The following is a 142,377-nucleotide window of genomic DNA, read 5'->3' as shown; positions in this document are numbered from 1 at the left end:
AATCAAGACAATTTGGTACTGGCACAAGAACAGAGCCACAGACCAGTGGAACAGATTAGAGACCCCAGAAATTAACCCAAACATATATGGTCAATTAATATGTGATAAAGGAGCCATGGACATACAATGGCAAAATGACAGTCTCTTCAACAGATGGTGCTGGCAAAACTGGACAGCTACATGTAGGAGAATGAAACTGGACCATTGTCTAACCCCATATACAAAGGTAAACTCAAAATGGATCAAAGACCTGAATGTAAGTCATGAAACCATTAAACTCTTGGAAAAAAACATAGGCAAAAACCTCTTAGACATAAACATGAGTGATCTCTTCTCAAACATATCTCCCCGGGCAAGGAAAACAACAGCAAAAATGAGCAAGTGGGACTACATTAAGCTGAAAAGCTTCTGTACAGCGAAAGACACCATCAATAGAACAAAAAGGAACCCTACAGTATGGGAGAATATATTTGAAAATGACAGATCCGATAAAGGCTTGACGTCCAGAATATATAAAGAGCTCACACGCCTCAACAAACAAAAAACAAATAACCCAATTAAAAAATGGGCAGAGGAACTGAACAGACAGTTCTCCAAAAAAGAAATACAGATGGCCAAGAGACACATGAAAAGATGCTCCACATCGCTAATTATCAGAGAAATGCAAATTAAAACTACAATGAGGTATCACCTCACACCAGTAAGGATAGCTGCCATCCAAAAGACAAACAACAACAAATGTTGGCGAGGCTGTGGAGAAAAGGGAACCCTCCTACACTGCTGGTGGGAATGTAAATTAGTTCAACCATTGTGGAAAGCAGTATGGAGGTGCATCAAAATGCTCAAAACAGACCTACCATTTGACCCAGGAATTCCACTCCTAGGAATTTACCCTAAGAACGCAGCAATCAAGTTTGAGAAAGACAGATGCACTCCTATGTTTATCGCAGCACTATTTACAATAGCCAAGAATTGGAAGCAACCTAAATGTCCATCGGTAGATGAATGGATAAAGAAGATGTGGTACATATACACAATGGAATACTACTCAGCCATAAGAAGTGGAAAAATCCAACCATTTGCAGCAACATGGATGGAGCTGGAGGGTATTATGCTCAGTGAAATAAGCCAAGCGGAGAAAGAGAAATACCAAATGATGTCACTCATCTGAGGAGTATAGGAACAAAGGAAAAACTGAAGGAACAAAACAGCAGTGGAATTACAGAACCCAAAAATGGACTAACAGGTACCAAAGGGAAAGGAACTGGGAGGATGGGTGGGCAGGGAGGGATAAGGGGGGGGAAGAAGAAGGGGGGTATTAAGATTAGCATGCATGGGGGGGAGGGAACAAGGGGAGGGTGGGCTGCACAACACAGAGAGGACAAGTAGTGACTCTACAACATTTTGCTAAGCTGATGGACAGTAACCGTAATGTGGTTGTTAGGGGGGACCTGATATAGGGGAGAGCATAGTTAACATAGTATTCTTCATGTAAGTGTAGATTAAAAATTTAAAAAAAAAAAAAAAGAAAGAAAGAAAAGGGGGATTACTCCTTAACAGGATAAAACTATTGGTAAATCAAAGATCAACGCATGCTTTAAATATCCTTAATGTTGATCACTTAAAGGGTGTCAGATGATCAGCTATGGAGGTACTCTTTTCTGATAATATTCCTTTCTCTTAATTAAAAAAAAAAAAAAAAAAAAAAGCAGTTACTGTGTGCTGACCTCCAATGAGTTCTGCACAGTGGTATAGAGGGCATGTCAAAGTGTGGGCAAAAGGTCTCTTTGTTTCTATGCAGAAGATCAAGGCCTAGCTTGGATACCCAGAAAATGAACTAAGATACGATATGAGGAGGAGCTTCCGGCATCAGCACTCTCTGGAGGACTTGTGCCGGGGGATGATCATCAAAAAGCCTCCACAGGGATCCGGACGATGCTGCGGTTGTGGCTGCATCCAGCCCACCGTCTCCTGGACTTGCCATAAGAATGAGGAGGGAGATGTCTAGGCTGGCATGTGAATACAGTGAGACAACGAATTTGACCGAATCTGTACTGTTGGAACTCAACCAGGAGTTGGGAGGGGTGCAAGTTGTAGCACCCCAAAATCTCATGACTATAGACTATCTATGGTTAAAAGAACATATGGGATGTGAACAGATCCCAGAAATGGGCTGCTTTAATTTGTCTGATGGTTCAAGTACAGTTGGACAATATCCATCATATCATAGATAAATTTTCACAAATGCCTAGGGTGCCTAACTGGTTTTCTTGGCTTCACTGGAGATGGATGGTAATTATAGATTTGCTTTGTTTATGTCACCGTATTCCTATTATGTTAATATGTGTGTGCAAATTAGTTAGTAGTTTAAAACCTATACATACTTAAGGTACTATACAAGAAGATATGTCAAAGAAATAATCAATCCTCCCAAGTTTCCTTCATAGGCTACATCTATAGCTTTTCTTCTTCCTTCCTAATTACAACCCTTAAATAGAATTCGTGCCTCAGATCGAATTTACCGAGTATCATAATTCCTCCAGGTGGTAAAGATACCTCGAGACCAATGCTGGGCATAGAAGCCACAGGGCATAAATCTGCAAAGAAGTAAAAAGCTAACCTTTGCAAACAATATGGCTTCTCTCTCACTTACCAACTTTACATTTCCCTGTATGGCCCCGGAAGATGACTGGTTAGCCAGAGACGGGTAAGATTCCTCAAGGGAGGAACAACCTAAGACAGGCACAGTCGCAGGGGGGCCATCAGGTGAGAATTTGGGGATCAACAGAGGTGAGGCTCAGAACCTCACCCCCCCTGCTTTGAGAGAAATCTTCTGCATCCGTGGATGTCTTGCTGCCCTTGTCTAGCCTGGATTAATACTTAGTCCATAGGCACACACCTGATCATCTGATCATCTACATTTGCCTTCTTACAGCACTAAACTATGTTTTCTACCTTTATCTTGCATCTACCTACCACTTCAGCATTTTATTAAAAATAAAAATAATAATAATAATAGGAGAAATGTGGGATCAACATATAAATCAAGTACAAAAATCAAACGAATATTCATATTTGACCTGATTGTTTATAGGTCATATTGCATGATCAAAACCGAAAGTTTCTGTGATGACTGCCCTTGTACTGTTCACCATGTAAGAATTTATTCACTATGTAAGAATTCGTTCACCATGTAAGAACTTGTTCGTTATGCTTCAGAAGATTGGAGACTGACGAGAATTAGGCTTGAGATGGATTAATGATTGTACATTGAGCGTTGACCCCCCTATACTGAATTTTATTGTTGTTAACAACCATTTGATCAATAAATATGAGAGATGCCCTCTCAAAAAAAAAAAATGAAATTGTAATACTATTAGAAGATACCATATGAGAATTTTAAAAAATTATCTAAGTGGGGGATAGCCTTCCTTTCTAAGCCCACTTGCCAAAAGGATGGCATGAAACTTGGAGTGCATGGGGTCCATGTTTGGAAGCCACATCTAGGTGGTGGTCAGATAGAGGCAGAGACCACAGCATTCAGCATAAGTCAAAAAAGCAAAAAATAAAAATGACAGTGTGCAGAGAGGAAGAAAAGATGGCGGCATGAGAAATGAGGCAGAAACCTCCTCCCAAAACCACATATTAACACAAAAACACAGCAAATACAACTAATCCTGAAAGAGCAACCTGAGAGTAGATTGTTATGGACTGCCTGCATTTGGGGAAAAGAGAAAACCTCATGGAAAATGAAAAAGTAGCAAAGCCATGTTCCAGCAGGATCCAAACACTCCCTCCACCCCATCTCACAGGCCGAGAGGAAGAGAAACGGAGCGGGGAGGAAACAGAAACCCAGGACTGCTAAACACCCATCCCTGGAGATCTGCTCTGGGAGCATAAACCCATATTACACGGTGCTCTGGAGATTAGTGAGGTCAGAAAGCAAAGACAGGCAGAATACTCAGAAAGACAGATTCCAGCCACTTGTGGAGAACAGGTACTTAACAACTGGCTGCTCTGGGACAAAAGAAAGGTGGGCACTTTGAATGACTTCCCAATAACCAGAGGCACTAAATGGGAAAGGATTACACAGAGCTTGCTGCTCAGGAGAAAGGACGGTGGACAAAATCATCCCAGAACACTCACCCAGCAGGTTGGGAACTTTCAGGAGCTTCAGGCAATCCACTCCCCTGGCTGGCAACACAGTGCCAAAGTCCCCACCCACACTCCCCTGTAATATTCAGCCTGCCACTCTGTCCTCCTGACTGGCACTGGCTCACAAACCTGCTGCCCCCACCATTGCGCCAGGCCAGCCAGAGGGTGGCCCGGCCTACAGCAGCTGCAAGGGCACAGCATAGAGGCTCCACCCTGCATGTTCAGCTCACTGGCCCTGGCAGAGAAGGCAGGCACTGCAGCCAGGAAGCAGGAAAGAGCTCTTTCCTCCCAGTAGGAAACAGCAGCACACACCTGCAACCCCCGCCATCACTCCAGGGGCTGGGCAGCTCCAGAGAGTAGAGCTTCTGGGAAGTAGAGGGTACCGCCTACACAAAGTTATTATTCCATAATAATCATTAGAAACATGAAATGGCAAAAGAATCTGGTACAAACCAAAATCCCTCAAACACCAGAAAGAGAGCTAAGTGAAACTGAAATCACCAATCATCTTGATAAAGATTTCAAAATAAAAATCATACATGCTCATGCAGCTACAGAAAAATATTCAAGATATCAAGAAGGACTTCAAGAAAGAGACAGAAACTTTGAAAAATACAGTTCTGAAATGAAACTTAAAATGGGGGGATTTAAAAGCAGATTAGATGAGGTAGAGGAGACTAAATTAAATAGAAATTAGAGAACAGGAATACAAAGAAGCTGAGGCACAGAGAGAAACAAGGACCTCTAGGAATGAAAGAATAATAAGAGAACTATGTGACCAATCCAAACAGAAGAATATTCACATTAAAGAGGTACCAGAAGAAGAAGAAAGAGAAAAGGGGATAGAAAGTCTCTTTGAGGAAATAATTGCAGAAAACTTCCCCAGTCTGGAGAAGGGAATAGTCCCTCAGGCCATGGAAGTACACAGATCTCACAATACAAGAGACCCAAGGAAAACAACACCCAGACATATAATAATTAAAATGGCAAATATGAAGAATAAGGACAGAGACTTAAAAGCAGCCAGAGAGAGAAAAAAAGATCACACACAAAGGAAAACCCATCAGGTTATCATCAGACTTCTCAGAAGAAACAGTACAGGCCAGAAGGGAGTGGAATGATATATTTAATGCAATGAAAAATAGAAGGACCTCAACCAAGAATACTCTACCCAGCAAGATTATCCTCAAAATCTGAAGAGGGAATTAAACAATTTCCAGATAAGCAAACGTTGAGGGAATTTACCTCCCACACACCAACTCTACAGTGTATTTTGGATGGACTCCTATAGATAGAAGTGCTCCTAAAGCTAAGTAGCTGTCACCAAAGAAAATAAAGCCACAGTAAAAAAAGTAGATCAAATAAGTACTAAGCAAATGCAAAATTAAATCAACTACTCACAGTCAGTCAAGGGATACACAAAGAGTTTGGAATATGAGACCTAATATATAAAGAATGGAGGAGGAAGAAAAAGAAGGGAGAGAAAAAAAGAACCTTTAGATTGTGGTTGAAATAGCACAATCAGCAAGTTAAGTTAGACTGTTAGAAGACTGTTGAACCTTTGGTAACCATTAATCTAAAGCCTGCAATGGCAATAAGTACATATCTATCGATAATCACCCTGAATGTAAATGGACTGAATGCACCAATCAAAAGACATAGAGTTATTGAATGGATATAAAAACAAGACCCATCTATATGCTGCCTACAAGAGACTCACTTCAAACCCAAAGACATACACAGACTAAAAGTGAAGGGATGGAAAAAGATATTTCATGCAAATAATAGGGAGAAAAAGCAGGAGTTGCAGTACTTTATCAGACAAAATAAACTTCATAACAAAGAAAGTAATGAGACAAACAAGGACATTATATAAAGGGGCCAGTCCAACAAGAGGATATAACCATTCTAAATGTCTATGCACCCAATATAGGAGCACCTAATTATGTGAAACAACTACTAACAGAATTAAAGGGTGAAATAGAATGCAATGCATTCATTTCAGGAGACTTCAAAACACCACTCACTCCAAAGGACAGATAAACCAGACAGAAAATAAGTAAGGAGATGGAGGCACTGAAAAGCACATTACAGCAGATGGACCTAACAGACATCTACAGAACACTTCACCCAAAATCATCAGAATACACAAGTGGTTATGGAACATTCTCCAGAATAGATCACATACTAGGCCACAAAAAGAGCCTCAGTAAATTTAGAAGGATTGAAATTGTGCCAACCAGCTTCTCAGACCACAAAGGTATGAAACTAGAAATAAATTATGCAGAGAAAACAATAAAAACCACAAATGCATGGAGGCTTAACAACATGCTCCTAAATAATCAACGTATCAATGACCAAATTAAAATAGAGGTCAAGCAATACATGAAGACAAATGAAAATAATAACTCAACATCGCAAAAAATCTGTGGGATGCTGCAAAGGCTGTGCTAAAAGGGAAGTATATTGCAATAAAGACTTACCTCAAGAAAGAACAATCCCAAATGAACAATCTAAACTCATAATTAATGAAACTAAAAAAAGAAGAACAAATGAGGCCCAAAGTCAGTAGAAGGAAGGACATAATAAAGATCAGAGAAGAAATAAATGAAATGGAGAAGAACAAAACAATAGAAAGAATCAATGAAACCAGGAGCTGGTTCTCTGAGAAAATAAACAAAATAGATAAACCCTAGCCAGACTTATCAAGAAAAAAAGAGAGTTTACAGACATAAACAGAATCAGAAATGAAAAAGGAAAAAGGAGAAATGAAAAAGGAGTTATTATTTTCATTTGTCTTCACTATGGATACTACAGAAATACAAATAATTATTAGAGAATACTATGAAAAACTATATGCTAATAAAACAATGAAATTGAATTGGTAATCAAAAAACTACCTAAGAACAAAATGCCTTGAACAGATGGCTTCACTGATGAATTTTATCAAATATTTAGAGAAGACCTAATACCACCCTCCTTGAAATTTTCCAAAAAGTAGAAGAGGAGAAAATACTTCCAAACTAATAACCAAAACCAGTAAAAGACACCACAAAAAAAATATTACAGACCATTGTCCCTGATGAACATAGATGCAAAAATACTCAACAAAATATTAGCAAACAGAATTCAAAAAATACATCAAAAAGATCATCCATCATGATGATCAAGTAGGATTTATTCCAGGGATGCAAGGATGGTACAATATTTGGAAATCCATCAATATCATACACCACATCAAAAAAAAGGACAAAAATCACATAATCATCTCCATAGATGCTAAGAAAGCACTCGACAAAATTCAACATCCATTCATGATAAAAACTCTCAACAAAATGGGTATAAAGGGCAAGCACCTCAACATAAGAAAGGCCATATATGACAAACCCACAGCCAACATCATATTAAACAGCAGGAAGCCGAAAGCTTTTCCTCTAAGATCAGGAACAAGACAGGGATGCCCACTTTCCCCACTTTTATTCAACATAGTACTGGAGGTCCTAGCCACGGCAATCAGAGAACACAAAGATGTAAAAGACATCCAGATTAGCAAGGAACAAGTTAAACTGTCACTGTTGGCAGATAACATGATATTGTACATAAAAAACCCTAAAGAATCCACTCCAAAACTACTACAACTAATAACTGAATTCAGCAAAGTTGCAGGATACAAAATTAGTACACAGAAATCTGTTGATTTTCTATATACTAACAATGAACTAGCAGAAAGAGAAATCAGGAAAACAATTCCATTCACAATTGCATCAAAAAGAATAAAATACCAAGGAATAAACCTAACCAAGGAAGTGAAAGATCTATACCATGAAAATTACAAGACACTCATGAGAGAAATTAAAGAAGACACCAATAAATGGAAATACATCCCCTGCTCATGGATAGGAAGAATTAATATTGTCAAAATGGCCATCCTGCCTAAAGCAATCTATAGATTCAATGAAATCCCTATCAAAATTCCAAAGCAGTCTTCAATGAATTAGAACAAATAATTCTAAAATTCATATGGAACCAGAAAAGACCCTGAATAGCCAAAACAATCCTGAGAAGGAAGAATAAAGCTGGGGGATTACACTCCCTAACTTCAAGCTCTACTACAAAGCCACAGTAATCAAGACAATTTGGTACTGGCACAAGAACAGACCCATAGATCAGTGGAACAGAATAGAGAGCCCAGATATAAACCCAAACATATATGGTCAATTAATATATGATAAAGGAGCCATGGATATACAATGGGGAAACAACAGCCTCTTCAACAGCTGGTGTTGGCAAAACTGGACAACAACATGTAAGAGAATGAAACTGGATTACTGTCTAACTCCATACACAAAAGTAAACTCGAAATGGATCAATGATCTGAATGTAAGTCATGAAACCATAAAACGCTTAGAAGAAACCATAAGCAAAACTCTCTTGAATATAAACATGAGCAACTTTTTCTTGAACACATCTCCTCAGGCAAGGGAAAGAAATAAAAAATGAACAAATGGGACTACATCAAACTAAAAACTTTCTGTATAGCAAAGAATACCATCAGTAGAACAAAAAGGCATCCTATAGTATGGGAGAATATATTCATAAATGACACATCTGATAAGGGGTTAACATCCAAAATATATAAAGAGCTCACATGCCTCAACCCCCAAAAAGCAAATAACCTGATTAAAAAATGTGCAGAGGATCTGAACAGACAGTCCTCCAAACAAGAAATTCAGATGGCCAACAGGCACATGATAAGATGTTCCACATCCCTAATTATCAGGGAAATGCAAATTAAAACTACAATGAGATATCACCTCTCACCAGTTAGGATGGTCAACATCGAAAAGACAAGGAACAACAAATGCTGGCTCAGATGCCGAGAAATGGGAACCCTCCTACACTGCTGGTGGGAATGTAAATTAGTTCAACCATTGTGGAAAGTATGGAGGTTCCTCAACCAACTAAAAATATAAATACCATTTGACCCATGAATTCCACTCCTAGGAATTTACCCAAAGAAAACAAATACAAGATTCAAAAAGACATATGCACCCCTATGTTTATTGCAGCACTATTTACAATAGCCAAGAAATGGAAGCAATCTGAGTGTCCATCAGTAGATGAATGAATAAAGAAGAGGTGGTGCATATACACAATGGAATATTATTCAATCACAAGAAAAAAAAACAAATCCTACCATTTGCAACAACATGGATGGAACTAGAGGGTATTATGCTCAGTGAAATAAGCCAGGCAGAGAAAGACAAGTACCAAATGATTTCACCCATTGGTGGACTATAACAATGAAGCAAAACTAAAGGAACAAAGCAGCAGCAGACTCACAGACTCCAAGAAGTGACTAGCGGTTACCAAAGGGGAGGGGATGGGGAGCGTGGGTGGGAGGGAGGGAGAAGTGAATTAACGGGCATTATGATTAGCACACATATTGTAGGGATTTCACGGGGAAGACAGTATAGCACAGAGAAGACAAGTAGTGACTCTATAGCATCTTACTATGCTGATGGACAGTGACTGCAATGGGGTGGGAGGTGGGGGGATTCAATAATATGTGTGAATCTAGTAACCACAATGTTCCTCACGTGAAACCTTCATAAGATTGTATATCAATGATACCTTAATTTTTAAAAATGACAGCATGCCAGAACTTGGAAAAGAAGCTTTTCCCTCCTAGAATTTCCCTCCAGCATCCTCTGCTAACAAAGCTTAATATCATGCTCGTTTCAGAGAAGAAATTCTTAAAGCTTCATTATGGCTTTGCAGGAGAACCATGGATCAGGAGCTGAGAGGCAATAAGTCAATAGTGGCACAAGTCACACCTTAGTGGCAGTGGGATAAAACCAGCCCTAGAATAAAGTGTACTTTAGAGCTGTCACAAATAAACATAAATAAGACTCAAAAAAATATCAGACTGAGCTTCACATACCTTAGCTGTGAGATAGAAAAAAGTAAAACTAAAGGAATACAATAAAACTCAGCACTCAATGTCAAATGACAATGTCAGATGTACAATGAAAAATCACCAGACAGGAATTTCAGCTTCTGGGCAAGATGGAGTTATAAGGACTGGCTTTCTCTTCCTGACAGAAATGGATAAAATATATAACATAATGATTTTCAAGAAACTTTATACCAGGCAACAGAGGCAGTGAACCATGGGAGAGAGAAACACGCAAAGAAGGCCCTACAATTATCCATCTTACTGCCTGAAGAGAGGGTTTCCAGGCCACAGTGCAGAAAGGGGCACTGGGGGAAACCCAGCAGACTGAGCGAGTGAGGAGATGGAGCTGAGAGTCTGTAGAGACAAGGCAGAATAAGTCACCTGTGCCAGGGAGGAGAGCACACAGACACAACTCCAGGGACACAGACATGGTAAACTAAAATTTTTTCTGTAAACTAAAATTTGACTTACTGAAGTCAAATTTCTTGAGGTAAAAACTATAATATCTGAGATTTTATACAATCTTATACAAATTTATAGTAAGTCATTGCAGAAGAAAAGATTATTGAGTGTGAACACATAGCAATAAAAATTAACTGAATTGAAACACAGAGGAAAGGATGGGTAATAAAATAAACAAGACAACAGTGAGTTGTAGGAAGATACCAAACAGCTTAGTTCATGAATAATTGGAGTCTGTAAGGGAATGAAGAGGAAAAACAATTGAAAAATAATGGCCAAAGTTTTTCCAAATATGATGAAAACTATAAACCCACAACCCAGAATCTCAGGCAAACCCCAAGTGTAAGAAATGTAATGAAAGTAACCTGAGAAAAAAATATAATCAAACTGTTCAAAAGCAGGAATACAAAGAAATCTTAAAAGATCTTATATACAGAGGAACAAATTTAAGAATAACTGAAGACTCTATTAGGAAAAAAAATGCAAGCAAGAAGAATGTGGAGCAACATTTGAAAGAAAAACTGTCAACATAAAGTTCTATACCAAGCACAAATATACATCAAAAATGAAAGTGAAATAAAACCTTTTTCAAGTATAATAAGATAAAAAGAATTCATCACCAGCAAACCCACATTACAAGAAATATTAAGAAAATTCTTTAGGCAGACAGAAAATGATACCAAATAGAAATCTGAATGTGCACAAAAGAATGAAGAATATCAACAATGGTAACTACATGGAAACATATATTTATCCTTATTGTTATTTTTAAGAGATTATAAGAAGTATAAACAAAAATAGCAACAATGTAGAATGGGGTCTGGAATCTCTATACAATAAAAATGTATGACAATAGGCTGGGAACAGGGAAATGAAGGCTTATATTGTAGGGCTCTTACGCTACACAAGAAGTGGCATAATGTTGCATAAAGGTAGACTTGAGAAGGTAATGATGTGTACTACAGACCACAAAACAACTATTAAAAGCAAGACAAAGATTTCTACCTACAAGCCAATAAGAGATAAAGGGAATCATAAAATAATTGAAAAGAAGATAGAAAAGGAGGGAAAAGGGAACAAAATAACAGTTGGAATTTAAATCTAACTATATCAATAATAGCATTAAATAGCAATTGTCTAAAGATATCAACTAAAAAGCAGAGATTGACAGATAAAAAATGAAGACCTAACTATGTGCTAACTTCAGGAAATCCCCTTTGTATATATATTTTGAAAGCATTAGGAGCAAAACAATGGAGAAAGATATATACCCTGCTAACACTAATCAGAAGAAACCTGAATAAGTATATTAATGTTAGTCATTTCAAAACAAAGAATATTACCAGGGATAAAGAAGTCATTTCATAATAATAATTAATGGGTCAGTTCATCAAAAGAACAGAGCAATCCTAAGCATTTATACACCCAATATCAGAACTTCAAAAACATGAAGCAGAAGTTAGTAGACCTGTAACTGCAGGAAAAGTCCACAATTCAGTCATGGATTTCAATACCTCTTTCTCTAAGTAGTTGGTAAAAACAAATAGAAAGAAAACAAGTACATAGAAGTCTTGACAACACTATTAATTAACTTGACTTAATATTTGTAGAACACTTCACCAAACAATAGCAGAACTCACATTTTTTAGAGTGCACATGGGCCATTCACTAAGATGGACCATACTCTAGGTTATAAAACAAGTCTTGGTAAATTTAAAAATACTCAAGTCATCAAATGTATATTTTCTGACCAAAAAGGAATTAAATTAGTAATCAATAACAGAAAAATATCAAGAAAATCTTCAAGTATTTGAAAACTAAGTAACACGCATCTAAATGACCCCTGAGGTAACTGTGAAATCAAGAGAGTCATTGGAACATTCTGAACTGAGAATACAAGATATTAGAAATTGTTTGGAGAGAATTTTACAGCAATTAAATGCCATTATTAGAAGAGAAGTAGAGTCTAAAATCTATGACCTTAGCATCCACCCTAAAAACTAGAAATACACAAGCAAATTAAATTCAACATGAGCAAAAGAAAGGAAATGATAAAGATTAGAGCAGAAAGCAATGAAATAGAAAACAATAAAATAATACACAGAATCAATGAAGCCAAAGCTGCCTCATTGAAAACATCAAGGAAATGTATAAATGTCTAGCCAGACTGATCAGAGAGAAAACACAAACGACCAATATCAGGAATGAGAGGTGACATCCATCACTACTGAGCTGACAGATATTAAAAGAATAATAAGGCAATATTATGAATAGCTTTGTGCCAATAATTTTAAAAACCTAAGTAGAAAATTCCTTAAAGACACAAACTACCAAAGCTCAATCTAGAAAAAATCATCTGAACAGCTTTATATCTATTAAGAGAATTGAATTTGTAGTTAAAAACCTTTCTACAAAGAAAATTATAGGTCCAGATGGCTTCACTGGTAAATTCTGCCAAACAATGAGGGAAGAAATATACCAATTCTAAACAAACCCTTTCAAGAAATTGAAGAGAAAGGAACATTCCCCATTGATTCTATGAACTCAGTATTACCCTGATAAGCAAACTAGAAAAAGACATTTAAAAAACAGAAAATTCCAGATAAATATCCCTCATAAACACAGATGCAAAACTTCTCAACAAAATTTTATCAAATCAAATATAACAATACATAAAAAGGAAGCTACATCCTGGTTTGTCCCAGAAACACAAACATTCAAAAATAAATACCTGTAATTCACCACAATAACAATGAAAAAAAGAACTGTATGGGTATCTAAATAGAAAAAGAAAAAAATTTTTTGACAAAACCCAACATTCTTGTAGGATAAACACTCAACAAACAAAAAAGAAAGGGGAACGTCTTCAACTTGATCAAGGGCATCTACAAAGAAACCCACAGCTATCACATTGCTTGTGCGGTGAAAGTCTATACGCCCTCTGCGTAAGATCAGGAACAACATCCGACATTGTGCTGGAGGGTCTAGCCAGTTCAATATGGCAAGAAAAAGAAATAAAGGCTTTCAGACTAGAAAGGAAGTAGTAAGATTATCTCTATTTACAGACAAAATAATTATCTTTGTAGAAAGATGGAATCTACAAAAAAAGCTCTTAGAATTATGAGCTTAGCATGATTAGAGATCAATAATCAAAAATAAGTTATATTTCTATATATTAGCAATGAACAATCACTAGTATCACTTAGCATTTAAAAAAACATGAAATACTTAGAGATAAATATGACCAGAATTGCTCAGAAGAATTTTAAAAGATCTAACTAAGTGGATAAATATTCCATATCCAGGCGTTGTAAGACTCAATATTGGTAAAATAGCAATTCTTCACAAACTGTTCAGTGGGTTCAATGCAATCCCAGTTAAGTTTCCAGCAGGGGTCTTGTGTATATGTGCATAGAAATTGACAAGCCAATCCTAAGATCATGGAAATGCAAGGGACCTAGAATATCCAAAACAACCTGAGATAGAACAAAATTGGAGGAGTTACACCTGACAAGATGCATTAAAAGCTATGGCACTCACAACAGTTTGCTGGCACCCAAGTAGATAAGCAGATCAATGGAAAAAAACAGCTAGTCCAGAAACTACCCACACATAGATCAAAAGCTGATTTTTTTACAGATATAAGGCAGTCCACTAAGAAAAAGACAGTCTTTTCAACAAGTAGTGCAGGGAAAACTGAATATCCATATGGGAAAAGACAAACTTTGATCTTTACTTTATTCAAGATTGCCAAAAGAATGGAAACAACCCTCCTGCAGGTAAACAGATAAGCAGAAAGCTGTTTGTCCATCTGCAGGTAAACAGATAAGCAGAAAGTTGTTTGTCCACAGAGTGGAACAATACTTATTCAGTAACAGGAAGAAAGCTTACCCCACAGTGATGCCAAGGAAAGCACCAGGCTGGGCTGAGGAAGCCAGAAGCAGCAGGACCTGCAGGATTCTACTGACATAAGACTTCAGGAAGGGTGACTCCAGTCTGTGGCGAGAGAATAGTGTCTCGTCCTGGGTCTGCAGGTGGGGAAGTTGACTGCAGCAGGACAAGAAGCCTTGTTAAGGGAACAGAGGTACTCTGGACCCACTGTGATTAGGTACACGATGGCACACATTTCTCAAAGCTCACTGAACTGTTCACTTTGTTGTGCCCAAAGTCGCGAATCCCAGAAGACCACCAAGGAGCCAACACCGATGCAAAAGCAAAGAGCCTTTATTCTAGCTAGCTAGAGTTCAATCTCTCATCTGCACCAATGCAGTGGCAAGATGCCAGAGAAAGAGAGCGAGTTTCAATACCACAAAGGTTTTATGGGGTTCTAGGGCAGTTGGTGGGGTGATGCTCATGGCTCTGGCTGATTAGCTGGATGTAGGGGTAGTTGGTGGGGTAATAGGTTGTGGCTCTGGTCAATTGGCAGGGTCTAAGGGTTGTGGGTGAGCTCTTTGCTGACTGGAGAGGAGAGAGACCAAGCTCCGATTGGGTGAAATAGGATCCAGGTCCTGAGTGGCTGAGGTAGGATCTGGGTCCCAGTTGGCTGAAATAGAATCTGGAGCTTGCCCTTTCAACTTAAAATGAGTGTATTTTATTTTCCACAAACTATACTTCAAGGAAGTTGTTATGAAATAATTCTCACACTTTAGAAATGAAATTGGAATGTACTTCAGGGTAGCAAAGGCTGGCCTGGGCCAAGCAGGGGCAGCTCTTGACACACACACACACACACACACACCTTTTTTAGGATGTTTCCAGATAATTTTTTTAAATAAATATTTCAAATATCTTTAAAAATCTCATCAAAAATGTGTCACCTTAACAGTACTGCATGAAATGCACATGGGGAATTTCATACCTAAATTTGATGATACTATTTTGGCTTATTGATGGTTACTTACAAGATGCAGTAATAACATCCATTCATTGGAGTCTTTATTTTTGGTTTATTGGGAGTCTATTGGGACCAGGCTGATGAACTATTTTATGTAAATAAGATTTTACGTAAAGCAGATTCATGGCATATGAACTATAAGGATTTTCATTTAATGGAAATGAACCTTAAAAGGATTCCCATATAAGTCTGATACAGAAAAAGGATGCTAAAGTGATTGGCAAAGCACAGAGAGGTCAGTGTTCCCTGAGGCCCCTGCCGACGGCCTTGGCCGAGCACCGCGCATGTGGCTCTGGGAGCCAAAGGACTTGTTCTGTTTCTGGTTGTCTATTTGGTCCAGCAGTGGGAGCAACACTATTTCCAGGTTCCCACAGAGCAGGAACCAGATTTTAAAGGGGCTCCAGGAGGCTGAGGCATTGCCACCAGGGGTGCAGGCTGGTTCTTCCACTCTCAGCCCACCCTCGACGGCCACTTTGCCCACCCAAGCCTTGCTGTCTGCTTCCGCACACCTCCCTGAACTCTGCTGCTTTGGGGCCAGCCACGCACACAGACACGTGGCTGTACCCTGGTGTGATGAGCCACCAGCTGGCTGCTCCGGCTGCTGCACTGGCTCCCACGCCTGCCCAGGCCCACCTTCAAGCAGTGTTCTGATCACAGTCCTTGTTCCATAAATTGTGATTGTACATGAAGCAATTGAAATAGTCTCCTGAGTTAATGGCTTATTGAAATACAATAGTTGTTTTTATTGTGGAAAAATCTAATATAGCCCAGTTATAATACACTTTATGATATTAACATTTCTGTGATTTGTCAAAGCATGTAACATTGTGCCATTTGTTACATGTCATTTGTTACATGTAATACGTCATTTGCAAAAGGCAATCAAATCCAGTAATTTAGTTAAATCTGTTTTACATACTTTCAAAAATCCAAATTTTAGAAAACTGTTTTCAAATAAATCAATTTCATTCCACAGATGTGTTCTGCATCACTGGTGTATAAGATGGATTTTTTTGGACTTAATCATACAGCAGCAGTAACTGCCACGTAAAGGTTTACTCCTTGAAGAGTTGCGGTAACTACATTCCTGCATCATTTCATGTAATCCTCAGGGGAACTCTGAGATCTGCAATGAAAAAAGTACACACATGCAGAGATCAGGAAGCTCACTGGCTGTGAAGCTGGTGCCTGAACCCCAGGCCCTGCGCTCACCAGCCTGTGGTCCTGAGCACAGTGCCACGTTATCAGTGCTCCAAGCTAGTGGTTCTCAAAGTGTGATCCCTGGCCAGTGGCATCTGCATCCCCTGGGAACTTGGTACAGATGTTCCCCAGACTCGCTGAGTCAGCATCTCTGCAGGGGTGTGGGGGTGGCCAAGCCATCTGTGTTTACCGAGCCCACCGGGTGATTCTCATGCACACTTCAGCGTGAGGGCCCTGCTGTAAGGGGCCTTGGCTTCCTAAAGGAATCCCGCTGCGGATCCATTACAGAGAACGGCCCTTGGAAGGGGGTGACAGGTGTTCATGTCAGGTTTGCTCAAAAGCAAGAAGCTAGATGGGCAAGAACCCATGACATACACATACATACATGTATGCATTCTTGCAGTATGCATGTATATATACGTGTGTATTTTTTCCTACAATTTTGATGAAGTAGCTTATTCTCACCACACAGAAATTCAGAAATGCACACACCACACTTACGGCCTGAGGCTCTGCAGAACAGTGGCCCTCTCCCCATAGCCACTGGGACCCCATCCTTGATGAGGGTCCCTGAGTGTGTGGGGCTTTGCCCACGGGCTCAGTAAGAGCTCTGAGCAATAAGTTCTTGCTGCCAAAATTCAGCGGCAGGACAATACCACGTAATTTCCCAACAGGCAATACTGGAGTTGCAAAGCAGTTTGGTGGGCCCCTCTGCCTGCAGGTGGCCAATTCTGCTTGCATCTGACTATGACCCAAATGGGGTTAAGGTCTTGGCAGCAGGCCCCCAGGGACCACTCCCATGTGGAGAGGAAGGGCACAGAACCTCCTGCTCCCGTGTGACTCCCAGGGATTCAGTGGGAAGTGGGTGGCGTGGTGGGGCTCCTGAGCAAGCCACTTTATTCCTTTTCATTGGATTCTTAGCAAAATCAGACCCTGAACTCCAGAGAAGCTACAGGCATAGTCAGTATTTCAACTGATGGTCATCTTATCTTCCACCAGATGGTCAGGCAGATGGGACAGACGCCCACCAGGGGTGGGGCTCAAGTAGCAAAGAGGTGCCCTAGGAGCACGTACACAGGGCAGCTCTGGGCCTAGGCCCAAGCGGTGTCACCTGCACGTGGTGAGGCTCTTACAAATGACAACCCCTCCCCAAACTTCGCCTTCCAGAAGTGCCTCAGCGTGAAGTGCTCACATTGTACCAGACTGTGTGCTGAGGGCTGGGTGTGCAGTGTTGACCTGGACGTCTTCTAATGGCCCCTGTCCCTAGGCTGACCCCCACAGCCCACGTCCCCCAGGCCCCCTCACCCTCCTGTCAGTGGGAAGTGGAGGGGAGGCTGTGGGAGGGGAGGCTGGGGGAGTCATTCCCGCAGCTCCCTCCCTTCCTGGGCTTCAGTCACCTTTGTGAACAGCTCTTTCAAATGGCCATTGTTTGTACACACTTTCCTGCTGTGACCTTGGTGGCAAGTAACCAGAGCGTGAGTGGCTCCAGAACCAGTCCTGCCCATTACGTGTGAGTCAGGATCACACATGCAACGAGCATGCAGGTGACCTCCTTGCTGCTCCCAGTAGGGCACAGGCCACCCAGGGCACATGGCGACATCACTATTACATCATCATCATCGTCGTCAGCGACGCAAGGGATGAGGAGATGCCAGCTGTGGCCCTCAGTTACTGTAGCAGCTAGTGACACAGGTTGCTCAGCCACCTGGCTGCCTCTCGGGGCCCAAGGACACGCAAACGGGGAAGAGAAACGAAGAGCCACCAGCATACAAATAAGCCCCCGTGTGAGAGTCGGTGGGCTCCCGGGGCAGCTCTGGGTGAGTCCCATGCCCCACTGGTCGCCAGCAAGTGTGCTGAGGACCACAGACGGGGGCTGACTGTAAGGGGGGCAGAGCTGAGGTGCCAGTTAGATACTCCAGTCTGTGGGCTCTCCCAGGAGAGGGCATGGGGAAAGAGGAGGTGTCTGGGCAGAGACAGACTGGAGGCTGACGGTTCGGGGCTGCGATTACCCTGGACCCCCACTGCTCAGAGGCGGCCCCCTCTTCCTGCCAGTCTCCCTCCTCTCACCCACCCTGCCTCCTCCCTTTGCCCTCCCTTCCTTTCCCCCCTGCTCCTGCCCTCTGCCCTCCCCCAAGGAAACCAAACTCTGTTAGAAACGTCTTTTGACACCCACTCCTGGGGAAATCGCCTCAAGATCAGACTCCAGTCGTCCTCAGGACCCAAGCCACCACCTCTCATTGCTCCAGTCCCCAGAAGGAGGTGAGGCCAGCATTGCTCATCAACGAGGCACCAGCGTCTCTGGGCAGAGACCGCCCACAGGGGGAGGACCAGGAGGAGCCGGGGAGCATGGGAGCAGGCGCTCAGCATCTGACCAGATGGGATGGGCTGACTCTAGACCAGGCTGAAAATTCCGACATATCCCTTGCCTGGGATTTTCATGATGGCTCAAGCCCTGGGAGTGTGGGTAATAATCCCCCAGGTGGACTAGTTGAAGCCTGAACAGGATGGTTTAGAATTAATGAGGTGAAAACTGCTTGAAATTCCTGATCTGCTGTGCGGGGCCCAGGTTAGAGGCTCAGGGAACCGAGAGCGGGAGGGCACTCACTGTGTGCGGCCGGCTTAGCACCCCCTGATCCGGGTGCTCTCCCTAGCCGGGCCCAGAGGACAAGCAGAACTGCACTGGGGTGTCCGTAAAGGGCTCTGGGGGCTGTCCTCTGCAGGCTGCAGATGAAGGGGGGGCCTGACACCGGCACTGCCTTCTGGCCTCAGCAGGGATACCAGGACCCCGAGCAGGAGCTGCTCCCCACCACTAGGGCCACGGGGGCCTGAAGGCCTCAGGAGCAGGAGGGCACGAGGAAGTGCCTCGCTGGTGGGTTCAGCCCCAGGCAAGTTCTCTGTGGATTCAGTGGGACCGAAGAGATGACAGTAGAATGTTCTTGGGGTGAAAGGGTTATACCCAACTTTACTTCCACGGTGGCAGGTCAGTCACTAGAATCCCGTCCACTCAGAACGAGTCTGCACACAGCAAGCTGGTCTCTACCTCTGGGCCTCTCTGCCCCCCCAGCCGTCTCAGTCTCTGCCCTCGGCACTGCCACCACTCCAGCTTCTGCTCTCCTGCAGCCTTGCAGCCCTGCCACCGTGTTGCCCAACGCACAGGGCAGAGCTCTTTATATAGAGTCAATAAATATCTATTGCCCACACGTGTGCGGTGAGCTAGCCGACCAGGGCTGGGTGAGAATCCTGGCCACAGAAACCTTCATGTTATCCACAGGAAGCAAGGCCATAGTCTTGGCCCACTAGTGTCTGTGCTGCTGGCTTCTGGCCCGTGGGGTCCCTGGGCATGAAAGACACACCCGCTAAGTGCCATCTCACATATCTATGTGTGCAAATCCCAGGCCTGTAAGAAGAGAGCCGACGGGTGGCTGCTGCCTAGTTCCCAGACCTAAGCCAGTGCCCTACACCCAGTACACACATTTCTTGATAGTTCCTTTAACAAGCATACCTTGAATCAATCCCGTTTCCTGCTGAGATCAGCTCCCGGGGGGCATGCCTTCCTGGGCTTTTCACTTCAGCAGGGGTGACTGTGGTCGTCACAGAGGCACTTATAAAAACAGGTATGTTGGCAAGTCCCCCTTGCCAGAAGATAAGCAGGACAAAGAAGAGTCACCCATAGAGAATCCAGTGGAAACAGAAACCAAAATTCAAGGTACACAGGGGAAAAGAGGGTGTGCCTTAGACTCTGTCTTGAGAAATCAAACCAAAAATTATGAACATAGGTTAGTTTTACCTGGTACTCACCAAAAGGTAAATTATACAACATTGCAGCTCTGCTGAAATTCTTGAGATAAATAAACAATAAATCAATTTAACGGTGATAATGGGGCTCTTGTCACTTTTTGGACAAGGTTTTATTAGACTGTGAAATAAAGGACGCCGACCTGCATACCAGGGACCACCCAAAAGATTTCTAAGGCTTAAGTTTCATTAATTCTGAGAGTCTCATATGGCCACCCTTGAAAATTAAGCTTTCTAACTCTATAATACCACCTGCTAATTAAAACCAAGTTAAGGCTAAACAGCATATCCCATCTGTCTCCGGGTTCTGGTCAAGGACACAAGATGAGCAGGAAAGTGTGTGCCCCCCCCCCACCTTAATGCCCTTTTGTGCCAAGATGTGTCCACCCAACCCTTTCTTTAGCACCGTGTATTTTGTGCAAATGGACGAACCCCTTTGAAATTATTTTTGCTTTTCTCCCTGAGGATATAAAAACTTTGTAAGACCTGGGCTGCTTGAAACATTCTCCTGCCTGTGGGATTTAATGTTTCAGCCTTTAGTCCTCAGCCAAGCTCGAATAAAACTCTGTCTTTATCTCAAGGTAACTTAAATGAATCTTTCATTGACTTAAATGAATCTTTCATTGACAAGCACATAACATCTCTGACTTCATGTGTGACTTATGAAGTTTAAGTGCATCAGGAGGGTCATTTGTACAAAAATGTTCATGGCCCTTAATTTTCCCAAGGGCTCTTCATAATGCTCTGATTGAAATAAGCTATAGCATTTTGAAGGCCTTGCTACAGCTCTGTGTTGACTTTCTCACACCCTAGCTTTTCCAGAACTTCCATGTCAGTAGCTTTGTGTATGATTTGAGCAATCCTCCAACCTAAGTTTAATTGATGCCCTTAAATCCTACATCTTTTGCAAGATTCAAATTTTCGCTTCGCCATCTGTTGGCATTTCACTTGTATCGCATTGTGGAAAATGTGACGATCAGAAAAATTGATTGCCACAATCGTAGAGATGATGAACAGGGACAGAAAGATGTGGGCACCCAATAGAAACAGGGAGAATGCATTCCCTAAGTGGTCAGGGCTTCGGCCAGTATGTTCAGGGGAGTCTGGCTGCTTTTTGCTGCATCACCGACTTTGTAGTGGGGGTTCGAGTAATAAATACTTGAAGACTGTCTCTGCTCTGACCCCAGCTCCAAGCACACTGGCACACAGCCGGCTTTCAGGAATATCCAGTGAATGAATGGACTGTGAATTATGACAAATGCCATAAAGAAAAAAGAGGTTCAGGTCATAGTGAGACAGGGACCGTGGGTGTAGTCAGAGTAGGGTGAGGGCCTCTAGAAAAAGACCCCTACCAAAACTCAGTATTAAACAATTAAGTAAAGACAGAGTCACATTAAATCTCTAAAGTAAAATATCAAAGTAGGAATATAAGCATTCTTCAGTGAAGATTAGTTAAAACTAAAAAGCCAGGAATAACCTGGCCTGGAATGTTTGAACATCCCCCAGATAAGAAAATACCTCAGCACAGCCCATGTCTTGTTTGTGTAAATTAAATGAGGCTATTATAAAATTTACTTTAGTGGCTAAAAGGCCCAGTTTATCTTTAACTTTGCCCAGAGGCTGCTTTTCCTCCTCCAGCCGGAATCAAGTCAGTAACTCAGCTGATCTTGAAAGCAAGACAAGCAGCCTTGATTGATATGCTCTGAAACCAAGAACCTGCTATTCTGGAAAGGATCAAAGCAGTAAATTTCTTATGTTAACTCTGCAAAATAGTCCGGAAAACCGAAACTTAGTGTCTCTTTAAAGATAAACATTCAGAGCCCATCTGGTGGGTCTGCATCCCTAGCTCTTTGTCTCTCAACTGCCTATAAACCCCTTAGACAACACACCACCCCGGGCTCTCCTGTCCCCTCCTGGCCTGAGCTGGAGCAGTATTCTCTCACTGTCTCTCTCAATACAAGTCTCCCTGGCTCTCCTACCTTGACTGCTAAGTTCATTCTGTCAAGCCCACGGTCCCCATCTCAGGACCGCCCCCCACCGAGTCTCTGCAGGCATGCAGCCCTGGTTTCGACTGCAGCCTCAAGAACTGTGAGAGAATAAATGTGCGTCTCCTGAAGCTACCCTGTTGTGGTGATGTGTCACAGCAGCCCTAAGACACTAAGGCAATAATGAAATTGATTTATTCAAAGAGCATCAAATGGTATTGAAAATGTGAAGTGAGTGACTGAAGGGCCCGGATGGGAAGCTAGGACATAGCACGATGGGCAGTGCTCTCAGCAGCATGGGGACGGGAGTGGGACCGGACTGCCACTGAGCTGGTCCAGGGTCAACCAGACACACTGCTCCTCTGATCTGAAACAGGAGGTACACAGATGGTGGGTCTAGCTGACCATTCAGACAGTGACTCCATTGCTGGGAGGAAGAAATTTCCTTTACTCCTCAAGGTTCTTCTAGCTCGTTTAGGAATCAAATGACATGAGGACACAAGACAGATTAACAGGAGAAAGAAACACAGCTTCATAGCATACTGACAGGGAAGCCATAGACATGGGTGCTGAGGCGGGAGGTAACTGGTGGGGCAGCCAGGACAGGACGTGTTGCTCTAGGAGAGTCTGGCCAAGCAGGATGCTGACACCAGGCACTGGCGGTCAGCCGGCCAAGCAGGACACATAAGAAACCACCCCCTGAAATGGTCAGCCTGAGAAATAAGGGGGCTTCTGATTCCAGCCCAGCCCTAGCAACAGGTTCTAGGCAGCCAGATGGACTTCCTCCCTTCCGGTGCTGACAATCCCCTAGACACTGCGGCCCAAGCAGCTTCCTCCCTTGGAGCCCCTCCTGATTGGTGGGATCCTTCTCCTTTCCACCCCTCTTGGAAAGCCTTGCTGGTTGCTTTGTACTCTTGTCTGTTGGCTTCATTCTTCTTTACCTACAAGACATGATCCTGGGAGAAGCAGCATCTCAGCCGGTAATGATGCAGGGGTTCTTGTTTGCAGAGTCGAAGAATGAACTTAGCAAACACCCAAGGTAGGAGAGCCAAGGAGACTTTCATTGAGAGATACAGTGAGAAGACAGCTCCTGGCTCAGGCCAGGAGGGGACAAGAGAGCCGGGGGTGGTTAGTTGGCTAGGGGATTTATAGGCAGTTGAGGATTTTAAGGAACTGATAAAGGGCTTAGGGTGTGGACTTGTTCAAAGTGGCCTTAGGATGTTTGTCCTTGATGAGATATTAAATCCCTTTTAGCATGCTAAAGTGAATCTTGCACGTGATTACAAACAAATAGCATAATAAAAACATGGGCTGCTTTCCTTTAACTGGGGAGTATCAACTGATCTTGCTGAAGAATGACTGCAGAGCTTAACATTTAACACAGAGTTTTGGCAGGGGGTTTCCTTGCCTGTAGTTACATTGCTCTGACTGTAATTATCCTGCCTTGCTTTTTCCGGAGGCCCTCACCCTGCTCTGACTACACCCCACGGTCCCTGTCTCAGTAACAGTTCCAAATACAGCCAGGGAATGAGGTCTGGATGTCATCCTGAGCCCAGGAGAAGGGGTGCGGGGCTGAGACTTCAAAGAAAAAGGGAAGTGATTCACAGGAATATGAAAAGAGTACATGTTGATAAAAAAAAAAAAATGCTTGATGGGCCCCCCAGAACAATGGGGCCCAGAGAGGAGCTCTAACAGATGGGCTCTGTCACCTTCCTTCCTGTCTGCCCCAGCTCACATGAGAACGCAGCACTCTATGGTGAAAACCCTCCTCAGAGTGATGCCTCCATCTAAATTCTTTTTATGCAGTTCTGTGTGTGTGTGTGTGTGTGTGTGTGTGTGTGTGTGTGTGTGTGTGTGTGTGTCAGTGGGGGAGTCAAAGTATCTTCCTGCACCTTTTTTGTTCTTGATGGCTTTCAGCTCAAAATAATCTGCATGTCAAAGTAGCACATCTTGGGGCAGCCTGCCCTTGGTCCCTACACCCTACACCTCCGCTATAACTTCTTGAATAAGAGAAATAAAGGGGATAGAAGAACCAGCCAAGAGAACCCAGACACATCCAGAAGGTGAAATATTCTGGCGGGCAGTGGCGTGGTCTCTTCCAAATCAGTAATGTGAACAGCAAAACGCCTGTGAAGGGCCGGGTGGTGCAGGAAGCTCCCCAGCCTGAGGCTCTTCCAATATAAAGGCGGCCCTCACTCAACTGTCAGTGATTGGTAAATAGTGCTAAAGGAACAACTAACTACTTGCTAATCTCCCTATAGAAAATTCTAGAAAATTACTGTAAGAAAAGGCAAAGAGTATGTGGCAAAAAGTGTAGGCAAAGAAGTGTTAGGTGTATTATGTGTCAACTAATGACAATATCCTATAGTTTTCTGGATGTTATACTATTTATGGATTTGTCAACTTTTTAGTTGGTAACTTTTTTTGAAATTTCTTATGCTAAAAAAATATTTGTTTTAATGTAACTTTATATTCATAATGCTGTGTGCTTTTTCTTAAAGAGACCCCAGAGGCTCTTTAAAAGTGTGACTGGGGTTGAGCAAACCAACCATGCAGGTATTTGGGGTGAGCTGAAGACTCCTGCCATCTGGACACTCTGGACAGAAGAGGACGGATGTGGCAGAGCTGGGCATGACGGGAGGCAGGGGCTCCTCGGGGAGCGCATGGCTTCACATCCAGGCCTGAGGGGAGTGGGGTCAGGAGGGGCCAGTGCTTCAGACATCTGATGGGGCCACAAGAAGACCTAAGAGTGCATGCTGCAGACCAGAGCCACCCTGTGGCAGCCCTCCCCTAGGCCATCCGCAGAGAGCCCTGAATCCACATTGGGATGCTGAATCTGTGGGGCTGGGGCGGCTCACCCCCTTATGGCAAGGCCGGCTTCCAGGCTGAGCCTGCAGTACATTCACTGTGTTGTGTTGACAACAGTTGTACACAGGAATGCTGATCTTCTGGATGTTTCCCCAGCCCTCTGGAGGGAATCTGAGAGAGAACCTTGAGTACAGTTACAGGCTCAGCCAGAGGCCCGCTTCCATTAACCACCTGTGGAGTTACAGCTGGATGACGTTTTCCCCCAACCAGAGATCACCAGTAAACACTAGAGCAGAGGAACCTGGTATCGTGAAAGAACTCAAACCAGAGGCTCCTTCAGACACAAAGGACAATGGAGAAATTTATTTGCAATTGTAAACAATTTCAACAAAGAACTAAGAGAGATTAATAATTGATCAGGATTTAACTACCCAAGTAACAGAAGCATGTTTATGATCGCATCTATTCTGTTGACTTGCTGCATCTTACTCTGGTGTTTCTGACTGTCGAGTTTCTTCTTCTTCCAAACTAATGTTACCTGGGAAGAAAAGAGAAACATGAATATATTTCATACACTTTTTTTAATTTTAAAATTCTTCATTTGCTAACAGATATTTTGCAATAAATATTATAAATATTAAGCATTTATCAGGCAAAAGATAGAATGTTAAAGTTTTCTTATACAGACTTTTGTAGTTTTCTTTTGGTACCAGTAATAAACTAGGCAAAAGATATATTCAAAGTAATTGCTAAGGCAATTCAGCTAAGTGAGCACGAGCACAGCAATTCATCTTTTGCCTCCATACTCTGTCCAAACACAACAGCTTTATGAATAAGGCATGTCAGTGTTTGATCCTTATATTAATAAAAAGAAAAGCAGGAACTTGGAACATTCTTAAAAGTGATTTTAAGTGCTTCATGAAATCTAGAATGATTTGTTTTTAAGTTTTAGTAACTCTCACTGCTGGCTGTAGCAACAAATTTGAAGGGTGTACCTCAGATTTAATGTAGGAATCATAATTACATAGATCGTGAACATTATTTTGATGAAATATTTTGCTTACAAGGCCCATTTTTTATTTTAGCACATTTTTCATTTAAGCCACCGTTGGCATTTTGGAATCTATTCTAGAAGACGCAGTGGCACTGTGCACCCCAGCCCCAGCCCCCAGGTCTCTGGGTATTGCCAACTGTCCTCTGGAGGCTGAACCCACTGAGCTAAGGAAACATTCCTTTTGTCCAAGGCCGTGATCCCGGTCCTGGTGGATCACCGACTCAGCCCAACCTCTCCCGGCCACATCTGGGATCCCTTGTCCTCACTGTTCATGCCTGCCCCTCTTTTCACTCCCTGCACCCTGATTTCTGGGAAGGTAAGGCCTCACTCCTGAGCAGAGCCCCTGACCCTGCCTGGCCCAGACCCAGTGGACCCATCCCCTGCTGGGTCCTCAACACCCCCAACTTCACCCACAATCAAGTCCAGGTTTCACCACAAGCTCTCAAGGAAAGGCCATCAGAAAGGGCCCAGCCTCTCAGCCCAGCAGACCTGGCCCTGCTCCCCACACACCCCTGCGCACAGACACTGCTTCTGCCTGGGAGGCCTTTCCTTCCAGATTTCCCCCACGGGTGCCGCCTCTAGCCCTCTCAACTCTCCCGCAGGTACGCCTCCCGGAAATGCTCCCTGAAGTTGCCCAGGTGCGTCATGCACCTGTCCTGACCCAGCAGGCACATGCGGGCACTCACAGGCATGCTGCTGTTAAGCCCCTGCTCCCCATGCTGGCCTCTCCAATCCACACAGGCCGGGCACACACAGCGTCTCCATGCCAGTGGTGCTCGGTGTCTGCAGAGGCCCTCCAAGCGGAGCATCTCCGTGGCCGAGACCTCTGTGGACATCAGCTCCTCCATCCTCACAGGTCCCAAGGGCACTGAGCCCCTGAGGGGCATTATTACCCATCCACTCACTGGTGAGGCCGGGGTTCTGGCCACAAGGCCACACAGCCAGCAGATCCTGCTTCCATGGTGCGTGACGACAGCATTTAGGATCATTACTGCCAACGAAAGCCTAATTCTGTTATGTGTTTATGGCATTTGGATAGAAAACTGTTCTATGTGATTTGATTATTTCAGCTATTTTCAAAAGAGTGGGAAGGCTATTTGCTCTTAATTTACATCAGAGACGAGCTGAACTGCATGTGGCCCCAGGCCGAGTGGGCACTGTCTGGAGCCAGGCGACAGTAGGGCCTCGCATTCCCAGGCCATCCCAGACCACAGCTCCCTCACCACCAAGGTATTCCACTTAAAACAGAAGAAATTGGGCTGAAAGAAGAGAACCCTCTCTTAGTTTTCTGGCTGCGCCCACAGCACTTGAGGAAAGACTAAAGATTCCAGGAACCTGGAGCCCTGAGCAGACTCTGGGCAAATCCCTGTCCCAGGACCTGCTGGGGCAGAAGCTTCTACTTAATGGAACCTCAAACCCACGGGAAAAGGGCTGGTGCCCAGCACTGCTAGGCACTGCTAGCCCCTAACCACACTCCCACGGCTCTGCCATGGTAAAAACCGTGGAGTAAAATAAAGCCATGTTATAAACGTCTCAGGGGACTCTGCAGCCAAGGCCTGCCCTCTCCGTGAAATGGACATCAGCTAATGGCAGAGCCTGAGATCTGTCGCCCATGCTGTCTGGCTGGTTGGGGTCTGCACGCACACCCCAACGGGGCAGCACGCCCGTGGGCACCCCTGAGCTCACGGGCATGAGTCACAGCAGAACCCCTGGGCCCCCAGACCCGTCTAAGGGCAGCCTGCTGCAGGGTGCGGCCTCCTAGCCCCGCAGAGCCTGCTCACCCTGGTCAGCGTTGTCGGTGTCGCGGACCTCCTCCCGGCCGTACTCAGGGCCCCCCTCCTGGGCCGCGTCAATGTCCTCCTCTCCAGGCCTCATGGAATCCATCTCCCCCTCAGAAACGTCCTTTGGAACCTGGGTCTCCTCCACAGGCTCAGGCCTGCCTGCTGGGGAGCAAGGGCAGGTGGAGTGTGGCTCAGGCCCCGCAGCCCCGGGGGGCCGCCTGATGCCCACAGAAGCCCCTGCAGCCCAGCCTGGACGTCCACGGCACCACCGCCCATGTGCGGGCTGAAGAACCTGCTCCCCAAGGCTCCTCACAACATTCAGAAAGACAAGCTCTCTGCTCCCCCGGGCTCTTGAGCCCATCAGGAGACATCTGGTAAGTCGGCAGGCACCGGTCTCCCGGGGAGAGACCCCCCTCCAGCAGGCAGAGCCGCTCCCAAGGCCAGTGACCAGCCTGTGCCCTCCCATCCCCTGCAACCACCCATGTGAACCCAGGACTAGTGCCAGTATCCGTCACTTGGCCAGTTCGAGCTGGCTTTCAGTCCCCCGCCACAGTGAGACCCCCACCCCAGCCCTCCGCAACCCCGGCACTTCTGCCCGCAGCAGCACTGTGCAGACCCGCACACAAAGGGCTGTGGCCCCAGCCTGTCGGCCTGGTGGCCTGAGGCCAGGCCCACAGCCACTCAGTGGCCTGGCTGCAGGGGAAGGTCCCCGGGGCACAATGGACATTTCAGCCACGGGACCCGCCGCAGTGGAGGGGGGCCTGATCTCCCCCTCCATCCATCAGCCCCGCCGCTTTCTCCTCCTTAGCCTCCCTGGGAGGATGCAATCCCAAAGCGCCCCGTGGCAGCCAGCACCCGGAGCACCCCTAGCAGCTTCCCAGGGAGCCAGCCCACGGCCCCCTACCCTCGGCTCCCTGGGCCTCTCCCTGGACAGCTCTGTCCCCTGGTGGCAGCTCCTTGGGGAGGGTTGGGGTCCACAGCGCCAGCTCTGTGATTTTGGTCGCTTTCCACTTTGGAATGACGGGTACCAACGTCTCCTCCTCCTCTTCCTCTTCTCCTCTTTCCTATTTTAAGTTTAAAAATGAAAATTTACCAACAGGGTCATAAAATCGCTGCAGGGTATTTAAGGTGAGCAGAGGAGGGACAGGCTTTGAATTGCATTTGAGCATTTTCACAACATGAGTTGGTGATGGGACCAGTTGCCAACTGTCCATAGTGTGACCGTGGGTCACAGTGGGTCTTGGAGGAAGCGGGATGAGAAACGGGAGCGCGGTGCACACTGTGCCTGCTCCCCACGGGGGTGCCAGGCTCCCAGCCTAGAGGCTCCCAGCCCAGAGGCCCCAGACCCACCACTTCCCCACTGTTGGCAACAGGCCACAAGTGACAGAGACTCCATGCAGCCGAGATCACTCAGCCACATTTCCCAGCTCTCGGATTCTTCCCATGCAATACAAGAGTCACCGTGGGAGGGCCTAAAATACCCCAAGATGGCTCTTTGGTGCTGCTGAGAGGCCTGAGCACCGCAGCCCTCATCTCAAGGGTCAAGGAAGAAAAATTAAATTCAGCGGAAGTGGAATGAGAGTCTGTCACTTCTAAATGTGGAAAATTTTATAATAATGTGAATTCCAACAGTGGTTAACAGCCAACATGTGGATTCTGCCAAGAATACTGGTCAGTTTTATACCTGCCACAAAATTTCAAAGATCTAAACATCAACCCTATAAATACAGAAAGCATTATAGTCACGTAGGAGGTGACACCCATGACAGAGTGACTGACTCCTGCCTAGCACTTTCCTAGACTCACTCAGAAATAAATGACCCTATCCGACTTCAAATGTTCTGAGTTTTGTCACCCATTGAGAGAACGGCCCACTCATGCTCTGGGACAGCAGTGCGTGGGCTGCAGGCCAGGACCCACACTTTGAGGACCGCCTCCAGGAGTCCGTGTCTCTCCCTTGTGCTGGGGCTGCCCGTGGATCTGCCCCAACGCCGGGCTCTCCCCCTCCAGCTGCTGGGGGTGTTGGCAGCTGACTGCTCTTGACCATCTGCCCGGAAGACCACTCCACCAGAGGAGGCCTTATAGCTCAGGTTTCACGCCCTCATCCGTGGGCAGCCTGTACCCAGTAACTCATCCGTATGGAGGTTGAAGGTCCTTGCCTCCCTTCAGGAAACTCTGAAGGGCCATCCAGCTCAGAGCTCTGGTGGCTTCCTGTCACCCCTCAACTTCCCCTTCTCCCCAAACCATTTCCTTTGCTCCCCTGCAGCAGTGGACCCCAGTGTAACCCTGGTAATGTCTGCCTGGACACCCCAGAGCCTGGGGGCCTGTTTCTCCAGTGCTATGGATTGAATTGTGTCCTCTAACCACTAATACACCTCAGAATGTGGCTTTATTTGGAAATAGACTTTGTATAGAGCTCATCAAGTTACAGTGAGGTCGTTAGGCTGGGCCCAGGTCCACCAGGACTGGTGTCCTTATACAAAGGGGAACTTGGACACACAGGTGGAGACGACAGGCAGAGACATGGGGAGAAGGTGGTGTCTACAGGCCGAGGACAGAGGAGAGAGCAGAGCCTCCCTCCCTGCCCTGGGGAGGAGCCAAGCCCCCTAACACTGGATTTCACACTTCTGGCCTCCAGACTGTGAAATAACAACTTCCTGTTTGAGCCACCCAGCCTGAGGAACTCTGACAGCAGCCCTAACACATCTAGCACCCCAGGCCTGAGGCACCTTGTTCCAAGTAAAGGAAAAGGAGTGAATATTATTTAGAAAGGACCAGTCAAACACAGGAATCTGCTAGAGGTTTTGTTCAAATTAACAATAAAGTGGATTAAAACTTAAAAAGCATTAACATCTTTCTCCCTAAGGGCCATAAAGGAAATGTTCACAAATCCACATTTCACAAGTGCCCAGGAAGCTTCAGACACAGACATCTAGAGCAGCTTCCAAACACAGCGACACATGGCAGGAAATACATGTCACATCACAACCCAGGGCCTCGGAATTCAAGCCTGAAACAAAATTCACTTGAGAGCTTCTCCTCTCTTCCATTTCATTTTCTAAAGCATCGCTCACAGTTCCATGAATTGGCTCTGTGACTCAAGAACGGGTTGCAGCATATGTGCTTGGAAAAACGCTGTTTAGAATTAGGGTCAGTAAACTTTTGCCAACTGCCGGGTGCTTTGCCAGCCATCCAGAGTCTGTGGCAACTCCTTACCTTGCTGCTCAAGCATGAAAAGAGCCGCAGATGATGCTCTCATAAGCGAATCCGTGCGACTGGGCTGCAGTAAAACCTTACTTACAAAAAAACTGGGGGCAGGACCCCCTTGCACTGCTGGCAGGAGTGTAAATCAGGGCAAATTGGAAAACTTTCGGCAGTTCCTCAAAAAACTAAACATAGAATTATCATATGACCCGGCAATGTCACACTTGGGAATGCGCCCAAAGGAACTAAGGACAGATACTTGCACACCAGCATCCAGGGCAGCATGACTCACACTTGCCAAAAGCTGGAAACAACCCGAGTGCCCATCAATGGAATATTATTCAGCCATAAAAGGGAAGAAAATTCTGACCCCTGCTACACCATGGACGAACCATGGAAATGTTTCACTGTGTGAAAGAAACCAGACGCCAATGGGCAAATACTGCACAATCCCCTTACCTAAAATATCAAGAACAGGCAAATCCATAGAGACAGAAAACGCAGTGAGGTCTCCAGGGGCTGGGGCAGGGGGTGGAGATCCCTCAGTGGGGACAGACTTTCAGTTGAGAAGATGAGAAGTGTTTAGAGATGGACGTGGAGACGGTCACAACATTGCCAATGTTTACTGCCACTGGTTTGCATACTTAAAAAAATACTAAGATGGAAAATGCTACATGTACTTTACCCAAACTGAAAAAAACAAAACCAAATCGAGCAGGCTTTGGGTGGGCTTTGGCCTGTGGGTTGCAGAGTGCCAGCCCTCTGGGCCAAAAGAGAATCTCAGGCTTCCCTACTTCATCGCCCTCTGACCGTCCCCCAGAACACGGTGGCGGCCTTAGGCGAGGGTTTACTCCTGAGCAGGAACTTAAAAGTTCTGGGGCTTACATCCATATTTCCCCCTTAGATGGTATTGGAGTTCTTTCTACTTTCTTCCCATCATCCTGCAATACTTCTAATAACTTTTTCCCAGAGAGACTAAAACTGAAAAATACTTAATAAGATGTGTATTTTTTAACACTTCACAAACTGAAATAACTGTACAATCACCAATATGACTATAAGGCTGCATTTGTTTAGCGGTGCAGTATAATAAATTCAGCTGACACGATCCTTCTGGGGACAGGAAAGGGGCTCCCAACCCCAGGGAGAGGCCAGCACAAACACTAACCCTCTCACTGTCACAGCTAACAAGGCAATCAACTGAGTTTGAGGTTTTTGACCCGGCATGCAGGTGGCTGTGCACATGCATACACACACGCACACACATGCACACATGCAGTGAGCTGCAGAACCACCCTTGGGGATGACACACCACCCCCACTTGTTGTCGTGAGAACCCTTCTGGGAACCCCTCACACTCAGACCAGACCTCCTGGGATCCAGGAGGAAACAACATTCAAGGCTGGTAGGGCCTCATTTTTAGCAACAAAAGCAAACATTTTGGCCATTTCATGATTTATAGTTAGCTAGGAAATGACTTCACCCCCCATCATGTCAGCTGGCACCGAGGGGCTGTGAAGCCAAACAGGGTTGGAAAGATGGGGGGTGTTCTGGTTCCACCAAGGAGGGTAGACATTCACTCTGCAGACCTTGGGGAAAAGAGTGACTTGTAGAGTGAGAAGAGGGGACTGAGGTGGGGGCACCCTGGCATGGGAGGTGCCCAAAGTATTTTAGTGTTTATTGTCCATTGTCGACAGGCCTTGGACAGGCAATGACAGCAATACAACCACAGACGTCCCACCCCCCAACACGCATATCTGTATTTGGGTGCCTAATAATGGCCACATTAGCTGGCTAATCTCGATATTAACCAGGGAATACCAATGTAATATTAATCTTAATGTTAAATATTAGAAACTAGCGAAAAGAGAAAATTATAAGCAGGGCGAGTCACACACTTGAAGTGCTGAGTTATTGGACAAATTTGGTGACACACAGTGACAGATTTCGATTGTTTCTGGAACCTAACACTGTCCAGAGCTCAAACTCAGGATTAACTGGGTCCTCTTGACAAAAACTGGGTCTAGACTCTAGCAGTAACTATGAAATGATATTCTTTCGTTCTGGCAATTTAGTTCTAGGCTCATGCACGCAAATAAAGAAGGAAACTGAGAAAGCGGAAGTCGCCAAGAGGTGGCGCAGCTTCTGACCTTGTGGGATCTCTGGGATCAACATCACTGAGCGGCTTTCCTGCCTACGAACTGAGGAAACAATAAATACTTTGCAACTTACCACATCTGTTAAACGATATTCCCCGTGCTGTTCACATCCGATATCAAACACGTACTTCCCGGGGCCCACAGGCTAGGAGCAAAGAGAAACCAAGAGGTACATCAAGTGTCCACACCTAGTGAAGGTAGGGGGCGCTACGGAGCTGCTACCTCCATAAAACCTGCCCCAGATCATGAAACTGGACAGAGTCCAGTGTGGACCATAGATGACACTGATGAACCAATGGCTAATGGAATTGCAAAGCAATTTTAAGTTATTGGTAAGGTTTGTTCATTTTTAAAATTTTAAACTACATTTTATCTCTTTATAAAGGTAATGTATTTATTATAAAAAGTTCAGTAAGTCAACACCCATAAGCAAACTCGGTAGAGATCGACCTACTCACCATAGTTTGATGTATTCTCTGTAACCTTATTTCTAATGCACAGATATTTTTAATAAAAATCCAATCATAATTATACATGCTGGCTTGTATTCTACTGTGAGTTAGAAAAATGGCATGAACAACTTCCCATATTTACAAATATCCTTCCACAATACCAGTTGTCAACCTGGTGTGTATTTCATCTAAGAACTAAAATCTGTTTTTACTCATTCACCATTGTTGGTATTTGGTATGCTGATACTTTTCTCCAACAAGACTGTCAGTAAACATACTCAGAGTTAAATCTTTATGTACACTTTTGATATTTTCCTCAGGGTAAGTTTTCAGAAATAAAATTTCTGGACAAAAAAAATACTATATATATATATATATATATAGTACAGTTTGTATATACATACATATACACATATATATACATATATCTATATCTATATACACACATACAAATATAGTATGTATGCATGCTCAGTATATATGCATACTACATATATTTTTTTGGACCAGAATGAGGTCTTAATAATTTTCCTCCTACAACAGCACTTAAGAGCCCCCTTGCCCTTAAACACTTATTTTTTTCTGAGCAGTGACAGTTTTTTCTATCTTTATAGTTTTCTCTATATATAAAAAAGCAGAACGTCAACACTGTCACATCTTTTAAGTTATTATTAAGGTTGAATTTTTTTCTTTAATATTTTTTACCATTTAAATCACACTGATCAGTATAAGTGCTTTATATATTACATGTTGCAAATACCCGATTTCCATTTCATATCTCTTACAGCTCCATTAAGCATTTTCTAATCTATAAGGAAGTATTTTTATCAAGATAAATCATTTGGGTTTTCCTTTATATTTCTGTTTAGAAAGTCCTTCATCCCTCCAAAGTTACTAAATAGTCACCTATTTTTCTATCTGTGAATTTCTTGGTCACATTTAAACCTTCATTTCTTGCAGAAATCTATATGCTGGAGGACAAACTCTGATTTCATTTTTCTCCCAAGTGGTTATCCAGTTGTCCCAGCTTCATTTCTTGATTTCTCCCCATCTTTCCCATTAATTTGAAGTGACATCCTTTTCAAGTGCTAAGTTACTTTATATGCTTGGATCTGTCCTTGGACTTTCTAACTCCCTTCACTGATCTGTGCGCCTCTGTCTGAATATTACACTGTTTAATTATCGAAGGTTTTAGTATGCTGGAACAACTGGCCGGTGAGGATGTTAACATGTCATTCTCTGAGGAAGAAAGTCAGACCAGTAGAAGTGGGTAAGCACTGGAATTCACTAGGAATCAGGAAATGCACATTAGAACAATGACGTGACTTCCATTGACCCATTAGATTTGCTGAAAGTGTTAAAGAGTGATCATATCCAACACTGGTGATGGCATGTGACAGAGACTCTCATATCCTATTAGTGAGCTTTTTAGGACAATTGGCAGTATCACTCATATTTTAAAATTTCAATAGCTGTAGATTCAGCAATTCCAATATCTAACCATAAAGAACACCCTAAAATGTGTCAGAGACAGACAATATCTCTCTGTGTGTATTTTTGGATCCTGATGACGACCCCCTGGTGTAAAGTGATGTAAAGAGAACTTCTATATAAGCTGTGTGTATGAGCATGCACGCCCAGGGGGCCAGGAAGGAGTACACGGGACAGCACCCCGGGGTGGTGGGGGACGGTGCTCCAGGGAGCAGGGAGGATGCACGTGGTGAGGTGCTTCACACTTACAATGTGCTTGTGTGTTACTTTCACAACTTCGTAGACATTTGCTAACTAGCAGAACCAAGCCTCCACTTCTGCTCTTATTTTTCGGATCAGTCTAGACTTCCTGCATACCGTGGGTCCTCCTTATTCACTTCCGTCAAATTCCTTCTCCCTCCACCCACCTCCCCATGCTGAAAACTGACCTGGGAGAGTTTTCCCGGGAATTGCATATATGCTGTGCAGATTAGAGGAGAGCATGCTGATTTACAAAGGCTAAAGGGCATGAATTACGTATAAATGGAAACAGTTTTAGGGGAGTCTGAAGCTACTTTATTAAATCAGTTAAATGCAAACTTTTCTTCAGGGAAAGTTTCTGCTCAACCCCTGACCAAAGCTGTGAGGAATGCCCACATGGTAGGATCTGAATTACTCGGGGTTTCTCTGCATCCCACTAGGGCTCAGCAAAGCCAGAGGCCCCTAAACAGAAATGGCCAGTCGTGGGCCCAGGGCAGCCTGTGGTCCTGGCCGGCCCAGAAGTGGGCAGGCTGCCCTGCCATGGAGAAAAAGCCCTTCCCTCCCAGGGGACCCACTCGCTCAACTGCAGGGAATGTTCACTTGCCCCAGACAAACGAGTATTTGGGACGTGGCTCGGTCATGAGAAGGAGCACACACACGAGGTCAAGATGCCCTGTATTACACTGACGGGATGGACAGCTGCCAGAGGACGGGGCATTACTGAGGTGCAGAGATACAGGCATGCTCCCTTCTGCTCTGCCCTCTGTGGGTGTCAGAGGCTGAAGGGTGGCCCAGCTGCCCATTTCCCCTATTTAGGGGGCAGGAGGGCTCCCTGAGTTTTTAGCATCTTCCATTCACATATTTAGACAGAGGGCAGGAGCAGGGTGTTGTGTATTTCATTGGCAAATGTTGTTTCCCATGACTTACGTTTTTGTTCAAGAACTTGCCCTGATACCTGTGGTTCAGGTGAATGAGCTCAGCTGCACCTTCCTGCTGTCCGTGTACCCAGGTGCCAACGTACTTACTGCCCGTCTCTGCGTAGAAATAGGTGCCCTGTCCATGCCTGGGTAAGAAGGAGGACAATGCATTTTGTTCCACTGTTGAGAGAAACCTCCCAGGTGTGGAAGACAGACATTTAAACTGAAGGTGGCCTAGAATTGTCTTCTACATCTGCACCCAATCAGAGCATGCCTCCTGCTCTGTGTGCCCATGCATGGGATGGGCATGGCCTGCTGGACAGGGACCACCTCCCACATATCTGCTGGTTCATGCGGGGAAGTGGCAGTGCTCCAGGAAGCTGTGGCCCCTGCGCCCTCCACGCCCCGGGTTCTCACATGAAGCACCTACATGTTCCCCCGAGTCTGCACCTGTGCCGCGGTGAGGCACCCTCCCGCACTGCTCACCTTAACGCCATGAAGGGTTTGAACCATGTGGCGGAGTTGGCTAATGGGCTTTGGTCATGATTCTGTTTCTTAATAAGACATCATCACATTCTCACCACACGAATGAGTCTATTCGAACCTTTGGTGAGTGAACCAGTCTCCCGTGTAAGTGTCGTTGTTGACGTAGTAGTACACACCGTGGCCGTGCCTTTGGTCATCTGCCCACTCCCCTGGAAGGGGGATCACAAAGCAAGCTCAGGTGAGAAGGCAGTCATGTCTCCCCACTCTGACTCCCCTCTGCCCCCGGCCCTCTCCCTGGCTGGCGTGGAGCAGGGAGCTGGGCTCTGGCCCGTGTAGGCACATGGAGTGGGCCCCAGGCAACTGCACCAGCTGCCAGCAGGTGTCACAGCCAGTCAGCAGCGAGCATTCACACCAGGTTACTGTCCTGTTAACCTAATGCCCTACTGCCAATGGTCCCAATACAATGTGCCTTTGGCCTGTGTGTGTGGTGATCCAGGAACAACTTGAGGACGGATGGTCTCTCCTCAGCTGCTTGCCAGCGTTTCACTCCATTTCCTACCTGGTCACCTGGCTTCAATTCAACTTTGCAGCCCACCTGGACAACAGCTCCTTGCAAACGGGCGCTGCACCTATGCCAAGCTGTGCCTTTGCTTGGCCTCACCCCTCACCTGAGTGTCCCTGCCTACTCACGTCCATGCAGGGTCCTGCTAATCTCTTGCTGACTTGGTAGGAAATACTGAAATTGGCAAACAGACCATAAAATTCCTAACACACCTCTACCATAAGGACAGCAGCGAATGGGTTAACAGTGTCCTCAATTACTGAAGATTAAGCTCTGCACTAGGAACAAAATGTGCTCAAATCTAACAGCTCACATATGAAAGAAACTTAGTAGAGGTTTGCAAAGTTGAACTGTCCTAAAAATTTACAGGGCATTGTCTGTAACAAGTCATTAACCTGAATGACACTTTTGTAGGCTGTGAATAATCAAAAACTAATTTTGGTCAATTTGTTGATCGAAGAGAAAAGATGAAATTATCTACTTTTCTCTATAGCAAATCACATTACAAATAGAAGCACATTCCATTATTAGCTAACTAAGATGGGAAAGGTCTGCTAGAGGCATGTCTGACATGAATTTTTAAACAGTCATGTTACTTCTTCAGATTTTGTGATGTTCATGGTATTTTAATTTTTTTATTTACTTTGACTTCTCATTACAAATAAAAATTCACTCTTATACCAATTCTATACTCTTTTTCTTAAAGAAGGCCCCCAAAACTTGTATAATCTTCTGGCTTAGACAAAATCTGGGCCCACTTCTGCATGAAGGTAAAGAATGCAGGGCATGCTAAGAATATGCTAATCATCCAAGAGATGTGTTTACATGAATCAACCCCAAAGTTTATTACAAATGGGAATTTCTACATACTTTCTCCATCAATCCTACAAGGTCCTGAGCTCTTTGTGAGATAGAGAAACAGCTGTAAAAATAACAGAGCCATCCTGGGGGTGCTTGCCCTGGGCTCTGGGCAGGAGGCAGACATGTGCATCAGCAGAGCTCAGCATAAGCAGCAGAAAGAGCTGCGCTGTGTGGTTTCAGGAAGTGGATCTCAGTCCAGAAAAGGGCAGATTTACCAAAAATGCAAAAAGAGAAGGTGGCAATTGTTAGCAATTAAGGAAGAGGACTGAGTTCCACAGTGTGCTGTGTGACAGGGACGACATGAGCAAGAGGGATGGAGAGTCCCCACGTTGGGATAATCCACTAAACGCAGGGGCTTGAGCCTAAGGAGCCAGGATGCTACACACAGTGTGCAGGAATGGTGGAGGACTTGTCTGGATTTTTCTTTTTTTTTTGCTATCGTTAATGTACAATTACATGAACATTATGGTTACTAGACTTCCCCACTATCAAGTCCCCACCACATATCCCATTATAGTTACTGTCTGTCAGCATAGTAAGATGCCATAGAATCACTACTTGTCTTCTCTGTGCTGTACTGCCGTCCCCGTGCCCCCCCACCCCCCACCACATTATGTGTGTTAATCATAGTGCCCCTTTTCCCCCTTATCCCTCCCTTCCCACCCATCCTCCCCAGTCCCCTTCCCTTTGGCAACTTTTAGTCCCTTCTTGGGTTCTGTGAGTCTGCTGCTGTTTTGTTCCTTCAGTTTTTGCTTTGTTCTTATACTCCACAGATGAGTGAAATCATTTGATACTTGTCTTTCTCCACCTGGCTTATTTCACTAAGCATAATACCCTCTAGCTCCAACCATGTTGTTGCAAATGGTAGGATTTGTTTTCATCTTGTGGCTGAATAATATTCCACTGTGTATATGTACCACCTCTTCTTTATCCATTCATCTACTGATGGACACTTAGGTTGCTTCCATATCTTGGCTATTGTAAATAGTGCCGCGATAAACATAGGGGTGCATCTGTCTTTTTCAAACTGGGCTCCTGCATTCTTAGGGTAAATTCCTAGGAGTGGAATTCCTGGGTCAAATGGTTTCTCTATTTTGAGTTTTTTGAGGAAACTTGTCTGGATTTTATGGGGCAGTGGTGTCCTGGTAAATTATCAGTTAAGAGGAAGAAGGATCCGTGGAGGAGAAACCCCCCAGATCTGCAGCATGCACCAGTTTCTGTGATGTGAACATTCCCACAGTGGTCAATCTCACCCTACAGTGAGGAGCTGGGGCAAGCAGCCCAGACCTGTGAGCCCAGTCCTGGGGGCCAAAACACACACATGGCTTGGTTTCTTCCCAAGAAAAGGCCAATACAAAACTATCACATTCTTTTCTCTTGACCATGTGAGCTGGTCTGCAGGGTAGTGTGGCAAGAAAAATATATTGAGTATTTTGCAGGAATTTTTTCAAAAATTGGAAGAAAACAATTAAATTGAAAAAGGCACTAAATTCCAAGCCATTGAGAACTGGGGAACAAACTTCTTTAAAGTGCCAAACTTAACAACTTGTTAGAGATTCTGCCCAGCAGATGATAATCTGACCACAAACTTGTGCAGAAGGGAGGAAGGTAACCGAGGAAAGGCCGCCTCTCACAGTCACAAGTCAGATTTCCTTTTTTGAAGTGAATGCAATTCAGAAATTTTACTACTACTGCTTTTAATCTGCATAAACTTTGTTTTTTTAGTTCTTTCTTCCCCTAACCCTATACTTTCTCATCATTCTTGGTCTTGTCAACTGAGGTTTTTTTCAATTTCATTCTTTTCAGGAGAAGCCCCTACAGCTGGCTGGTGGGGTGAGGTTGGGGTTTTGTTGGTGGTGAACCTCTCCGCGTGCGTCATCCCCATGGCTCCCCAGGCCTGGTGCTCCGGGGGTGAAAGACCTTGTAAAATGGAAAGTCTTCCCCGGGAGCATCCCCCCACCTAAAATGCAGGTTGGTCTCCAGTTTGCCAAGTGGGCTTCCTCTGCTGCTGGGTCAGCAAAACATGGATGAGAAGGGAGTCAGCATTTGTGGGGAACCCTCTGTAGTTCCCCACCAGCAAGGTCTTTGCATGTCATTCGGGGTGTGTGATGACTGAAGCACGAAAAGCCAGAGAGCTCATGCACGTCGCCCAAGGTCACACAGCATCGCTGAATCAGAAGTTTCCAGGTTGGTCTCCTTCCAACCTCATGCTCCTGTCCAAACAGTCTAAAAGCAGTGTGCTCACCTCTTCCAGCTCCTGCCGCCTGAGAGCCTCCGGAAGCCAGTTTCCCCTTGTCACATCATCTTGCTTCTCCCAATTTCATGATTAAACATCTTCATTTTTATGAGTTCCATTTGGCAGCCAACAGGCCCTGCATCGGCTAGTGATACCCCCTTCTCCTTTCCCAAGCCCCCACTGGCCCCCTTCCCCATGTTTCAGAGTCTGCAGAGGTGTCCAAGTGCCGCTCGATGTCAGCACCCACCCACCCTCCAGTTTCACCTCCCTTCCCCAAGAACCCCTGCTCCCCAGCCTCTGGTCCACACCCACCAGCCCAGGAGAGCCTCTGCCACTGTGCTGCTGGCCCCTGGGCACCCTAAATGGACCTGGCTCAGCATCTGGGTCGCCACTGATGCGGCCATGCCTCTGGCCAAGGCTGAGCACCCAGCTAACCTGCAGGAAACTCTTCTGTGCCCTTGATGCTGGCAGTTGGCCACGACAGAATTAGTGAAAATGTGGGCATAGGTTAACTTAGACTTTATGATTGTAAGGTTGTTCACTTACTGAACTAACATTAATATCCTAGCTTTGACCGCAGAGAGGTCCGAGTAGTGACTGCACCCCTTATGACAGGAAATCAAATGGAGAAACAAAAATTTACAACTTTTCCAAAGAAATTCCATGTTAGCTACCTTCATATTAAAACCTCCTTCAATCCCTTATTGTGAATATCTTTTTTTATATATTTATATATATTTTTATATATTTATTCAAAAATCAAAATGGCAATGAGAATAGGTTCAAAAGGATTTGGAAAGAAATTAAGCCCTAAATTAAATGGTTAACTCAAAAGGCAGGTGGTACTTCTTTGAGAGCAAGACTTCTAGGATACATGAAACAAAACAGAAACCCTATCTCTAAGGGGAACAGGCTTTAACGCTCTCCGCTGGGTCTCACACTCTAGCAGAAGCTGTTTTAGAATTCCACAGTTCTGGCCTTATCTGGCAACACGACAGGCTGCTCTGGTTTGCACTGAAAGGGAATTTCATCCTTGCTAGGAGGCAATGTCCTCACACGGTCCATCATTGCCCTGATGACATTTGCTGGGTGCCCTCATCCATCAGGCGTGGTTCTGTGTTCCACGTGTATGAATGCATTTAATCCTGACCCTGTGCATGAGAAAGCTGAGCCCAGGAGGGGTTAGGTCCCCTGTACAAGGTCAGATTTATAGTCACCACAGTTCTGGAGGTGGGGGCACAGACCTTTCTAGAAATCAAACGAAAGCAAGATAAATTCTTCCCAGACAAAAAGCCTAGAACAAAGAAGTTTGCACACGGTTTCCAAAGGCTCAGACCTGTTCCCCATCTGTCTCTCTTCCCAGGTTCAGAATTGCCTTCATCCTCATTGAGAGTAGACTAAGAGTATAGTCGCAGAGGTGGCAGTGATGCGTGGGGACAGCAGGGAGGTTCATGGAAATTAGGACACAGGAATCTTCCTGAGACATACCACTGCAGGTAAGGAATTGTGGTGGAGGCTGGAATGCCACTTAAGAAGGCAGAGTGTCTCCCAGACCACAAGCCCTTAAGGAAGGGCCTGTCAGGTCTAAAGAAATGGTATGTTCATCAGAAGAGGGGGTGGGGGCGGAGGCAGATCAGTATAGACTTACTACCGGGCAAGGTCAGATACAATAAATTGAGGAAATGGAAATAGCAAGAACAACTTCAAGGGCTCAAAAGCCACAGAACACCTAGCATCATGGATGCACCCCATTCCCCAAGGTCTACGCTCCACCAGTTGTCCCGTTTGCATCTGTTTTCAAACACTCACAGGGAGAGTGCGCAGGTCACAGGGACACTTATTTTTCCCACTGTAAATCTATTCATTAATCATAAGGCTTGTGTTTCCTGCATCAACCTTGTGAATATAGGAACATAGTTTGTGTTTGTTAAATAACTTATTAATCTGGAGAACTTTTAAGTTTTCTCATGTATCTCAGCATCCACAGACAAGCTCATTCCCAAAAGAACACCTCTGCCACACAAAAATCTGCTTTGTGAGAGAACACATTACCTTCATATCGTGATCCATCAGGATATATAAAGGTGCCTTGACCATGCTTTTTATTTTTAACATATTCTCCAACGTATCGAGCACCACTTTTAAATCTGTAGATGCCCTGAAACACATTGATCATATCATTTGTATCATTCCTGAATTTAATACTCACTAATTAGAGTATTAAGTGGAAAAAACCACCCACTCACAGACTCTGACCTGGCCATGTCTTTTGCCATATTCGTAGTTCCCTTCATACGTGTCCCCATTGGGCAGTCTTGCCTTCCCATGGCCGTGCCGTTCACCTGCCTCATTCCGTTCCCCCTCATATTCCTGAGCAAAAGAAATCAGGACAATTGCAGTTACCCCATATTAAGGATTTACTGTGTGTCATGCACTGTACTAGATGTATTCCGCTGAATCCTCCTATCCTTTGCCCCAACTTACAGGTGGTGTAGGTAACATGCCTGGGCGACATGAAGCATTGGTCCAGTGTCACACAGCTAATACCTGGCTGTGGTGGCAGCCTCACTCTCTTCCTTGCAATTTATTATGATAATCCTTTGCACTATAAACAAAATCAACTAATGTATGAATAATGCCTGTATTCCAAGTCTTGTTCTTCATATGAACATCCTGAAATAGCATACACAGGTGGAACAGGTCCCCGATCACACAAATACCTCCTCATTGCTTTCCCCAATATTCCAGACTTAAGATGTAAATGCCCTGAGAAAAGTAACCCTTCCTTCCAATGTCCCTGGGGTGTCTGGGATCTGCAAACAGCTCTGACCTTTGAGGAAGCTCCAGGGGGCCGGAGAGAAGCAGGGGGGAGCAGAGGAGTAAGCAGGCCTCAACTGTCATGTCTCCTAACTCAACTTAGTTGATCCTATTTTGAAACTCCTTATCAAGAGACTTAGGGTTCAAATACTCATAGCTCAATATGTAATTACATATCTAGAATAAATTAATAAAAAACATAACGGCTTGTAATTTGTCTATTTTTCTCTATCCTTCATAAAATGAATGTTGCTCTAGCACCTAATACATGAGCACAGGGTGCATGTAATAGATGATAAAACAGTCAAGCATAGGAATTAAACGTGGAGGTGAATCAGTATAGACTTACTACCAGGCAAGATCAGATACAAAAATGAGGATTTCAGAAATAAGCATTTTTGTAGTTCTTGCCCTTTTCTGGCATTGTTTGGCTCAGAAATTCTTGCTCAGAATGTAAGGTAAAAATTTGTGACCTTACAGATTTGTTTCAGTGTTAGTTTAAATAATAAAAATGTACACAAAGACCCTCCTCCTGCTGCAAAGACCTCCCAGTTCACCCAGTACAGAGCCCCCGGGCTGGCTACACAGGAAGCAAACCCTTTAAAATGACCCCACCTGTGATTTGAACCTAAGAAATGTGGGCACTAAAAAGTTACAGATCAGTAGGGCTGTCTGAGGAGACAAACTAGAAAGCTTGCCAGGCGGGTACTGTAGGTTGGTTTCCCTGAGAAGCAGACTCTGAGCAAGTGATTTTAAAGTGCCCCCCAGGGAAAGCAACAAGGCAGGCAGGGAACATGAAGGAGCAGGTCGGTGAACAGGCTTGCTGGGAGGCACGTCAGGTGTGCTGTCCCAGACCCAGCCTATCCCCATCGCACAGGGGATTCTGGAGCGCGAGTCACTGCAGCTTGTCCTGCTTCTTACTAGCACTAGGTGCTGACTGTCCGGGGCCACCTAGGTCCCAAGCACTTCTGGCTCCTCCTAAAGGCCAAGTGCTGGTCTGGACAGCAAATCAGGCAGAAGCTGGGAGATGGGTATGCAAAGCTGGCAAAAAGGTCTGAGCAGGCACCAATTGCGTCTGTTGAGGTGCTTGATTTTTCAGTTAATTCTGAACCTATCTCAACTCTATGCCCTGGTGCACCCTCTCCCAGGAATGCCTGAGTTCCCAACCTGAGCCCCCCTCTTCCCTCCACTGTAAAGCTTTCCCATTCTTCTGCCTGTGAGTCGCTGTCAAACACAAGTGATGGCAGCTGGCCCCCTTGCTCTAGCTTTGAACAACTAGTCTGTGCTTGTTCTCATTTGGGTAGCCTTTGTTAATTTCCCAACCTGTCAGTCAGGAAACGGCCACCCCTCAGGGTTAGGGAGGTTAATCCCTGGGCAGTACACAGGGGCCCCTCAGAGCCCAGCTCACGCACCAGATGTTCATGCTACCCCCTCTCTGCTGCCGAACTAGGGAATAATTCCGACGACCTGGGCCGGTTTCCACAAGTTAAGCAGGCACATGTGACACAGGCCTGCACAGTAACGCTTCACTGAGCCTGAGAACTAGCAGTGCTTGAAGGCTGCCAGGAAGTGGCCTTCCCTCCCGCCTTAGTGCTGCAGAGACGAGCCCCGTTACAGAAAGGACCTGTTCAGGAACAGTATGGCAGCTTGGGGTGACCCAGCCGTCCCAGAAACCCGCCGATGGAGGGTGACAGCAGGAAGGAGGACGCCCCACAGCATCTGACCAGGAATCTGTGCCTTTAACTGGAGGGGCAGAGCGAGAGGCGTGCGGCAGGCAGACGTCACAGCGTTTCACCTTTCACCACCGACTTCCAGAACGCAGCGGCCGCTCGTCCGCGTCCCGGGCTGGGCCTCCGGGGGTGCTGGGGCTGGCCTCCGGCCTCCCCACTCTCGGAACCGGCCTCCGCTGGGCCGCCCGCCGCGCGCCCCCGGGAAGCCCCTCCCTGCCCGGAGCTCTCACCCCCAGATCATCCTCTCTCTCCTCCTCCAACTCCTCGGACTCCAGGTCCGACATGGCCTCCCCCCAGCCTGGATCCCCGGCGCCGTCCGCGAGTCGCTAGTCGGTAAGTACCCGCCGCCCGCCCCGCCGCGTCCGCCGTCGCCATAGAGATGCGGCCAGCCCCGCCTCCCTCCCGGTGGGGGAGGAGCCACTGGCAGACTTCGGGCGCTGTCATAGCAACGGGGGAGCTCCTCGGCCAATCGCGGCCCTGGAAGAGGGGGGCGGGGCCTGGGGCGGACCGGGTACCCACCGGCTCCAGTCTGGATGCCACGTGGCGGGCCCCCGGACCCCCTAGTCGGCTGCGGGGTGATGCTCCACCTTTGAATCAGGGCCCTAAAGAGGAGGGGTGCAGGAGGCGCGTCAGGCCAGCTCTCAAGAGGGCTTCACCCCTGCCCGGTGCTGGATCCTGCCCCGTAGCACTCGGCCCCTCGGCTTCTCGGGTCCTTCTGGGGGCTCTGCACCTCCTCCTCACCTTTTTGGGCTCTTCTGACCTTTTGTGGTTGGCAGTTCACAGAGGTGTCCGCCGAGATCTTTTCTCCTGTTTGTCAACATCTCCTGGCTCAAGTTGTCCGCTCTGACCTATTAGCAATTTTCGCATCCACACTGATGACCCCACCCTGCATGTGAGCCAGCCTCCTCGGGTGCCCCGTACGGAGCTGCACTACCACAGGCATGCCCAGAGCGTCACACACACGCACACACAGACACATGCACATGCATACTCACGACACGCCCACTCGCCAATGGGCCCCTCCTGGCTTCCCTCTGACATTTCCGTCTGAGATGACCTGCCCAGGGCCTCTCATGATCTCCTTTCCAATTGCTCTGTCATCACCCTTGACCCAGACCCTCCTACTCGCCCTCTAAACTATGGCCTCTGATTTAGCCTCTGGAGGTCTTAGCCACTTCACACTCTTCTGCTCAGAAACCCAGTACAGACCATTCTCATTCTCTGGCTTTCAAGTCACTCCATGTTCAAGGCCCAAGCCTTCTTTGCAGCCTCATGGCCCACACCTGTTACACGCTCACACAAAACCAAGCCACAAGCACTTCCCCCAAACTCATCCTTCACTTCCCTACTTTGCCTGTGGCGCTCCCTCTCCCAGGAATGCCTGCCTTCTCCCCACTCTGCCTTTCAAAACTCATAGCCATTCTTCAGAGATTGACTCCAAATTCCTGAAAAAGCTCCAAATCCATGATAAGGATGCTATCAGGAGTAAGAGGGGAGTGGGACTAGAAGAAGTAAGAAAGGACTTCAACTCTGTGTATCATCTCTATCGTTCATCCAAAGATTTTAAAGGTCTGAATGGGACAAAATGCAAAATTTAATTTTAAGTAGTGAGTTTATTTTATTAGTATGTACTGACCATATTTCCTGCCTTTAATTTTTTACTCTAAATATTTGACACTTCCTTCTTGCTGCTTCTATTGATCCTTCGAATAGATGTGCCCACTCTCTCTTACCTCCCATTATACCTTGAACCATCTTTATCAAACACACAAGTTCTGTCTCATGTATAATCATCTGGATGGTTGTTGATTTCTCTGTACTCAGAAGCCATGCCGCCCTCATCTGTCTTCCCCACGGCATCTAGAAAATTGTTTTGTGGACAACGGATGCTCAGCCAAGCCAGTGAAATCCAGTACATACGGGCTGTTAGATCCCTGGTGAAATGGAAATGTTTGAGGTCTTTCTTCCTTTATCAGTTTTACTTAAAAGAATCTCTACTTTGTGTGTGGAAATTAACAAAGGCTGCCCAAATGAGAACACGCACAGACTAGTTATTCAAAGCTAGAGCAAGGGGGCCAGCTGCTGTCACTTGTGTTTGACAGCGACTCACAGGCAGAAGAGTGGGAGAGCTTTACAGTGGAGGGGAGAGGGGGCTCAGGTGCGCCCTGATTGGAGGCTGGTGGCCTGGGGAAGCTGCAAAGGCTAACCAGAAGCAAGGCAACCTCTGTGATTGGTCAGGGTGCACACCCAACTTTCTCTGGTTGGTCCTAAGTTGGAAGTGGGGAAAAATAGAGAAACATTCAGGTGTTAATCAAGTGCCTGCTTTGGGCCAGTTGTTACACATGTTATTGTTTGTTCCTGGATCTGTTGGTGGAGGCAGCACACTGACTTCCTAGCAGGCTCCTAGCAGGCTGGCTTCCTGGGCTGGTTACTATGGATAAGGTGTAGGTTTCCTGGGCTGGTTACTGTGGATAACATGTAGGTTTCCTGGGCTGGTTGCTACAGTTTGTGGGTCAGAGTTCTATTTTTATATACAGTTTGGCCATTATTAAATCCTCACTGTCATATTCCACATTGTACAGCTAAGGAAAGGGAGCCACAGAGAGGTAGTCATTGCTCCAGGTCATCCAGTCAATGGGACTCAAACCAAGCGATCTGACTGGAGAGCCATCACTATTAGTCACCATACTTCACTGCCTCCCAGATCTCTGATGTTAAAGGAATAAGTATGGTTCTCTGAAGTGACCTTCAACCATCTGCCAAGCAGAGAACCACGGGCTCAGTAAGCGTTAGATTGAAAACACCAGAATGTGGTGTGAGCGGACCTTGTTCTGGGTGACATCAGTAGCAGCTGAGTGCCTGGCCAGAGCGCTAGTTAATACTAACATTTACAATTTGATTTACATCTCATGCGAATTAGTCAGTCCCCCCTCCGCCAATCTTCATCTACGGTAGCTTCACCACACGGCAGGTTTAGCAATGGTCCAAATGAGGCAAGATGGGGTTAAAAAACAGGACCACCTCCAGCCCCCTGCTGCAGCAACTGGACCAGAGCCAAACTCCTGCCTCCAAAAGGAGGCTGTCCCCTGGCTCAGGTCAGGCCGGGAGCCTCACCTGCTCACTCTGAGAGCCCTGTGGAGTCCAGAGAGCCTTCATCAGGCCAAGCTGATTCGTGACGGCCCCTGACTCCCTGACCCCCAGCTCCCGGGTGATCTGGAAGTGCTTGGTGACCACAGAAACAGCGCATTCAAACTCTGAGACCCTCAGAACACTTGCTTAACGCATCCTCCTCCTTTCTTCTGGGGAATGAGAGGCACAAAGGCAATGACATCACCAGAAGGGGTTCTTCACTGGGAAAGAAGGAGGAAATCCTCTTCCATCTCTTAAGAACCTCGTCAAGGAGGCCCTTCCCATCATCCACTACCAGGGGCCTCCCATCAACCCCGGCCAGTCCCGTCACCCACTGGGAGGGATTCTCGTCGTCTGCCCCCCCAGGAGTTTGCGCAGATTAGTCCTTGGAGGGCAGCGGCGGCAGGCCTCCAGGTGAACAGAGAGGGAGTGCCCACAGCTCCTCTGAGCTCCATTCCCAGGAAGAAATTGTCTTCCTGCCCTTCTTAAATAAGAATAAGAGACTCCCCTCCTCTCCCCCCAAAAAATGGAGTGAAAAAAAACACGGTGTGGACTGGCCACGGTTCATCCACGCAGAGGGGCTGCCAGGGTGACTCTGCCCTTGCGGGGGGATTGCCACTGAGAAACGTGGCTTGGGTCCCTCCTGGGGGTCTGCTTCCTAATTCCACACCTTTCTGACCCACCTCCAGGCAGTTGCCATGGTGACTGGCTGAGTCCTGAGCCTGCCCCTTCTGGGAAAAGACCTTCAGAACTGAGGGAGAAAAAAAAACCCTACAAACAGGTCTTTTGTTTTCTTTTTAAAGTTTGTGGCAACTGCTCAGATAAAAAGCAGGGACTTTGAACAAAATGAATTTTAACTCTGGAAATGGGAGGTTGTTTATTAAAACACTTAAATTCTTGTAATTTTAATTGTATATGTGCACAAAAACATATAGATACAGGTGTATATACAGATAGATATAAACAATACTGGAATTACAACTTTAAAAAAAATTTTTGAATTTTTATGGCATTTAGTGGGTAGGGGTCAGGCCCAGGGTTGGAATCCTAGCTTTGTTCATTTCTTCCTGAAGTCAATTTACCCATCTACAAAATGGAGATAATAGTTAGCTGCCCTCTTAGGGCCACTGTGATATCTAAACAAGATGTTTTTAATGAATTCACCACAGTGCTTAGTACACTAAAACAGTTAGCAAGTGTTATCGATTAATATCAATTATACTGTTGTTTTATTCTAAGCTAAGCACCTTCTCCCTGTCAACAGGTCTTTGGGAAACTTCTGATTCCAGTTTATCCTAATCATTTCAATTGTGGTTTCTTCCTGAAGAGGATCAGACTAAGGTGGTTCAGCCAGGTAATTGTTTATGACAATCACAAGTTAATCTGTGATGAACAGACTAACGCTTAATGCTTATATTCATTAGCACTAATAGGCATGAGAGTGGGAAGAGACTGAAGTTTCTAGAAATACACAGATATGTAGATTAAATGTAAGTGGGTATTTTATTATGAGAAGCTATATCTCATAATAAAACAGCAACCAACAAGGAGGAAATAATGAGGTATACGTGCACACACCTACCTGAGTTACGTGGTTTAGTGGAAGGGTACTGAGAATGCTATTGTCAAGAGTGGAAAACAAATTATTTTTCCACCCAGGAGGTGAGATTATTCAGTAATGCATCACAACCAGTGGAGCAGACAGATTGGTGGAGATTGCCAAGGTGGAGACGAGACGTCAGGAAACTGGCAGGTTTGCAGTTCCCGGTGGGCAGCAACTCAAGGGCAGAGAGTGTGACTCATATGCGCTCCCCTCGCCCACCACACAGCATTCAGTCAGCACATACTTACCAACTTGAATGTTAGGCCTCATTTTGCAACAGAACTGTACTTTATTCAACACTTGGGAAAGAAAAAAAGTAAAGTGTATTCATTTTTTTGTTCCTTTTTTCTTCTGGTTTTGGTTTTTGACCTTGTTTTTTCATCCTTAGATCAGATTCCATTTCCCAGGGGCTCTCTCAGTACATCAGTTAAATAAGTACAGCTGAGTGTGTGGTGAATCCCTAAGTCATATACTAGAGGGCTACAAAGAAATGAGAAAAAAGTTACAGACCCATTTGGGGCAAATCCAATGTTAACCCATGGTGGTAAAAAATTTACCAAAATGATAATTCCTCATGGCTGTATATTAGTCCCTTACTTCTAAATGGATGTCACTCTTCCCTACTAGTGGCAGTGAAAGGTGGCTTCTACTTCTGATATTACAGATGACCTTGCTATGGCCAGTGGTGATACAAGGGCCTAAGGATGGATAGGTTCTCTGAGGAAGGGTTCAGTTGGGAGGCTGCAAGCTGGGTGCCATGTCTATTCTTCCCCCAGAATAAGACTTGCCCTGCCTAACTTGCAAGAAGGTCATGAGGATCAAATAAGATAATGAGGATGAAATGCTCTGGAAATGCCAGATGCTGTAGAAATATAATGTGTATACTTAACTCAGGTTTTAAAGTAATTATTATGTAATACTTAATGCATACAAATACCTGTTCAAATATATCAGCAATGTAGCAAAGTAATGTGATGAACACCTGTGAACCCACTCCCCAAAATAAAAAATGGATACATGAATAGAATCACTCTGAACACCTGGGTGTGTAGATTTCTGTCCACATCTCAAATTCAACTCTGTCAAATTCAGTCACGTAGTTTTCAAAGTTACTGGGATGGTGGGGAGGAACATTAAAACTAAATAAATACCACCAAACTGCCTCCTAGGATGGCCGGCCCAGCACTCCTCTCTGACAGAATGAGTGATTCCAATGGCCCCCTCACCTGCTGTAAGTCATTTTTCTTCTTTGCTAATTTGATGGGCAAAACAGCCTTTCACAGTGTCTCTACTTTGTGTTTCCTTAATTATTTTGTGAGGATAAATAAGCACCTTTCCCCAAGGGCTTATTTTCTTCATCTACACTATTGTTAATTAATCAGATCAGTTTTCTGCAAGACATCCTCATCTATCTGCACGTTTCCTTTTTCTGAGATGCAATTCCCGTATTTCTCTACCTGGTGAATAGTTCCATGTGAGTACCTGGCCCTGCTGTCACCTCCTCTGGAGGCTTTCTTACTGCTTCCAGCCCTTTCTTGCCATCCCTGTGGTGGTGCTCCTGTTGCCTCCCCAGTACAACTGTGACGTGTTTCCAGGTCAGTCCTCCAGGGCTCAACCCCCATGGTCCAGCACAAAGCCTGACGCATTACCGAGGCTCAGATTATTACCAATTACTAAACACCCTTGGCAGACTGGGAGAATACAGGAAAGTATAAGGAAGGAAGTCAGCCAGTAACCGCACCTCCCGGAGACAGCATTCTGGCATGAATTCCTCCAGACTTTTTAAATGCATGTATACTTGTTCTTAATTGGAATTGTTTCATTCATCATTTGCCATTCTTTTGTGCCATAATTTGGCAACTATGTCAAAACTTCAGAAGAGTTTTAAATGACTAAATAGTTTTTCACCTTAAGAATATACCAAATTATCTCGACTCAAGCAAGTTTTGATAAATGAATGGAGATGTTTAATACAAGTTTGAAGGAGGTGGGTTTTACTTCAGGAAATTATACTCCATTACATTAGTAAGAAAACACCGATTCAGGGGCCTTTTCTGGGTACTTCACTCACCCCTACTCTGAGATGGCCACCAAAAGCCCTTCCTCAGCCGGGGCACTCGCCACTCCTTTGCTAATGGCACTGACATATGCCCTTGTTTATATGTCTCTCTCCACTCCAGGGCCAGTTCTAGTAGTCTAGCTGCTAGAACAAGCGTCTAAGCAGCCATGGACCAAGTGCAATAGTCAGGAGGGCTAAACGAATCCTTTCCCCCCGCCTGCAAGATGAGAGCCGGGGAGGTTCTTAACCAGGCTGGGAGTTTTAGGTTCTTACTGGCATCAGCACTGAGACCCGGCACTGGAAAGAACCAGCTGGGGGCCACTTTGGGCCACACTGGGCTGCCGGCTGCCACCTGTGGGCAGTGCTGGAACTCTACAGAAAGGTGCTGTGGATCTGTGGCCCTGGATATGGGGTCTCAGTGCAAGGACCCTAAAAGTCTCCCCATTGAGCAAAATGGAAGTGGAAAAATCCAGTTATGAAGCAAGATCAGGTGAAGGTCACTTCACTGCCCCAGTGCTTCCTGCAATTAGTGCCCTGATTGATTCGTAGAAAATACAGTATCAAACAAAAGCATGAGTTTTTTCTAAGAGTTTTTAAATTGTTATTTAAGTTACAATCAGAAAACTTGTAACATGGAAGGATTTAGGGGGGGTTTAGGTTATGTGGCTTGAGGTTCTCTGTAGTTTTGTACCAACTGGATTGTGAACGCCCTGAGAATGGCACCTGTCATTCTCCTAACAGACACAGCATGTAAAGATCTAAGCACTCAGTGAGCCTGTGTTAGAGGAGAAGCTGAGGCACTGAGTTTAAGGGACGGTCCCAATGTGTCCCATCTAGTAAGTGCTAGTGTCAGCCTGGCAGTGGCCACTAGCAGGAGGACCCTGCCATCACCGTCTCTTGCCAGGAAGATGTGGCTGCTGGTGTCGCTCCATGTTCCCACTCGGTTACAGGGGTCATGCCGTGTCCTCACCGACGCTCCACGTTTGCCAGCAGGAGGGCTGTGAAGTCATCCATAGGAACTTGGTAGGCATGTTTGGATTTAAAACCTCTATTAACATTATGCCACATAAAGAAACCTTAACAGTGTATTTATTAAAGTTGAGGTGGCAGGGAATCAAATTCCATTTGTAGAAGAAAATGGCAAATCAACAAGATAAGCTGATGAAAGGGACTTTCTAGGTGTCCCTTACCCCCAGCTCCAGGGCATGTCCTAGAACCACTGCATATTCATGCCAACTTGCTGTGCTCACCGAGATAGAGTAGCCCCAGCATCTGGGCACTCACAGTTCTACGGTGCACCTGTGGCTCGCCACTCAGCAGCAGAGATGTACTGTCTCCCATGTGCTAGGCTTGGTGCTCGGGGAGAACGAGCCACCAAGGGGCAAAACAGGTGCAAATCTCTGCCCTTGTGCAGCCCATACCTTAACACATGCCCTCCTTCCCCACCACGCCCACCTCCCAGAGGTCATGGCAGGGACACTGGTGCTCAGGAGAGAGGTTTGCAAGGACCCCAGCAGTAGACTGTGGAGTCAAGATCTGAACTTGCCTCTTCAGAGCCACGTCCCAGCCTTCCTGCCAGGCTGCTGACACTGCCCGGTTACAACTGATGACCTGAGTGATGCCAAAGAAAAAATTCCATAGCCAATGAGTTGCATGTTATTAGTTACACAAGCCTAGTTTTGGAAAGGATTTCAATGATAAGGATTAAAAATGAATGGTTTCAATCATATGAGTTAAACAGTAAATGAACCAGAAAACATAGCTGTGGGGGATGGGGGGAGCCTGAGCAAAGCCTTCCCGTGACCACAGAGGGGACAAGGTCATTACTGTAGGCTGTAAAGGGGGCTGGCTTCGTGACTGTCACCCCTGGGGAGTAGCGTAGGTTCAGCTGACTGAGCAAGGAGCCCTGCCATCCAAGGCCTGACTTGGGGAAGGATGGGTGCCCCAGGTGAGCAAGAGAACTGGGGGCTCCTGGAGAACAGGGTGACCCATGTTCCTCCACCACACTGCTCCTGTGCTGCTTAAAATAGAGGCACCCTCTCTTATAAACATCAAACACAGACCCAGAGGGGGCTTTAAAGTATAGCCCCTTGATTTAAGCCACATATTTTACCAAACCACCCCTGGACTGAAGGATATTGAGCCTTGTTGAAGACCTTATCACAATTTCCCAACTTGCTTATCACATTTATCTGCACTAGCTCAGCTGAGGGTCTGACTCCTTAGCGGATGTGTCAGGGTCAGCTTCCTGTTTCCACTGTCCGTGAGCTAATACTACCTGCAGGCTTAAAATGAGGAGGAATTTACAGCAGGCAGGTTCAGGCAACAAGGTGGCCCCAGAGAGGAGCCCGGTTGCCAGGAACTTTGGCTGATGGATGTGTAAGTAATTTCCTGCTGGCACTTGCAGACCCCTCCTCAACCAGGCCACCCCAATTAGGATCCAGTTACTTCCCAAAGGCCCTGGGGCACTTTCTTAGCAAACACTTCTCTCTCCACACCTACGGAAGAAAAGCAAGAAGTATCTGCACTAGGAAACATTGCCAAGGTGTCTGGAAGCCAGGAGGTTTGCTCACCCTCTTACACAGGCAATGTGCTAAGGGCCATCTTTGCAAACAGGCGGCTGTCTCTGTATTATTTTATGACACTTGCAAAGCTCTCCTGTCCAAAATGTGTCCCATACTCATTTATCATTGGGTCTAAAGCCCCATTATGTACAAGCCGTTACCTAGGCTAAGCCCAGTGTTCTCTTTTTTAATATCTATTTTTATTTTATTTGAAAATGTACACCTATAGTTTAAAACTGCACTGAAAGTACTATAGTCAAATGGTCTGGACAAGCAGGGCTCTGTCCTTCTGCTCCTCATCTCACAGCCTAAAGGCAACCCCCTTTCCACTCCTGCCATTTCTCCCGGTCACCCCCTCCAGGTTTCTGTGACTCTGAATACAGTGCAGTTTTCCTGTCCAGCTTAGACCTCTTCTGTGCCCTCTTGTTTCGGAGATGAGACCAAGCCCTCTGATATCCCTCCCATTCCCTTGGCCTGGTGGGACCAACAGATACACCCTGAGGATGACTCTCTGGATGTCCAAGGCAGCTGCCTAGACGCTTCCCATCCAGGAGGAGAACCTTGGTGGAAACAGAGCTTTTACACATCAGTCAAGGAGGGCAGGGAGGAGAGCTCTGCGGCCCGAGGCAGCTCTGGGGGGCTGGACACCCCTGCTCCTGCAGGACCCAGCAGGCCTGCTCCTCCGCCCTCAGTCAGGCGGTGGGCGGCTCCTCAGCGTATGCCTCCTGTCTGCCTGGAACATGCTTCATAGTGGGAGGCTTCTTCATGCCCCTCATTAGCAACATTAGTAAGTGATAAAAAATCACCCAGCTCACTGGTTAGCAGCCCATACTGCTAGAATTCTTGCTCTTTGATCGGTGGAGGTAAAATGAAGCTTCTCTTCTCCCTGTTAAGTAAACAAGTTCTGATTTCACCTTTCCTTCTCTAAGATGTTTAAAGTGTTATGCTTCCTAAGCTTGAGGCTTTTCCCCAAGCTCTGAGGCCCAGCAGCCTCAGAGCCCCCTCCCGCCCTGGCCTGTGTGGGCGCTGTCCCCTCCCTCTTTACCTGTCAGCTGCTCTGCAGCTTTTGCTCGTGCTTGTCCCCCTGCTGGACCCTGTCCCCTCTCCTCCCCAACCTCTCGGCCAACTCCCTGTTGGCGCCTGAGATGCCATCAGCCGTGACTCCCTCATCTGGGTCAGGTGACCCTCTCCTGCACCCCAGGTATCCCCGCTGTAATGTGTAACCCTGTGTAGTGATTACTGGTTTCCAGTCTGACATCTTCACTGGCCAGAGCTCTTTGTGGGTAGGGACTAGCCCGTCCTTGTCACCACCTGTGGGAGGCAGTGGGCAGCAGGCCTCCACTTCCCTCCTGGGTGGGGTCAGTGAGAGAGCAGTAAGAGAGGCAGGGCCTCCTGTTCCTTCCCTGCTGGGCCCTAAAGTGACTCACTGCCCTGGCCTCTTCAGGACTAGGCTGCTAACAGCGTCCTGATGTCACTAGCCTGGGGTGTATTTCCCCATTTATTCCCCCCACCCAGCTGACACTAACCTTGTACTGGGTTGACTGCTGTCTTGTCAGGTATCCCTGTGCCCCCACCCACAATGCATGTGCTTCCTGGAACTTCATAATGTGACCTAATTTGGAAATAGTTGCCAACGTAATTAGTTAAGCTGAGGTCCTACTACAGTAGGGTGGGCCTTCAATCCAATATGCCTGGTGTCCTTTTAAGGAGAGACACAGAAGAAGAGGTTGACACACAGTGCGATGCCATGTGACCATGGGCAGATTAGAGCGATGCATCTACAAGCTAAGAAACACCAAGGGTTGCCAGCAACTCCAGAAGCTAAGAGAAAGACATGGAACAGATTGTTCCCTGGAGTTCCAGAGGGAGCACAGCCCTACCAGCACCCTGATCGCAGAGACCTGGCCGACGGACTGTGAGACCATGCATACCATGCATTCCTGTTGTTTTAAGCCACCAGTTTGATGTAGTTTGTCACAGCAGCCCTAAGATGTGAATACAGGCCCCTTCCTCACATGGACACGTTCCCTTGGAGTGGACCAGCTTATTCTTGTCACATACCTTTTGCTCTACAAGGCTCCTTGCTGACATTGAGGCCTCAGGGCCTGTAATAAACACCTGTTGGATAAGACTGAATGTGCATTTCATTTGGTCTTTTCCTTTTTTACTGAACTAAAATCAAAACAAATTCAAAGCAAGCTTGGAAGTTGCAGGTTTAAGCAGAGGCAGGTGTGCTCCACAGGCTGCTCCAAGTCTGAGCACCATGGGCTTATCTCTCTGGAACCCTGACCACTAGCCGTGTCTGTGGCAGCCTGAGGGCATGCCGCCACTGGACTGGCGCAGTTTGTCATGATTCTGAAATACTGGATATGAAAAATTCAGTGGGACTGGAGAGTCATTTGATTTTTCACAAGAAACTTCAGTACATGTCAGTGAAAGAAAAGGCAGCATTGTTAGATTCTTTATTATCTTAATTGTAAAATTTGTGATTGTGAAAAACAGCTTAAAAGTTACCATCTACTTGCACAAAGAAAGTGTCTTGAGGGTGATGTCCCAGCTGTCCCCTCTGTCCCCTCTGCCTCCTGGGCTTGTGTGCAGCCATTTCAAGCATAAAACCTGGCATGCTCATCAAAGCAATCCCAAGTTTTCATTTCTAAATGTGAACTGTTTTATTTGGAAGTTTTACAAAAATTTACTGTGTCTCCTAATACATTTTCTTAATGTTTCTTATAATCACATAAAAAATTAATATTGAAAAGAATATTTTAATTTTTTATAAAATTAAAAGAATAATATTTTCAGCAAATATCATATAGAGCACCCCATATGTCACACAGATATCATCATTTTCTTTGTGAGAAAATATTGTGAAAACTCAGGAGCCCCTGAACGGGGTCACACTGCATTCATTCATGCAGTTTCCAGACGTGGGTCAGTATGTTCTGAGATCAGGCACTGCCCTGCCAATCTCTCCAAAGCCAGGCTACAGGCCAGGAAATAGAGTTAGAAATAACTAGTACCAGTTATTTGTGGTAAGTCAGGATAAAGAAGTTTCCAAAGTGCCCCAGAAAGCAGTGAGGATTGCCTGGGGGAACACAGACAGATTCAGCCCAGGGCTCAGAGTCCCAGCTCAGGGAGAGGCTGGGCCAAGAGGGCCAAGGCAGAAACATCAAGGTGTGAGCACTGCAGTGCTGCGCTAAGCTGTGGTCATGCAGGGGCCAGAGGGGTTCGGGCCTTGTTTTTCAGCTGCTGAGGACCTGAGTCTCCTTCCTGCAGGTGATGGGGGATCTTGAAGGGTTTTCGTCAGGAGTGACAGCCTCTGGTCTGCTTTAGCAGGCAGCCCGAGGCAGCCGGGAGAGTGTGGCGTGGGGAGCAGCAGGTCCCAGAGAGGCCTATGCACAAGTTCAGTGAGAGAGAGGTGCCCGGAGCAGAGCCTGTGGCCAGTGCCAGAGGAAGGGTGACCTGGAGGGAGGGGAGCTAGACTGGGCTGGGCTGGGAGAGTTAGGAAAGAGAGAAGAAACTGGCCGAGAGAGAGGAGGTCTGGGCAAGAGACCTCCCCATAGGGAGAGCGCGGCTGAAAGGTGGGGGCAGTCACACTTGCAGGATAATGGGGCCCAGCAGCGTCCTGTGGCTGCATCTTGGGAAACCAGTGGCTGACAGTTCCCCTTCTGCATGGAGAAGGCTTCTCAAAAGCCTAAAGAAGTGGGACATTTGATACTACCAGCACAGCAAACAGAAAAGGATACAGGGTGTTTCAGAAACAGCACAGAGCCCCAGGGGGGAACTGTGAAGCCTGGCAGGGGAGGAGCCCTTCTCCAGGCTGGCCTGCGGGTGCCAGGCAGGGCAGGCCACCGCCAGTCTCCAATATGTACCTCTTTGGGCATGTACAGCCAGGCCTTGGATGGTTTTAACCAGGGGCAGCCTTCTTCCCAGAGGAAGTGTGTTTTCTGCCTCAGTTGCTCCTGCCAGGAGGTGCTCTTCTGGGAGCTGGGCACCGGGGCTGGCTCGGACGCTGTGTGTCTGCGTGGGTGTTCGCAGGGGGGTACTCTGCAGTTAGCCCTCAGGCTCTCCCGGGGGCAATGAGTGTAGGATTTAGAGAACCTTTGTTCCACGGGTAAGGGGGGGAACTGGGAGGGCACAGCAGGGTGTGTGGGATGCGGGTGGTCGCTCGGCTGGTCTCCTACATGTGAGCTATAGTGTCACAGGCATACAGGTGTAATAAAAGGTGGCTTAACAGAGCCTGTGTCCGTTTTCACTTAGTCGAATGCTATTTTCAGGATTCTGACCCTTCAGAAGGGGCAACAGGAAAAAAGACCGGGAGGCCAAGGCGGCCTTCTTCAGTGCTGGTTCTGGACGCCTCGCGTGCTGCTGTTGGGTAAGACCTACCTCGAGGACAAACGGCCCTTGAGGAGCTGGCTCCCAGCCGGCCAGTGGGGAACGTGCCGGTAATGCCTCTGTGCGCCCGCCGGCAGGTGCAAGGACACGGAACGGCCGCCAGGAATCCCGAGGAGGCGACGGCCCAGGGCCCCGGCAGCCGCGGAGGCGGGCAGAGCCACCCCGCGTGGGGGCGCCCCCGCACGGCGTCCCGGAGACTGCGGGACCCGGGCGCGCTCCGGGGCCGGGGGAGGGCCAGGGAGGGGCCGAGAGGGCGGGGCAGGGGCAGGGGCAGGGGCAGGGGCCGCCCTGCCCCGCCCGGCCCGGCTCCCCGCGGGCCGCAGGAAAGTGAAAGGGCGGCGGGGCCGGCGGGACCTCGGCGCGCCGCCCCAGGAAGTCGCGAGCAGGAAGCGCCCGCGGCGGTCGGGCCGGGCTGCGGCACAGGTGAGGCACCGGGATGGGGACAGGGCGGCGGGCCTTCGGACTCGGGCGCCCAGCACGCGCAGCACCTGCCGTCGCGGGGACGCGCGGGGACGCCTGAGCCCAGCGGGCTGCCCCCCGCGCCGCCTCTTTGTGCCTGTCTTCGGCCTGGGCTGTGGTGGCCTCGAGCTCCCCTGGCCTTGGGGCAGTCCTGGGAATGAGGCGTCCGGAGGCGCGGGGACGCCGGGCGAGCGGAGGCCGGGGAGCCGGGCTGGGCCGGCGGCCGCCCACCAGAGCCTCGGGCAGAGGCGAACTGAGCGGTGCCGCCGGGTCCCTCCCCACTCCATCCCGGTTGCGGTGACAGCCGGGGGGTCTGGGGACAGGCGCATTGTCTGCCGCGCGGCGGGGACGTGAACGTGCCGGCCGGGTCCACCTCCTCCGGGACCCGCCGCCGGGGAGGAGCCGGCGCGAAACGCCACCCGGGAGCCTCTGAGCGCCAGCTCCGGGGCCTCTGGGTTGTTTGTCTGCTGAGCAGCTGGTTGCCGGCGCCCCTGAGCCTCCTGGCCAGCACGAGTGACAGCGATCTCCTGGGTTTATAGGGCTTGAAGCGCCTGAAAGCCGCCCAGCCGCCGGCCTCCCACCATCAGGATCTTTACCCCTTTCTCCCACCCTCCTGCCCTCCCGACCCCTGCACCCACGCCACTGGTCCTGGTGACCTGGTGACCGAGCCTGTACCATCAGGGTTTCCATTCGCGTGGAAGATACTGGAAAGCCCCTTACTCCACCCCAGGTTTGAGTTGCTAAAGGAATTCCAGAGCCTGGCCTCTCCTTTCCTCACCCAGAGCTCATTGCCTGAAAAGCGCCCGCCTGCCCTTGAACGTAGTAGTGTGAAGTTGATGGCGTTGGTGACTGCATTAGATGCTCCCTTCCCCATGTCGCTCCTTGACCGGCTCCTCTCAAATGACGCTCTTAAGCCGGGGCTCTGGGCCTCGTGTCACCATGTAGCTCTGGACCTGCATTGGCAGGTTCTGTGTCGTGCCGACCACCTTTGAGTTCTGTGTTGGAGGTGGGAAGGACAGTGGGACAGGTGAGGATTTCTTTTCACGTTTAAATGAGACTGTGTGATAGCGCCTACTGTCATTCATCTTTGATATTAATAGGTGAGCGCCTTTAGAGTACAAACTGTAGAAAGTGTTTTCTCTAGAAAGGAAGTGGTATTCCCTCTCTTGACAAAAAAAAAGAAAAAGAAAACTTTTGGGTGGTACATGCATTTCCCACTGTCAAAAAAATTCAACCAAGTAAATTTGAAGATCTAACTGGCTTTATTAAGCAACTCATGAACCAGGCAGTGTTCCATCTAGCAAGAGAGAGATGCTCTGAAGAGCTGTACAAAATGAAGGTTCTTACAGGGAAGAGGATGGGGGAAGATGTGATTAGTGAAAGAAAAGGCACTGTCCTAGGCCTGGCCACCTCCCCTGGGGGAGGGCAGGGGTGGCGTGCAGGTCTCCTCCGTAGTGCTGCTGCAGAGCTCTCAGATTGACTGGTAAAAGGTCACATTCCTAGGATATGTTGAAACTAAATAAATCTTGGTTTGCTGATGTGGGGGGAAGACGACTCTATTTGGGGCTTGTTTTTTCTTTTTTTTGTAGTTGAAAGGTCAAATTTATTCCAAGATTAAGAGCTGTTATTATACATGGACTATAAATACTACACAGCTGACTTTATTCACAGTCAAGCAGAGATCTAGTGAACACCAGCCTATCTTGCAGATATTCTTGTCCTTTTGTTCTAAGAAAAGTTTGCGCATGTGATTTGGACTTAGGTGTTGGAGCCTTACTCTCTGCAACATCACAGCTCCATCCATTTTTTTCTGCAAAGGCAACTGCTTCTTGTTTAGGACTGAAAGGTTAGAACTATGTTGGACAGGGATCAGCCCTGTAAGAACCTTCCCCCCACCCCCAGGATTTTAACAGTAAGCTTTGGGTTGGTGCCCAACCCATCAAAGGATTTTCCCATCATTCCCTGGTGTCAAGCTCCATCTTCCATTTCTTCGTGCTGTGTACTCCAGACTTCACGTTACTGCGAATGGAACAAAGCTCCTAACTTTTCTGGTTTTCATATGCTCTTCTGGAACACCAGTTAAAGTAGTGATAGGCAATTTCTCATCAGCTATTAGGAGTTGCATGTTTCCAGTTTGGTCCCATACCAGCCTCCTTGTGGAAGTGCTCAACAACCTGGTCAGAACCCTGGAAACAGAAAACGCAGTTAACAGCCACCTCTCTTCACCCCAGCAGCACTTACCTCCCGAGCTCTTGTTTTCTTTAACACCACCCATCTTTGCCTTAAAATATGATTCACTTTAAAATTTTTGCCTTTAAGTAGATTACTTAAGATGTGCACGGGGCTGCTTTGATTACTTACAGCAGCACTTCAGTTCTGGGAAGAACCTTTTGATGTTGCTCTTACTATTTCTTCCTTTCAGTCTTACCATTTTCATCCCTGAAGAGCACACAGATTGTTCTGGGAAGCACGGATCATCAGTGGGTCTGAGGGTGGGGCGCGAGAATGCCTGTTTCCTTCAGGTCATTCTGCCTTACAGTTGGCTATGTTGGTTGTTTCAGAAGAAAGGTATAAAAACGTGCTTCTTACAGATTCTAGTGCAGGTGCTCCATAGGGATGTTCTGGAAGCTGCTCTCTGACAGCAGAACGACAATGGATATTCTGACACTTTCCCCTCCTGGCATGTGGGGTTCCAGCGGCACCTACAAGGAGCAATTTTTTAAGTATTTAAGTATGTCTTCTGTATAAGTACTTGGGCTCCCTGCCAAGAACCAAATTTAAAGCAGGGCTCTGCCTCATTTCCACTGCCCTCCCTGGAGGGCCGGAGGAGGAGAGGTAGGAGGGAGGCGGGACTAGAAACCAGACCAACCTGAACTTGCCCCTGTGACCCACTGACCTCTGACCTTGTCCTGCTCAGTGTGGGCGTGGGCTTCCAGGGCTGCACTGAGTCATCACTGGTCACCTCGGAGGTCTCGCCCTGCTCTCCATGGAATGGTTTCCAGCGGGCACTGCTCAGCCTAGGAGGAAGGGACTGCATTAAACTGAGCTCTTACAGTCTGAACAGTCACCACCTTTACACATCTTAATTGCACCCACCATGAAATCTGACAGGCTTGCTTGCACCCATTTTACAGGGGAGGACCCTTCATTGCTTAAGAGGAAATTGAGACCCTCCTCCTCCCCCACCACCACACCACCCACCTGCCCTGGCTGGTTTTCCAATGCCCTCTGGAGTGAGTGAGTGAGTGAGTGAGTGAATGAGTGAGTGAGTGAATGAGTGAGTGTGTGTGTGTGTGTGTGTGTGTGTGTGTGTGTGTGTGTGTGTGAAAGAGAGAGAGAGAGAGAGACAGGTTTTACCAGAACTGAATTGAGGTTCATCAGTTGATTGAATTAGTAGACAGTAATGGAGTATTTCCAGACAAGGTGCCTAGACAAGTGGTATTTAGATAGAGGAAGAAATCGGGTTCTGCCCATCCATTTTCAGGCATTATAGAACGTAAACCAAATACCATGCTCTGCGGTCATCACTGCAGAGTTGTTTCCTAAAGTACATTTAGGCACCAACAGGAGCTCACTCATTTTGAGCAGAATTTTAATAAAATGGTTTTTAAATCCAGAGATTTGAGGCAAAAACAGTGTTGAAGGATTTGTGGAAATTCATTGAACACATGTCTTGAGCACTTGCTCTGTGCTGGAGTCTGAGCTACGTAAATGGATGGGGCAGTCACCTGTGGCCCTGGGCCCCCTCTCCTGAATTTATGATAAGAAAGACACCAGCTGCTCCTTATTCAGCATCTACTACCTACTGGGCTCGGCACTTAGGGCTTCCCATGGATGGCCCCACATCCTCTTTCTCACATCCCAAAATATAGGAGCCAGGGAGGGAGAGGGAACAGACAGTGAAGCGATGTGCCCTGGAGTCCCCCGCCCAAGGTCCGCCGGCTGGGCAGTGACAGTCTGGTGGATGGACCATCTGAAGCTGGCTGACTGTTACAGTCCTGCTGGGGCCCAGGGGCCAGGCTGGCTGGTAGGAGCAGAGAGGGCTCCCTGAGAGGAGAGATGGTGGGGTCGGGGTTCTGGGGTGAAGCTAGGCAAGACATTTGAATTTTTTCTAAAAGTGGCGAAAAGGAAATGGATTGAGGGAAGGTGCAGGTTTTGAATGCTCGCTCCGGAGGGAGGGCAGGAGTGGGCATGGGGACCTGCTCTCAGGGGGAAGATACGGGCACTTAGGACGAGAGTTTACGGCTCCAGATCTGAACCGTTTGCTGTTGCTTCTCTGTCATCCCAAGGAAGCTGTTCAAAGACATTAAATGTATTTCAGTCTCTTTAAATTGAGATTAATGCTTACTCAAAAACAGCTTTCTTTTAGAAAATGATATAGCTGTGACCTTTCAATGAAATGCTAAAATCAAGCAGTCCGTATTCCTGCGTGCACTGGGTGCTGTGGAATGCACTGGTCTAAAGCCTCCTTTCCACCAAGCATAGAAGAAAATAGGAAAAATAACGCAAGCCATGAGGTTGGCTTTGGACACGAGACTGGCCTGCCTCGTGTCTGGGCCCCTTTGTCCCTGAGGCCTCCCTGCCCATTCCTTCCGGTCTTGCTGGGCCTCCAGCCCTGCCTTCAGAATGGGGTCATTTTCCCAGGCCTCCGAGGTGACCACAGAAGGTTAGAAATGAAGAGGCAGATGTACGATGAAGCTCCCTCCCACACATCAGACAGGGTTCAATTCAGTTACAAAGCCCCAACGAAATGACTGGTTTGATGACCTGCCATCTTATCCAGGCCTATGTTCCTCTCTGTTAATGGGTTCAGATGTGGCCCCCAGTGGGTGGAATGGCATGTGGCCAGTTTTGTGGCAGGCTCTGGTAATTGAGTGCATGGCGGAACCACTGGGCACCTACTGGCTTCATGTGTTTGTGAATATTAGTTCTGTAGACCGTTGTGGTTAAGAGTGAGTGGTTGATCTCTAGATGTCTTCCAGATGGAGGTGAGCTCAGTGGTTCTTTTCCAACCTTATCAGAACATCATGTGAAATTCATTTCAGGGATCTTTGAACACACCTCCCCTGAGCGCAGGCGATCTGCCTGCACCTTAGCAGCTCTCACCCTGGGAGCTCCCTGTCCTGTTGGAAGGCCAGCTTTGATCTGGGCTGGGTAACAGCCCTATAGGGTGTTACTTCTGCCAGGAACTTTGTGGTGCCATGGCCTGAACTCCTGACTTTTCAACTCCCTGTTCTCCTTGCAGAGAGTCAAGCCTCTGCCAGAAGGAAGGAGGAAGTGAGACCCAGCAGGTCATCTCCAGCTTTCCAGCCTGCGTGAGTGGCTCGGACAAGAGAGACGCCTGGAGCCAGGGTTAATAAACGATTAATGCAGCAGCTTGTTTTGTGACTGAAGCTTCGTGATCAGTGTGGCGTAAATGGCTCCACTCCCCGCTGGCATCCGTTTCATCATCTCATTCTCCCGGGATCAGTGGTAAGTCCTGGCGGGTCAGTCCTTTGGTCTGGGCTACACAAGGGCCCTTGTGCAGCCAGTTCTCTCCTGCGGTGTCATTATAAAACAAATGTGCCCGACTGGCCTCCCCGTGGCTGTTGAATTGCCCATCGGTGGTGGAAGTGCAGGGACATGACTGAATTGTCCTCTGTCTTTGGTCTGGCAGAAACAGATCACATTTCTACTCCTTCATGGTCTTCAGTAGTTTCTGTAATAATTGTGGTCCCCATAGAAAAATGACTGCTCACCACCAGCAGGATTATAAAGTAGCATGGGTGAAATAAGTACAAATTTGAACTCTAAGCTCATATGGCCTTGCCAGGGCAGAGCTCGCAGAGAGAACATGAAACCCAAACAAGTTGGATACAGACCAGAACACCACATCCTATTCCGAGAACCCCTCTCCTTGAATGCTCTGAGAATCCTCCTCACGTGGATTCATGAATCCCACGCTCCCGGAGGAAGCAGATGGTGAGGGCAGAGCCAAGAGCTGGCCCCCTGGCTTCTAGCGCATGCTCTCTGCCCTGCTGGTCTTTGTTGGCAAGGAGAAGTTGTCCTCTGCTCTCTTAGGGTCAGTGATTGGGGACATGCAAATTAAACTGACAAAAGATAGATTTGCAGGAGAAAAGACAAATTTAATCATGCAGGTAAGGGACATCAGAGAAAAATGGGACTCGGGCTGTTACAATCTGGGGCTTACATTCCATCTTATTAGGGAAAGAGGAGGAGGAGAAGGACACTTAGCAAAGAACAGCTGACTTCAGGGCAGGTGAATGGGCCCTTGGAGAGTAGATGAGAGCTGTGATCCTGTGGGGACAGTATCTGCTTCAGTGCTGTGGACACTTCTCATCGCCGATAGTGAGTGCCCCCTGGCTGCTGCCAAGGAGGTATTTGTGACAACTGAGCTCTTCCAGAGGCTCTGCTTTTAGGTAGATGGGAGATTTCAGGGACTCAAATACCTTCTTCTCAGGATAATTCATATGCCACAGGGGCCTGGTCTGGACCCCTTCCTCTTGGTCGCAACAGCCCACTTGTGGCCACCACACACTTCGCAGCTTCCCAGGCCCCGCTGGGCAGGGGCACCCCACACCGTCTCAGGTGTGACTTCGGGCATCTCCTTTCCAGGGCGGCTCCTTTGCTGACTCATGTCCCGTCTGTTGCTGATCTAGCCGGAAGTGTTTAAATACTGACTTTTTATGTGATGGGTGTTTAGCTTGTCTGTTTTGTGACTTTATTTTGACATAGTTTTTAAACTCCCAGAAGGAAATCATAAGAACGTTACCAAGAACTCCTGTATATCACAAATTCTTTTCTTTCTTAAGGCTGAGACCTGCAAAGGGCCGTGCTTCTCAATCTTTAGTAGGCGAGTGAGTCAGCCAAGGACTTGTTTAAAATGCAGATTCTGCCTCCGGAGGCCTGGAATGGTGCCTGAGAGTCTGCATTTCTCATGTGATGTGGTGCTGTGAGTCCATTTAGGTAGCAGAGTTAGAGTGTTTGTCTTAATTTCTGTTCCATCTCTGCCTCAAACTTGCTATGTGAGCTTTAAAAGTTTTTAACCTTTCTAGATCTGAGCCTCTTATCTATAAAAGAAGAGAATTGGCTTTAACATCCCTGTGAAGGACATTTTTTATGTTTTTCTACCCAACACGCATTGCCCCTTGATTTGGGAAATTGACTTCCCTCCTCTGTGTAGTTGTCATGTTAAGTAAGCCTCAAAACTTTCTGCCCTATTACGGCAGCGATAGAGGCCCTCAAGGCTCTAGTCCCATAACCTTCCTTGGCAAGAGACAGGGGAGGAGCTAAGGTGGGCTACTGGCCTGCCTCCTGGGGCTTGAGTCTGGGTAGTGTGAACCTGGACAGGAGAGTCTGTTGAAAGGCATCTAGTCCAGCTGTGGGGCCAGGTCAACTAGCAGGCAAAGCCTGAATATTTCACCCCACTTGCTTCCCCACCCTCTGCCGTGTGTGTTTGGTGCATGCATGTACACACACATATTTTTCTGAACCATTTGAGAGTAGTTGCAGACATTATGCTCCTTTATTCCAAATACTTCAGCGTGTGTTTCTTGTGAGCAAGACATACTCATGTAACCACATACAAAGATTAAAACTGGGAAATTTAACACTGATAGTTCACTATTATCGAATCCACAGTTCATATAACCCATTTATTTAAAACTCTGTTGGATGTCCCACCACATCTTCTGTGGCTTCTCCCTGGCCCAGGACTCACCCCAGCATCACACACTGCATCTCGTTGTCCTGGGGGTTCAGTGCCCTTTAATCAGGAACCGTTTCTTGGCCTTGCTTTGTCCTTCATAACCTTGGCATTTTTGAAGTGCATTATCTATTTATTTTATAGACTATCCTTGTTTGAGGCGTCCTCATGATTAGACTCAGTTTGTGCATTTTGTCAGAATCCTGCAGAAGGGAGATAGCTTCTCACTGATGGTGAAGGAATTACAGATGGGGGCACTGAGTGACTTGTGTGGTGTTGGATTGGGGTTAAAGATATCAAGAAGAACTGGAGAGAAAGGCAGGGAGAAACAGATATGGCTGTGTGTATGTGTTTGATGTGTGTGTGTATGTATGTGTGTAACATGCCCTCATCCTGCCCACCAAGAGGCCCTGGAAAGAGCAGCACCCCGGCTAGAGTGAGCACATCTGGTGCCAGATCTTGGTTTCTATGTGCCATTTCCCACTGAAGAAGGCAGGCCTCTTTGGAGACTGCGCTGATATAGTAAGGTGAGGACTGGGGCAGGGAAAGTAAGGTGAGCCTGGACTATCTTTGCCAGAAAAGAAGAAATGCTTACAAAGGAAGGGGCTCTCTGGCCAAATCTGGGGTGATCTGAGGTTAAATAAACAATACAAGTAATGGATTATAGCCTATTGGATAAAATAAGAATCCAGTGAGTCCTGTAACTGCTGCTGTAACTAAATAAATGCACTACTGGGAGAAAGGACAGCTCTTCCCCGCAGTTGAATGCCAGCTGCTAACTAGAGTAGGAGTGCTCAATTGGGACATTGCCATCCTATAAACATCAAGATTACCCACTTGAGGCGAAGACCTTAATGGACACACCATCGGCAGGAAGTTGAAGGGTGTGTACGTAATCTCCCATAGTGCCCCACAAGTTTCTTATTACTTAGGGGGGAAAGTGCAGCTTACTGAGGGGCAAGCTGGCAGACAGTGCCTTAACCAAGTGATCAGTGCTAGATCACCAACATCACATCCCTCCTTTAAGATGCTCCAAAAAGGACTCCCATCAGGGCTGTGTGTGGATTTCATTGTTTCTGAATTAAAGCTATCTCTGGACTAGTATCTATGCCAAATCACACCGCTCAGTAACTCTCATCTAAAGTATTTGTGTATTCCTTAGTTTCATATGATTGAGAAATAACACTCACATGAGGAAACATATTCTGCCTTGAGTCTCTTAGCTTGGAGTGTTGTGCTGTTCTTTGGGGACATGGGATATTCAAGAACGTTCCTAAGGAAGCTTCGGAGGAGCACACCTCTCCTGTGCTGTCACTGCGAGATACACTTTTTTTCTGTTAGAAATGGGTTAACCCAGACACTTTCTCTTAGCTTTACTCAGCACGGGACAGTTGGTTAGGTGTTTTCCTTTCCCTAAGGCACAGGTGTTCTGGAGGTTGTAGGTTTAAGTCCACAGTACCAACCCTTTTTTTTCCCACCTAGAATAGCATTTTTTTTAAAATCTGGAAATATTAATTTGACCCCTACCTGGTGGTGGCCAGAGAAGGAGGGGCCCCTAGGATTCTTCGTATTTGCTGGAGGCTGCCTTTGAGTAAATCCCACCAGTGATAACGAGTGGTAATGTGGCCCTGGTGCTGGTGTCACATGGGCCTCCTGGGAGGCGGAGCACCTGCCTTGCTGTGTTCTGTGTCCTGTGCCCCTGCTGGGGCACCTGCAATTCTAGCTGCCTCTCAGTTTGAAAGTCATTGGCCTTTTGGGGCCAGAAACATGACAGGGTCTTCAAGCTTGGGAGCTGGGCCTCATGGCTGTAACTGAACTTGCTATTCGGTTCTATATGGAAGTAGAACACCTTGAGGAAGACACCCCTTTGGGAAAGGCACCCTCCCCAGGTTGGCAGGGTTCTCAGAGAAGCTGTCCCACAGATTCAGGTCCTTGCCTGACTTCCTGGCAGGAGCCCTTGGTCTTCATCTCCTGCCAAATACTTTTTCCTCCTGACCTGTTCTTCCCCCCACTTTTCTAGGGAGTTGCTTGGCCTTGGTCTGGGAACGACCTTTTGCCTTCTTATTAAAGCCTTGTCTTTTCTTTAGTCTCCTATACATGTCCCCACTGACTCTGGAACTGCTTCTCTCATACACCAAATACAGCAGCAGGTCCTGGGCCAATATCTGTCATGCTGTCGGCCCTGTTCCTAGCTTGTCAGCATCACTGAATTTCCCTCATTGAGGTCAGTGAGATATTTATACTTCTGCCTTGCTTGTGTCCTTCTAAAAGTTGCACAGAAGATAAAAAGTAAAAAATAAATATGATCTTAAATGCCCAGGAGAGCAGCAGGCTTACAAGAAACTTGAAGTTAATTTTGTTGCAAACAAAATAATCATTCCTTCTTGTCTGCTTTGTAAACTCCTATGTTAATCTTTTGCGTCCTCAATTTTTCTGTAATTGCAGTTAATTTTTTAATGAATGTTTAAATAGTTCCAATTTGAACAAAGCAAAAGTGGCAAATTTGTTTAATGTAAGGTCGTTGCTGTAATAGGATTAATAATTGACGTAGGACTAAATGAATAAAATACACACAAGAAGGTGTAAAAGCACAGTGCACCAGATTCATGGGGTGTCTGGCCTTATCTCCTGCCATCTCCCACCTCTGCTTTGCGTTGCAGGTACAGAGCCTTCATTCTCGTTCTGACATTTTTGCTGTACGCAAGTTTCCACCTTTCTCGAAAGCCTATCAGCATAGTTAAGGTAAGAAACCATGAAAAGCATCAGTTCTGCGTCCTGCCTGAATCTATTGAGAGCTCATGACTTTAAGGGCCGGGGGTTGGTGGGGGGGTAGAGGGGGACACCGAAAATGGCAACAATGTCATGTTTGGAAGCAAGTCATTTTGCTGTTTTGGTTTTGTTTCTTTCCTGAAATTAAAATCCTTTAAAATGTTCTCCAGGTTTATAACTTTTGAGGTAGTATGCTTTCAGTTATATTAGTTGGCACTTTCAGGATTCTAAAGCTTAGTTAAATATTTATTCTACCTTGTGTGACATTTCCCTCCAATGCATCCAATCCTAAATTGTCCCTGACACCACATCTGTCATTACAGCTCCATCCCAAGCCCAGCTGCGGCAGGTTCCCCATAACACTAGGCATCGAGGTTCTGTTCCAGGGATGACTGGACAGGAAAGCGTCAAGCAGGCATTTAACTAGACTTTGAGGAAAGACAAAGGTGGCAAGCCTGTGTGTAACAGCCTATTAGCTGAGGGAGGGCAGGTCATTTTCTTACACTCCTAGGAATGCGCCATTTGCCTGTAAACCATCAGCAGGCGTGATTCTCACTCTGTTGTAGAGGAAACAGGAGACTGTCGGTGCCAGAGAGAGCTCGGTATGGCCCACTGCCCCCGACACACACTTCCTCCTCGTTGGGGACACAGGTGTGGGACTGTGCTGCTGATCTTCACCGTGTGCGTCCCCTGCTCCCCTGGGCACTGCGCAGCTGCTCCTGGTCTCCAGGCCAGCCCTGCGCTCCCCGCCTGCCCAGAGGATGCTGTCAGATGGCATCATCCACTCAAAGGATTCCAAAACCCCTCCTTGACCTCAAATAAGCAGGAATTTTCTGTGCCTTTCAAGTCACTGGCAAAATATTCCCACTGTTTTAATATATCAGGTTTTAACAACTATGGAAATGTTTGCAGACCTTTAAAAATGTGGTTTTTCACAAGAGAGAGAAGGATGGAACAGGAGATGGTGGGCCTTGATCCACTCGAGCAATGACTCTGAAACCCGTGCCAGGGAGCAGCCCCCACTGTTTCCTGGCTCCCTAGTTAGGAAGTGCTCTACAGCTCAAGAAAAAGGCAAGTTAGGAGAAGGGAGAGACCGCTGGGGCCCGGTGAGCCCTGGGGAATGGACGGGGCAGAGTCAGGGGGCCTCCTTCAGGATTGCTCTTGGAGGGTGCTCTTGCGTTGTGGAGGATGGCCTTCACTGTGATGAAGCCACCAGCCTGCTGGTGGGGGGTCTGTGCTGGGACAGGGGCAGCATGGGGAGGTGGGGCTGGCCATCTGCACCAGGACAGGGCACTTGGGTTCCAGCTGATGGACCCTGTTTAGCCAGGAAAGGACATACATAGTTCTGGGTTACCCTCCCAGCTTCCCTGTTGGGGGCTTAGGGCTCACTGGTCAGGAGGGGTCACGGTCAGCTCATCATTAGGTATCTCAAGGTAATAGTCACTGCGGCTTATCAAGCCCCATGGCACAACAGGGTACACACACTTGCCATTTAGCAGCTTCCTCACAACCGTCCTGTGAAGGCTCCACGGTCTCTGCTCTCAGCCTTCGTGCCACGTGATCTATTTAGGTGCCTGAGCACATGCCCAGCAGCACAGCCAGGTTTTCTGACTTAGCATCTGAGTTGTTCCTGGACACTCAACCCGTGGGTGTGCTTGCCTTCTAAGCTGATAAGGCCATCCCAATACCGTGGTAGTTGAGGTTTGATAATGCCTGACAGAGCTGTCTCACGCTTTAGCACACCTTGTAGTAATGATTCTGTTGATCCTATGGACAGTTTTGAATTACCTGCAGTCTATGTGTCCTAGCCTATTATAAGCAAAACAAAATTATATTTTGGTTACCTAGAATTGATCACCAGGGATTATGAATCATAATGTCATTTATAGAACATGACATATCATGTCATGTCAGGTTTAGGTCACTCTGTTTAGACTTACCTTTAATCACTGCTGATACATTTTATTTCCCTTTGACATTAATATAACAAAAAGGAAAAGAGTGATGAGGAGGAAAATGGGACTGGAGGGGGTGGGGTTGCGAGCACAGCCGGCACCTGCTGACCCAGCTCTAGCCCAGCCGCAGCCTGAGGCGGGGGACAGGTGGGGCCTGCACCAGGCCAGCTGGGCCTCCAGGCTAGGCCAGAGCAAACACCTGGGAGTGGGTTCTCGGGGGGAGCTTGAGCTGCAGGGAGCCCTGTGGCCCCCCGGGGAATGGTGGCATTGATTGGTCTGAGTGAGTGCCCTGCCATCTCTGCACATACAGGACCCATGAGGGGGAAGCTGTGAAGTCCTGGGTGACAGTTGGAGAATAAAGCCCAAAGTTGGCAGTGCATCCCATGGATTTGGGTGGGAAACTTGCTATCTGGAAAGTTCCAATGTTCCCAGGATTAATATTTAAATAGAATGCAACTCCAGTGAAAACCTCAGTGGTATCTTTTTTAATTGAATAAAACAGTCTTAGGGTTTATATGAAATAATGTCCAAGAATTAATTACCAAGGAAAGTGAAAAGGATAACATTTTTAAGCCACTGTAATCAGATATTATTATGGTATGCTATAGAATAGGACTAGGAAGAATAGAGAATGTTATAGTAGAATAGAATAGGAAATATAGTTTGGCAGAGGTTATGGGAGAAGTATAGCTTATTTAATAAATGGTATTGGGAAGACTGGTCATTCATCTAGAAAAAATAAATGCCTATCTTACAAAGAGCAGATGGATACATTGAAGATTTAAATATAAAAAACAAAGTGTAAAAATCCAAGAACAAAATTATGTTCGTCTTGGGGATGTGAAGTTAAGAAAAAGGAATGATGGATGGAGAGGATGAAGAGGCAGTTCACAGACAAGGGGTGTGACTTTCCAGGGACTGTATGAACTTGCTAGTATTCACAAGTACAAATCACAGTAACAGTAGATCGCTTTATACCCGCCAAGTGGCACAACATTAAGAGAGTAGTAGCCCTTGTTGCTGGTGGTGATGGGGGAGGAGAAGGGCTCAGGGGACTGCCAGGGATGGCGATGAAGTGTGAGGTGTTAGCAGCCGTTTGGAGGAAAGCATTCTGGTAACACCTCTTACAATAATAAGATGCACCTTCAGTCCTGCTTCGGGAATCTCACCCATAAAAATAAAAGCACCAGCACTTAGGAGTCTGCATAAGCATCTTTATGGTAGCACTGCTTGCAATTAAAATAAAGGGAAAAGGGAAAAGGGAAAACAAACCCTGGATATTATGTGAACCTAATCAGCAGATGAAAGAGTGAATAAATTATGGAACATCCGTATCTTAATATGTGCAACTACTTAATTAATTAGAACTAAACCAGTTGAATTGGAATGGTTTCCAAGAGGTATTTTGAGTAAGAATAAGGTGTACATAAGTCTCTGTCAAATGATTCCATTCTTTAAAAATAAAGCAAAAGCCTCCCTGTACATTTCTGTTCACCTTTGTGAGTGTTGCCTGTCCTTTTGCTCACCTCGTGCATGGGGGCATGCGTGTGTGTGCCTGTGTGTGACTGGTGTGCTTTCACATGGCACTCGTGACCCCCGAGGGGACGTAGCCATGTTCAGGCAGTTTGTCAGTGGCGCTCAGCTTGTCTGCTCTTCCTGCTTTGAGCATTGTCTCAATCTACTCATGCTGCTGTGACAAAATACCCAGACCGGGGGGCTTATCAGCAGCAGTTCTGAAGGCCTTAAGCCCCAGATCAGGATGCCAGCATGGTCGGCGTCTGGAGAGGCCCACCTTCCAGCGGGCAGGTGGCTGCCTCTTGTGCCCTCACGCGGTGGAAGGGGCAAAGGAGCTCTCTGGGGTCCCTCTTACAAGGGCATCAATCACCTCAGCTTCCAAAGACAGCGCCTCCCCCTACCAACACTATGGGAGCTGGGTTTCAGCCCGTGACTGGGGGCAGCACAAACACTGAGACCACAGCAGGCACCACGACCTGCACCTCTCTTCCGGGGGTCCTTCCAGGGCAGTGCCTTACACAGGGAGTGTGAAGGAATAGTTAAAGGAAACGGACTCACCCGACCTGATGAACCAGAGCAAGTTCACTAACTACATCCACCCCATGTAGATTATTACACGCTTAGGCACACGCACCCTGAACTCACCCCCAGTCATCCGAAGGTGGAGTGAAACGGCAGAGCCTCTCCCCTCCTGGGGGGTGGTGAGGCCTGAGGCCCGGCTCTCACTCTCCGCCCTTCTCCCCTGGGCCTCTCCGCATTGCCTGCGTGCCTTCCAGGCTCCGGCTTGGTGCCCCTGTCTCAGAGGCTGAGGAGTGTGGCTGCAGGCCCAGGGCCGGGCAGGGCTGCGAACCGCGGAGGCACCCAGCGCGCGTGTTTGGAATGAGTGAGTGGATGGAAGTAGAGTTGCTCCGTGTGAAGTTGCTCAAGTTCATAGTCTAAAGGATAGAGTCTTCATTAAATGGACCTTCTTTCACTAATTTCATTCGTGTGGAAATTACTTTGCCCCCATGAATATGTCTCTGCCTTGGTGGCTGCGTGGGGTGTACAAGTGGAGGACTTAAGCAGGCCCAGCCTTTTCTGGCAGCGGCCGTAGCTGCCTGCTGACCTTGGAAACGATGCCCTTTTGCTGCCCAATTTCTGGAGGGGACTAGGGTTGGACAGGGACTTTGTAGGCAGGAGGTTACATGCAGACACCCAGATCCCAGTTGTCCCTGCCCCTCCGCCCACGCGCACCTTGCTTCATGACTTCGTGCTTTTCTGTGACCTTCCACGGTGTGGCCCTGCCTTCCCCCACCCACCACCTTCCAATTTCTCTGGAGTTTTGCTCTCATTACATTGTTGCTGTTCCACTGCGTGTTCACAGACGTTTTAACAATTGTGAGGACCATGTACCTGGAGCATTCCATCTGCTCTTCCTCCTTCAGCATTTCATACACATTCCTTGGTGGCCACATAGTCTGTGGATTGATGAACTTGTAATAACTGCCTGTTGTAACATGTTGGTTAATTTCATATGCTATCTGTTGAAAGATGCTTGTAAAAAATTTGCAAAGTACTAGCTCCCCTCCAAATGATTTTATACCATGGACAGAATAAGTTCGCCTGGTGAGTTTTTCTCTGATCAGTTCATCTTGGTTTAATTATTCCTTAATTTTCCCTCAAACAATAGGTTTTGGAAATAAAATTCATTGAAATGTTAAGATAGAGCAGTATTGTTGAAAATATGTGGTTAAATATCCTCAGAACCCTTTGTGTTGGAATAATATTAAATCTTGTATTGCCTTTGCTGCAGCCTGTCGGTGGGGGGTGGGGGGATTGAAGATTGCATCTCCAGTATGAAGGAGGAGGGCTGGGGGGCTCTGAATGAGTTCAGGGGTAAGTAGAGGCAGGAGGAGCCTGTGGGAGGGACCGTGCTCACAGCCCCTTCCAGGGCTAAGGACCCAGAGAGGAGCTCCCTGCACACAGCTCGTCCTCCCAGCAGCGCTGGACAGGCTGGAGTGTCCCGGCCTTGTAACGACGGGTGCCAGGGAGCTCACATGCCCCAGCTGAGGGCCGGAGCCAGCTCGGCGGCACCGGGGTCCCAGGGGAGAGCCTGTGTCCCTGACCAGGATGCTAGGCCACCTCCCATCTATCATCACCCAAAACAAAATCTTTTCTGTGTATTTAAGGGTCCGAAGGGATCCTCTGGGACCCTCTCTGTTTCCCATGGACGGCTCCTCCCAGGGGATGTTCACTGTTGAGAGAGGGTGTGACATCCCATCTGGGGTATTGTCCGCAGCATTCCTTGTCCCCTGCTTCCCTGCCGAGTGAACTCACAGGTTCCCTTGCAGCCTGGGAGGTCCTCTCCCACACTCCCTGGAGCTTCTGTAGTGAAATGTTTAGCATTTCGCTAAAGCTGTGAAGCCCAGGTTCTGGCCCAGTTGGCGTCCACAGGATGCATCAGGGAAAGGCAGTCAGCGGCACTGAGCCCAGAATGGCCATCAGTGAGGAGTGGTGGCCCCGCTGCAGGTGACCCTGGATAGGCTCGCTCAGGCTCCCGCCTGCCAGTCAGCAAGTTCCCAGCCACGCTCCCCACCAAACCAGCCCCTCTCCACGCCTCTCAGGCCCCTGGCCCCTGCTCTGCATGTTGTGTCTTGGACAGCCGGGTGGGCTGGTAGCCTTCTTCCTGCCTGCCTCTCTTTTACTGGGGTGTCATTTGCATGTTGTAAAGCACACAGGTCTAAGCAACTAGCCTGGCAAATATTTACATGCTCACCCAGGAAATCTCCACCTGGGTTTGGGTCCGGCCCCTTCCCAGCTCCTAGGAGGCTCCTTGGGCCCCTCCCCCCTCGTTATCATCCTTGGGGTAACTGTGGTTCTCACCAATGTCACTGTTCTGGAATTGTTTGCGCTCCTGTGTTGGGCTTGTTGTGTGAGGTTCCTCCTCGTGGTGGCATCGGCTGGGGACTTGTTCCCTGGTGTTGCTGCGCAGCACTCAACAGTGTGACTCTAGGAAGGTGAATCTGTCCTGCTATGGGCAGGTGGCCCGGGGTGACAGGCAGCCAACGCTCAGCACACAGATGCTCTGAGCAGGGGTCTTGGGGCCCCTGCAAGCTTATGTTGGCTGTGTATGCCCAGGGGTGGGGCCGCTGGAGAGCCTGAGAAACCTTCCACCCTTAGGCAGACTGCCCAGGGGGGCCTCATTCCCCGTGGAACTCAGTCACCAGGGAAGGCTTTTAAAAGACGGGCGGCTGTTCCCTCAGTGCCCTGCTGGGCTGTACCTGACTGCACTTCTTCTCTCTGGTTCCTGGCCTACCTGTGGGTGTCCAGGGTGAGCTCCACAGGTACTGTGCTGCTTTGGATGAGAGGGACGTCGAATTCCATGGCCAGAGCCAGCCAGCTGGTGCCACCCCCCGCCCCCTGCTCCCAGGCAACACCACCGATTGCGGCTGGGCCCCGTTTGGTGAGTTCCCCATCAGCCCCCTGGCATCTCCTCAAGCCAAGACCACTGGCAGGCCCAGCTTCCAGCCCTGGCCCTGCCAGTCGAGCAGCAGTGTGACATTCTTCAGTGAACCAGCCCCTCTGTGGCCATGCCCCCCCCACCCCATGCATCCTCCCCCTCTGCCAGTGCCCACGTGCCTGCATACACAGGGGTTTCCTCCTGAGAGAAGCTTCTCTTAGTGGGGAAATCTGCCGGGATTGCCTGTGTTTTGTATTGATCAGAGCTGGCAGTTAGGACCTGCCGAGTAAACAGGTGGAAGGAGAGAAATCCCAGAGGCGGGTGGGGCTGAAGCAAAGCCAGTTAAACATGTGGAACAAGATGTATAAACCACCACTGTGAATAATGGGGGTCTTATCTAATCCAAACAATGTTTATTCTGTGGTTATTTGAAAACGTGGCAACTTTATTTCCCTTTGCAAGCAAGACGTGCTGCCCTATTTTGTTTCAAAACCACCCTCTCGCCTGAGGCACTGCCCAGATGCACAGGGCAGCTGTGTGTATTTTACTGCCCACCCAGAAACATAAACTGATAGTGAAATCTAAATACTCCTCACCTTTTCCTGTTGATCTTCAACCTGTACAGATCGGGATAACTACCAGCAGCTGCTCGGGGCCCTGGATTACTCCTTCCTGTGTGCGTACGCTGTCGGCATGTACCTGAGGTAGGTCTGGTTCCATGCAGGTGTGTCTGTGTGCTGTGTGCTCAGGGCTGCATGCGGGGGCTCTGCCCAGAGACCCGGATGCACAGCATGCACATCATGCTGTGTGGCCGGACTGTTAAGCAGCATGGTTAGGTGCCCTGGATGTCCTGCTGACTGGGGCAGACCATCTGCGGACAACTGTCCTGGCCCCAGGGTCCAGCGGGTACTGTGTGCCCTGCCAGGATGGGATGTGGGCACTTAGGAACAGGGTGCTGGCTGCCCTGTGGTGCTCAGCAGGGTGTTCCCTCTCTTGTGGTTTCAGGGGCCTCCATCTACTTACGTGTCCCAACTCATGGATGCCTCCTAGCATCGGGGTGTGTTTCACAGTGTGTGCTGTGCATGTCTGCCTGGATGCCCCACTTAGCCCAGTCGAAGCAGCTCTCCTGAGCACACTGAGGCCAAGTGCATGGTGGCCAGGGCTGTGGGCCCCAGACATACCAATGGGATGTGGATCCCAGCACCGCACTTGCCTGTGTGGCTTCAGACTAGTTGCCACAGCGCCTTGGGACTCAGTTTCCCCTTTGCAAAATGGGGGAAACAGCTCTTAACTACTAGGCATGTAGGAGGATCAGATGAGCAAATACAGGGGGAGCGCCCCAAGGTGCCTGGCATGGGGTGTGCCCCCGCATCTGTTACATGTGATCATTCACCATGCAAAATAGACCTGGAAGGCTGGTGCATGTCACGTGGGTAACAGGGCATGTGATTGGCCATTGAAACCTGGTATTATGCAGTGTAGCCAGGTTTTAAAAAACAAAGCATTGGAGGGACTAAGGCCTTTAGCCCAAGAAGCTTTTGTTCAGAGACTGAGAGACCTTGAGAGTTTTGAGAATCTTGAGGATCCATGTAAATGTTTGGCTGCTTTGCTGAGACCACCCAGAGTGCCCCTCCCCAGCTAAGGGCCCTTCTGCTCTGTCTGCTGATGGAGCGGATGCCCCCTATTGTATTTCCATGTTTGCCTAGCAGTGCAGAGTTTGTCCCAGGTAACAAATGAACAAGTGAATGAATGATGATGGATATGGAAGCCTAAAGCATGTGGTGCACAACAGCACGTGAGCCCAATGGAAGGGAAATCCAGTGTAAGCCTCAGGCTTCCTAGGGCATGGGTCACAACCAGGCCACCAGCCATATTCCATCTTGAGGCCACATGTTTGAATTCTAAAGACTGCGGTCTCCCAGGGACACTACTCATCTGTAGCACAAAGGACTCATCTGTAGCACAAAGGACTCATCTGTAGCACAAAGGCTGGAGGGTGCTCTTTCTTACTAGAAGACAGTATTTAAATATGGTTCTTAGCTGGGAGTGATTTTGTCCCCTAGGAAACATTTAGCAATACCTAGAGACAGATTTGGTTGTCACAGCTGGAGAAGGGGGCACTACTGGCATCTACTAGGCAGAGGCCAGGGTTCTAATAAGCATGCCACAGTGCACAGGCAGCCCCTCTCCACAAAGAATTACTGGACCCAAGATGCCAGGAGTGCTGAGGTTAAGAAACCTGGTTTAAATAAAGTGGGTTTATTGTTGCTTATTTATTGGCAAATACAATTCTTCATGCAGCTCGCCAGTTAGGATCATTAGGAAATTCTAATGTGGCACCCACAGTAGCCTCATGACTATTATGAGAAGTGCACTGCTGCTTGTGCTGCCTTTTGGTGACATCGTGGCCCGTGGCTAGTAGTGAGATCTACCAGGTGACTCAGATATGGGGGCACCTTCATTAGCCCAGGTCATTCCTTGTGGATTCAGTCGATACAGCGTGGCCTTTAGTTCCTGTATGAGCGTGGTATGTGCAGAATGGCGTCCATTCCATTTTAGAACTCCCCTTTAAAAACTTTAAGCAGAGACCAACTTGGGCCTGATATCGTATGGAAAGACCAGAGGATGTTTGCAAGCCCTCGCCGATGGCACTAGCTCCCAGGAGGCCCGCCTGACTCCGCCACTTGTTCTGTGTCCCTGGGCAGATCAGCCAGCACCCCCTCGCCCCCAGAACATGTTTCCTCTTCTCTGAAGTGAAAAGGTTGAAACAGGTGACTCGTTTACTCTTGAGCTTGTGTGTGACCAGTTTCTCCTCAGCTTAAAATTTAAACTGAATATTGTGTATAATTTTAAGTTATTTCTCTGCTCTCTTGTTTCAGAGGTCATGTGCATGATATGAGGTAGATCTTTTTTATTTGGTAAATTCAAAAGGAAACGTTCTCTGGTGTGATGCTTCTTAAGACGAAAGACTGGAATTGCGGAGATAGCTCAGGAGTGCTGTTCATGGGCAGGCAGATGTCATTCTTCATCATATTTTGTATTTAATCTGACTCCTAAATCATAATGTAGAAGAAAATGAGACCCATAGAGTCTTTAATGATTGCAGCGGCTCAGAATTATTCTGTTTTCCTATTCTGTGATTATTCTGTTTTCCTATTCACTAATAAGTCACAATGCCAAGCTGTTGTTCCACAGTGTCTTTACCCACAAGGCAGTGAAGGATGTATTTCATATGACATTAGTGGTGTGGTGTGCTAGTGGTAAAAGCCTGTGAAGTGTATGCCCTAGAATGGAAGCAGAGAACCTCTCGTCCTCACCAGCCCCAGAGAGCCATTTTACTGCATCCCCATCATCCACGAGGCACTCAGGGCGCACTGATCAGCCTTACAGGAGCACCCAGACAGCTCTGGGAGGGGATTCTCCAGAGAGGTGTGCTCTTCTCTGGGTCATGTAGCTGTTCAAAAGGAGCACAGAGCCTCTACTCCCATGTTTCAGATCTCACTTAGAATCTTCTGTCTGTGAAATAGATCACAGTGGTAGATCACAGAGGGGCTAGTGGCAGGGCCTGTCCAGCCAGCGTTTAATGCAGGTGACTTAATGACAGCTGGAGGGCCTGGAGACTTGCTCAAGGTCACAAGGGATCCGTTTTCACAGCATGACATTTGACAGCTGAAATTTTAAAATACTGTGTATATTTACTAGCTATTGTTTATGTAAAAGTAACTTGTCCTGTGACTTAGCAGAACAAGTTTTTTTAAATTGACAGCTATCACCTGCAAGTCAGTGTTCAAGGTCTATTATTTGATAGTTAGTGACTTATACTAGAAATAAAATCTCAAGAGAGTTTGCCAGTTGCCAATTTCTGATTGATAAATGCTCCATTGAGAAATAGTCGTGATTAAATCTTCCTGGAAATTGTAGTGCTTCTAAAAGCTCAGAGAACATCATGGAAACATCCGGAAAGAAATAACTGGGTCATTTACATTATGGGTGTGTTTGTTTTCTCACATTTGTCTTCCTTCTTTTCTCCATCCTCAGTGGCATACTAGGCGAGCGCCTGCCCATCCGGTGTTACCTAACCTGTGGGATGCTGGCCAGTGGTGCCTTCACCGCTCTGTTTGGATTAGGGTATTTCTACAATATCCACAGTTTTGGGTTCTATGTGGTAACTCAGGTAAGGTCTGGGTCATGGCTCACCACATGTGGGGTTCTAGGATGAGTTGGGCGGGGTGTTTCAGTTGGGGTCACTCCCCCTGCCAAGAGAGATAGTGATAGATGACGGGAGGGGCACAAAACCGTGTCCTGTCTGATGGCAGGGTGAGCACTGCTGCGGACGTTCCCTCCTGTTTTCTGCATTGAAATTCCAGCAACTGTGAGGTTTTCCTTAGTTTCAGGGGCTGCCTCTTAAGGAATCCCATTTGTCAGTACCCCAGCAGGGGATCAAAGCACAAAGCCCCAACTCCTTCTGCCTCAATCTAGATGAGCTGGAGGCGTTCTGTCGGGTGACAGACTTGCGCACGCAAGACGTGGAGGGATGCGGTTGCAGCAGGGACTGGAGGAAGGCGGGCTCAGCTGGTGGCAGGAGGCTGTGGGAGGGGGTCAGTGGAGAGGAAGGCGGGGGCCTAGTGGTGCGTGGAGCGGCGTGAAGGTGCAAGCGGGCTGGGGCTTGGCCCTTCCTGCTGGGCCGTCCTCCCGGATACTCTTGGCTCTGCCCCTCCCAACAGCCCTGTGGGCAAATATTGACTAGAAATGGAAAATCATGTACAGTGCTGACACCCAGCATCTGAGATTGGCCAAGTAGACTGGGGGATGTTATAAAGTCATCACAGCAAGTTGTATGGAGCTGGCTTTTTAAAATTTGACCCTAGGATGTGAAGTTTGGCTGTTTTAATTATAAAAGTGATTCATACTTTACAGTAATACGGAAGGGGAAGGAAGGGGGAAAGCACACTTGCAGAGTCCCGACATGTCCCTGGAGGGAAGGCCAGGCCTGCGGCTCCCGGACTGTCTCCCGGAGAGCTGGTCATCCTGCGGGGTTGAAGGCCCCGGACTGGACCCTGTTCCCTGTCTCCTCTGAGGTTGCCCCCGATGCTCCCAAGACTAAAGCAAACCCGTCCCACATGCTCCCTAATCCCCTCTCAAATGTGAGCTTGGGGAGCTCTGGGAAAGGGGACGCATGCCCTCCCCAGGTGCTGGGTCATGGTTATGCGCCTTCAGAGCACCTCTGGCAACAGTGCCTGCTTCCTGGTATAAAAAGTGAGAACATGCCATCTACAAGCTACATTGAAGGTACAACCACAGTTCTATTAAAAAGAGTGAAATTTTTCTCTCTTTCTATGGTTTTAGATTTGGAAGAGACTGGAAAGCCTGGCCCCAAGCTATTAACCATAGTTAATCTAGCAAGAGATTTTTTTTTTTTCTTTTCTCTACTTGTTCTAGAATTTTCACAATAGGCATGTGCTACCTTTGCCGTAAAGTTCACGCACACATGTACTCTGTAAAGCACATCACACATATTTGGCTGCTGAGGCTCACATCAAATAGAGTTTTGCCCCCTTCTTTTTGTGAGAGTCCAGGCTGTGCCCCAAACTTCAGAAGAACAGAGAACCGTAAGCTTTGTGAGCCGTGCCTGGAGACGGGCGCGGGCACGGCTCGGCTTGCACTCAATCCTCTTCCCGCTGTTGCAGGTCATGAACGGACTGGTGCAGACCACCGGCTGGCCCAGTGTCGTCACCTGCCTCGGCAACTGGTTTGGAAAAGGAAGGTGAGGGAAGGGGGCCCTGTTTGCAGTAGCATTTATTTTTTAAGAGATTCCACTGAGAACGAGACCACGTTGGTTTTAGTTTTTCTTTAGATTTACTGCGGAAAAAGACGTGGCTCATTTACTCTATGAAATATGATGATTGAAGCCTCTGGGACCTGAGGTTCTGAAATTCAGATGCGCCTCTGTTGTGGGGATGCCGCCAGTTGTGGGCGAGCGGAATCTGTGCCATTCTGCACAGCTGCCCAGCAGCATTGGCCTCACCTTCCTCAGGAACGTGGCAGAAATGCAGAGTTCAGGACCCCGCCCCCAGCCTTTTGAGGTGGTAGCCGCACTTCACAGGCCTCCCGGGCACATGGAAGTGCGGCGGGTCCAGGTCACCCAGCAGCAGTTCCGACTGCACCGCCCGGCTGGCTGGCTCACAGCGCGGCCAGGGCCCTGGCCAGGAGGCACAGGAGACGAGCAAGATGGGGAGAGGAGAACGAGGACCGGCTCTGGAGCCCGGCCAGAGCCCCTCCTTCATCTGGCAGCTTCGGCAGGGTGACTTCTGTTCAGGGCCTGTTTCGTCAGATGATCATGCTTAGATGGCAGAGCACAGTTTTGAGTTTGGGGCCTTCCAAGAATTTCGGCAGAAGGCCTCCAACCTCTCTCAGTCAGAATGAATCAGCCCCGAGGGAGAAGTGCGGTCCACAGCCCGAGGTGCAGTGCACGCACAGCGCTGACTGCGGTCCTGTGTCCACAAGACCAGCATTTGTGTCGCCTCTTTATTTCCCTGCTGGCTCTTCAACATGGCAGGCTCTGTGTGCTGCACAGACCAGCCCGCTTGAGCTTCTCCACCTTATCTGTCATCTTGTGTCTTGTGCTGCAGGCGAGGTTTGATCATGGGTGTCTGGAATTCGCACACCTCTGTGGGCAACATTTTGGGGTCCTTGATTGCTGGCTACTGGGTGTCCACGTGCTGGGGCCTGTCCTTCGTTGTGCCTGGGGTCATCGTGGCAGCCATGGGGATGCTGTGCTTTCTCTTCCTCATCGAACGTAAGTACCTGTGGCCTTGGAGATGCCCCTGGGTGCACTTTGGGGACCAAGCTGTAGAGAACGTGCTGCTTCTCTTAGTCATGAAGCCTCCACTGTCCCAGCTGCCCTGCCAGGGAGACCTCCTTCCGCAGGTGTGGACTTCCCCAGTTAGCTGTTTTTCTCCTCGTCTTGAAGGATATTCTGCTGTTCCCTGATTTCTGGAGTAACTGATATTAAAATTAAAATTCCCCACCCCCATCACCAGGCACATGGTTTCCCATGTTCGGAAGGCTCATCTCCCAGAGACTGGCCCCATGGCTCCCTGGGGGCAGCACCCAACCCCTGTGGCTGCACCTGCTCACCCTGGTCTTGCTGCCTCCAACTGATAGGTATCTTGCCAGCTTGTTCACTTTCTGATTAGATACATTTTAGACAATATTATAAACCATGACATGATCTAAGCCTAGTGTCTTAATTAGGTGAAGATTGTTCAGAAAACCAAATTCTTTGTTCCATTCCAGACTTAATACCAAACTTTTGAGTGTGAAATGAACTTTAGCACAGAGCTCTGGCAGGACAAGGATTTGTAGCTGGCACTGCTGTAGCTGTTTCACATCAGGGTGTTCTGACTCACAAGCTAGTCCCATGGGTTACGCTTGGCATTTACTTCTTTGATGTGGCTTAAAGGAAAATCAGTCCTACGGTGCTACGCAGCTCCTGCTATTAGCTGCGGGTGGGTATGCTCAGGGCTCACGTCACTCCATCCATGCTGGGCATTGATTGTAGCTTCAGCTTCATATCTGGAGCCACCAGCCCCCCACCCAAAAAGCTAAGGCATATTCTATGCAGTTTTTCACTTGTTTTCCTCACTGCTAACCTAACCTTCTAATTTTTAAAATAGCCAAGTCGATGTGAGGCTCAGGGGCCAGCTTGTCTGTCAGTGAGAAGCAAAGTCAGGTTCGGAGGAGTGTGCAGACCCGCCGGCCAGCCTGGGCACAAAGGGTCGGGCTGTGGCACCCTCCCATTCCTCCAGTGTCTCCAGGGCCAAGGACGCTTTTAGCATCTCAGCATGGCCAGACAAGTGCATTATTAAGCAGATGGCGGGTACTTTGACCCCCTTTCCAACCTGCCAACCTGTGACATTTGTAGCTTGAGTGTCACAAGAGCTTGGGGAAAGGTCATTCGTGTCATCTGGTTTCCTCCAGACTGGCTCCCCACCACCTGGAGCTCTGGCACCTGTGCTCCGCAGGTGTTCATTACAATCACCTGGAGAACAGTGCACTTCCTCGTGACTGGAGTGGGGCATGCTGGGGGCCTTCTGCCCAAGGCATAGAAACCAGGTGGCTTTTACCCTCTCCCTTGACTGACAAAGGGTTGGTTCTGGAGGGAGGGGGAGAACTGTGGTGGGGAGCGGAGTGTGGCAGCAGACAGGCGCTGGCTCGCCGGCCTGGCTGAGGATCTTGGCACTGTACCCATTCGGCTCAGTGACCCTGGGCAGGGACTTGTCCTCCCCCAGTACCCCCTAGACAAGGCGACTCTGAGAGGGTCTGCACCAAGGGCTGCGCCCACTTCTGTCAGTGCCTCCCTCTTATTCCAGGCTGCACCTACCAGCTCCCCTCTCAGGGTCCTGTGCTAACCCTTCCCTGGCCCACTTGGACAGAAATGCAGTTCTCAGCTCCCGCCAGGCCTGCCAGCCTGGAAGCCAGTAGACCACACCTATATGGTTTTCCCACTGTAGGCATGGGAGACACAGGTGCACTCTCAGACCCAGGCCTGCGCCTCCTGCTTCTCAGGTTCTCCTGAGCCCTGGAGGGAAAGGCGGCAAGCTGGCACCTGTGGGGACTCCTGGGCAACATGGGCAGGGGCGGAGTGTGTGGGGCTGCAGCCTGGCCCCAGGGGCACCCTCCACTCCTCTCTGCCTAACACGATCCTCCCGGTGTTGACGGTTTTCTTTCCTCCTGTCTAGCCAGTAGCCATCACTGCTAAGTATAGTCAAGGTGATACGAGATCCTCAGTTGAGCTCCATGGGACCACCAAGAATTTCATCTCACTGCGCCTCCCGTCTGCCCGTCCCGCCCTGGGCCTCCAGCTGCCTTCTGTGGTTTTGGGGCACATGCATCTCCACGCACTCTGGCCCACCCCCGAGCCCTGGGGTCATCCTGGCTCCTGTCACTCTGTCACCTGCTCCTAGTTCTCGCCTCTGCATTGCTGGGCGCCCCTTGACGTGGCTCATCTGTCCCGGCTGAAGGAAGTGTCCTGGTCGATCAGTTGCCCTTAACAAGCTGGCCTGGCTACTCCCTGTCTCCTCTCCTTGCTTCCCTAAGGCTGGTCCCCAGGGCCTGGCCCGTTCAGCCCATGGACACCTACTGGGCTTGGTGTTTCCCTGCCTTCCTGCAGAAGGAAGCTTCTGAGCCCTGTTCGCACTTCTTCCACGGTGTTGACTGTGCCTCTGAGGTCACATCTCCCCCTGTATTAAAGTCTGAGGTTGACCTCATTGTTTGCGTGGAATTAGACATCTCTCAAGGCTTCTTAGGAATTAGTAGCACACACTCTGGGGCTGTTCCTCCCATGTCATAATTAGGACACTTTGATGGGAGGGAAGGGGGAGGCTACCATATACCAAGCCTTCCTGTGTTCTGAGCCCTGAGCCAGGCTCGGTGCTTATATTATTCCATGGATTTCAGGGAAAAGACCTGAGGCTTAGGACACCAGCAGCCTGCCTAACAGCACACACTAGGTGGTGAAGTTGGGGTGTGACTACCTGCCAGCTCACCATTCAGACTTGCTCATACTCTGGCCATGGACGCTTTAAGGGTTATGTTCTTGTGGATTCAATTAAATTTTTTTCCATTTCGATTATTTTAAATAACCAAGCTGTCAGTTATAAATGCTGTCTTCTCTTAGATGTACTATTCACTTGAAAGGCATTTTCCTACAATAGGAGTTTAGGGTCTAAAGTCAATGTTTCTCAAACCTGGGTTACCTGGGACCCTGGGAGTTGAAAGGTTATTCTTGGGGGCTATGGGGACTCTTCTTCAAAAAGTGTCTGAGAAACACCATGTACCCATGCCTTCTCAGCCACCATCATTCCATTATCTGAGTCCACCTTGTGCCTAACCACAGCCCACGTGTTTTTGCCAGAGCATACACTCCAGTCCTGCCCTGGCATCTGTGGGAGACAGCTGCATGCAAATGGATGCAGTCCTGGGCCCCAGGCCCTTTTCTTTCCTGCCTGGGGCCCTGGAGCCTGCAGTGAGGCCCCCACAGGAACCAAGAAAGGTTGACGGGACTCGAGGCTCCTATCACTGTGGTATGTAGGCCAGACTCCCATGTCTGCTCCTTGCCTTTGGTAGGAGGGTCCCTAATATCTCTGCAGCTGGGGTCTGCAGGAGCTTCTCCATGTGCACAGCTTTGACAGGGACTCCCATGTGCTCTCCAGTGTACTGGACCTCCGAGCCCCTCCACCAGCCTCACGGGAGGAGACAGCTCTGTAGGCCTGACCTCTCCACGCACTGGGACTCCAGGCACCCAAAGGCCCTGTATCCGTGGGTGTCTGTTAGCATAGAGAAGCCAATCTGCGGCTCTGAATCCCCTTTCTCCTCCTGCTCACTCAGGCCGGAGCCGGGCTCTGTGAATGAGGCCTCTCCTCGTGGCTGAGATGTCACCATCAACCTGGGTCCTCTATAGACACAGGGCACGTTGGTCTAAAGGGACTACTTGTTGTCCTCTATAGCAGAGCAAAAAGTAAGACCGCCAGACCCTTTCTGCCAAGGGGACCGATGTCCTATCCTTTCTACGGGGCTGAGAAGGTCCACAGGCATGAATGGTGAAACCTGGCTGTGAGTGACGATGCACGGATGCTGTCTGCAAGAGCAGAGCATGGCTGACAGGAGCAGCAGACGCCATGAGCACCTCGGACATGACCACCTGTCCCTCCTTGGCCCTAACCACTGACTCGGGGGGGCAGTGGAGGTTTCAGATGTACCTCTTATCACCAGCAACAAGGGCCGGGCTCCCTCCTGTTCCTCCTTCCTGTGCGGGCCCGAGCCAGAGGGCAGGGCGCCACGTTCACAGCCCCTCGGGGTCTGCCTAGCAGCCACCCTCAGACCTGTCTCAGCCAAGGGTCATACGTGCTCATGCCCTGCAAGTTGAGAGCCAGGAAAAGCCACATACTGTGGGACTGTCCAAGCCTCAGGAGCACAGGCTTCCTGACTGACCCTGGGGGCCTCACAGTGACTGGAGAAAACCACAAGGGTAGCCACTGTCGTAACCCCAAGTGACCACCTCCCCTCTCAGGTGGGCCCTCAGGACACTGCTTGGGGCGCTCCTCTCCCAACCTCAGGGCCTGGGATTAAGCAGTTGCGGTAACTGACCGAGCAGGGGACACATGTGGGTCCTTTGCAGGCTGGCCAAGCTGCCAGCCTCGCCCCCCAGACATGCCGCCTGGGGCACTCTTTTACAAAATGGTTGCTAATTGAGTAAGAGCATTATGTGGGGTGTTGTCTTCGGTGTGGGTGGGAACACCCAGCCAGGCTCACAGGTTGCTGTGTGTTTGCTCTTTCAGATCCGAAGGACATCGCCTGCTCTTCCACCCTGGCGGCGGTAAGGACTCACTCTCTGCCCCCTGCATCCCCTAGGTGTGCTGTCTGCCAGGTGTCTGGTGACTGGCACCACCCTGGTCCTGTCAGTGGCTTATAAAGTGTGGACACAGGTCCCACCCTCAAACCATCGGCAGTTCTAGAAAAGGGCTAATGATATTGCCCATGGCAAAACCGAAATGAGGAGCTTGGTGCATGTGGGTCAGGGATGTCCCAGCAGAGGGTGGCCAGAGGCTGGGGACTGGCCAAGCCGCGCGAGCAGCAGGGCCATCCTGGCCCCCCATTGGGAGGGCATCATGGTTTGACTGCAGAGACACAGCTGGCTGACATCACTTAAACGGATGCAGTGGGCATCAGGACTGCCCGCCCCAGGAGCACAGGTCCCATGTGTACTGGCCTCTGCCACCGCTGGCCTCTGGCCTCTGCTCTCACTCAGCTGATGTGTGATACTGCTGTCTGGGTTGAGAAAATTGGTAGCTTGCCCCTCCTGCATGGCGTGGCCTCTGCCTGCCTTCCCCGAGTCACACAGTGACCCTCTGCCCACGGGTGGCCTCTGGAAGGGGCCCCTGCAACCCTGCCCACCACTGCGCATCTGCCACCAACCTTCTCCCTTCCTGTCTGGCTGCCAGAAGGTGGACTCACCTCTTGGAGTGAAGCCTCCGGTGCCCTGTGCCCTGCCTAACTGGTCAGACCCCACCAGTCGCCCCTCGCCGACTTCCCTTGCATGCTCCCCTCCTTTCTCGGCCTCCCTGTGTGGCTGGAACAGCCACCAAGGCTCCCCAGGCAGCACGTGACCCTTGCGGTAAGTGTTCAGCCTCACAGCCGCAGGCGTGAACACCATGGCTGCTCCCTGCGGAAGGTTCCTCGGGCTCCAGATGCCAGTCACATGCCAGCCAGGGCCTCTGCAGCCTGCTGTCCCTGCCCCATCCTGTGCCAGGCCCCCAGATGTGGGAACCCCCAGCCTGGCCCTCGGCCTCTCTCCACCTGAAGGGAGCCTGCACAGGCCGTGGCCCAGCACCTCCACAGGCGCTGATGTTGTGTCTCCATCCTGACCCTCTCCCTCAGTTCCGCGGTCATGGCCCTTAGAGACGTGTGGCTGCCCTCTCACGACATAACCAGAGGGAGCTCTTCACTTCACCCCATAAACTTGCAAGGCCACTGACTTTCCCGGTTTCAGCCAGGGAGTCACTGTCAACCTGTGGACGGGCCACATGCAGAGGTGTTATCCCAGCTCCTCCCTGCTCAGCCCTGTAGCCCATCCACTGCCAGGGCCGTCGGAGGGGAGGGGTGTAGATATCTAGTTGGTGTGTGTGTCTAGTTGTATGTGTGTGTATGTGGTGTTTATGGGGGGTGGTTATTTTGTGTGTGATGTGTCTGTGGTTGTGCGGGGTATGTGTGTATTGTGTGCGGTTGTGCATGTGTGTATGTGGGGGGGGTATGTAGTGTGTGTAGTGCGTGCTGTGTGGTGTGTGTGTGGAACGGTGACTAACCTCATGGTCTGCGAAGGTTGCAGTGACTGGGCATGATGTCGGCTGCTGGTTCAGTAATTGCCCTAAGGAGAGTCTCTTGCCCCAGCAGGTGAGAGGCCCTGAGAACGGCGCGCGCAGGTTCAGGTTACAGAAGCAAAGCCCAGCCGAAGGGAAAACCAAGCCCCTGGTGAGTTGAGCCTCTGCTGCTTGGCAGGAAGTCGGAGCAGAAAGGTCAGGTCCTAACGAACCTGGCGCTGGGCTTCTCCAGTGAAACTTGAGTTTGCCCCTGGTAGATGTTTGGATCGTAGACTAAGCTTACTCTAAGCTGGTAATCAAATTTGAACATGCTTCATTCATCCAGCAATCATGCCACCCTCGATGTCACAGCACCATGCCAGGCGAGACCATGCCGTGAACGTCAGTCACAGTGGCCCTGCTCCTGTGGGGCTCACTTTTTGGGGACTAGGTACAGACAGAAAAGGAGTTTTCTGCAGAAGCTGCCAGGAATGTTGCCCCCCAAGAGAGGGAGGGGCAGGCACTTGTTCAGGCCTGGTCTTGGGCATCTTCCCTGAGTAGGTGGCCTGAGCGAGAGCTGTGGAGGGGGTGGGGGGGTGCTTCAGGTAGAGGAGAAGGGGGCGCTGGAACATGAGGTGGGACCAAGGGACAACCTAGAAAGTCGTCTTCCAGCTGTCCACCTGTCCTCACCCCACTTCACAGAAGGGGAAGTGTGGCACAGAGACGCTCAGTTACCTGCCTAGGCCTTCAGAAATGGGGACTGCGATGCAGTCTAGCTGTCTCCCATTAGCTTTTGGGGCTCACCTACCCTCTCCCTTTCAGGATGCTTCCAGAAAGTTCCTCACATGGCTTCTGCTTACCTGACCACACTGAGCCCGGAAGCATTTTAGATTTGGTTTTAATCATTGAAATCATAAACAGGCTTCTAACTCTTTTTTCTTTATTGCCTAAGGAAATTTATTCATGATGGTTGATATAATGGAAAAGGGAAAGATGGTGTGTTATATATCTTGGTCTTTGGATTTTAGGGCAATTCAACTGAAGTGCTTTAAATTTTCTGCTCTGCTCACTGCTGAGTTAACACTAAAAAATAATTGGTGTCTTATTTTGGAATGCTTTGACAAAAATATCATAGACTGGCTTAAACAACAGACATTTATTTCTCACATTCCAAACATTTATTTGTGGAGACTGCTAAGTCCAAGCCCACAGACCCGGCAGTGAGGGCCTGCTTCCTGGCTTGCAGACGGTGGCCCTCTTGTTGGAGCTTCAGTGGTAGAGAGCAGGGAGACAGGAACGCGCCGTAGGGTCTGTTCCCAGAAGGGCATCAATCCTAGTAGGAGTCCTTCACCCCATGACCTGATCACCTCCCAAAGGCCTCCTCTCCGAACACGATCACATTAGAGATTGGTACCCAGCATACAAATTTTGGAGGAACATGAATATTCGGTCCATACTATCAGGTCTTAATTGATGTCCAAATAGCTTAGTTCCTCTCTGACTGTTCTGAAGACACCTTTTCCTTTGAAGCTAGGCCCCAGGCCCTATGTTCTGTGGAATTACCAGTGAAGTTAGCCCTGCCTTTGAGTATAACTTCTCTGCTCCTGCTACAGAAATCTGTTCATGCACATGTCACCAAAAAGGCAGTTACATGTTTACAGGCCCCGGCGGGTCTTGATTCAGGCCCGAGGCTGCGCCCCAGCTGACCTGGATGCCAGCATGGCCAGGCGGGTGTTGGCCCTGGCCCCTTGTGTCCCCTTTACCTGATCCCTGCACGGGGCCTGTGAGCACTGACCTGGGCTGCATCCCTTGCCCTCGTGTGGCAGAAAGAGCTCATGCACTGAACATGGCTCTTGGATCAGCAGGCAGGATGTCCCACAGGATTGACAGGCTGTCCTGGGGTCCCCTTTCCCAGAGTGGCCCGGCTCAGGTCACTGAGCTCGGTGTTGGGCGTCACCCAGCCCCCAGTCACCGCTGCTTTTCAGAAAGTCCTGCTGATCTCTCTTGTGCATCTGGCCGGACCCTCAAGGACTTAACCAGAAGAGTACAGGTACAGGTGAGGAAACCCATGAGAACAAAGAGAAAGAGGCTGTGTGTCATGTAGCCCTGTGGTGGCCCCTTTCCCAGGGCTTGTGGTCCGCGTGATGCTTGTCTTGGGGGTGGGTGAGATGTGTCGCCTTTGTAGTCACGCATCCTCATCATCCTTGGCTTCTCTGAGGACCTTTCTGATGGACTGAGGCTCAGCGCACTTCATGAGCCCGGCGGGGCTGTGCAATGCTGCAGGTTACCCCCGGCATCCCAGTGGGAGTGGAACTCCACAGCAGCCTGATGGGGAGGGCCTTCCTCCCAGGGCAGCTGCAGGCAGCACCAGAGGCACGGGCATTATTATGCTCCCACCCCCACCCCTGCGTGTGTTTTAATGGCACAGAGCCCTTCAGCCCTTTGGCAGTGCATACCTGGGCATGGGTGCCCTGGCTGACAAGGTCCTGCCCCTGCTAAAGGCCCCACAGATCCTGCCAGGTCCTGTGGAGCTCAGGGCACAGATTTCCTGCGTCCTGGGCTGCCCAGTGATTCTTTGGCTCAAGAATGAGGCGGTAGCCTTGTGCCCATGAATTGTTTTGGAGAAGCCACTCGAGCCTCAAATTTCCCTGTTTCCTCTAAACACTGCAAACAACTGGGATTTGGTGGCCAAGAGCCCCCACCCCCACCCCCAGACATAAAAGCGTGGGTGTGCAGCAGCCCCTTAGCTAAGGTGTGAAAGGGCCAGCAGCAGCTTCCACCAGCCAGCGGGCAGCCCCTGCAGCACCTCCCAGAGCACAGGAGGGCTGTGACGGTGACCCAGGGGTGTGACTGGGGGTGCTGTGCTGGACCTGCAGTTCCTACTGTCAGAGTCTCCTGCCAAAGAGGAATCTTTTCGCTTTAATTTTCTCTCTCTATCTGGCTGCATTTCAACTGCTCGTCCGCCTACTTAATGTTTAAAACCATGTCCTGCCATTTCAGCCTCGGCTGCAGGTTGGACTGCCTGGGGTCTGCCCCCAGAGGCTGCCCTCAGTGCTTGGGTACAGCCTGGGCACCCAGCTCTCTCTCAGCCCCAGGGACGTCAGTGTGCAGCAGGGGTGAAAACTATTGGTTGAGTCTCCTAAACTGGATGGCCAGCATAGCTCATGAGCAAAAAGTTCACTTCCAAAAGCAAAGCATACTTCTCTGTTTTCATGTGCCTTTCTGGAATTATCATTAGGGAGGAATTATGCTTTCCCACTGAGGGCTTGTTATCTTCATTCTGAAACATCCGAGTATATGGTTAAATGAGAATATGTCCATCAGAAGGCCATCGGAATAGTGGGCGCCCAAGGGGTATGGCACAGGGTGCTGAGCACGCTCTGTGCTGTAGGTACTGTAACCTGACCCCCAGCTTCTCAGTTCCCACTTTTCACTGGAAGAGAGGTCTAAGTATGGAGAGAGGGATGCAGCCATGCCTTATCATTTTCTTTTTTAACTGCTTTTCAAATGCAACTTGCATGGGTTACAGTGAGATAAATACAATAAAACCTGTTTGATTTGTGTAAAGTCTGAACCACATAGAAACATTTCAAGTCCTCAAACTTCATAGTTCACTGATGAAGAACATTGTTAGATCTTCCTTGTGCTGACTTAACACCCCACTGGGTTGGGGACCGCTGTTCTTTGCTTTAATGAAGACAACCTTTGTCCTTTAAGAATGTCTAGAATTGGCATTTACAAAGTATTAGAACTGGTTTATTAAATTAGAACTGGTTTATAACATTATTAAAATAATGTTACTAATAACATATGTCCACTGTGAACTCCTTAAAAAAAATAGGATTGTATAAAGAATTTATTGACATTTCCTTAAAATTACACATAGTTCCTCTGCTTGGTGATAACCACTGTTGGTTTAGAATTTAGCTTCTGTTTTGCTATAAATAGATCTTCTAGTTACCTGGTTCTCTAGGTAAATATTTAAACATTCTTTGAGATCGTAATGAAATGCAGTTTTGAATGTTGCCTACTATTTAATATGTCATAAGCATTTTCCCATGTCATGAAAAATCTCACAAACTTTTTTTTTACAACTGCAAGATGTATCATTTATATGGATATACTTTACGAATTTTTCTCAATGGTGGCATGACATTCATTTTATCATATAAGCATTTTTCTACTTTTCCAGTTATTTTTTTGGTTTCCTAGAATTGCTGAGTCAGGGCTGTGCATGTTTTCAGTTAGTTCCAGTTAGTGAATGCTCATGATTGTAAAACGATGGCTGTGGCGGGAATGTTACCCATGATGCCCCCCAGGCAGTTAGTGGAGCAAATGAGTCCTGAGGAAGCCTGGCCTCACCAGGACCCCCTGGCAACACCTCTCGTCTGCTTTCTTCCTGGTGGCGTCCACCCCAGGACCCCGAGATGCAATGCTTACTCCTTTCGGATGGAACGCGCTCTGCACATCAGAACCACATCATCGTCCTCCCGGCCGACGGCGGGGGCATGGCCGCCATCAGCTTTACAGGCGCCCTGAGGATCCCCGTGAGTACCTGTGCCTGGGAGGAGCTTCTAAAGGGACATCTGTGCCTCCTGTGAGGAGACACTGGTGTGCTGGCCATCCAGCTCAGAGAAGGAGCCGTGGCTACACAGTCCTCAGGGTGGGAGCCCACAACCCGAGCAGGAAGGCACGAGCAGGTGGTGCAGGACTGAAGGAGGCTGTGTGTTTTGTCTGCCTCTCATACCGTACTTAAAAATTTTTTTTAATTAGTTGTCTACATGAAGAAATTCACAAATCTCACAAATAGAGGTTCCCATCTTCACTTGAAAAACCAGAAACTCTGGCTCCACTGGGCCTGCACCCATGGCCCAGTCCCTCCCCAGGCCTCCCTGGCCACCCACTGGCCCCTGAAACCCCTGAGTGGGAGTCCTTGAAGACACCGTCCCTGAGTTCTGCTCTGTGGCCTGGTGAGCCCGCGTAGTTCTCCTTACCCCTTAAAGTGCTTTCAGGAGGACAGACCCGGCCCGATGGAGTATGTGTGCTAATGGGGAAGGAGCACGAAGGGGAGTGTGCAGAGACACAGGCAGAGAACCAGAAGCCACCCCTCGAGGCAGGAAGCTGGTGTCCACACACTGGACTTGTGCTTTGTTTCAAAATCGGGTGTGCTGGTCCTTGGCAAGGCAGCTGGCCCTGACTCCAGGCTAGTAAGCACGCACAGTACCTGCTGCCGGGGGCCCTCGGATGAGATCAGGGTGCCAAGGAGATCCAGGGAGAAAGTTATTCCAAATGGGGTGGGGGACGTGTGCGCCAGGGGGATTCCTGGCTGCTTTCAATTTTCCTTTTGTTAAGTTCATGGGCTGCCTCAGTAGAGAATCTGCGGGGCTTTCAAAAAACATGTGGGAGCTGTGTTCTGACTTGGTGAGCCACAGAGGGCAGCAAAGCAGAGCTGAGAGCAGAAGCAGGTGGAGAGGGGAGGGAGCATACACTGCCCACGTGGGGCAGCACGCGCAGGCTGGCACTGTGGCCAGGCCTTGTGGACCACACTTAGAAACCTAGGTGCCTGCCCATGGGGGCTGATAGTCAGAGGAGCCAGTGAGTGTCCCATAGCAGACAACACAGGCTTCAGGAGCGCCCGCCTCGGGGAGAAAGCCAGGGGGAGCTCAGACCCAGGGCCCCTTTGCTATTGGGCAGGGCTGGAAATGAAGGCTGGGCACCTGGACCTTGGAACCCCGTCACAGAAAGGAAGGAACTTAGGAGAGCTCCTGCTTTGGAACAGGAAGTCCTGCTGGTGCCCAGGTGCAGGTGGGGCTGCAGAAACCCTGGAGCCACTGGAGAACGTGAAGCCCAGGCCCGAACTCCCAGAGCCATCGCAAAAGATCCCTGCCAGCTGTCCTGTAGGAGATGCTGGTTTTAAATTAAAAGTTATTTTCAGATTTTTGTTGGTAACTGGTAACCTTTCTGTTGTACCTTATTGTGTAACTACTCAAACCCTTTTGCTGAAAGTTGGGTGCACACTAGTTCTACAAATGAAAGTAGAGTCATGGAGAGAACAGGCTTCTGAGCCATGGCCAGTCTTGACCGCAGCCCTGCCCCAGATGAGCTGGGTGTCATGGGGATGTGTGTTAACCACTCTGAGCCACCGTGTCCTTACCAGTAATACCGGTCCAGCACCTGTGTGATACTTACGGACCGCGGATACAGCCAGGTCATTACTGAAGCACAGAGCACCGTGCAGGCACAGGGTGGGCATGCCAGGGATCCCTCACGCACACCCTCATCCTAGGGTCGAGTGTCAAGACAGGCGCTTGTCTAGTTTCAAAACCCCGCTGTAAGCTGAGCAGCGTGTTCCCTGCTGGACTGGGCACGCAGCGTGGCGCCTTAGCCTTCTCCCGTTTCTCACTCACATTTTCCAGATGATGGCTCACAGCACCACCACCCTGTCTACGAGCAGTCATGAAATGGAACACAAGCTTCCCCCAGGCGCCACCAGCCTCCAGGCCTCGGTTGACTCACGAGAACCTGTGTTTCTCCCCTGACATTCCCCCAGCACCGCAGGTTGCTAGTCAGGCTGCAGCAGCCTGTGTCCTGCACAGTGGTACCCCCAGGTCAGCTTCGGTGTCAGGGAGAGAGGGCCCTCTGCTCGTGGGCGAGCCGGCCCTTCCCTCCACCACACTCTGAGAACTAGAATAGCTCAGTTTTCAGAACATTGCAGTGTGAGAACCTCATCAGTGCATACTTTTATTGACTGATCTAATAGGGCACTACGTTTCAATCCTGAAAGGTAGCCGTGTGCTGGCAGCATGCCCCGGTCAGGCCTCCACTCTCTGGGCAGCCCCTCAGCCTCTCCCCGCACATCTGCACATGCTAAGACCAGCCTCCCATGCAGGTGCCAACATGGAACAACACAGTTTGTGATTTTGCGGCGTATTTAAGTAAGCCTGCTGAGTCCACATTTGGGGTGCATACAGGCTCACTCTCTCTTTCAGGGGGTGATAGAGTTCTCTCTGTGTCTGCTGTTCGCAAAGCTGGTCAGCTATACTTTCCTCTTTTGGCTTCCACTGTACATCACCAGTGTAGGTGAGTCTCTGTTGCTAGAAGCACATGTTAAATTCTAGGCAGTGCCTATGATCTGAACCCCCTTGTATCCGCTGGTTGCTGTAGTCTTGGAAAGGAAAGGTTGTGTGTGACAGTGATGGTTAAATGTATAGACAAAAAGAGAATTGGATATGGAAGTGTCATTGCCATAATAATGGCCTCATTGGGGCCTAAAGGGTTGGCCTGATTCCCCACCTGTGGTGGCCAGTCCCCAGGGCTCTCCCTACTGGGGGCCTGGCAGGATCATGCCCTGTGCAGATCTGGAAGCGGAGGGTCGGAGGTGTCGCAGGGCCTCCTGCAGTGCCAGTGCCTCCCCTGCCCTTCTGGGTGGCGTTTGACGGCATGGCTGAAGGACACTGGCCAAAGGCGGGGTGGTGGGTGGTCACAGTCCAAAGCCAGGACCCTCACTGTGTGGCTACGATGGTTTACTCTGCATCCTTCCTGGGGGTCTGCCCACATGGACTACTTTTATTTTCTTTTACTGTCAGTCAACTAGTAATTGCTGCTCAGTTTTGGTCATGCTATGGAACAAAGAATGTCATGCGTGGGTCCGACAATGCTGTGGCCCCTCACGGTGGCTCTGTGCTCCCCCCACTAGATCACCTTGATGCCAGGAAAGCCGGGGAGCTCTCCACCCTGTTTGATGTGGGCGGAATCTTCGGTGAGTTCGTCACCACTTGTTCCATGACAGAATCGTTGGCAACCTGACAGCATCATCCCCTGTGGCCCGTGACCCCTTCGGGCTGACTTACTGCCGACAGGAAAACGTGTCCCCAAGGTGTCTCACCACGCGGGCGGCCCTACAGAAGGCCCCTCTCCCGCGCCCCAGGCCCTGACTGCGAGCCTGAACGAGCTGCAATCACAGCAGGTGGCCCTGTGGGCATGGGAACTGAACAGGTGCTTCAGGTGTGGGGCTGCGGGCCAGTGGGAAGCCAGCCCCCAGGCGCCCCCTGTGTTCCTCTGAGAGACGCCTTGGGCCGCTCGCACTCGGTGACGACTGCTACAGGCCCGTTGGGAGGTCATGCTCAGGCAGCCTCCTGGCGCGTGGCGGGGTGCACCAGGCCGTGAGAAGGGAGATGGCTTTCATCTTGCTGCTGTAACATAGATTAAACTGCTTCTTGATGGGATTGTCTCAAGATGAGCCTGCAGGACCCGCCCCTCTGCCTTGCAGGTGGGATCCTGGCAGGTGTGATCTCAGACCGACTGGAGAAAAGGGCCTCCACCTGCGGCCTGATGCTGCTGCTCGCGGCCCCAACGGTGAGCCTCCCCTGCCCCCGATGCTTGTCTGGAAACTGCCACCCTCTGTCCTCCACACCAGCAAACACTGTCCAGCCCAGCTCAGCCCTCCTCATGGCCCCTGGTTCCTGGATCCCAGCCTTCAACTCTAAGCCCTCAGGCCTGTGGAGCCCACACCCCTGGCTTGCCCACATGACCCACAGCGGGCGCCACTTCCTCTCAGTCACCCTTGGCCCCGCAGGCCCTGCTCCCTGAGGGCCACCCTCCCCTCACAGGCTCCTGCTCAGCCTCCCCCACCTCCCTAGGCAGCCGTGACCACCCACCCCAACACTGGGCTTGGCCACTTTGTAAGCATTCAGCAGCCATGACCCTGGGCAGGCGGCTTCCCCTCTCTCTGCCGATTTCCTCACCTAAAAATGAGGGGTACAGGACCACCACCTGACAGTGAGAATGTGAGAGCTGAATGGAACATCATCACACCATCACTGTTCTTACAACCCTGCTGCTATGAGTAACATCATTATTCACCAACTTGCACTACAGCGGCTGCCCACCTGCACCTCCACTGACTCCCCAGACAAGGCCTAGCTCTCAGTCATCTTGGGCCTGTGGACACTGCCCACCACAGTCCCTCAGGGAACCTTTACTAAGGAAATGACAGTGGGGCCCGGACAGTGGGGGTCCGGGACAAGGTGGGCACTGCCTGGACGCCTGTGTGCAGACCACCTGCCGGGGCCACCTGGCCTTAGTTCCTCTCGGGAGTTCCGCTCTCCAGTGGGCTGCCTGGGACTCTCCTGCCTGCCTTTCCAGAAATCCAGATTCCTGGGCAGGCCCTCAGCTACTTCAATGCACCATTGTTTTCTCCTGTTTCTCCACCCCTCACAGCTCTACATATTCTCCACCATTAGCAAGATGGGTCTAGAAGCCACTGTCGGTGAGTCCATGGCTCTTTCTGTCCTTCCACACACTTTTTGTCCACACAGCTTGATGAAATTAAGCAAAACAACAAAAAGCCCCCAGCCGGTGTAGCTGGAGCCTAATGGGCCACAATGGCCCCCTGCTGCTCTTCGGGTGGGGCCGCTGGGAGAGGCACGCAGGGCAGAAGGGCTGACACCCACAGGCTGGAGAGCAAGCTTGGGGGAGTGCAGGCCACCTGGCCTGGGGTGCGAAGCTGTGGTGCCCAGCAGCAAGGAGCCATCAGAGGAGCAGCCTGTCCCCTGCACGGTGGCAGCGGGGCTGCAGCAGCCTGGGACCTGCACCCCAACTAGAGCCGCCAGACCTCCAGCTGCTCCTCCCAGCTGGCTGGCAGCTGCCGCCCTGGGAGCCACGGCATGACCTTGCAGGACTGGCTTTAACTTCCTGTGGGCAGTGCTGCCAAATCACGGCTGCAATGCTTAGTGCATAGTTTTTCTGTCCTGACAAACCAGCACTGGGGATGGGAAGGGTTGTAGGCTATGTGTGATGCCATTAAAACTTACCCAGAACATATCCATGATGTGAGGTGGGCCCAGAAGCTTCTGCACCAAGGAATGTGAACCAGGTTGGTCTGGGAAGTATGCATCTCAGAACCGGGTCAGTTATCCTGCTGTGGGGAGCCTGGCAGTGCTGGGTGTCTGGGCCTCCCTGGGGGGCTGCCATTAGCTGCTGGGAGGCAGTCCATTCTGTTGTGGACACGGCTGTGGCCAGTGTCAGCATCCAGCCGATATGGGCGACAGGGGCCCTCGCTCCCCTGGGTCACGGCTGTGCACCCTCACCTCATATCAGCAGCAGCCCCCTGTAGAGAGCCCAGGCAGCAGTACTGGGGCCTCGAGCACAGCCTGAACCTTTGGGAGAGTGTGACTGGGCTGAGAAGACTATCTCAGGGCAAGTTTAGAAGAGGGTGCTCATGACACTGACACCAGTCGTCACCACTGCAAAACACTCAGGCCAGGCCCCGCACGACACTGGGTGCCCACCCAGGGGTGGCTAGGAGCAGGGCAGCTCTCCAGAGGGAAGAGCTGCCTATTTCCTCACCTAAAAATGGTTTCCGGTTTCCACAGCCATGCTGCTGCTCAGCGGGGCCCTGGTCAGCGGGCCGTATGCCCTCATCACGACCGCCGTCTCTGCCGACCTGGTGAGTGGCCGCGTCTCAGCCAGAGCCCAGGCCAAGGGCCTACCGTGGTCACCTCTTCCACTCATGACAGATGATGTCTGTTAGTAAAATCGTGCATTTATGTAAGCACCTCTTACAGGTGGCTGATGTCTATGCTGTTAAGAGTCTTCTGCAAACAAGGGGAGGTGTCAGCCCCATTCTGTCAATGAGGGGCTGAGATGAGATGAGGGGGCTGGTCTGAGGCTCAAGGCGTGGTCAGCAGGCCGGCCCGCCCCTCTGGGCTGCCCTCGCTCATTCCCTGGAGGCTGGGGCCCTGTGCCCAGAGCCGGTCCTCGGGGCCCAGGGCTGTGGCAAAATGAGGTCAGCTCCTCCCCATCGTCCTGCCCGGTCTGTGCTTGCCCTCTGCTGGTCTTGGGGACTGCAGAGACCGACCAGATGGCTGCCCCCGCTCCCACTCCTGGGAGGACATACTGCAGAGAGGAAGCTGGCATGGTGAAGAAACAATGCACAAGCTGATAAATGCCAAGGCCGTAGTGGCCTTGGACCCACAGGAGCAGCTGCCCAGTTCTTCCTGGAAGAAGGGGGCTGCTGCCAAGATGGTGTGGGGTCCCCATCAGAGGCCCAGGGAGGCGGGCCATTCTGGTCCTCTGACATGAAAGCTGTTTCACGCAGGAGTCATGTGCTGTCATCTGCAGGCAGCACCTCACTGAAATACAAATCGCTTCATAGAAGTCTTTTCCATAAATAAATGGGAAAGAAAAGACAAACCCCACCCTCCCCAAAGTGAACTTATGGAGATGCTCTGCCCTGCTGGCCCAGTGATCCTCTGTCTTCTGCGTTTCTCCCAAATACCTCCAGAATGAGACCCAGAACTCGCCAGCCACCAGCTCGTTCTCTCATTCAAAAACCGCGGCAAGCCCGGGCCTCTGCAGGCCTTGGCTCCTGCCCCTATCCGCGTTCTCTTAGGGCCACAGGCAGACGTCAGCCCGACACTCAGCCCCGTCGGAGCAGCCAGCTCTCTGGTGCGTGGTCCTCAGCATCTTGGGCCCTTCCCACCCCCCAGGGACCCAGAGGCCAGCCGCGAGAAGCAGAGCAGAGAGGCCCTGGGAGCTGGGATTCTCTCATCTTCTGTAGGCCGCTGACCTACAGCAACAGGCCCACCTTTTGTTGACAGTGCTCCTGAAACTGCCTTTATGAAGCATGTCCATGTTCCTGTCTGTATGGGGCATAGAAAAGTCTGGAAGGGCCACACCAGACCAGTAACAGTTGTCTGTCCCTGTTGGATTAGAAGGAGAGGAGAACTTTCACTTCTCTTTTTAGACTCCAGAAAACATGGGTTATGGGTGATCATCACTTTGCGTTTTTGCTTCATCTTATAGGCTTAGTACATAAACATTCATAAGCATTTGTTTTTATAGCCTCTGGCTTATTTTAAGTCTCAGGCTTTGGGGCACTTCCTGATTCAGCTTCTTCCTTTTGTTGTCCTCCATTTGTGCATCTAGGAAGATGTTTGTGCATCATTTTGCCACAGCCCAATTAAGTCTTGCTTTATTACATTTTATTGTACCTCACTTCAATTACAAACTGAAGGCATGCGGCCCCCTGCGTGGAGCAGGTCTGTCAGCACCGCTTCCCAGTGGTGTGTGTGCACTTCATGTCTCCGTGTCACGTTTTGGTAATTCTCTCAATATTTCAAATTTTTTCATGATTATTTATTATGGTGTCTGTGATTGGTGATTTTTAATGTTACTATTGTAATTGTTTTGGGGTGCCACAAACCACACCCATGTAAGATGGTGAACTTAACCGATAAGCACCATGTGAGTTCTGACACTCCACCATCTGGCTGTTCCCCTGTCTCTCTCCTTTCCTCGGGCCTCCCTATTCCCTGGGACACAGCAATACTGAAATCAGGCCAGTTGCTGACCCCGCGGTGGCCTCTGAGTGTTCAGGTGGAAGGAGGGGTCGCACATCTCTTCAAACAAAAGCTGATGACTGAGCTCAGTGAGGAAGGCGCACTGAAGCTGAGATGGGCTGAAAGCTGGGCCTCCTGCCCCAAATAGCCAAGTTGTGAAGCAAAGGAAAAGCTCTTGGAGGAAATTAGAAGTGCTCCTCCAGTGAACACAAATGATAAGAAAGTGAAACAGCCTCACTGCTGATATGGGGAACGTGTGGTCTGGGTGGGAGACCAAACCAGCCACGACAGCCCTTTAGCCAGAGCCTCATCAGAGCAAGGCCCCGACTCTCTTCAAGTCCGTGAAGGCTGAGAGAGGTGAGGAGGCTGCAGAGGAAAAGCTGGAAGCCAGCTCAGGTTGGTTCATAATGGTTGAGGAAAGAAGCCGTCTCCATGGTATAAAAGTGCAGGTGGAGGAGCAGGTGCCGAAGGAGAAGCTGCAGCAAGTCACGCAGGAGATCCAGCTCAGGTCATCTGTGCAGGCGGCTGTGCTAAACGGCAGATTTTCAGTGTAGATGAAACAGCCTCTGTTGGAAGAAGATGCCACGTGGGACTTTCATACATAGCTGGAGAGAAGAAGTCAGTGCCTGGCTTCACAGTTTCACAGGACAGGCTGACTCTCCTGTCAGGGGCTAATGCAGCTGGAGACTTTCAGCCATTGCCCATTCCCCAGTCTGAAAGTCCTCGGGCCCTGGAGATGATGCTAAATCTACTCCGCCTGTGCTCTGCAAATGGGACAGCAAAGCCTGGGTGACAGCACGTCTGTTTACAGCATGGCTTCCTGAGAATTTCCAGCCCACTGTTGAGACCTGCTGCTCAGAAAAAAGATTCCTTTCGAAATATGACTGCTCGTTGCCAGTGCACCTGGTCACCCACGAACCCTGATGGGGATGGACACCGAGATTCATGTTTTCACGCCTGCCAACTCAGCCTCCATTCTGCAGCCCATGATCAAGGGGTCATTTCAACTTTCAAGTCTTATTATTCAGGAAATACATGTCGTAAGGCTCTAGCTGCAGGGAGAGTGATTCCTCCAGTGGATTGGGGCAAAGTAAACAGAAAGCCCTCTGGGAAGGATTCACCATTCCCAACGCCATCGAGAGCATTCGTGATTCATGGGAAGAGGTCAGAATGTCAGCATGAACAGGCATTTGGAGGAAGTTGATTGCAGCCCCTGTGCCTGACTCCGAGGGGCTCAGGCCTCTGGGGAGGAAGCAGCTGCAGGTGTGGTGGGAACGGCACGAGAACCAGGACCAGAAGCAGGGCCCAAGGACGGGGCCGCCCTGCTGCCTCTCAGGTCAGACCTGCCCGGGTGAGGAGCTGCCCCTGCAGAGGAACCAGGAATGGGCTTCCCTGAGATGGAATCTGCCCCCAGGGAGGGTGCCAGGAGGACTGTGGGACACGACGTCCACTGAGCTGAGGAAGCAGCGGCAGGGTCTGAGGACTGACCCAGTTCTGAAAGCAGGTCCGCTGTGGGTCACACACTCTCAAAGAGCATCACACGCTACAGAGAGCGCCCGTGAAAGAGTCCATCAATGTGGTAGACTTCACTGTTGTCTTATTTTAAGAAATGGCCGCAGCCACCCAGCCACCACCACCCTGCTCGGTCAGCAGCCACCAACATGGAGGCAAGACCCTCCCCAACAAAACGAGTGTGACTCACTGAAAGTTCAGGTGGCAGTTACCGCTTTTTAGCAATAAGGTATTTTAAAATGAAGATGTGCCCACTGTTGTCTTAGACCATTGCTGTTACACACATAATTAATTTGGACTACAGGGTAGTGTGGGCATAATGTCTGTGCACACTGGGAAGCCAGATGGTTCACTGACTCTTCGTTGCATGCTGGCTTTATGGCAGCAGACTGGCACACACACCAGTGACCCAGTATGCCTGGGCATGTGGCTTTGAAAGCCAGGGCTCCTGTTGGTTTGTTCTTCAGTACTTGTGCCCCCACGTTGGGTTTTTGGGTCCTGCCCTCTGCCCCATCCTCCCTGGCAGTGTCATTAACCAGGTTGACTTATAGATACTGTAGAGTCATCTGACCATGTCACAAGCCCTTTGCAGAAACGTGGAAGGGGTTGTTAGTGCTGGCATGGCTAGGGACAAGGGCCGAGTGTCATTTGTCTTCTTATGCCCACGTGGGCTGGTGGGCCTCAGCAAAGAGATGACTGTGCTGGGGAAATGTTTCCTGAAGAGAAGGCTGAGTTCCTTGACTTGGAATATGCTTAGACAAGTATTTTTTATGGATTTTGACTGTTAAAAACCCTTGAAACTTCGTATGCCTTCCCGAAGTAAGTCTGGGATGGAGGAGTTTAAATTTTCTAATGAAAATAGCCAGCATTCTGAACTGCGTAGCATATTTCGGTCAATGCCGGGGAGCTCCAGTGCCGCTGGGGTGTTTCACATCCGCTTTCCCTCTCTTCCAGGGGACTCACAAAAGTCTGAAAGGAAACTCCCATGCCCTCGCCACTGTGACCGCCATCATTGACGGCACTGGGTCTGTAGGTATGTGGATAACTTTAGCTCTGAGAGGTTAATTGTGATCATAGGGAAAACCACATTGTCACCTCCTAATAGATGCCAAGGATTCCAATTGCTTTGGTAATAATCAGGATGGATGGCCTTCCTGAAATTATGAGCAAATCAAAACCATGTGCACACCCGGGGAGGTGTCTGTCTGCCTTTGCTGCCCTCTCCCTGCCCCTGAACAGACACTGCACAGGGACACAGATCTGCTTTGGTCTCTGCTGTACTTGTGCTGAGGACGGTGCTGAACCCAACAGGCGATCAGTAAGTGAGCACAAAATGAATTGCTTGGCTGCCCTGAGAGGCCTAAAACATAGACAGGGCCAGGCGGTCTCCCATCCAGGCTGTGCAGTTTATAGGTGAGGGGCCAGGCCCGAGAGGCTCTGGGCTGCCTGCAGCTCACACAGTTCCCCGGACAGGGCCACCTGCCTCTGGGCCCCGGGAAGCCCCAGGCCATGCTCCTGTCACCATTCCCAGCAGCCCCAGCAGTGTGCTCCAATGCAGGCAGACCGCCCTTGTTCTAAGATGGACCGGGCAAGGGGGCCATTGTTCAGGCCAGGCTTGAGTCTCCACTGCTCCCCAAAGTCAGACATGGACTATTTTTAGATTCTGTGTGACTTTGAACTTACTGGATGGGGGTAGCGGCCACCCCTCTGATGTTTACAGTGAGACCATCCCCTCTGGGGGCACCGGTGGGGCCTGGGGACAAGTCCAGGAAAAGGGAGCCGGGGTTCTGTGCCCAGGAGAGAGTGTGGGGGGCAGCACAGCTCCCCTGCGTGGAGCACACGGGGACTTCCCACACCCTCAGAAGGCAGGAGTGTTCCGGGCTGAACTCGGTTCTCATGCAGCGTGTGACCTTCCACCCCACAGGGGCCTTTGTCTTGAGTCTGTTCAGTTCCCACTGTGAAGCCCTTTTCTGGAAGCTAATTGGAGCTTTGTTGGCTGCCCTGGTTGCTGTTTTAAAGCAGAGAGGGCAGTTGAAAAGGAGGGAAATTATGAATTGGGTTAAAAAAAAACATTTTTTGATGTACTTCTCCAAGCAAGAGGGAAGCAGAAGCATGTGGCCAAGAGGCTCCATCTGCAAACGGGGGTGAGCTCCAAGCCCCTTTTACCCCACTCAGGACAGCAGAGGGCAGCTGGGCCACCTGTGACCCTTCACTGATCGGTACTGAATACTGGCCAGTGGGGTCATCACAGCCCCTCGGTGTCCGCGGCGCCTCCACTCGGGTCTGCCAGGGCCTTGGCCTCCCCGGACTCTGCCAGCGCCAGGCACACAGACCCAGGAGGTGGTCACCATGGAAACATCATTACTTCTCACACTGAGTGCCGCCCAACCAGTCAGCAACAAAGGGAGGCTCAGTGGAAATGCACACTGTTCAGCAAAAAAACCTGTTCACAGGACAATCTACCTGGACGTGTTTATTAAATGTTGTAAATACTGGTTTGAGGGAGGAGAGCCTGACTGATTGTATATAAGCTGGTGCCATCTGGTCTGGGCCGCCGCAGTTTATCCAGTGCAGTTGCTGTGCCTAGAGTCACAGCCCAGTGGGATGCAGGGCCTGTCCTTTCTGTGAGGTTTATGAGGAGCGATTAAATAGAACCCTGCCTTGTTTCAAGTTAATTTGTGCCATATCAAGCTAAAGTGTAATACAGTTACTGTATAGAAGCCAGGGAGTCTTCAATTTTATCATAATGGGGTGACAGCCCCACCCGTGCCCCTCAGCCCCATGCCAGAAGCAGTCGCCTTCCACTGCTCGTTGGGGCCTCACTGCCATGCAGCCCACCTGTTTCTTGATTCTTCACACTCAGCGGGACCGCTGTCATCCCAGGGAGGAAGGTGGGCACTGCCCTTCTGCACCCCTGCTGTCCCTGCCCTCCTCAGCACCCTGCAGTCAGCACCGAGGCCTGGTCCGGAGCACACCTCCCCCTGCCGCGTTTGCACCCTTCTCTCCGTGAGCCCCACGTGCGGCTGCACGGGCCCAGAACCTCCTCACCCATCCCGCGGGTCCCTGTCACCTCTCGCCTGTGAGGCCCCTGTATTCCAGCTCCTGTTCCGTGGGCACTGTCTCAGGGTGGGTCCCTGAGTGGAGCTCACTGCAGGTCGCGCTGGGGAGCTGGACTTGTGCTGTCTCACTTGATGAGTAGTTTGTGGGCACTCACGTGCGGGCTGAGAGTCCTTTTTCTCCAGATCCCAGCACCTGGAGCTTCCACTGTCACCCACAGTCGCTGTTGCCCATAGCCCAGGCCTTCACCTCTAGCCTCCAGTCTTGCCCTGGAAGCCTCGGGCTCCTGGCCTTGTCTCTTCATCCGCGTGCTCTGGGTGCCTGGTGGCCCACCCAGTTTGACACACAGGCCCTTCATCTCTGGGAAGCTGTGCTTGATTTTCTCTGTAACAAATTCCCCCTACCTTTTTCTGTTTTTAATTCCTGGAAAACTTATTAGATGGACATTGAACTTTCTAGATTAATCCTTCTGTTTCTCTTTTCCCTTCTCACCTGTGTCATTGTTCCCTCTACTTTCTCAGAGATGTACTTTATCTCCCAGCCTTCATGTGGAGCTTTCTGTGGCTGTCATACTCTAATGTTCATTGGCGCTGTTCTGCCTTTGGGTGCCCTGTGATTTCCTGGGCGCAACATGTGTTCAGCTGAATCCTGTGAAACCGCTGATACTGACTTGGTTTGCAGATACCTAGTAGGAGTATCATAGACTCAACTTAATCCTCTGCCGTTCTCCCAGGTAGTACAGCATCCTAGGGGCCGCTTCTCCCCAGTTGTTGGTTTCCTCTAGGTTCCCCTCCTCCTACCCATCTGCCCACCCTGGGGCTCTCCTCAGACGCAGGGGGATCTCGGCTGCCCCTTCACATAGTCATATTTGAGAATGAGCCACTAAGGAGCCTGTCCTGCATGGAGGGTGTGTCAGCTGCTGGTCTTCACAGGATGGGGTCCGGCTGAAATCTGGAGGAGGGACCGCCCCCAGTGTCCATGGGGGCTGTGGGCCAGCTGCCAGCATTCCTGTCACCATGTGGGAGGGTGGACAGCTGTTCGGCAGGAGCTGGTGGCCTTCCCAGCATTCTCTGGTGCTCAGTCGGTGCCTTGTCCCTGCCCCACCTTTGACTTTGAGTCCCTGAGCTTAGAGCCTCTGTGCCAGATTCCAAGGCTTTCCTGGTGGGATGGAGGTCATAGGAGTATCGACACTGAGGAGGAGAAACCTGGGATCTTGGGAGGTGGAGGACATATCCAATAGTCCTTTATGAAAGATTGTCAGCTAACTTCCCTGTTTGCTCTGCTGCCCGCCTTTCCTGCCTTCACCCTCACCTGCCTCACGTGCTTGGATGGGCCGGGCTCTGAGCAAGAAGCCCCTGGGCTGACTCTCTCTAGAACAAGGAAACTGGAGTGTGTCAGCTGTTAGACCCTTTAAATTCCATCCTCCAAAAACAGGTGCCTTCTCTTTGTGGGCTTATAATCTCTTCAGTTCAGCCATGGTCCACTTTGTGGTGTTTGGGAGGCATAGACATAAGCACACATCAGCAGGCTACTGTGTCTACCTGCAAGTTCTTCCGAGGCGAAGAAAGTGCAGGAGCTTCTCAGATTATAGAAGTAGTAGGTGTTCTTTGTGCACACCAGAAGCCATGTTCGTGCATGTGAGGTAGGAAAGACCCTAGGAATCCTGTCAGAGATTAAATCCCAGTTAATAACTGGCATAAATTCTTCATTCTTCTTGGCATGCCAGGACAGTGAATCTCCCTGTTACACATGCACCATAATTTATTCCAATCTCTTTTAGGAAAATAAATAACCAAATTGCACAACAAACATTCTTAGATATTTGTGGGTCTTTTGAGGAATATTTCCTTTCCATTGTTTTAACATTTTTTTAAAATTATTTTGACATGATTTCAGACTTAGAGAAGTTACAAAAATAGTACAAGTAATTCACATTTACTACATTTGCTTTATCATTCCCCTCTCACTCCCCCACATGCACACGCATGCACTCACGTGTACACATACACACGCATACATGCAGACTTAGGAATATACATGTGCATACTTTTTCCCAAATCACTTAAAAGTAAATTGGGACATGCTGCCCTTCTACCGATAACTCTGAATTCAGTATGTGTTCCCTAAACACAAGGAATTCCCTGATGTCACCACAGCACAATTATCAGAATCAGGAAATAAACATTGACACAGTTTCGTGTTTCACCAAGCCTTATTCTTGTTTCACCAAATGATATTCTTATAACATAAGAGTATCTAAGATTGTGTATTAGATTGATTTCTTAATAAATTTTTAAATAGGATTATTGGATCAAAAGAACGAACATTTTGATGTCAATGCATGTTTTTTTATTTGCTTCCATAAAAAGGTGCCACTCACACCCCCGCCATGCTGAGTAATACAAATCCTCTCGCCCCTTATCACTCTGATGGGTGAGAATGAGGTTTTACTGTCTTAATGTGGCCTCTTTAATCATGAGTGAGGTGTTGAGTGGTGTTCTGTGTATTTATCGGGCTTGGGTATTTTAGACAGTCACATGCCAGAGCCGTCCTCACACAGCACCATGCGTGTCCCCTGCTTCATTTCAGGAGCAGCCCTGGGCCCTTTGCTGGCTGGGCTCATCTCCCCATCTGGATGGAACAATGTGTTCTACATGTTGATGTTCGCAGATGCCTGTGCCTTATTGGTAAGTCCTCCTATTGGTCCATCTCTGTGGCTGTTGACCAAACACTGCGCCCTCCAGCCCTCCTCTGCTCGCTTCTGTGGGCTCCTGCAGTTCTCAGGGAGGTTGGACCTGTAATGTGCCAGCTTCCCCAAGTGATCATGGCCCAAGGCCCTTTCTCTTTCTGGTTTAAACAAACGTCAGAAGCAGAAGCAGGCCCAGAGTCTGGTGCCCTGCAGTTTCAGGCAGGTTGGCAGAGAGGCAGGGAGCAGGGCTCCCAGCTTTGGGTCCTGGCCCTGTGAACTGTCAGGTGTGCGTGCACCAGGGCAGTTCCTGAGCCTCTGTCCTGCAGCTTCCGTATTTTTAAGTGGCCATAATAATGGCACCCAACAAAGGATTGTGGTGGAAATTGGGAAGTGTTGCAACAAGACCGTGGCCCTCATTGGCCTGGAACCCCTCCTGCTTCCAACAGTCACCTGGGAGGCACCTGACACCCTGTGCCCAAAGGGATAGAAGGGAGAAGGGAGGCAGTGGCTGCCCGTACAGGAGCCCAGCAGTGGAGGGGACAGAGGGCAGCCTGCACAGGAGGGGATGGAGGGCAGCTGGCACAGCGCTGGGCAGTGGAGGGGGTGGAGGAGGGAGCTCTGAGCATTCTGCTTTCTGCCCCTGTTCTCTGGCTCGGCTCCCTATCCCTCTTGCACTGAGAGTTGAGGTCTTCAGGCTGGAGAAGACAGGCCACAGTCAGGGCCGTACGGCAGACACCTGCGCACGCGGCCTCCATGCAGCCACCCTCACTGCCTCTGAGCACGGCACACCCATACCTGAAGCCCCGAGGCTCCTCTCATTTCCCCCCAAAAAACCTGAAGTTGTTCTTAAGACATGAGTTAAAGAATCTGGAAATATTAACTCCATCAATTAAGTGGAAGTTATATTTAATTCCAGAGAGCCCTAAGCACAGCTGCACCACATTTCGTACAGGATCAAATACCTACCCTCAACCCGTGAGCCTGTTAGGTTTTAAAAGGCTATTCCTGAGATGCTTTGGTTTTTTAAGTGCCTGAGGGTTTTAGTTAAATATCAGATCATTTCCACTCGGTAGCAGTGAAACTTCCCTCACTGTGGCTTCTTAAGTTCTGAAACTCTTCTACTTCAGAAATGCCGGGAAATATACATTGAACTTCCTTTCCAACGCACAGCTAAGCCCCTAAGGCAGGCCGGGCATCCCCCGGCCCCCGAGACATAGAACCAACATGAGTACGTCCTCAGGCTGACACTGCAGCGGCCAGTTGTCCGTCTCGGGAACCGAGGGGCTGGGTGGTTATGCCCAATCAGAAAGGGGGGCCACAGTGGATGGCCCCCACAAGATGGGGAGCTGGAAGTGGAGCTCCATTAGGCTGGGACCCGCAGAGGCTGTACTTGCACAAAAGGGCTGCCACGAAATACACTACATGGCATTTGCCCAAGAAGGCAGGGCCTCCAGGTCCACTTCACCAGCTGACTGATGGGCAGGGGGGAATCCACCCTGGGAATTCTGAGCCCTGGACGTGCCTGCAATAAGCTTAAATTTAACTTATATTATTTAAGTATACATAATATGTTTTTAAAAACTGGGTAAATGTGGTCCTGGAATGGTGATATGCCTGGTCTTAGGCAGAAGCAAATCTAAACCATTTGCAAGGGACAGACCTACATGGGCTTTGCACAGCTGACACCTACTTCAGGTGAGCCCACCACCCAGACTCGAAGAACAGTGCCCTGCGGTGGAGGGACAGGTGTGGCAGGAGTGCGCCCGCACAGCTACGGCTGAAAGGATCACCAGATACCGCAAACACAAACATAACTTACATCAGCAGCCATGTCAGAGAGGGGGCTGAAATTGTGAGAAAGGAGCAGGACAGGGCTGGGGGTTGCAAACATAAGGAACCACCAAGGTGCAGCACAGAAAGATGGCTGCTAGGGAAGAGAGGTTAAACACAGAAGGAGGGCCAAAAGGGGTGGTCCGGCGTCCACGAGGAACTCCGGACGGGGCTGCGGGGACAGGCACAGGAGCAGTGGATGGAGAGAAAACAGCTGCGGACTTATGGAGACAACGAGTGGTGGCTGCAGCCTGGGGGGGAAACTGCAACATGGTCCAAACAATTGTAAATGGACTAAACTCACCAGTTAACAGCAGACTGTAGGCTGGCCTTAAAAATCCAGACTGTTATTTACAGAAAACACACCTGATATGTAGAATTCAGGACCAAAATCAAAGGAAGTAAAAATATCTAATAGGCAAATAATACCCAAAAGAAAGCTGGGCTGGCTGGGTCAGAAGAGGGACACCAAGAGCCAAAGGCATCGGCGGGCAGAGTGGGCAGCCAGCAGCAGAGCAGCCCCGCCAGCAGGGGCCTAAGCGCCCGGCGGACACGCCTCCAGGCGGCCGGACCCGCAGACCCAGGGTGCTCACGGGGCTGGCTGCAGTGCGTGACCCCAGCAGGGTGGCCCGCTGTCATGCGGCTCTCCATGCGGGGAGGCCTCCGCACTCACCCGGGCACCCAGCACTGCGGTCGCGCCAGAGCGTGCCCTTTGTCCTTCAGAACTGTTGCCACTAGTGACAGTTTATTCCGTGCCTGCATGTGACACTTGTTCGTTTCTTCCTCGTTTCCATTCTCTTAATGACCCGCGTGTTGCAATCATAGGCTCTTCTTATTAACACTCTGCACGCACTGGGCATGGTGGACCTTGTGGATAAGCTCCCAGCCCAAAGCTGGTGGGGCCAATGCTGGTTATTGGGGGTACAGGTTCAAATTCCCGGTGATCCGCTCGCCCAGCAAACATTACTATTGCCGCCAGTGCGGTGTTTGGCACCCAACAGGTTCCCACCCAGGCTTCACCACCACAACTGTGTAAACTCTCAGGGGGCCAAGCCATGCAGCTGGGTCACACTTTCTCTGTAGGAGGACTTGCCCCAGGACCCTGCTTCACTGCACACTGTTCAGGGGTGGGGGGATCCTCTGTGGGGCTGCTGTCACGTTGGCGGAAAGACCAGGGTCACAGCCACATACAGAGCCAGCAGCCTGGCCTGCGCTAGGTCACCAGTGTGGGTGGTCAACTGGCTCAGCCCTGAGGGCAGTAGAGGGATGGGGAGGGAAGGAGATGGGGACCCCGGGCATGGAGCAGGAATGGCCGTGGGTCACTGACGGCAGCTGTGGAGGCAGCGGGGGCAGGGGGTGGGCAGGAATCTCTGGGTCCTGGGGTGAGGCTCTCGGAGAAGCCTCCTGATAAAGCATAGCTCTTCCCGCCTGCCTAAGGCCCGAGGATACTCCCCTGGCTGTTAGAGCCCCTCCCTAGTGTCACCGGGATTGTAGGCCACCTAGTCTCTTGTGTCTCTCTATCCAATGTGGACATTTTTATGATTGGAGTCACTTTATTTTAGACTCCCTTTAATCCAGAAGTCACTCAGGCAGAACTCTGTCCAGCAACCTTTTTTCTAGGAGCGGGTGCCCAGAGGTGGCTTGTTGGACTAGGTAAGCGCTGACCGGCCCTGGGACCAGGCCGCAGGCCCCTGCTGTGCAGCTTCAGGCCCCTAAGCCTTTTTGTCCTGATGAGAAAGTCTTTCCACTCCGACGCCCTAGTATGGGGTTTGCTGAGCCACAGGCACAGATGAGCCCAGCGCCAACCAGGGTGAGCAGCCGCACATGTGTGGGGCTGCGGCCCACGGGGAGGCCCAGTCTGCTCAGCCTCTGCCGGCAGTTAAAGGTGGTCTCAACTTTGTTTTGGGTGCAGTTCCTGATCCGCCTCATACACAGGGAGCTGAGCTGCCCGGGGTCAGCGACGGGGGACCAAATGCCGTAAGTGCCCCCACAGTCTGAGCGCAGCTGCAGACCGTTCTGGCTTATCTGCCTCCCGCACCTGGTGCTTCCTAAAAGAAAGCAAGTTCACCAGCTGTCCCTTTCATTGCACGTCTCGTTCAGCCTCATTTTTCCTTTCCTAATAAACACCTTGGTGTGAATGTGATCCTGGAAATCTCTCCTCAGAATCTGAGTGAGGAGATGTGAGGGGAAATTGCCGGCTTTGTTCCCTCTGAGCGGCAGCTTTCTGACACAGAGAGCAGCTGCAGGAGCTCAGCCTGGGCCTCTGCTCCCCCTCCTGTCTTCCTCTTCGCTCCCCTGCATCCCCAGAAGGCTGTGGGGTGGGGTGGGACTGCCCACCTCCCAGTGGGCCTCTGGAACACCCCAGCAGAGGTGGTGAGAAGCTGACTGCTGTGGGGCTTATGCACGGGGCATGAACCCAGCATCTGTCCTTGGCCATCGCCAGCTATGTAACAGCTGCTCTTTTATCCTCTTCCAGGTTTAAGGAACACTGACCCCTCAAGTCCCATGGAGGGAGGCTGGGCCTGTCCTTCACAAACTGTCTTTCAAGGAAAAATTCAAGTAAAGGATCCTGTGTTGAAAAGAATAATTTACCCTTGCCTTTTGCACACACACCTGGAAAAGACACAAAGCCACCTCCAGAATTCTGGTACGATTTTAGACGAGCCATGGAGCTTGGGATACAGTGAGAAAGTTGGCGAGACGCACTGTCTGCTGCTGCTGCTGCTGAGCCCAGACGAGACGGCCCTGGCAGTCAGGAGCCTGGCAGACCCCCCGGCAGCTGCTCTGGGGGCCATGCATGGTGCTCGGAGGAGCCTCGGTCTCCCTCAGGAATTTCAGCAGAGAATGTTCTAGCAGGCTGAGCTCGCCAGCAAGACTCCTGGGGACACCTGGGTGTGCTGCATGGAAGACAGGATGCCACAGCCTCTGAAAGGGCAGAAGAAACCAGACAAGCGGATCAGGACCAAGAAAAGTCCTAGAGCCGCCACCTCACCCAAGGACGCTGCCAGCTCCTCCTCCCTCTGAACGGACCTAGAAGCTGATTGTCAGGAAGTGACCAGCCGTGACGCCGCCTAGACCTGCTTGGGTCAGAGGCCCTGAGCGCCAGCCCCACAGCGGCCTGGAGGGGGCTGCCATCCCAGCCCCCGCAGGCCGCTGTGGGGCCCAGGAAGTGGGGCTGGGAGTGAACTGGCCTCCAGTCAAGTGGTCTCCTTCTCTCCATGACACGCCAGATGCCTAGAACTGTCTTCAGCTACAGAGTGGACTTATTTATTTAAAATGTGTACTGTTACAGAAGTTTAAGAAACAAATGGCATTTTGTTATTTATTAAGACAAATTCCAATGGTTCTCTGGCCACTTGTTTTCTGGGTGTTGCCTAGCAAAGTACATATCCACCCTTTGAAATAAAATGTTTTTTTAAAAAACTCAAGCAGAATGTTGATTATTTCTGCTCACCTTTCTGTTATGTTAAAAAAGAGAAAACTTCCAAATAGAGCTGCGTGTTCTTGGTGTCCTCAGGGCTGGACGTGGGGTGAGGGTGGTGGGCAGGGAAGGGGGGTTGCAGCTGGAAGCTGAGACCATTGCCAACAGAGAAGGGGCCACCCTGCTCAGGGGCAATCCCTGGTTAGCACAGAAGCCGGCCCAGCAAACACAGTATCTGGATATTTTCTAAACTCAGTGCAGAGGGCAGCTGGCATGCAAGGTCAGGAGGACACCAAGCAACTTCCTTCCCATGGGGCCCCTGCACCACGCTTGCCAGAGGCGGCCAGACCGGGGGCTTTAGAATGGCAACTGTCCTCACAAGACAGGCCTGCTTGTTTTCACAACCAGAGTTACACTTGTCTCGCCCACGTGTCTCCTGGGTTCCTTTCCCCTGTGCTTCCTCCTGCCCCTGAGCCTGCTCACCCAGGCCGCTCCTTATTCTCCCCTCCTGCCCTCAGCTGTGAGTGCCCCTCCCTGCCCAGCCCCCATTGTTCTGCCTGGGCCTGAATGATGTAAATGTGGGGTGAGCTCCGATGTAGACCCACTTTGTTTTTGCCCTGCCCTGGAGGATAGCTGCTGACTGTTGGGGGTTCAACAACAGGAAGCGTTTAGGGGGTGATTACTGTTTGCCCCCAACTTGGGACTAAAGCATTGAAGGTGGTTTCCATACCCCATGGAGGAAGCTCTCTCACTGAGCCCTACGGTGCCTCCCAAGATGGAGAGTCAGGCCTTTTTGAAAATGAGTTCACATGGCTATTTTTTAAAGCAGTTTAGCTGTAACACACTCTTGACCCGTGAATGGAAGATTTTATCATGATCTTTTAAAGAGAAAAGTGTGTGATTTCAAAATAAATATACATCTTCATTTCATCCTGAGCAATAGCGGAGATGATCTCCTCTGCAAAGGGCCAGTTATGGGGCGGGCATGCATTCATATGGAAATGTGACTGCCTTCCATGAATTTATATGTCGCTGAGCCTTCCCCATTCAGATCCCCACAAAGTACCCAGGGTGACTGACATGCAAGCTCGGTGATGGTGGTGATGCTGAGACAGAGGACTCGGCCTCCAATCCTGAAGGAAAGAAAAGCCTCCTGGAAGCTCCACGTCAAAACCCAGAACTCCCCTCCAGTCACGCGCCGATGAAGTCCAATAAAAAGAAATTGCTAGAAAAAGTGAAGTGGTAAAACAAGTCCTAATTTTTTACTGTTAGATTCAAAAGACATAAAATGCTGCTGAGCTGCTATGGAAGTCTGTAAATGCCTACTCTAGCCTCGGCATATCTTGCAGTGAGCAGTAGCAGCTCAGAGACTGGCAGCCACCCCGTGCCGCCCTGAGGAGGAGGGAGAGAGGGCACGGAGGTGCTGCAGGGCCATGTAGTGGGACAGCAGTGAAGGGGGCCGGGGTGCTGCAGGGCCATCGGTATGCAGGGGCCGCTGTGACCTGTTCATGCCACATGTCCCATGGAGTGTCCCCAAGGAGCCATGCCAGCCTGCCTGCCAGGGCACCCCTGGGTCTGCCCACCTCAGGCATGCAAACAGGTCTCCTGTAGTGGCCCAGCCATACGCTCTGCTTCTCCAATTCCGGCCCCTGGTTCAAAAAGCAGGGGAGAGGTGCTGTTCAGGGTACTGAAATGCAAAGCATTTTCCTTCTTTCTGTTGCAGGAGGCTGGACAGCAGGGAGCCAAAGCTTCAGTCCCCTGTACCTGCTCTTCCATCCCGCCTCCTTCACTGACAAACCACGAGTGAAGAAAGAGCATCCCCCAGAATTTCAACATGGCAACTGCAGCGCATTTAGCCCACAGCACAGGGGCCTTGAGCACAAGCTGCTGCGTGACTGCCACAGCCAGTGCCCCTGAGGCTGGCCCTGCTGACACAGGAAAACAATGCTCCGCCCAGGCGGATGGAGTCTGGTCCTCACCCTGTCTTTGACGTGGGGCCAGAGTGGAAATGGGAGCAGGTCCACATGGCCTCCCTTCCCCTGGGGGTGCCCTCCATGTAATGAGCCACTTCAGGTTCCCTGGGGGCCCTGCGCCCATGTGCTCCAGAAGCCCCTGCCCCTGAAAGAACGTGTGCATCTGTATCTCACCCTGTAGCGCCTCCCCCAGGCTGCGCGGCCACGCCTCCTGACCCAGCTGGCCAATGCCTGTGGGTTAGCCTTGCACCAGCCAGCTTGGTGTCACTGTCACCTGGAGGCTCATCCTTTCTGACATGCTTCAGAGAAAGTCAGGGTTAAGGGCTGCTGGGCCTGTGCCCATCCCCGGGCCTGTCCCTAGCCACTGCAGAGGGATGCTGACTGACACGGGACCTGATGCTGCATCCTTACAAAGCAGAGGCTCTGAGCACGGCAGAGACCTTCAGCGGGAAGCGCCGTCCGGACTGGGAGCCAGACCCTGTCAATCTCCGCAGAAACAAAGGAGCACCCATGACAGACATGCAGCCCGACTGTGAACCTGGTGGGTCACTGAACCACCCAACCCCATGACAGGTCAAGGGTGTTGCCTTTGAAAGTCACTGCAAGCCAACTGGCAGTGACCAGCACTGGATGGAGAGCCCTTTCCAGCTGAGCCGATGGCAGGTGAGATGCCAGGGCAGCAGGGGCCTCCTCCAGTGCTGAGAAGTGAGCAGAGGGCGGGCAGGCAAGGGGCACGGTGGTCCCATGGATGGGGCTGTGCTGGCTGGCGGCCCTGCTCTGCTGCAGAAATTCCAGGTGGGGACAAGAATTTCCTGATCTTGGAATGGGCCCCAGCGTCCTCCAGGACACACGTTCAAGTGGCCACGCCATAGCCTAGGTGAGGGACTGCAAGGGCTGGGAGGTTGGCCAGGACAGACTGGCACCTGGACGTCATGACCATCTGGGCTCCTAGAGAAAACTGACGGGATTGCAAAGTTTCTGTCACCTGCTTCCTTACTGTGGGCACCCAAGGCGACCCTGCCCCGTCTCATGTTCTACTGGGAGGCCTGAGTCAAATATCCTGTTATCTGTTGGAATTTGGACTCAACCTGCTTCTAGAAGGCTTATGGGGGAAGATGTGCACTGAGTAGGGGTGCAGAGAAATCGAAGGTCCAGGGCCTTCGGGTGTGGTGCACATGCCCCAAAGTGTCCTCAAGCCCATCCAAAGGACCTGAGGTCCCGGAGGCTGTGCAGCCACTCCTGCGCCCAAAAGCCTTATTTGGATTTTTTTAAACTGAGGTGAAATTCACACGACACACCCTGGCCATTTCACAGCGTGCACGTTGCTGGCATTGGTGCTGTAGGGGCCAAGTGTAGGCCACCCCAGGATGGGCCGTTGTGACATGCAGTTCACTGGGCTGAAGACATCCTGGCCCCAAAGGCTCAGGAAGACACTTGGCCCACCTGCCCCTCACACACCTGCACAGAAAGTTTATTTGACAAGACAGTACCTAGACGGGAGTGCAGGTGACCTCATGGTGGAGGTGCACTTAAGGGTTCAGGGTTTGGGGTTTAAAGGGCCTCTTGGAAGGGGTTGACATGAGGCATGATGTATACAAGTGGTTAATAATTCCTTTGAAGTTTTGTCATAAGAACAGAGTTAATTAGGTGACTGTGTTGATCTGGATCTCAGCATTCTTTATCCACAGAGGTTCATTTATACTTGGGAGGTCTGTCTCCTGTCCTGGTTACAAAGTTACTAACCGATTAAGGAGCTGGAAGAAGGGGGCGAACAGCATAAAGTTTAAGTTAAGCCATAAGCTGAGCCTTTTTCACCAGGCTAAGAAGATTTTACAATGGCCTGAGCCTTGTCCCATTTCCCTGCTCTCTCAGCAAGAGCCAGGGGTTGGGAGCTGGCTACTGAGCAGAAGGCAGCTCAGTCTTGCCAAGCTAATGTGAGTCTGGGTGCTGAGACCCTCTCTGTGCCAGGCAGAGCATCCAGCAGGTCCACTCGGTTCACCAGCCAGCCTCTGAGGACTCAGAGCTGGGAAGGTGGTTTCCAATCCATGGACGGGTCTTGCCCATCCCATGCCTCCCAGGCAGCGACGGAGACAGCAAACCCAGGCTGAGCTCAGCGCCCTGACCAATGTCAGGGCAATAACACGCGGCAAGGAGGGAAAATGCCCAGAGCAACCTGTAAATACCCACAGGGGGCCTCTCCACTTGCTCCTGTTCACATGTTCATTTTCCCCTTCCCTTCCCAACCCACAGGCCTCAATAGATTTGTCCTAACATCTTTCCTCACCTTTCCTCTCCTCTTCCTGCTGGATTTGGTTTCTCGGGGGTTTCCTGATAGCACCAAATGGCTCGTTATGGCTGGGACACATCCTACGTGGATCCTACATGCAGGGACCCACCAGATTTAAACTAGACCAATTGGACTAATGTTTTACTTCTCTTGGGTCAAAGTAAGACTATGGCCTAAAACACGCAGCTAATTCTGACCAAAAGATGTCCTTCCACTCCAGGTACACATGACTAAGGTCCGTGCATTGCTTATGCCCACCCCAGGAAGCCTGGGGCTATGGTGGGGACAGGAGGGGCAGGTGCCAGCTTGAAAGGGGAACACTCGTGTTTATACCACAACACGGCTGCCCCCAAAAGACTGAGGTGCCCCTGCACCTCCAGTGGCTCTGCCTTTGTGCCCCCAGCCCCCACACCCCCCAGCCACCCTGCCCTTGTACCCCCAGCCCCTGTACCCCCAGCCACCCTGCCCTTGAGCCCCCAGCCCCTGCACCCCCCAGCCACCCTGCCTTTGTACCCCCAGCCCCTGTACCCCCAGCCACCCTGCCCTTGTGCCCCCAGTCCCTGTACCCCGAGCCACTCTGCCCTTGTGCCCCCAGCCACCCTGCCCCTGTACCCCCAGCCACCCTGCCCTTGTGCCCACAGCCCCTGTACCCCCAGCCACCCTGCCCTTGTACCCACAGTACCCATATCCCCAGCCACCCTGTCCTTGCATCCCTAGCCACTGTGGCCCCCACCCCCACTGCCTCCAGCCGCCTTCCCTGTTTGCTCCCCACACACTCCTAACAAAGCTATCCATGCTCCAGGGGTGGGGGATAGTTGGTGCCACAGGGTCCAGCCAGGGGCTGTGCCACGGTCTCAGCCAGGCACTACCAGGGACTCCCCCACGGCCCAAGGGGTCAGTGGGCTTAGGGACGTGCCAGCTGCTCCGCCAGGGAGCTGGAAGGCTGAGAGCCCTATTTTTGTTTTCTTTGTTCTGTTCTAAGAGAACCCAGTTCTTTGCTACCACAAGAGGGCCTCCCAGTGCTGAGTCACAGGAGGACCTGGGGAAGGACAGCGCCCTGGGTCCCCTCCCCAGGCCAGGGCACACAGGGCCACCCCAGCACTGCTCCCCAGCAAGTCCTCCTGGCACTTCCCTAGAGTTTTGGGGCATCAGGGGGTTTGTTTGCTTCCCTTGTGCATTTAATGGGGCACCAGAGTGGAAGGGCAGGCGCAACATGTCAGCTGGGCAGCCTGGGCGGGGAACGACGGGCCCACAGGCAGGGGAATGGGGGCCAGGTGCTGCCGGGGAGGGACACGGGGCCAGCATCCATCCAGTGGCTCCATGGGGGGGGTGCTGTCACATCCAGGACTCACTGAAGGGCTAAGACGTGCAGGAGCTCAGGTCCAGAGAGCTACCATGCGGCGGCTCCCGGGGCCACATGGGCTGAGCCAGGGCTGGCATCCAGGCCTTGCCTGCTGCTCACGGCCATCTGTCCTTCCCAGGCTGGCCAGGAGGTCTGGGCTCCTCCCTCTGACCCAGGCAATCCAGGCTTCCTTGTGATTCCGTTCCACTGTTTTTTTAGACTTCTTATTCAGGGAATCTTCATGTGTGGATGAAAATAGACAAGCTAACACAATAAGCGCCCCATGCCAGTCCCCAGCCTCAACAGTTAGCAACCACATGTGTTTCCTGTTGCATCCCCGCCCTGCCATTTAATTTTCATTGTCATTTTATAATGTTGGTATTTTTAAGCAAATTCTAGATTCAAACCTTGGTACCCCAAACACCTCGCTGCCTTAACCAGCCTGTTTGCTCGGCCTTCTGTTCTGTAGGAGCAAAGATCAGGCTGGGTTTTCCACTGTCCAGACAAAGTGGGCAGAGCCTCAAGAGGCCCGGTGACTCCACAGAGCCCAGCCACAAGGATCAGAGTTGGGAGCCCCCGGGACCCAGGCCCTGCCACTGACCCACACCTGAGGGCAAGGAGCAGGCCCCACCGTGGCCACCCCACCTCCACAGTGATGGCACGCGTGCCGCCTGGGCCAAGCAGAAGGCGTGAGCGACAAGCCCCATGCCGACCCCACTCGGGCCCTCACAGCAGTGCTTTATCAAGTCAGTCGCCTGGTGTTGAAAGAGAAGAGAAATGAGTAAGAAACTCAAGTTGCCACCAACTTTATTTTTAGAAACTGCAGTATGAAATGAAAAATGAAGGTCTCTAGAATACCAAGTAGGGGAAATGATAAATTGATGCCTCCAAATGATATGACATGCAAGGAAACCATCCCAGTGCTGATGACTCAGAGGAGCCTGTGGGGCGGGTGGGGGTGATGATCAGGACCAGGAACCATCGGGGAGCTTTCAATTCAGCAGCAATGTGATCGTGTTGATGACACCCTCCAGGGCTGGCCCAGCTCTCCTCCAAAGCCTCCCAGACCATTTGCAAAGGCAGCATGGGGAGCCGTGATGAGTCAGCGCTTCTCGGGCCCCAAGTCAAGCCGGAGCAAAAATCCAGGCCCTGTGCCCAGAATTAGGACCCTCAGGGGGCAGCGGAGGGAACTGTAAAGACTTTCAGGTACACGACCAGGTGTATGCCAAGGTTCACTCAAGCCCAGAGAGCTGAGTCACTGCCACAGATGCCACCGTGCACAGTCAGCAATAGCAGCGCAGGGGCCGGGCCAGAAAACAGGATGTGTTCTTTCCTGACCACCTGGGCAAGCCCACCTTGGCTTGTCCCCTCCCTGGATGCCATGGCAAGCAGGCTCATACTGCATTTGTCCCCCCTCGAGTCCCTGAACACCCTCCTGACTCGCTGGTCCTCTGTAGTAGTCATTAGTGTTTTCTGCCAAATATTTCCACATTGTGCCCCTTCCAAACATATGCAGCAAGGGCACTGCCAGCCCCCTGCTTGCTCACACAGCGTGCTGCAGGTGGGGGTGACCGCGCACCTTCTGGGCTGGAGCATGTCGCTGCCTGAGCGTGGCCTTCCTTCCAGAGGGCTCTTCCCTCTGCTCTGTAAGTCTGGCTTAGGGGTGGGGCAGAGCCCCTGACAGTCCCCAGCGACCCCAGCCATGTAACCTGCTGGCAGAAGGGCCTGCAGGAGGGCAGCCAGGAAACTATCATCAGAGGCAGGAAGACGGTCCCTCCTGGAGGGAGTGTGAGTCATTTAGTGAAACTGTCACCTGCAAATCTGTGGGAGGCCGATCTTACACCAAAGGAAACCGTAACTCTAGGGGAAGTGGTTGGAAACTGGCTAGTAGCGTGTGTTGGCTGCTGTTGGATTCTGTGGGAAAGATATTACAAGAAAAAAATGAGCTCAAAAAATAATCATCTGGTTCACAAGCGGGGATGAAAGGGAATGGAAAGTTAACAAATTCAGGAACTTGCAGGATTAGAAAGAAGCTAGGCTTCTCAAACACCAACAGCGAAGTGATAACATTGAGAAATGCCTGAAGAAACAACTTCCGGCTGCACTTGGCCGTTTTCAAGACTGACCTCAAGCCATGGCCTCACGTCCATCTCTGAAGCCTCTGGGTGAACCAAGACAAGACCCCGGGACTCCTCACAGGTGGGCACAAGGAAGGAGAGGAGGCTGTGGTGTCCCGTGTAGCTTTATGCAGAGGCAACGCTGACGAGTCTCTCTCTGTAACTGAGTAAGAAGCCACCGGCAGTTGTGAGAGGATGTGACCGAAGAACACACAGCCTGGAAGAAGATAGTCAATGCTCATCATTCGCATGAGCTTTATTCTGTAAAGTCTGCTCCAGCAAATGAGTTAGCAAATACCAAGTCAACACTCCTCGGGGACATACAAGGTCAGGCTCCTGCAAGCCTGTGGTCACAACAGTTTCATCAGTCAGTGATACCTGACCTTGTTTGATCTTTGCTCCTATTTAAAGTACCGTATTGAATACACATTGTTAACTCATTAACACTAGCCTCGTGGCCAACAGCACCGTGAGCCACGCCTGAAGGATGCTCACCCAGCACACGGGTCCTCTGCTCATCGCAACCTTCTTGTGCTTCAGACACTTCCCTGCAGTGCCCGGGACCATTTCACTGCAAGATCACCAACTGAAGCTCAAAACTGAACACAGGCACCAAGCGGGCATGGAAGGACATTTGCTCCAGTGAGCGCAGAAGCCAGAAGGCAGGGCGTCACCTGTTCATCCTGGGCTGGGAACAGCACATCAGGCCATTCAGACGATTTGCACCCTGGTATGTCTGAGGAGGACCTCAGCACTATTGGACTGTTGATGTGGGATTACCCAGAAGTTTACCAGAGCGGGTGGGTTCACACACATGGATCCATAGATATTGAGGAAGGACTGAATTTGAGACCATCTGGGGACTTAGTGGCCATTGACGGGACAGTAGAAAGGCTGGGGAAGAAGCTTAGCCCCCTGAGGGTGGCTCTCCAGGGCCCAGCTCAGAAGGGGCCAAGCCAAGGGAATGGCAGGAAGGGCCCCCAAAGGGCAGAGCAGGGGCCAGAGGGCTGCGGGCTGGGGCCTTCCCCGGGAGAGGCATGTCCCACCCAGGTGGGATGCCAGGGTGGCCTCAGAGCTGTGACTTCCATGAGTCTGCCTTTCCAAGTAAGTATGCTGATGGCTATGGTCCCATCCCTGCCTCCCTATTTTATACTGAATGGGGGTGGTGGTGACTTTTCATTTCATTGGCCTCCAAATCAACAAGTGGCCCATCAGGACCCGCTCAGGGCCCTAGGGCATCCCCCAGCGCAGGGACTCCCCGTGCCATGCAGAAGGTTCCCAGAGCATGGCGCAGGGATGACCAGGGGTTTGGAAAGCAAGGAGAGACTGGACTTCACAGCAAGGAGAGCAGCCTTGGCTGTGGGCTGTGCGCAGGCACTGGCGCTGCTGGCTCTGGGTCCACTCAGGCACTCCAGGGTCGCGTGCATGTTCCCAGAAGCAGACAGAATTTAGCATGCAGGACATTTATTAGGAGGTCCCCTTGGGGTCAACAGCCGTGGGAAGGTGGGGGCAGAGAGGCCATGGCAAAGGGGGCAGTGGGAGAGCCAGGCAGCCACCGGCCCCTGCTGAGATCTGCAGCAAAAATGAGCCGGGGCCAGCTTTGTGGAATGGCCAGCCCGGCCACTGCCCCTGCGGTCACCCTGGGGCTTCTACTTCCATGCAGAATGGGTGAGTACGTGGGCCAGAAGCTCTGCCTTCTGGGAGAATGGTCCCTCCTCGCTCTTAGAACAACCTGAGGGACAACTGCATGTGGCAGCCATGTGGTTTTCACTGGCCCACAGACCAGTCCACACACCAAGGTGGGGCTGTTCTTCCCGTGGTTCACAGGAGGGTGTCTCCATCTGGCGTGGGCGTGAGCTAGGTGATGTGCAGCTTGCTGGCCCTCTGCCCCTGCCTCTGTGGGTCCCAGATGTACATTTCCATCTGTGGTGAATTATTTCTGAGCCCCAACCTTACAACTTATGGGGGTGACAGAATCCAGCTCATCCTGAGCAGGTCCAGATGTGTGACCGGCTGTTCTGTCTCCCAGGGCCCGGTAGCACATCAGGTTATTTTCCAAAAGGCATAGGATTCTCTGCTCCAGATGGCGTGGCTTTGTTCCAAAATCCCAGGGCCCCACATTGTGATTCTGACAGGGGCTTGCCACAAACACCACAGAGCATTTCCCGCCAGCAATGTCTCCCATAGCCCAGGGTGGTCTATCTGGGTGTGTGGCCTGTCTCCTGGCTGCTTGCACTCAGCCTGGATCTGCTGCATAGCCCTTTCCAGCTCTGGGCTCCCTCAATGCTGGAGGCTTTTCTGGTCAACAACCTACGGATTCAAGCAGTGTGCCCAGGTGTGAACATGCTGCCTCCAGAATCCAAGGCATTGTCTGTCTGTCTGTGCAACAGGAGGTGCAAGATGCAATGACGAGCCCTTTCTGCTAGATGGTCAGCCCCAGTATACTGCTGGTTATGGGACCCCCTAAGAATTTTATTTAGGGTTTATTTTCCACCTGCTGGAGCTCAGCTACTTTACTGAGACTTCTAATGTGTTAGCCACTTCTTGCTTATCACCCAATTGGCATGTTGTCATCAATGCAGTAGGCCAATGTTCTCTGAGATGTCCAGGCCACCCAGATCTCTTTGGGCTCATTGGGCAAAGAGTATGTGAGTTGACACAGCCCTGAGGCAAAGCAAAAATGTGTACTGCTATGCCTGCCGTGTGAGGGCAGACTGCTTCCTCCCAGGGAGAGAAGCACGCCCTGGCCAACTCAGAGCAGAAAACCCCATGCCTGGTGGTGTTCATCTGCTCTAGGGATGCTACCTCCCATCTTCACAGGTGCAGGTCAGACCCCTCGGTGGCCGCACTGACCTCTACCCACAGCAGTAATTACAACCACATGTCTTCTGTCAGGTCCGTGCCAGCACCTGCCCCTACAGTTTTGATGTCTTTCCCTCCATTGCTCCCTGGCTCCCACTGTTCCTCCTGTGGTGACCCTGGTTCCATGGCCTGTCCTGCAGTGAATCTGGTCTACAGGGGAGGTCACTGCTGACTTCTTAGTGAGGCTGGTGCATTTCACTGGCTATTACTCAGTGGTGTGCCCCCTGGGACATCCTGGGGAGCATAACCGTCTGGTAGGTTCTGGGTGTTACACCATAGGCCTATTCCTGCCAGCCCACCTCCTGCACCTGAGAAGGACAAAAATTGTCCACCATCTGCCATGACGGCTCTGGTGTTCCCATCTCATGCAACATGACCAATGTTTTTTTCATGCTTCCAGAAACAGTCAGTTCAGGACATCTCCTAAATCCTGCCAAGGTATAAAATTCAGACTCTTAAGAGAGTGCCCTCAAGTCAACAAACTCCCATATCCATTCTGTGACCCAGCCCTTGATGAACCACTCTCAGATCCAGACCCCCAGGGGTACCCACCAGGCAGGCCCCTTCCCGTGTTCAACTCAGCATCCCTGGCTGCACCATGCGGCAGCTTAGCCCAGCTTAGAACCCCACTTAGCCTGGGGGTGGGGGAGCGCATATCCAGAAGCAGACGCACAGTGTCCTGCAGGGGAGACGTCATATTTTGTCCTCAAGCGAGCACAATGCTGGCATCTAACAGGAGGTGCAGCCCACTTCTGCACACTCACGGGGGCTCAAGGAAATCCGAGAATTGAAGATTTTCAAGTGCATCAACCCAGAAATCCCTATTCCATGTGCTAGGGTCCCCTTCCCTTCCAACCAGGGCCCCTTCCTTTAGCAGACCTGCCTCGGTTAGTAGTTCAACCCTCCCTGGAGCCCAGTCACCCTGATGAGTAAGTCCGAGGTGCGGCTCAGCTTTTTCATCCTTCTGCAGCGGGAGCTCTGAGCCTGTTGTGTGCTTCCAGGTCCAGGAGACCCGAGGCTTTCACAGCTGGCTTTCAGTTGCTTACTAATTCCTCCCACATTTATCATTTCCCAGAGCATCTATGTATCCCACCCTGAATCCCCATGACCTTGAGTTGACCGTTTATCCCCTGCCTTTCAAACTCTTGATACATCCCACAGTCACCACAGTCCTGTCCCTGGAAGACCGTCCCAGTTCTCAGGTCACCACCCTGTGCCAGGTGCCAGTTTTTGTTGTTTTTATTTTCGTCAGTGTGATTTTACCTTTAGCATAATTGCATTGGAGTCAGAGAACTTATCCTGCATGATTTTAGCTTTCAAAACTGTTCGAGAGTTACTTCATGACCTATTCAGTAAATATTTCACATATGCAACATGGCCAACAGTTTACCAAATACAGTTGAAAAGGATGAGTATTCAGCAGTCGTTTGCCGTCGTGTTCCATAAATGTGTCCATCATGTCGCATGTACTGATCTTATTAACATATTCTATATCATTACTGAATTTTTGTGTGTTATCTGCAAGGTAATTAAAGAGGTGTGTGAACATCTCCCACGTATTATCGCAGTTGTGGATGTTCCTACTAATCTCCATCCTATCAATTTTCAAAATATATTTCGGTATCATGTTGTAAAGTGCATACAGTATTAGAATTGCTATATTTTCCTGGTGACTCAACATGTCCATCTTTGTCTCTAGTCAATTTCTGTCTCTAGGGATTTTATACCTCAAGTCAATTTTGTCTGATATTAGTATATATACACTATTTTTTGACTGCCATGTTTTTTCCCATTATTTTGTTGTAACCTATATTTGTCCTTAACATTTTAGATATTGTGGATGTACAAAACAATGCCTAGAGAAAATTTTTAGTGTTAAATGCCTTTCTTGAGTTAAAAAAAAATTTGTAGCCAGTGTGTCTTCAGATATTGCTTCTTCCAGTCCTTTTTTCCTGTCCTTTTCAGACTCCATATTTATGAAACGTTCTCACAGCATTCTGTCTTTCACCCTCTAATGTGAATGTTCAATCCATGTGTCCCCCCATGGTTTTATTCTGGATATTTTCTTTTAACCCATTTGCAAATTCACTATTTTTCTCATTAGCTTATCTAATGTTCTGTTAATCCCATCCATTAAGTTTTCTATTTCAGTAATTATATTTTGCAGTTCTCGAATTTGCATTTGGATATTAAGTCATTTTTTATAGCTTCCAATTCTCACTCATTTTAACATTTTGCCTGGTTAATTCCACTATCGAGAGCTCCTGAGGGTCTAATTTTATTGTCTCTGTTTCTGCTGGTTCTTGTCTTTTCTCGTGTGTGTTTCTTTCTTCCAGATTGTGCACTAGACATTGAATTTGGGGAAAAAAACATTTTGTAGAAATAATTTGACAAAAAATCTTTCTCTGAGGACTTTTTATGACTGCCAGGCACCTGGTTATACTGGCAATCTGGAATCACCTTAATCTAATTTTAGGGACTGAGATTTTCCGGGACATCCAGGTGTCTGAAAATGAGACAGAGATTTTGTGAGAGCTTGCTTATTGCCAGTTCTCCTTTTTCCTCAGGTGCAAACTTTCGGGGTCCCAGCCCAAAGCAGAAAGGTTGCTAAGACCCCCAAACTTGGGGGGGGTCTTGGGCTCTAAATTCTTCCCTCTGCCCCTGGGCCATCAGAAGGGGCTTTGCGGCTGCTCCGCCTCCTCTTCCATGAGTGACACACACTCTCTCCGCAGAAAAATGGCCCCAGGCCCTGGGCTCATCCTTCTAGGTTCCTGTCTTCTCCCTGATGTGGGCCATGGTGTTTACTATCTCATTAGTCCATCAATATTCAAGAATATTTTTTAGATATTTTGCTCAAATGTATCTGGTTGTTCTCAGAGGGGGAATGGCCCACATTGCTTAGCACACTATTGTTGGAAGCAAAAGTCTTTATCCATTATTCTCAGCATAAATTCAATAATAACTCATTCTCCTGACACCAAGAGGTCAGCACTTCAAATATGTTCACTTTGGCAGCCCAAGTGTGTTGTTCCATACTCTGAATACAAGTGGGAAAAAACTCACTTAAACATTCTGCAAAGTTCATAAGCTTCAGCACAGGCTGGCCTAAAACTCTGAATAAGTTGCATTCCAAAGTTCATTTGTAAGTGGGTTGTTCAGAGTTCAGAACGCATGTTCCCTTGTGGGAGTCCAAACTTTAAGGGCCCGTCAGGGGGCTGAGCCAGGGGCCATGGTGGCGGCCTGAGTTCCGTGTCATGGATTCGGGGCACAGACAGCAGGAGGAAGGTGCCGTGGCCTCCTGTCTACCAAGCAGGAGGAGGCCCCACCCAGAATGTCAGAGGCAGAAGCTGATGAAATGACTTGCTCAGAAATCCAAGGAGGCGGGGAGCACAGCCAGGACCAGTCTTCCTACTGCCCGTTCCTGTCATCCGTCCATCTGCCTTGCCGCCTCCCTGCCTCAGGGCTGGGCACGACCCTTCTCCCTCTGTCACACACACATACACGTGCACGTGTGCACACATGTATCCACACATGTGCAGTTTGTGCACAGGCACACATGGTCCGAGGCCAAGTTCAACTTTGTACTGGTCATTAATAATTTCTCTAGCTCCACTAATATTTGTTATTCTGATCAGGGAAATTCTCTACCCTTCAGTTCCCAAGTTGTTCCACTGCGTAATAAAGGGTGTGATATTGGCCACCACACATTCTGAGCACAGAGATGAAATAAAAACTGTCAGGAGTTTGAAAAGCAGCAAGATCATGAAGAAACAGAATGATGGGGTGAGAGGAGAGGAGCCCCACATGTGGAGGAGATGGGGCCCCCAAAGGGAAGGTGCTCAAAGCCTCAGAAACAGTCTGCAAACTTGACACTTCCCAGCATCTCTCTAGCCTTTGCTTCTCTTAGAGATGAAGGATGACCTCACACCGTTCTTTAAAGCCGCACATATGGAATCATCGGGTCGGCGAGGTGTCTCCCTGTGCTCATGGGCATGTTTAGGTTTTCTGTGGATTCCTGTTCCTGCCTTTGGCCAAGTGTATAGTTTGTCTACTGATTTGTAAAAGCTCTTTGCATTACATACATTACAAATATTTACAAGTTTCTGTTGTAGGTGGTGGTGTTTTTCCTAGGTATCCTAGAAAGGTACTCACGAGGGGGATACCATTTCGTGGGATGGGCTGCTTCAACCCTGGGTCCCCAGCGATCATAGGAAAGAGGGCCACAGGATCCCGGGAAGCAGGCACACCCCACAGACAGAGAGAGGCATTCCCCTGGGGCAGGGATCATTGATCCTGGTCATCACGGAGGTGTGGGGCTGTTGACACAGAAGAGGGAATGTCTGGCACCTGTGCAATCCCCTGAGGCACAGCTCTGGAGGGTGGGAAGCCCCAGATCAGAGCCAGAGCTCTGGTTCCTGGTGAGGTCCTCTTCCTGGTGCAGACACCACTTTCTCGCTTTGTGTGCCAGGAGGTTGAGAGCACTTGGCTCTACTTGGCTCTCTCCCTCTTATAAGATGCAAACCCCACCACGAGCCCACCTTCCTGACCTCATCTGAGCATACTTACCTCCCAGAGGCCCCACTCCACTGCCGTCGTATCCACACCATCTCCTTCGTCTCCGTCCCATGGGTCCTCCTGCAGCCAGTGTTTCTGCAGGCCTCACTGCTGGCTTGGTGGGGCCCAGGCTCGCCTGAGGGTTGCTGCATCCTCATTGGGCTGTGTTTGCTGTACTTGTCTATTTGCAATTAGAACTGGTCCCTCCAGAGCTGTGCAAATAAATTATTGGTTAAGCCACTTAAGCCACCCAGACTCTAGCAGTTTGTTCTGGCAGCCGGAACTAATGACATTCCTCTAACATGCACATATTTGTAAGATGTGGCTATGCAGTTTCCCATGTCCCATAATCACTCTAGGCACAGAGAAACCCTGGCTGTTGAGCCCTGGGTGAAACATGAGGAGGCCTTGTGAATCTGTGACCTGCTACAAGGTAACTAACAGTGACGTCAGAAACTAACACACACACACACACACACACACACGTGCACACACCCAGGACTTGTCAGGACTGCAGAACTATATGGCCTGGGCATCCTCTGCCTTCCCACTCCGCCCTCCCCAGGTGGTCAGAATCGGGGCCTCCCACAGTTACAGGATGGCTTCCGCATCACCCAGCATCACGTTCCCACCCAGTGTGCACCTCAGCAGGGAGGGAAGCATTACCCAGAAATGCTCCAGCCAACTCCCTGTACATCTCATGGCCGGAACTGAGTCCCATTCAAACTTCTAGACATTCATGAGGTCAGGTGGATGGATGGCTATGATCGGCTTGGACCAGAAAACACTTAATCCCAGGGCCAGGGAAAACTGTGCTCCAATAAGATCCAGGTTTGTTAGCCAGACAAAAGAGGTAAGAACTCACAGTGTCTGCCACCGCATCAAAGCATTAAGCTAATTCTGAGCAGACCATCACCAGGTAGGACCTTTGATGGTGTGATCTCATGGTCTAGACTGTAGGACCTTTGATGGTGTGATCTCATGGTCTAGACTTAAAGGTAGAATTTTAGTATCTAAAATAATTAACTGATTGTTCACTGCCCAATATTATAATTCATCCCTTCAAAGTACATTTATTGAGTATCTATCATGGTTTTTTCAGCAAGTATTATAGAAATAATGGTCTTTTTCTCACCTCCTTACTTAAGCAATATTACCAATAATAGAATCAAAGATAAAAGGGAAGAAGCAAGCTTTGAAAGAATGAAATGCAAATGTATAATTAATCATATCTCACTTATCCAGTGATTCTGTGATCTTTCTAAAAAACATGGTTCACAGTTGTTTTTTGGCTATTCAGCATTCAAACATGCTTCCTGTCATGGAGAGGATGGGGGGATCTCTCTAAGTTAATTTCCAATGGGGAAATGACAGCCTCTTTAACAGCTGGTGTTGGCAAAACTGGACAGCTACATGTAAGAGAATGAAACTGGATCATTGTCTAATCCCATACACAAAAGCAAACTCAAAATGTATCAAAGACTTGAATGTAAGTCATGAAACCATTAAACTCTTAGAAGAAAACATAGGCAAAAATCTCTTAAATATAAACATGAGCAACCTTTTCCTGAACACATCTCCATGGGCAAGGGAAACAAAATAAAAAATGAACAAATGGGACTACATCATGCTAGAAAACTTCTATACAGCAAAGGACACCATCAGCAGAACAAAAAGGCATCCTATAGTATGGGAGAATGTATATGTAAATGACATATCTGACAGCGGGTTAACATCCAAAATATATAAAGAACTCACACACCTCAACACCCAAAAAGCAAATAACCCAATTTAAAAAATGGGCAGAGGATCTGAACAGACACTTCTCCAAAGAGGAAATTCAGATGGCTAATAGGCACATGAAAAGATGCTCCACATCACTAATTATCAGGGAAATGCAAATTAAAACCATCATGAGATATCACCCCACACCAGTTAGGATGGCCAACTTAGAAAAGACTAGGAACAACAAATGCTGGTGAGGATGCAGAGAAAGGGGAACCCTCCTACACTGCTGGTGGGAATGTAAGTTAGTTCAACCATTGTGGAAAGCAGTATGGAGGTTCCTCAAAAAACTCAAAACAGAAATACCATTTGACCCAGGAATTCCAGTCCTAGGAATTTACCCTAAGAATGCAGGAGCCCAGTTTGTTAAAGACATGTGTTTATCGCAGCACTATTTACAATAGCCAAGAAATGGAAGCAACCTAAGTGTCCATCAGTAGATGAATGGATAAAGAAGAGGTGATACACATACACAATGGAATATTATTCAGCCATAAAAAGAAAACAAATCCTACCATTTGCAACAACATGGATGGAGCTAGAGGGTATTATACACAGTGCAATAAGCCAGGCAGAGAAAGGTAAGTACCAAATGATTTCACTCACCTGTGGAGTATAAGAACAAAGCAAAAACTGAAGGAACAAAACAGCAGCAGACTCACAGAACCCAAGAATGAACTAACAGTTACCAAAGGGAAAGGGACTGGGGAGGGTGGGTGGGAAGGGAGGGACAAGGCAACTAAGGGACATTACGATTAGCATGAATAATGTAGCGGGGGGTGGGGGAGCACAGAGAAGGCAGTATAGCACAGAGAAGACAAGTAATGGCTCTATAGCATCTTACTATGCTGATGGACAGTGACTGTAATGGGGTATGTGGTGTGGACTTGATAATGGGGGGTATCTAGTAACCACAATGTTGCTTGTGTGATTGTATATTAATGATACAAAAAAAAATCCAAATGTAAAGTAGAAATAGTAACTTACTCACTGAGTGTCTACTGTGTGTCTGCCATTGCACAAGGAGCTTTCTAACATGACCTCAAAACCACACAATTCTGCAGGGCAAAGATTACTAGCCGTGCTCTCAAACCAGGTGTCATGGGCTGTATTGTGTGCCTTGATCTGTATGCTGAAGTCCAAATACCCAATACCATAGAATGTGGCTGTATTTGGATAATAGACGTTTAAAGAGGTAATTAAGGTAAAATGAAGTAATTAGGGTGGCTCTAACCCAGTATGACTAGGGTCCTTCTGAGTAGATCAGAACACAGACACACACAGAGGGACAGCCACTTACAAGCCAGGAGAAACCAACCCTGCCAACCCCTTAAGAAGAAGAAGGAGAAGAAGCAAGGCCCTCCACCCACCACCAAAGCCTGAGAGGGATGAAGTTTTTCCTTCCCATGGAAGCTCAGGTTCAGGTGCATACGGCTCTGGCCAGATGACTGCAGGTGCACCGTACAGACGAGAGACCTGTGGCCCTGTGCTGCAGGGAGAAAGTACATCCCCAGGCATACCTGCTGGCAGCAGTATGGCGATGGACCCTCCAGGGACGGCTGTGTCCCCAGTTGCTGGGCCTGCCTGCGCCCCTGTCCTCTCCTGAGCCTGGGTCCCCAGCTTCTCTTCACTTCTGTGTATATTGTTTGTTTAGTAAGAGTCGCTTCCTGCTGTTTCAAAACAAGAATCCTGGTTGGTACCTGTGATGAGAACCCCGGGCAGGCCCCTGAGTGTATGTTCACACAGCCACAAAGAGCCCTCTTGACCTGTGAGGTGATTAGCTCTGTTTGGTTTCTAGGGTACAGCCTGTCCACAGACCACAGTCAATATCTTCTACTCTTCAGTGGATTTATTAAAGAGACTTTTGTCACATGGGAGCCTTCCTGCTATTGATTATCTTTGTTATCATAAAAAGGGAAGCTGAGATCATCTGTTAACCGTGGGGAGAAATGGACTGTATGGCGAGCTGTTTTGTGCACGCAGGTCACTATTTCACACCGTGACGTGCGGCTCTCACAACTCCCCCAGCTCATGACTTTAAGACTGAGTCTTGGTACAAAGGCTTGCATCTTTTCCACAAGACATTACCTCTTGAAAAACTTTTACGAAGGGGACTTAAGGATGTAGGCAGCAAGTGAGAATGGGCTTCACCACGAGTCTGTTTGTGCGGGGCTCCCGGGCTGCCTGTGCTCTCTGGCCTGGAGCAGGCGCCTCTCACAGCTGCCCTGTGCTCTGCTTAGTTCACTTCCTGTCTCAGTGGATCCAGGCAAAGCAAATATTTTAAGTTATTTTAAGTGGTTTTCTCCAAAATGGCAGGGTCTCATACCCAGACAGGACCTCATGCCTGACATGAATGTGATTCTTTGGGAGCAGATTTTCTAACAAGCCCCCATCTTTGTCCGAAGGAGTCTAAAGGTCAGGATGGAGCAGGCCATGACTCAGTGGAATAATTGTCAGCCTGAGTTCACGGAAGTAGCTCAGGATGCCTCCCTGAAGCTGGTGCCGAAGTGCAGAGCCGAGCCCTCTGGGTAAGCCGTCTCTTTCCTTTTCAGTGCATTTCTCTTCTGTGTAAGGCTAATGGAAAACCTCATCTGCATGCCTACTTGAGAAAGATGGCCAGGTGTTGGCTCTGGCACCAGGAAACTGGTGGAAATAGCAGATTTCAGGAATAAATGTAAACATCTGTCCCAGGGCATACCATCCTCCTTGTGGAGGGGTGGAAGCACATCCAAAACTGAGAACATCTCATTTTGGAATAGTATCCCAAGGAAACACAATTAGGAGCTGAGATAAGAAAACGCCCCCCATTAAAACACAAAGACACTTAAAAAGGCAACCGCAGCCGTCAGTGAGGGCATGTGCCGGCTCAGGTATTAAGCTCGCCCCCTGATCGCCAGCAAGTTACTGGGAACTTTCTGTAAACAAGACACAGGCTGGAGAGTAAAGATGCCATCCTCAATCAGCTCAGCCTGTATGTGACTGTCAAGAATCAAGAAAAGCCCACTTGTTACCCAAGACTAGTGGTTTAGCAGCATTCTGAGTAGTTTTTGTAGAAGGTAGACATTTCACTCTTCTGCTTCATAAACTAGGAGGCCCACGCTCTTGTTTGAAAATTCCACGGTATTCAGCTCTGCACCATGCTCCGAGGACATACACACCCCCAGGCCTTCTTCCCATTGTCCTTCTAAATCAGCACCATTTAGCCAGAAGGTTCAGTGGTCAGATGCCAGGTAGGTGAAGGACTTCTCTCATCCTTGCCTAATTCCTCCGGATCAGCAATGCCCACCCGATATGGCAGCTGCCCTTCCCAGCCAGGGTCTGCACTCCACCTGGTAGCCCCACGCCCTCACGCGCCATTTCAGTCCCCCAGATGGAGCTCGAATGGTTTGTGTCAGAGTCTGTCTCCTCACAGACTGTGACCTCTGTGAGGGCGAGCTGTGGTCACTCAGCCTGGATGGCAGGGGCCCAGCTCGGGCCAGCACACACGGACATTCAGAGGCATCTTGTCGAGTGAGTGGACGGGTGGCCCCCTCACCATTTGCTCTTGGCCTTCACGAAGGCAGGGCCTCGAGCTCTTGATTCAGGGTTTAAGAGCTGCCACGTGCCCACTCCTGTTGAACTTGAAGAGGGGACTGCCCTTCACCCCCTTCCTCCTGCCAGTGACAGGACTCAGCACCCGATGGATGGTCGCTGTGCTGAGCACGCCAACTGGTGTCTGCCTCTCAGCCGGGTTACCCTGGGGCAGCAGGTGTCTTTCAGGGGCATGTGTCTCCGGTGGCCTCATGCAGTCTGGTTCAACTGCCACCTCCCAGACGTTGCTGACTTTATTCACTCATCCCTAAAAAAAGTACAATAACTAACATTGGATCCCTGTGAAGGGTCTGACACCAGGCCGGACGCTCTGGAGATCACCAGGAAGAATAAGACACAGCCGCAGCCCTGGAGGAGTTACAGTCCACTAAGATGGGAGCATGGTGGGGGTCGGGGCGCCCACAGAGAAGTGTGGAGGCTGCCAGCCCCTCCTCGGACCCAGTCGGTGAGAGCTCAGCCACTGAGATTCACGGCCGCAACTGTGCTTCCGGTTCAAGCTGCACCTCAAGCTGGGGCCTTAAAAACACTGCCTATTCTATTCTGATGAAGCTTCTGTCACTGCATTTCCACTTGAGGACAAGCTGTCAGTCACTGCTTCCTGAAATGCACTGGAAACGCTCAGGCTGATCCAGGGTCAGCTGGGTAATGACTCATGGGAGTGAGGGCTCCTCTGCTCAGCGCCCACGTGGTGTGCTCAGCCCGGTTAGTGTCCCTCAACTTTACAACCGCCCTTCTTTGGGCCGTGAATTATTTCATGTCAGGATTTGGGCCTTCTGGGTTAAAGACTGTCCAGCAGATTTTGAACATGCTGAGCTTGTGCTTGCTTGCAGATTTGTACTTGTGTTCGGAAGGGTAGGAAACTCCTTCAGGCCCAGAGATGGCCTGACATCCACCGCCTCTGACTCCCGAGGGATGCTTCCTGTTAGATGTGGCCCGCCAGCCTCAGAGGGCAGCCTGCCCTCCCATTAACCCCTGCACAGGCTTTGTCCTCAGAACCTGTTTCCCCCACAGCTGTGGAGGGTGTGGCATTCTCCCTTAAAAAGGTGGGTGGAGTGAGTGCCAGTTCCCCGCTCTGGGGGCGCTATTTCTGTGGATGCCAGAGTCTCCAATCCCCTTCCTCTGAGACACGGAACCTTGTGGGGTCCCTCCCTGCCCTCCACCACTCTGCTGATCACCCCCAGCACATGCACATTGTAACAGAGGTGTCAACAACCTGCCACCCTCAGTGCCCCTTACAGGACCTGTGCACCCGGCCCACCTCTGCTCCCAGGAGTCAGGTCCAGACCCCAAGATCCCTCCAGCAGCCGGACGTTTGTTACATGGCAGTGCTGACTGATTCAGTCTGGCCTTCTCTCCAGCTCCCTCTGGGAGGGCTTGACCCTTCACAGATCCTGCAGGCGACTTTCAAAGAGCCCATCCCTAACTGGAGGGATCCTCAAAGTGCCTGTCCCTTGTGCCCCACGGTGCCCAAGACCCCCTGAAGTGCGTGCCTCTGCCCCCAGTCATTTCCCCTTCCAACCACTGCTAGGTCTGACGGAGCCAGGCTCTGATAAGACGACCCTGGATTCAAACTTCATTTCCCACTCGCACACCAAGTGCCTCTGGGCAAGTGTTTCACTTTCCTGGCCTCAGTTTCCCTAACTGTAAAAACGGGGCAGTGAGGATGACATTTTCAAAGGTGTGTAAAATCCCTGATGCCAACAGGCATTTAACAGGTGCCCAACAGATGCTGGTCCCCCTGTCCACCAGCTCCCTTTGCTGCTGCCCCAGAGAATCTTCCAGTCACCACAGTGCTGTGGGCTGAACATGCCCCCCCAGCTCACATGTTCAGCGTGGCTGCATCTGCAGGAAGGCAGCAATGAGAGCTAAATGAGGTCATACGGGCGGGGTCCTGATCCCATAGGAACAGCCCCTGTAGGAGGCATGGGACCCCCTCTCTCCCCTCCGAGTGCACGCTCCGAGGAAAGACCGCGTGAGATCTCCCACCAGGAACCAATTTGCCGGCACGCGGTCCTGGACTTCCAGCCTCCAGACTGTGAGAAAAAACTGTGGCTCAAGTCCCCCAGCCTGCGGCGCTCTGTCCCGGCAGCCCAGCCAGAATAAGATGCGCCCTGACATTACTTTCTTCCTCCCGGTGGTCCTTTGGCTACTTAGTGAAGTCAAAGTCATGAGGCAGGTAGTTCAGGCTTCCCCCATCTGGCTCCGGCTGCCGTCCTGGGATTATCACCCCCACCTCAAACCCTAACGGCCAGCGCCGCCGGGCCAAGCTGATGGCTGACTCACAACTAAGCAGAGACAGATGCAAGGGTCCGAAGGGGCCCTGAGCAGGGACCAGATTCAGCGCCTTCACAGTGACACAGACTGGGTGGGAGGGGTGACATGCGGGACAAGGTCAGTTCCCGGAGGTGCTGGGCTCACCCCCAGGCCCTCTCCTTGGAGTGCGCCCCCCTTCCTCCTTGGGTGAGGAGAGCTGACTGTCACGTGTGCCACCTGGTTTCTTGAGGTCGGGGGGATGGATTTCCCCTTTCTGCAGAATCGGACTTTCCACTAGGCAAAACTTTGCTCTAGGGTCCTTGAATTATTTATTCATTTGTTCATTTTGTTCTATGTATTCAGTTATTCAACCAGTATTTATTGAGAGGACGCCATCCAGGAGGCTGGCATCCAGCCGTGAATGACAAGAGCCTGTCCTCTCAGAACTAGAATCTGGCGGCCAACAGGGTTCCGCGAGGAAGAGCAGTGAGGGACCATCACTGGGGAGCAGGCGCTCCTGTCCCCTCTGGTTCCACCAGCACCAGCCCTCGGCCTCAGTTTTGTCTTTATGCAGGTGGCAGCCCTGTGGCACAGGCCTGGCTCATAGCACCAGAAGGCTGTTCCTAAAAGGCTGACAAAGTCAAGTTTTCCACCCTGTTTGAAAGGGCCCAGCAATGAAATGGGAGCTTCGAAAGCCATCGGCCCAGGCAAATGCCTGAGAATCTGTGAACCCTGAGTCCTTCCTGAGAGGAGGAGTCGGGAGAAGGGCCCCAATATGACTCCCTGAATGCAGATTGGGCTGACGGAGGGTGTCAGTGACAGCGGCCTCAGGCGGTTGATCCTCAGGGCAGCACGGGCCTCGGCTGTCCCCTGGAACTCGTCACTGCTCGTGAGCCTGGTGCTGCAATCCCCTTCGGGGCTGAGCTGTTAGCTCTTCGCACCATGCGGACCCGTGTAGGTGGGAAGAGCAGGCAGGAGACACCTGCCCTGCGGCTGGGAGCTGCACCCCAGGGCGGAGTCCAGACCAGGCCTGGGGCTGAACAAGGCCCCTCACCCTCTTCCACAAAGAAGCAGCTCCTGGGAGCAGAGAGGAAGGCCCCACCTTAAGCCAGGGACTGGTGCGCAGTGGGGCAGGGAGGGGAGACCGGGTCTGCAGATGCTCATCTCACGCCCTTACGATGCATCACCTCTGCTGTTAGACCTTTTTTATTAATTCACTGGTCTCTAATATATTTGGGCCCATGACTATCACCTCACTATTTTCCATTTGTCCTACATTTTCTCTCCTTTCTTTTCTAATTTAGGATTTTTCGGGTATTTTCTATAATCACTTTAGAAGTTGTAACCAAACAGAATAAAAAACACAGAAGAGAAACCTAGAATCGACTCCTCTGTCATTCCCACATCTGTATGAAAGAAAAAGATTATAAAACAATGCAGGATTTCATAGAATTAAGGGTCAATAGAAATTGACAAAAGAATTTAAATATCTTAAGTACATGGGAATTAAAGGTGGAGGCAGAGGTTCATTGTTCTCTGCTTTTGTGCATATTTGAAAACTTCCACAATTATAGTATCTTAAGCAACAAAGACAGGCAAATGCCACCAGAACCTCAAAGGGAGCAAGTGCCAGTCTCAGTGGGAACAGACACATCTATGAGTGGATGGAAAAATTGGGCCATACACAGCATCAATCTTTGGGGTGCCAAAACAAGATCAAACTCTTAAAATAAGGGATTTTTGTTATGAAAAATCCCTCTTTATAGCGTATTTTTGTAGATTGTAAGTGGGGTTCAATATGTCCAAATGTACCTTCAAACATAATACACTTAAGCATCCTGGTAAAGTAGCTGCCGTCAGATAACTGCATCAGTCTGCTGCCCCCAACGACAGTGGTGTGCAGATAAAATATGTCACAAAATAATGGCTTTTTAGGATTCACTTTTTAGGGCCTTTTCACACCAGAAGCACTAGCATTATGTACAGAAATATTAAGGAAATCAAACTCAGTCTAAATATGTTCATTAAAGAATTTACAGATACCTGGAGTTTTGTATATTCATAATTTGGTCCCTCCCTTGTTTTTTTCTTTCAGTTAAGAGAGCAGTAATTGATTTAAACTTGGGTGTTAAATAAAAATTTTACTAAATTAATTTCAGTTTTGAACCTTTAAGAGAATTTCAGAATCACTGTGTTCATAAGGTTAATTTATTAGGTAACTTAATCAATAAGAAAGTTTGGCTAGTTAATCAAGTAACTGAAGTACCTATCCAGAAAATTAACTTTGCTAAACATGAAATGCAGTTTAAAATATTCAAAGGTGTTTTAACATTTGCTTAAATTAATCAAAGGCCTATTAGAAGCAATTGTTTCCAGATACCAAACTTATAAATATAAGCCAAACTTCAGTATAAGAAGAACCAGATATTCAGATTCTCAACTTGGATAAAATGAAGATCATTTTTAAAACCAAAGCCAATTTCTAAACTATATCTTCTGTACAAAAGCCAGCCTTGAGGTGCCAAACCCTCACATTTAACACCAGAGGGAAAATCGGAAGAAAGTACTGTTAAGAGCTTTCTGAGGAATGTGAGACATTGGCAAGGTGCAAATGAACTCCAACCAGGAGTGCTCACAGCCCGAGAGGCACGCAGGCGGAGGGGGGTGTGGGCGTCCGCCCCCGGCCACGGCTCTGCCGCCTCTTCAGGCTCCTCTGTGGCCTGGGCTGGCGGCCCGTGCCTGAGGGGCCTGCCTGCTTCGACCCAGCCCCCATGGCAGCATGCTGCCCCCTCTGTTCCTCTGCCCCTGCCCCTCCACACCAAGTTCTTGAGAAGTGCCCCCACCCACCCCAGTACCGAGCTGGTTCCATACCCCATCTCACATCCCCACCTGTGCAAGCACAGAACACTGGCTGGGCCGGAAGTGGTCCCTGTTCACTCTGACACATGGCCAAGGTGGGGCTGAGCTGAGCTCTCCCCCGGCCATGTGGTCTCCCCCCTCGAGAGGCTGGAGAAGCTCCAGAGGACCGGGGACAGCAGAGCCCTTGAAGGCTGGGCTGACACCCGGCCACCCAATGCAGAGACCATGCTACCCCAGCACGCACGGAGCACCCAGGAGCTTATGAAGTGCTCACGGAAGCTCACAACAGAACAGACTTGCCTGCGCGGTTTGCATTAGCTGGAATGAAAAACAGCTGGAGCCTTAAACTGCAAATGTATTTCGAGAAGGAATATAGCAGGAGCCAACCTGGCAGGTCAGGGGTGTAAAGGGAAGTAAGGTCAGCTTTGAAGACTCCCTGCCTTCAAGGAGCTCACCTGTAGTAGGCCTCTGCAGAAGCACCTGGTCTCGAGTTAGTGGACAGAGTTTACTCACTCCAGCTGTGACACCCATTAGAGAACACGTTTCCCGGCCGCTCACAGCAGCGCCCCCACCCCTTCCCCACACACACGCTCCAAGGCTCCATCTTGGAGACCCAGCTGAGCTAAGACTTCCCTTCCCCTCTGCGCAGGACTGATACTTCAAGTCATAAATAAAAGTGGGATCTTTAGAAACCCTTGGACTCTTGGATTCCTAGGCCCGCAGTAACCACAAACTGGGTGGCTTAAAGCAATAAAAACTTATCCTCTCACTGTCTAGAGGCCAGAAGTCCAAAATCAATGTGTAGACTGGGCTGGCTCCTTCTGAAGATCAGAGGAGCCTCTGGCCTAGGCCTCTAGGCCAGCTTCTGGAGGCTCCTTAGATCCTCAGTGTTCTCGAGCCCGTAGACTCAGGACTCCAGCCTCTGCCTCCCTGCGTGTCTATAGCCTCTCCCTGTAAAGACAGATGCCATTGGTTTAGCGCTCGCCCTAAATCCAGGATAATCTCATGCCAGGATCCTTAATGGCATCCACAAAGACCCTTTTTGCAAACGGGCACAGCGGGTGTATGTTTTGAAGGGGCTGCCACTCACTGTGCCCCAGGATGACCCCGACCCTGTCCTTGGAGTCTCTCCTCACCCAGCGAGGCAGGGAGCCCTCCAGGGACTCCAGTCCACATGGAACACAGGCGTTCACCAGACTCAGGGGACCTCAGAACAGACCCCCCGGGGGAGGCCTCCAGCCCCGCCTACAACATTCACTTTCCGGGGGCTTTTCATGCTGGCACCTGGGGCCTGATTTGTAACATCAGAAAGGAGGCCTTAACAAATCCAGCAGAGAAGCTGCTCCAAGCTGAAAGCCATTTAAATTATATTTCCTCAGCCTGTTTTTATGTAAAACTGCCTGTGTTCCTTCCCCACCGAGGACTATGAAGTGACACACAACTTATCACAGGCCCCTGTGTTTATGTGACATTCTGAGGACAGGACATCATTGGGGTCCCAGGAAGCCGGGCCCACAGGATCAGCCGGACAGAGGCTTTGGGGGAGGAGTCTGCACTCCGGGGCCTGGCTCTTGTCTGTCTGGGGACACCACCAGGGCCTCGGCTGGGGTGGCATCAGAGGGGCAACTGGGCATGCTGCCATGGCCGCTGACGCCCTCTACCATGGTGAGATGTTGATTTCATTTCATGGTGCTGAGCTGGAAAGTCTCTATAGGATGTGCCTGCGCCTGAGCAGACCCCCGGGGAGTATGGGATGGTACAGCTGGGCTCTGATCCAAACTACAACCCCAAGGGTCCAGGCAGATAATGGCCCGCCCCCCTCTGCCTTCAGCCCTTCGGGGCCACCAGCCTGACTTTCGGAGCCCCCACCTGCGTTCTGACACTTGAGCAGTGCTGTGCTGACCCACAGCAGGGCCAGAGACCCAGGCAGGACTATGCATCCCTATTTGCAGGATCCACAGTGTATGTGGTCACGTTTCCCAGGGCATCACAGTAGTTGAAAGATAATGAAGACCTGAAAAACAGGTATCTGAAAACTTACAACACTTTTGGTTTATTTATGTCAAACAGAATTTATTATAATTTTACTTCAACTTAAGATCACCACTTAGTTGAGAGAAATTGTCAAACATGGAAATTCTCTTAGTTAAAAATAAGACTGCAGGGGGGAACCTAGTAAACATAATGTTCTTTCTGTAATTGTAGAT

The 142,377-nt window shown here is 49.6% G+C and overlaps 2 protein-coding genes, 1 long non-coding RNA gene and 1 pseudogene across 11 annotated transcripts; 1 reads left to right on the top strand and 3 right to left on the bottom strand.

Moving 5' to 3' along the window:
* Nucleotides 1-25,601: 25,601 nt before the first annotated feature.
* RSPH1 (radial spoke head component 1) lies at nucleotides 25,602-45,614 on the bottom strand. Of its 3 annotated transcripts, none has more exons than XM_017673851.3 (10): nucleotides 45,479-45,614; nucleotides 42,958-43,071; nucleotides 42,754-42,859; nucleotides 37,161-37,251; nucleotides 36,567-36,702; nucleotides 33,530-33,601; nucleotides 28,998-29,157; nucleotides 28,094-28,255; nucleotides 27,218-27,303; nucleotides 25,602-25,796 (listed from the first exon to the last, which is right to left on the bottom strand). In XM_017673851.3, exons 1-10 carry the CDS (start codon nucleotides 45,530-45,532, stop codon nucleotides 25,686-25,688), a joined length of 1,092 nt encoding a protein of 363 aa, XP_017529340.3. In that variant the 5' UTR covers nucleotides 45,533-45,614; the 3' UTR covers nucleotides 25,602-25,685. The 3 variants fall into 3 exon arrangements, with proteins under 3 accessions (XP_017529340.3, XP_017529341.3, XP_017529342.3); XM_017673852.3 differs by having other exon boundaries at nucleotides 25,603-25,796; nucleotides 28,094-28,252; XM_017673853.3 differs by lacking the exon at nucleotides 27,218-27,303 and having other exon boundaries at nucleotides 25,606-25,796.
* Nucleotides 45,429-114,548, top strand: SLC37A1 (solute carrier family 37 member 1). Of its 7 annotated transcripts, none has more exons than XM_073231293.1 (22): nucleotides 45,429-45,581; nucleotides 49,067-49,158; nucleotides 49,642-49,731; nucleotides 64,703-64,929; nucleotides 69,823-69,904; nucleotides 76,711-76,843; nucleotides 77,466-77,544; nucleotides 80,879-81,014; nucleotides 82,528-82,604; nucleotides 83,470-83,636; nucleotides 88,180-88,217; nucleotides 89,792-89,869; nucleotides 94,116-94,244; nucleotides 96,687-96,777; nucleotides 97,394-97,456; nucleotides 97,967-98,052; nucleotides 98,917-98,965; nucleotides 100,071-100,144; nucleotides 104,505-104,583; nucleotides 109,197-109,294; nucleotides 113,039-113,103; nucleotides 113,603-114,548. In XM_073231293.1, the coding sequence occupies exons 4-22, from the start codon at nucleotides 64,874-64,876 to the stop codon at nucleotides 113,616-113,618; spliced, it is 1,596 nt and encodes a 531-aa protein (XP_073087394.1). In that variant the 5' UTR covers nucleotides 45,429-45,581; nucleotides 49,067-49,158; nucleotides 49,642-49,731; nucleotides 64,703-64,873; the 3' UTR covers nucleotides 113,619-114,548. The 7 variants fall into 7 exon arrangements, 6 of the variants coding, with proteins under 6 accessions (XP_073087394.1, XP_073087392.1, XP_073087393.1 ...); XM_073231291.1 differs by lacking the exon at nucleotides 49,067-49,158 and adding an exon at nucleotides 51,150-51,211 and having other exon boundaries at nucleotides 45,445-45,581; XM_073231292.1 differs by lacking the exon at nucleotides 49,067-49,158 and having other exon boundaries at nucleotides 45,445-45,581.
* On the bottom strand, nucleotides 60,701-63,199 carry LOC140848357 (NADH dehydrogenase [ubiquinone] iron-sulfur protein 4, mitochondrial-like; annotated as a pseudogene).
* A 6,406-nt stretch (nucleotides 114,549-120,954) lies between the features above and the next one.
* LOC108406249 (uncharacterized) lies at nucleotides 120,955-133,098 on the bottom strand. The gene is made up of 3 exons (XR_001855410.3): nucleotides 132,988-133,098; nucleotides 129,695-129,894; nucleotides 120,955-122,483 (listed from the first exon to the last, which is right to left on the bottom strand). It is a non-coding gene; the product is annotated as an uncharacterized lncRNA (long non-coding RNA).
* Nucleotides 133,099-142,377: the final 9,279 nt, after the last annotated feature.

Source organism: Manis javanica, chromosome 3 (assembly GCF_040802235.1).
Source record: "Manis javanica isolate MJ-LG chromosome 3, MJ_LKY, whole genome shotgun sequence".
In the NCBI taxonomy this organism is placed as follows: Eukaryota; Metazoa; Chordata; class Mammalia; order Pholidota; family Manidae; genus Manis; species Manis javanica.
Note: the sequence above shows the minus strand (reverse complement) of the source record. Positions and strands in the feature narration are given on the sequence as shown.

Bases quoted from the DNA above. Each gene is read 5' to 3' on its own strand.
- RSPH1 (XM_017673851.3), bottom strand. From the start codon at position 45,532: ATGTCGGACCTGGAGTCCGAGGAGTTGGAGGAGGAGAGAGAGGATGAT. The intron at 36,703-37,160 runs GTTCGAATAGAC...CTTCTTACCCAG, and splicing joins GACTGGTTCACTCACCAAAG to GCATGGACAGGGCACCTATT. The intron at 27,304-28,093 runs GTGAGCAGGCTC...TTTCGTTGGCAG, and splicing joins CACCGACAACGCTGACCAGG to TAATGATCCTAAATGCTGTC.
- SLC37A1 (XM_073231293.1), top strand. From the start codon at position 64,874: ATGGCTCCACTCCCCGCTGGCATCCGTTTCATCATCTCATTCTCCCGG. The intron at 69,905-76,710 runs GTAAGAAACCAT...GTGGGTGTCCAG, and splicing joins AGCCTATCAGCATAGTTAAG to GGTGAGCTCCACAGGTACTG. The intron at 109,295-113,038 runs GTAAGTCCTCCT...TTTTGGGTGCAG, and splicing joins CAGATGCCTGTGCCTTATTG to TTCCTGATCCGCCTCATACA.